This window comes from Amblyomma maculatum, chromosome 1 (genome assembly GCF_055883805.1).
Source record: "Amblyomma maculatum isolate TAMU_Amacu chromosome 1, ASM5588380v1, whole genome shotgun sequence".
In the NCBI taxonomy this organism is placed as follows: Eukaryota; Metazoa; Arthropoda; class Arachnida; order Ixodida; family Ixodidae; genus Amblyomma; species Amblyomma maculatum.
Genome location: NC_139344.1, coordinates 451,954,563 through 452,076,458, shown reverse-complemented (window position 1 = coordinate 452,076,458; position 121,896 = coordinate 451,954,563). Strand labels below are relative to the sequence as shown.

The 121,896-nt window shown below is 46.2% G+C and overlaps 2 protein-coding genes across 2 annotated transcripts; both read right to left on the bottom strand.

Moving 5' to 3' along the window:
• Nucleotides 1–1,717: 1,717 nt before the first annotated feature.
• On the bottom strand, nucleotides 1,718–30,183 carry LOC146209661 (uncharacterized). The gene is made up of 4 exons (XM_084580812.1): nucleotides 30,142–30,183; nucleotides 28,583–28,840; nucleotides 10,747–10,950; nucleotides 1,718–1,882 (listed from the first exon to the last, which is right to left on the bottom strand). The coding sequence occupies exons 1-4, from the start codon at nucleotides 30,181–30,183 to the stop codon at nucleotides 1,718–1,720; spliced, it is 669 nt and encodes a 222-aa protein (XP_084436938.1).
• A 31,507-nt stretch (nucleotides 30,184–61,690) lies between these two features.
• On the bottom strand, nucleotides 61,691–78,331 carry LOC146209660 (uncharacterized). The gene is made up of 6 exons (XM_084580801.1): nucleotides 78,208–78,331; nucleotides 71,174–71,314; nucleotides 68,701–68,835; nucleotides 67,550–67,617; nucleotides 62,919–63,039; nucleotides 61,691–61,696 (listed from the first exon to the last, which is right to left on the bottom strand). The coding sequence occupies exons 2-6, from the start codon at nucleotides 71,306–71,308 to the stop codon at nucleotides 61,691–61,693; spliced, it is 465 nt and encodes a 154-aa protein (XP_084436927.1). The 5' UTR covers nucleotides 71,309–71,314; nucleotides 78,208–78,331.
• Nucleotides 78,332–121,896: the final 43,565 nt, after the last annotated feature.

Genomic DNA, 121,896 nt, shown 5'->3' with positions numbered 1-121,896 from the left:
GAGATCTGCGCTGTAAGATGACTTCTTCGCTTGCGGGATGGTTGGGCGAAACTCTTGATTGCGAATTTCGAGGCCGAGTTTCAGCATATTGTGAAAGGAACGACCATCGCGTATGCTGCCGACTTTTTTTGAGCCAGCAAAAATCTGTACTCTGGTACCGCCGTCACCAGCCGGATGCGTTGTACCCGCCGTTCTATTACTGTTGACATTAATCCAAATTTGCGGTGGTTGAACGGCGGCGACTCCTAGAGCTCTTTCGGGATTTTTCTTGATGCATTGCAACCCCTTCGAAAGTTGGGCGCATCCCAGTAGCCAAACGCCGCATTATAGTTGACGCGGAGACCAAGCTGATTTTCCAACACCCATACAAATTCTTACCGACAACGTGGTGCAGCCGCCTATCAGCCCCTGGGCTTCGCCTGTTGTGTTGCGGAAGAAAAGAAGACACACCTCGCTTTTCTGCGTCGATTATCGGAAATTAAATCCAGTGAAAAAACGGGACGTATACCTGTTCCCACGTATCGACGACGCAATGGACCGGTTGCGCGAAGACAAATATTTCTCGTCGCTTGACCTCAAGAATGGTTACTTGCAGATAGAAGTAGACTAAAGGGACAGAGAGAAAACGGGGTTCGTCACACCCGACGGCCTTTATGAATTTAAAGTGCTTCCCTTCGGTCTCTGTTCTGCGCCAGCAACCTTTTAACAAATTATGGACACCGTTCTCTCTGCACTGAAGTGGCAAGCGTGGCAAGAGGATGCCTCCGACGTGCTACGCCGGTGACTGTCGGCGACCCCGATACTTGCCCATTTTGATGAAAACGCTGCTACGGATATCCATGCCGATTCCAGTAATTTTGGACTCGGTGCCGTTCTGATTCAGTGGCAAAATGGCACTGTGAAAGTTATCGCTTGCGCAAGGCGCTCTCTTTCAAAAGCAGAGGCAAACTACTCAACCACGGAAAAGGAATGTCTCGCGGTAGTTTCGGCGATAACCAAGTTCCGACCCTACCTTCACGGCCACCCTTTCAGAGGTGTGAGTGACCACCATTCGTTATGCTGGCTAGCCGACCTCAAAGACCCCTTTGGACGGCTTGCAAAATGGAGCCTCCGCCTCCAAGAATAAGACGTAACGGTTCTATACCAGTACGGCCGTAAGCACAACGACGCCGATTGCTTATCGCGCGCACCAGTTCATACTGCCCCTCCCGAACCCGAAGACGAAGACTTCGCGTTTCTTGCTGTAGTCCCGAACACCGACATGGCTCAGCATGAATGGGCTGCTTCGGTTTACGCCCGCTTATTGAGCATCTTGAAGGCCATAAAGTAGCTGTCTCACGTGCTTTCGCACGGTGTTTGACCTCCTACAGTCTTCGCAATGGTGTTCTATAGAAGGAAAACTTTCAGCACAACAAGGAAATCTGGTTGTGCCGTCCAACATGAAGCGCTCGCCTTGCGTTTTATCTCAGTCGAAAAGCGGCCGTCACGGCGGGTACCACAAGATCAATTATGTGTTTCCCATTTACCAAGCTGCGCCGTTATCGTTTCTAACTTCAATTTAAGTGGGTCGCGCACTCGTAGAAGTATTTGTGCATAATCTATCAAACTAATCTCTAAATACTTGCTAGAGTCATATATTGCGCCTAAAGTATGCTGTCAGCGGGAATATATCTTCCTCTCATGTCTTTACTGCATTCAGTCATTCTAGAGAGCTGATTCAGTCAACAGTACTCACTGGTCTCTGCAGTCGGATCATTTGCGGCATAGTGTTCATGAAGACGTCCACCAGTGTGAGGGCGTATACACACGAGTACATGGTGGCAGGGCTGAAGACTGCATCTTCTTGCGTTAATGAGACAGCACAGAAAGCTGCCATAATCATCTGGAGAACAAGATGAAGACATTCGGTCAGAGGAACTTGAATTGCAGCTTGCACGTTTATATGCTTTCTGGGCAGGCAGCAAAGTATCTTCCACATTGTGCCGCGTGAAGTAATTTTTTATTTGTGTGAAACGAGCATCAGTTAACGCTCTGCGGCGTCCAGCTTACCACCGACAGCACAGGCCTCGAAGTTAAAATAGTAGCTCTGTTCGTTGCAGTACGCCAAGAACAGCATTTCCTCTTGTATTTTTCAAAATATTTCGACGTTTCAGTTCTCAGACAAAGTGTACGCTTTCCTGACGACCACTGACTACAAAATATAAGATGAAAGGCAGAGCGGCCTAAATATTTAACTTGCCTACAGCAGTGTTACCATTCACCAGCATTCGAGAATTCCTATTTTTTGAATAATAAAATGAAATCTTGTATTTTCATATACTTACAAATTCTTTACACTTAAATCGTTTAGGTACCATTCAGGATAAAATTCTGAATGCTTGTAGCGTGTTTATTTTAGTGAGTATTTTTTTTTAGTTTTTTTAATATTCGAGCCTTGTGCAGTAGGGGCTGCAAGAAACGAGACGCATATGCACATATTCTGGCATGGAATCCATTCTTGTTGGAAGAGAAAACAATGGAGGGTGAGGACAAGGCTTGTCGCTGCCACCGACGCTTACTGCGGCCGGTGGAGAGTCAGTCTAGATGGCGACATTTTATTTCTTTTAAATCGTGACCTTTTATGACGGGTTGTTGGGCAGAGTGCTGTATTCTTTCCATACGGTACTCGCGCTTATATAGACACATTATTGAGAACATAATAGGCACCTGCTACACAAGTGTATTATCTGAATTTGTGTAGCTCCCCATTTCGCAGTGCATTTTTATTCTTACTGATTTCTGAACCTATACCTGTTGAATTTCGCTTGATGTTTTCTCATGATCCACAGTTACTGATCTGTTATGCCATTTATATTCGCAATTCTAACTTTGAATGGAGAACGTATTTTTGTCAGGGAGAAATTCAGCATATGGTAATGCTGCCAAGTTTTGGAAGCACCTGTAAATGCCATCCAAGCAGTGAAAGACAGCAGTAAACCATTTTAGACAAGAAATGCAATATCTTTATCTATGACGTGGTGCAGAGCAGAAAATGACTTTGCTTTAGTACTTAGTATTGTACACCTGATCACGACCACTAGGCATAGAGTTTCTTACTCTTACCTAGAGGGAAAGCTGTGTTGCCGTCTATGGGCGTTTACATGGAGTTTCCAGACGGCCAGTTCAGCCACCATGGGTGCTCAAAGCATCATGGGCCGGTGAGCTACCAACTGCAGAACTACAACTTTTGGCCAAAACTAATGCAAAGATAAACGTTGTTCTACCGTAAATAATGTCCTAAGATTGAATATTGTGACTATAAATTGCAAAAAGAGAGAGAAACAGAATGCCAGTGTGAGATTTATCCGATATAAGTGATGGCCCTTTCTCCTATTGGCTTAGTTTTGAGCAGCACAAATACCAATATTTCGCACTTAATAGGCAAACTTTGAAATAAAAAAATGTTATGAAAATATTTGTCGTTGTGCCATCACTTAAGGAAGTTTTTTGTGGCATTTCAGGAAACAGAAACCATTTATTGGCGACGTCTGCTATGTACGCACCTTCAGATGATGATGATAACGAAAAAAAAACATCGCAGTAAGGCCACTCCACGTACTCGAGAAAAACCGACTGTCCCGCAACAAGTAGCACACCGGCCCATGATTCTTAGCGCGCCCATGGTGGCTGAAGCGCAGCGCCCTCAGCTTTCCCTCTAGTTAGTGTAAAGAACTCTATGCCACTAGGACCTCGCGCAGCAATACGTCATCTTTGCTTACAATTTTTCCAAGGATAGGATAGGATAGGAAATACGTTAGTTTCTCTAGGAAGGTCTTGTGCTAGTAGCGGAAGAGTTCCATCTTCCGTCTTCTCACAGGGTCGGTGCCCCTATTCCAGGGCTCCGCTGAGCTTCGCTGCTCGCTGGGCGTGCTGGATTAAATCTAGTTGGCAATCCAAATCGCCGCTGGAGAGCCGGCTCTCCCACTGTTCCGCACTCGGGTCTTTACGAAAGCTGTCGTTATTTTTACATTGCCACGTGATGTGGTATAGCGAAGGTTTGCTACCACACCATGGGCAGGTGTCTCGATATTGTGACGGGTAAAGTTTGCTCAGGGTATGCAGGTTAGGGAATGTTCCTGTCTGCAGTCTTCGCCAGTACACGGCCTCTTGTTGTTTTAGATCCCGATGAGGCGGCGGATAGCGGATCCGTACCCCCTTAGAGTAGTTAAGAATGTCGGAGTACGTAGGGCCGACTCGCTCGGGTAGATCGTCCGATTGGGAGGAAGCTCGGCTCGTGTACCCTCGAGCTACCTGATCGGCGCGTTCGTTCCCTGCTATGTCGGTGTGTCCTGGCACCCAGTAGCTGTTGTGTTTGACTTTTGATGGGGTCGTGCTATGGAGGTGCCTGAGGGCGGCGCGACCGATGCGGCCGTTCATGTAGTTACGGCACGCTTCTCTAGAATCTGTAAGAATGGTAAGGGACGTGTTGCATCGATACCCGGCTACGACCGCAAGAGCAACGGCCAGCTCCTCCCCTTCGGTTACCGTGCATTCCCTGACTGAGGCGCTAGCTAGTTCCTTTAGGTTGGAATCAATAGCTACCGCCACTGCGCTATTATGTGAGCTTCCTGTATAAGGAGCCGCGTCCGTGTATACCGTGGTGGATCTTGTAGCTAAATTTAGTTGTACATACTTCGCCCGGGCTGCTCTACGGACCACATGGAAGTTGGGGTCCATGTTCCGGGGAAGGGAGCTAACCTTTAGCGTCTGGCGAATTGCGTCCGGTATGCTCGCAGTACGATTCTCGATTTCCGCAGTTGCACCTAGCCCCAGTCGCCTAAGAAGCGAGCGCCCCGTAGGAGTCTGCTTGAGCCTGGCTATCTGCGTGACCAGTTGGGCTTCTTTGATCTCTTCGAAGGTGTTATGAACGCCAAGTGCTAGCAGTTTTGCGTTAGAGGTGTTCATTGGTAGGTGCAGGGCAGTCTTGTAAGCTTTGCGGATGATGATATCTGCACTTTCCACTTCTCCTTTGTTGAGGTTGAAATACGGGAGGGCGTATCCTACGCGACTGAGTACCAGGCTATGAACCAGGCGCAGGGTATCCCCCTCGGGCATACCACTCCGCTTCTGCGACACACGCGTGATCATCCTGGCGACCTGAGTGGTCGATTGCTTGAGAAGGCCGAGCGTACGGCTGCATCGCTGATTGTTCTGAAGCCACATTCCTAAGACTCGTATCTTGTCTCGTTCGGGAAGTAGCTGTCCTACGAGGGAGACATTGAGGGTCCCCTCTTTGTGCTTCCCTTTGTGAACTCGCAAGAGTTCGGATTTTTCTGTGGAGCAGGCGAGACCTCGTGCATGGACATATTCTTCTACGCAGGTAGCCGCTGCTTGCAGCCGTTCTTCTTTCTGGCTGAGCGATCCGGAGGTAACCCAAACCGTGAAGTCGTCAGCGTACATGGCGTGCTGTATGCCTTCGATCTTCTCAAGTTGTCTAGCGAGTCCGATCATAGCCACATTGAAAAGTAGTGGCGAGATGACGGACCCTTGAGGTGTGCCTTTGTTGGGGGTCGAGAATTTATCGCTGCGAAGGTCTCCGAGCCCAACCGTTGCAGTTCGGTTGGAGAGAAAGGCCTTCACGTAGCTGTGAATCTTCACGCCACAGTGGAGGTTGTCTAGTCCTTCCATTACAGCCGCGTGGCTAACGTTGTCAAAGGCCCCTTTAATATCAAGGGCCATGAAGTCCTCACCAATGTCCCGAGCGCTGGCGAGAACGCGGTCCTCTTTGAGTTGTATGAGGACGTCCTGAGTGGAGAGGTGAGCTCGGAAGCCGAACATGCTGTGGTAGTACAGGTCTTCATCCTCCATGTAATTTTGGAGCCTCCGAGTAACGACACGCTCGTAGAGCTTGCCTAGGCAGGAGGTGAGTGAGATAGGTCGGAGGTTTTCGATCTGGAGTTTCTTACCCGGTTTTGGGATCATTACGACCTCTGCATGCTTCCACTATTCAGGAACCGTTCCTGCGGCCCAGTGCCCGTTGAGGAAGGTTGTCAATTGGTCGACTGCCCCGTCGCTGAGGTTGCGTATGAGTGCATTATGGATCTTGTCTGCACCCGCCGCCATGTTGCGCGTGCATACCTTTATGGCAGCGAACACTTCACCACTCTTCCTGCTTTTTGTCAGGCGCCGCACTTTACCTTTGGACACGCTAGTTCCGCCTGCTGGCCGCCCCATAACAACCTAAGCACGTGACATCATTGCGCAAGCCACTGAAGCGAGCTACGTAGCCCGTAGTCGGCTCGTCGCCTCTCAGACTTCTCAGACGTCTACCTACGATAGGTAACCTATGACCCTGGGTCCTTGGTTCTTTTATGGTCTCCTGCACGCCGCATTGGTCTCCCGAGAAGCTTTGCCCCCCCTATAGTGGCCCTTGTCGGGTGGTGCGCCTAGTCACTGATGTGACATATGAACTTGCCCCTCTTAGGCCCGCGTCCTCATCCTCTTACCCCATTGCTGATATTGTTAATGTTCCGCGCCTGCAGCCATAAGAACTTATGCCTTCTTTGCCAGTTTAGAGCCGGGACAACGCTTAAACCGCCGGGGGGTCATGTTACGCAATGACGATGACGAAGTCTTTCCTTCCCTTGCCTCGTGGAAGGGACAAGGAGACGGCGACGAAGTGGGACTGATTCCGTGTTGCTGCTCACTGCTATGCTAGTTGAGCCTGTTGTAAATATACTTTAAATACATCGTTTCCACGTAACAGTATTCCCAAAACCTAATTACAATATTTCTGTGCGGGGAGTTCCCGGACGTACGTCAACCTTTTACACAAGGGACAACCTGGCATCATGCTTTGCGCATGAATTGAAATGAAGCAAGTAAACAACCTAGCTCATGTTATCTGTTAACGAAGAGTTCAATCCTTATTTCTTCATTGTCATTCAGGCGCACTTTCATTTTGTGTTCAGTTTTCAATGCGAGAGAGACAATGGTGTACGATCAATGGTTCGCCAGGGGAAGACATCAGCTGGTTTACATTAATGCAAAAGTAGTCCGGTACATATCTAGCTGTGATCAGTTACCACATTCAATATTTTATTGATGCAGGGGTTTTTTAGCGTGAACAAAGACAAGGACAAAAAAGGCGAGACGTACACACACCTGTTCTTGTTCATGTCTTTGTTCGCGCTTAAAAATACCCTACATCAAGATGAACTACAAACTCGCGCAGCTGGAAGTTTTAATATTTTATTGACCAATCAACAATTAGTCAGGTCAGTGTCGATTGATGAGTAAGTGAGTAAGCATAGTGGTTACATAAAAGAAAAGAGAAGTCTCTTTGTTGTTGTTTTAAGCCTAACTATACTTATCATTCACCAGCACTGATCTCACGAGATTGCTGATTGGTCGAGCAACACATAGAATGTGGGGACTTATTGCAGCTACGAAATTTAACGTACTACTACGTTTGCATTACCGTAAGCTACATCGCCTCTGCTCCTCACAAGCTCGTAGTCGTCCACTATTTTTATGTTCTTCTACAGTTGAATGTTAACACAGGAACAAAAGTCGTAACTTGCAGAATTTCCGAAGCAGTTGAGCCTAGAATCAACAGAGTTTTACTAATTCGGATCTGGCCCGCGCTAATTTATTAACACATGGTCTACTATTCGATAAGCGCTGGACTTGTGGTCAACAGTGCATCATCGTATATCCATGATTATTGACAGAAGGTCAACAACACATCTGGTTCGAATTTTTATAAAACCCCAAAATGCATTTTTGTAAGGAGTAGCTTGCCACATTGTCCACCATGAGGGTGGTCACATGGTTGCAATATTGTAACACATGACCGATGCTACGGCCGCTTATCACATACTTGGTGTCCATCTTTAGTCCAGCATGTACACGAACTGTACAAAAGTAAGAATGATAGCTAAGGCTCCTAAAATTCTGATGGGTAGTGTGTGCAATCTCTTCATTTGAAACGCAGCATTGACAAGGTGATATAAGCTCGCTAGTGGTCATTACCGCATGAGCTGAATGATATTCAATATACTTCGTCGCCAAGGAAATCAGTTAGTGAGCTGGCAAGGCGTCATATTTTTTCTTTTTTTGCATATAAAAGAAATTTTAATTCAACAGCATTTCGAAGTGGTTTTACCGACTTTGCCAAAAGTAACCAGGCTGCTCCGCGCGGCCGTGTGGCGGCGTTGCGCTCGCTGTGGCCTCTCGGTGCTCGTCAGCTCCAAGGGTATAATAGCTGACGTAACTTTGCACCTCAATCTCGTCCGTTGGATGATAAAACACTGGGTGCGTATGATGTGCCGGCTGCGGTTTCATGTGTGCGAAGTTTGGTTTTGCCCAGCCAGGGCGCTCAGTATAGCTACGGGGCTATTCGCTCTTCTCGTCAACTTCCCTGAAGCAGATATGTCGCATTTCTCGCTATATAATTATACATGCTTGGGTCCTGTAATCAGCTGCTGAAACGCACCAGCAGCATTGCGCTTTCCTGCGTGTTTGATGCGTCTGTGCATTAAAGAATGATAACGCACCTCGAAATTTCAATATGCTTTTTCCAAGGTGCCTTGCGTAGTGCCAGATTACGGGTCATAACTCCGGTACAAAGATATGGGAAAGCTTGTCAACCCTTTCAAGCCACCTTATCTCTATTTAGGCTTGCAAAATTGTATTAGCCCCTCGGGGGGGCTGTTTCAAAATAAGTGCAATGATTGATTCTAACAAATTTTTGCATTTGCTAATAGTAAGTTTTGGTTTAAGTAAGGAACTAAAATGAAACCTTCCTCGCGCTTAGCCATTATATGCACATGATTGCCTTCTCGTTCCCGGAACACTTATTTCAGGGCGACACTGTCTGGCAAACCTACCACATATTCGTCTTAGAAACGAACAAGAGCTCACCTTGTCTACTATCACCTGCTTTTCTGTTTTCCGCAGTTGCCGAGAAGAGGGAATAGCCCCGTCGCTATACTGAGCGCCCTCGCTGGGCACAACCAGGCTTCGCACGCTTGAAACCGCAACCCGCACATCATACGTGCCTAGGTTTTATTATCCGACGGGCGGGAGTGAGGGTGCGAAGTTACGTCAGCTGTTGTACCCTCGGAGCTGACAGCACCAATAAGCCACAGTGAGCGCAACGCCGCCTCATGGCCGTGTGCTTACTCCGCCAGCCTTCGGAGCAGCCTGGTTACTTTTGGCAAAGACGGTACGTTTTCAAGTACATCTGTGTTGTTAGCTACGCGCATGTGTTATTGTAAATTTGTATACACAGGCATATTTGCTTCTAAAGCTCAACAGCTAGCTAAGAAAAATCGCGTTCTGCTCTCCCTGTTAAATTTTTGGGCCGTGTTTTTCAGCGCTATTGAAGAATTTTGAAGGTGCTTCTCGCACCTCTTTTCCTCTGGTCGTATCCTGAAAATGCAAGTTTTTTATTCTCGATTGAAGCAAGGATATGACAAGAGAGGATATCATAAAGCAGAAATGTAGGCCTGAAAATCAATATGCAAAGGACTAAAGTAATGTTAAGCAGCATCAGGAGGGAAGAATATTTTAAAGTAAGCAGCGAAGCACTGGAATTTGTAGGCGATTATGTCTACTTAGGACAGGTAGTAACTGCAGGTCCCGTTCATGAAAGAGAAATAACTAGGAGAATAAGATTGGGATGGAGCGCACTTAGCAAGTACTCATAAATTACGACTAGACGCTTACCGGTATCACTCAAGAGGAAAGTATAGAACAGTTGCATCTTACCGGTACTTGCCTATGGGGCTGAAACGTGGAGGCTAACGAAAAGGATTCTGCGTAAGTTGAGAACAGCACAGAGGGCTATGTAACGAAAAATGGTAGGTGTAACGCAGAGATAAAAAGCGTACAGAGTGGGTCAGCGAAATACCTCAAGTTATTGACATTACAGTGGAAATCAAGAAGAAATGGGCATTGGCAGGGCGTGTAGTGCGATGAAAGGATAAACGGTGGTCGCTTGGGCTACAAAACTGGATCCCAAGGTATTGAAATTGTAGCAAGGGGCGGCAGAAAGTTAGGTCGGTGGATGAGCTCAAGAAGTTTGCATAGATCAAGTGGATACAGCTAGCACAGGACCTGTTTAACTGCAGGATAATTGGAAGGGTCTCTGCCCTGCAATAGTATACAGTCCGGCTGGTGATGATGATAGCTGTCATAAGCTTATATTTAGGATGTAACAAAGTCCGCCCTAATATTATATTTTCCCTTTGCTCCTGTCATTTGTTTTTCAGTTCAGTGCTTTGAACAAGCAAAATCGACAACCTCTTTGACTCCCCTGATGGGGCTGGGGCAGGTACGTCAAAGCCGCTTGCGGCGAGGGCTTGCCTGCCACCAAATTTTTATCTGTTGTAGGCCGTCATTGCACCCGCGGTGGTGAACGACGGCTGTTGTTGCGGCGTGCGTCTTTCTCTCCCTCTTCCCTTTCATTCTTCTCTATTTTCTCTTCTGTCTGCACGAGGCAGCGCAGGTGGTTCAGGTACAGAGCCAGTAGCAGGCCCGCGCATTTTCTTTTCCTTCTTCCTACAGCCACAACAACAACAACAGCCCAGAATGAAACATCTTCACGGGTTTCGAATAGAAATTTGGAGGAGTCCGCCTATACAGGTACGAAAATGTAATCGACACACAATGACCTCATCAAAGTGACGGCGTCGATGCACAATAGAGCAAAATGTAAGAACATGCATTGGCGCCATGAAGATGACTCCTTCAGATATTTACCATGGAGCTCGATGCAGAGATGATAGTGTCGAGAACACTTTCCAAGATACTGATGCGGAAAGCAGCCGCAATTTCATTCAACCTCATTCGCAAAAGGCTCTTTTCAAAAATGTCTTCTAGGGCTGATATCTTGATGAATCGTATTGAGGCAAGGAGGTCGGTGAATTTCTTCAGCCTCGAGTCTCGGTGTTTATAGAATACAGCCTGGAACGTGACACAGAGCCATATAATCAGAAATCGCTGGCCTTTCCCGGAGTTCCAAAATACATCCTAGGGTAAAAAAGACTGTTTAAAATATAACTGCCCACCGTCATCAGATACATCCACTCAGATATTGATTGAGGGCTCCTTTTCGCGTTTCAACAGAGTGAAGCCTGCACTGTACCAAAACCCTGGATCAGATCAGCCGGCCTACAACGTGGACGGTCATCTCAAGGTAATACCTGCTAATTTTTAGAATATTCCTAATCTTCAGGGAAAAGCTCTTTCTTTTTCAGCGACATAACAAGCAGTTTCCTAGAGATAGACACATAATTTTTCCATTTTCCCCGGACATGGGCTTTATATATATATATATATATATATATATATATGACACTCTCTAGCTCCACACATTTCTTTGGGCATACAAATACACAATGAAAACAAATTGCAAGTGTTTAGAAAAATGTAGACTCATAGGGTAACATAGATTCATTGTTTATTGTGTGCACGGCACGGGGTAACATAGACAACAGCATATTCACAATTTAAAATCCCCCCCCCCCCCCCCACCCAGTTCCTAACTAATAAGTGCCTGATATAGTGCAGCGGTGGCGTAGCTGTAGAACATCCGTCCTGCATGCAAGAGTACCGGGGTTCAAATCCCGGTGCCGCGCAATTCTCCGGCGGCTTAAAAAAAACTCCGCGTGTCGATGGAATTGCATAAACAGGTTTGGCGTGCGAACTGATCCCGGTGAACACCTCCGGCAACGCACTCCCTCACCAGAACAGGAGTTGACCACCCTGGTGCAGTAATTGGCCGCAACCTCTCATGATAAGCTCCATAAAATCCCGGCCCTCAGTCACCAGCGGTTGCGCGACAACTGACCACGGCGGCGGTCAGACCTATGACGCAGCAGGGCGTGCTAAGAATTCCTGGCTCCGCTGGACAGGCCGCCATTGGAAACTGACGCTGGCAACATTGAACGCTAGAAACCTAGCTAGTGAAGCTTGTTTAGCAGTTTTTTCAGAGGAATTAGAGGGTATGCAATGGGATGTCAGAGGGCTTATTGAGGTTAGGAGGCCGAATGAGGCATATACTGCACTGAAGGATGGGCATGTACCGTATTATCGAGGTTTACCAGAGAGGCGACAGCTAGGAGTAGGTTTCCTTGTCAATAAGTATATAGCGGGTAATATAGATGAATTCTATAGTAATAATGAGAGGGTGGCAGGCATCGTAATTAGGCTTAATAAGCGGTATAAACTGAAGGTTGTACAGGCCTATGCACCCACATGTAGTTATGATGACCAGGCAGTTGAAAGCTTCTACGAAGATGTAGAGTCGGCAATGCGAAAAGGAAAGAAGCAATATACTGTACTAATGGGCGGCTTCAATGCCAAGGTAGGGAAAAAGCAGGCAGGCGACCAGGCAGTAGGTGACTATGGCATTGGTTCTAGAATAGCAGGGGGAGTTACAAGTTGAGTTTTCAGAGCGCAATAACTTAGTCATGAATACCTTCTTCAGCAAACGAAAAAACTGGAAATGGACATGGAAAACTTCTAACGGGGAGACTAAAAATGGCATTCAGCTCATAATGTGTTCAACCCCCGCCATTATGCAAGCTGTAGAGGTAATCGGGAAAGTGCTATGCAGTGACCACAGGATGGTGATGTCCCGAATTAGCCTAAATCTGAACAAGGAACACAACAAATTAGTAAGAAAGAAACCCATCAACAAATTAGCGGGGAGGGGGAGGGCAGAACAGTTCATAATTTCGCTACAGAATAGATATTGTGGAAGAAGGCTAGGTCAAGACGGCGAGGTCGTGGCGGCAAGGACAGCGAAGCCTTGTCTAGCGTTTTAATCCGGTCACCAACCCAGGCACGCGCCGGAGCCAGCGCCGCGGGACGATGATGATGGTATGTACAAATGAAAGACGATGATGATGGCATGTACAAATGAAAGAAGGTCCACGGAAGGCTCACACAATCTGCCCGGGGGGTCGGAAGCGGCCAGCCTGGCCGCTCCTAACTAACCGATGTACCGCGGCGCACATACGGTTTCAAGCGAGAGAAATGAACAATTTCAGTTCCACGGTGGCGTCGATCGGCTGGGGGATCAACAGGCGTGACTTTGTAGTTAACTGGAGAAGTTTGGCTGATGATCTTGTAGGGACCAAGGTAGCGGTGGTGGAATTTGTCACTAAGGCCAGGGGTGCGCAGTGGAGTATAAAGCAGTACTTCGTCACCGGGATGATAAGAGACCACGCGATGCGTAGAATCGTAGCGGCTCTTGCGGTCTTCCTGGCACGCTGCTGTGTTGAGACGGGCAAGGTGACGGCATCTGGCCACACGAGATAAGAACTGGGTAGGTACCGATGTGGAGTAGCCGGGCGTAGAGAAGAAGGAAGCGTCGAGAATTGTAGTGGGAGGACGGCCATAAACGAGGAAAAATGGAGAATAACCGGTAGTCCGTTGTACTGCTGTGTTATAGGCGAAAGTGACGAATGGTAGAATAGTGTCCCAATTTCGATTATCCAGTGTGATATACATGGAGATCATATCCGATAAGGTGCGGTGAAATCGCTCAGTCAGCCCGTTAGTCTGGGGATGGTAGCTCGCGGTTGTCTTATGAAGGGTGGATGACGCGTAAAGAACTTCGGCAACGACTGTCGATAAGAAGGCCGTCCCGCGGTTACTTAAGGAGCACCCGAGGAGCGCCATGACGCAATACAATTGATTGCAAAAAGAAATTTGCTACTTCTTGAGCGGAACCGGTCGGTACAGGTGCTGTCTCAGCATAGAGTGTAAGGTGGTCGACAGCTGTTATAATCCAATGGTTACCCCCATCGGAGAGAGGTAGGGGACCATATAAATCGATGCCGACTACGTCGAATGGCGTGGCGGGACAGGGAACAGGTTGTAGAAGGCCAGCGGGTGAAGAAGTCGGCCGTTTGCGACGTTGGCATAGAGGGCAGGATGCGACGTATTTGGCAACGCTGGAAGATAGGCCAGGCCAAAAGAATCGTTTTTTCACGCGGTCGTAGGTTTTGTCAACACCAAGGTGACCTGCAGTAGCGTCATCGTGGAGAGCCGCCAGTATACGTTGACGAAGCACACGCGGCACGACTGGCATCCAGCGAGTTCCATCAGGGCAATACACGAAGCGGAGTAGGATGCCATCTTCGAGCTTGAAATTGCGAAGTTGTCGGCGAAGCCGAGCATTGGGTGGGTCCGAAGCGCCGTTAAGGCGGTCGATGATGGGCCGACAGTAGGCATCAGCTAATTGCTGCGAGCGGAGTGCGTGTTTGTGCTCAGAATTGTCAAAAGAAACTGTTGTGATATGCGTCGAGGGAAGAGATGTTCGGCTGTGGTCAGAGGTGGAAATTCGTTGCGAAGAAAAACAGCAGGCTGATTCCGTAAGTGGGCAGCGAGAAAGAGCGTCGGCGTCTTGGTGTTGGCGACCCGATTTATAAACGACGTCGAAATTATATTCTTGCAGGCGTAGAATCCAGCGGCCAAGTCGGCCTGTTAAATTTTTCAGTGAAGACAACCAGCAAAGAGCATGGTGATCGGTCACAACTGTGAAGTGCCGACCGTATAGGTAAGGGCGAAACTTTTGGACAGCCCCGACGACGGCAAGGCACTCCTGTTCGGTAATAGTGTAGTTTTTCTCAGCTGGAGTCATAGTCCGACTGGCGAAGGTAATCACTTTCTCACGCGAAGTTGCATCGCGCTGCAGAAGTACAGCGCCAAGACCGTGACCACTGGCATCAGTGTGCAGGATGGTTGGAGCTCTGTCACTGAAGTGGCCAAGAACAGGGTCTGATGTGAGGGCGTGCTTCAGGTTATTAAAAGCAGCTTCGCACTGTTCAGTCCACACGAAAGGGCTGCGTGCTTTAAGTAGTTGATGAAGTGGAGCAGCAATACTTGCAAAATGCTTTATAAAACGCCGGAAATAAGACGCCAGGCCGAGAAAACTGCGCAATTCTGTAATCCGTTGTGGACGAGCAAATTTCAAGACCGCGATGATTTTTTCAGGGTCTGGACGAATGCCGTCATGGCTGACTAGATGTCCTAATATTTTAATTTCCTTCTGTGCAAAGTGGCACTTCTTGGTGTTGAGCTGAAGGCCCGCTGAAGCGAGACACGTGAGGACCTCATTCAGGCGCGTGAGATGGTCGTTAAAAGTCGACGAAAAGATGACAATGTGATCCAAGTAACATAAACAGGTTCTCCATTTTAGGCCACGAAGCACAGTATCGATCATCCTTTCAAATGTCGCTGGTGCGTTACAAAGTCCGAAAGGCATAACATTAAATTCGTAAAGGCCATCGGGAGTTGCGAAAGCGGTTTTTTCTTTACCGTCCTCGTGCACAGGTATTTGCCAATAACCTGAGCGGAGGTCCAAAGTCGAGAAATATTTGGCGCCATGGAGAGAGTCAAGGGCGTCATCAATTCTTGGCATTGGATATACATCTTTGCGGGTAATTTTGTTGAGTGCGCGGTAATCAACACAAAAGCGTACCGAGCCGTCCTTTTTTTTTAACTAACACTACTGGGGAGGACCATGGACTTGTCGAGGGACAAATAATATTGCGATGGAGCATGTCATTTACATTTTCTTCAATTACCTTTCGTTCAGAGAGGGAAACCCGATACGGCCGTCGGCGAACGATAGAGTTACTTTCAGTAATGATGCGATGGTGCGCAACACTAGTCCGTCCCAGTGGTGGGGAAGTGGCATCAAAAATGGCTTAGTGTTGTCGAAGCAATGTCAGCAGTTCTTGGCGTTGGTTCGGCGTGAGGTTAGGATTAATAGTCTTTGTGAGAACAGAAAGAGAGACGTCTGTCGAAACACAGTGCTGAGGCTGAGGGGCGGTGAGCACCAGCAAGGACAAAGGTTGAACATCCACCTTGCAGGGGAGAGAAGTTCCTTTTCGGAGCACGAGGGATTCACGTGAAGTGTTAGTGGACGCTACTGTCGCTGAGCCGTTGCAGAACCTCACAAGACTAGACGGGAAGGCGATACCGCGTTCAAGATGACGATAAGATGGTGCCATGAGTACGTCCCCGTCAGCGATGTGGTCAGAAACAACGGTAAGCAGTTTTTCGCACTGAGGAGGCAGAACAGTATCAGCGGCGGCAACAAGGGGATGATGTCGTTCAGAAACTTCAGATGAAAAATCGCTGTCTGTCATATGGATAACACGGTCGCCACAAGAAATTAACGCCGAAGCGGTTGACAAAATATCCCATACAAAAATCATGAGATGCGCGCACGGAGAGAGCAAAGCAAACATGCATATGATGGCGGACGCCGTCAATAACTACTCGTACGGTGCACTTTGCTAAAGGGCGCAAAGGGACGTCATTGGCTCCACGGAGTTCAGGCCCATCATATGGTGTCGTCACTTTTTGCAAACGGTAGCGCAAATCAGCGTGAATGACAGAAATTGCAGCCCCTGTATCAATCAATGCTTCGACCGGTAATCCTTCAGCGAAAACAGAAATCACATTATACGGGCGATCAGGAGGACTTTTGGTAAGTTCGCAGACTGCAGTTTGACCTCCGGAAACTGCAACGCTTAGTTTTCCGGATGGCGGACAGGGAGAGTTGTTGTGGGTCGGAGAGGGGAAACTGAGCGGCGGTATGGGGATAGGGACCGACGTCGGGATGCATGGGTTCCACGAGGCTCAGACGAGGATTCTGGAGGTGGGGATGATCTTCGAGGTTGGCTGGAAATAGGAGGTCGTCGCTGATAATATGAGGGTACATCACTTTCGAAGGCGTCATAACCACGCCACTTGTTCTGAATACGTCGACGGCAGAAGCGGGATATATGTCCTCGTATTCCACAGTAGTAACACACTGGGCGAGAGGGGCGCCAGGGTGCGTAATAGGGTGGCGTAGGCTGAGCCGTCGTCACGGCATTGATGTGATTGCAGGGCGATGCCAGTTGGGGCGGCGGAACAAAAGGAGGGGGTGATGCTACGACGCGCGCGTAAGTAGATGCTGGGCGGGGTGAAGGAGGGTCGGACGCCATAGGTCGCGTGATTGTTGCCAGCTCATCTTTAATGATGTTGCGGAGACCGGCGTCATTAGAAGGTACGGAAGAATGATCGCACCCGTATCGACAGACAGGCTTGAGGGCTTGGAGCTCCTCCCGGATGATGGCTCGAATCAGTGCCCGTAGATCCAGGTCAGCATAGGTCGGGCCAGTAGCAATGTCGGGCTGCAATCGGGAAGACTGCAGCTGGTCGATGCGTTGGCAGGTCGCAATAATGGTGTCAACAGTAGAAGGATTCTGGGCAATCAGGGTATTATAAGCCACAGAATTAATTCATTTTAAGATGTGGTGTACGCGTTCAGGTTCCGGCATGGTGGGACTAATACGCCGGCAGAGTGCAAGTATGGCCTCTATGTAAGACGCATATGACTCATCGGGACCTTGGAGGCGAGAGGCGAGCTTGTTCTTCGCGAAATCAGTGCGAACTGCTGGGTCGGCGAAATATTGGCGGAACTGCTGCTTGAATGTTGTCCAGTTAGTGGTGTGGGGTTCGCGGTTAATAAACCCGGTTCTGGCGACCTCAATGAGGTACAAAGAAACGTTCAGAAATTTTAGAGCGTCGTCCCACCGGTTGTAGTTACTGCAGCGTTCATAGGTGTCCAGCCAGTCATCGACGTCTTCGTCGCGACGACCAGCGAACAGCGGCGGGTCGCGTTGTCGTGCGGGCACAGTCGGAGGGGGTGGTGCAGCCGAGGTAGAGGGTCCTGCCAATTCGTGGGTGCTCTCGGTAGACATAACGATGGTGGCAAGCGGTAAACAGCGACCGGAACGTAGCTCCAGCGAGAGGCAGGGCACAAAACAGCAAGAGATCAATTCTCACCTCCACCACTTGTGGAAGAAGGCTAGGTCAAGACGGCGAGGTCGTGGCGGCAAGGACAGCGAAGCCTTGTCTAGCGTTTTAATCCGGTCACCAACCCAGGCACGCGCCGGAGCCGGCGCCGCGGGACGATGATGATGGTATGTACAAATGAAAGAAGATGATGATGGCATGTACAAATGAAAGAAGGTCCACAGAAGGCTCACAATATTCAGCTCTAACCGAGGATGGCGATGTTACCCTAGAAGCAATGAACAATAATTTCACAGATATTATTACTGAGTGCGCGGTAGACGTAGGTGGTAGGATAGTTAGAGAGGATACCGGCAAGTTGTCTAAGGAGACGAAAGATTTGATTTAGAAACGCCAGAGTATGAAAGCTTCCAATCCAACGGACCAGATCGAATTGGCCGAGATATCAAAGGTAATCAATAAGCGCAAAGTAACCGATATAAGGAAGTATAACATGAGAAAATTGAGCATACTGTAAACAACGGGGAAACCCTTAAAGCGGTAAAGAAGAAAGTGGCCATAGGCAATAACCAGATGTATGTGATAAGGGACAAGGCGGGCAACGTCATCACGAATATGGACAAGATAGTCAAAGTAGCCGAGGAGTTCTATACAGATCTCTACAGTAGCCAAAGTAGTCAGGACCGTAATGAGATTGGCGGTAGGGAGAAACAGTCAGATGTTCCACCAGTGACGAAGAACGAGGTCAAGACAGAGTTAGAAACTATGAAAACGGGGATATCAGCTGGAAAGGATCTGATATCTATAGATGTGCTGAAGGACGGGTGAGGGGGGGGGGGGGGTGTATCATGCTAGAAAAACTGGCCACCCTGTATACGCAGTGCCTGGTGTCATCGATGGTACCGGAACCATGGAAGAATGCAAACATATCCTCATTCATAAGAAAGGGGACTTAGGGACCTTAAAAATTACAGGTCAATCAGCTTACTGCCTGTTACGTATAAGGTATTTACTAAGTTAATCGCTAATAGAATCAAGACAATCTTAGACTGCAATCAAGCAAAGGATCAAGCAGGTTTTCGGAAACGGTACTGTAATATCGATCATATCCATCTCATCAATCAGGTGATAGAAAAATGCTAGGATATAACCAGCTCTTATACATAGCATTCATCGATTATGAAAAAGCATTTGGCTCAGTTGAAACCTCGGCGGTGATGCAGGCATTGCGAAATCAGTTGTAGATGAGCCGTACGTGAAGGTGCTAGAAGATATATCAAGTGGATGCACAGCAACCATAGTTCTGCATGAAGAAAGTAACAAAATTCCCATAAAGAAAGGTAGTTAGGCACGGAGACACCATTTCCCTAGTACTATTCACAGCTTGCTTAGAGGAAGTATTCAGAGACTTGTAATGGGAGCAGTTAGGGATAAGGGTAGATGGAGAATACCTCAGTAATCTGCGATCTGCTGATTACATTGCCTAGCTAAGCAACTGGGGGGATGAACTGCAAATATTGATTGATGACCTAGACAGGAAAAGTAGAAAGGTAGGCTTGAAATTCAATATGCAGAAGACTAAGGCAATGTTCAACAGCCTCGGGAAGGAGCAGCAGTTTAAGTTAGGTAGCGAAGCACTGGCAGTAGTAGGCGAATATGTCCACTTAGGACAGGCAGTAACCGCAGATCCGGACCATGAAAAAGAAATAACAAGAAGAGTAAGATTGGGATGGAGAGCATTTGGCAAGCACTCGTAGATTGTGACTAGCAGCTTACCGGTATCGCTCAAGAGGACAGTACACAGCAGTTGCATCTTGCCTGTACTCACCTATGGGGCTGAAACGTGGAGGCTAACCTAGAGAGTTCTACGTAAGGTGAGGACAACCCAGAGGGCTATGGAACAAAAAATGGTAGGGTTAACATTAAAAGATAGGAAGCGTGCAGAGTGGGTCAGAGAAATAACTCAAGTTTCCGACATTCTAGTGGAAATTAAGAAGACGAAATGGGTATGGGCAGGACATGTTGTGTGAAGAGAGTATAATCGATGGTCGTTTAGGGTAAAAAACTGGATTCCAAATGAAGGAAAGCGTAGCAGGGGGCGGCAGAAAGTTAGGTGGGCGAATGAGGTTGAGAAGTTCGCAGGGGTCAAGTGGATGCAGCTAGCACAGAACCGGGTTAAGTGGAGAAATATGGGAGAGGCCTTCACCCTGCAGTGGGTATAGTCAAGCGGCTGCTGCTGATGATAATGATAATTATGAGAAAAAAGATATTTTCGTTCACGAATTGTTTACTCAGAGAAAACTATTACAGACTACTTGTATGGTTTCAGCTGATAATTGAGAAAACTTTAACCGCTACCGGGTACGTGTAAGCAGGAAAACAACGGTATTCAAAATAGGCAGTTGTGGTTCATGCTCTACCTCCATCCGATATACAAAAATTAAAAACATAATATCGAAGGTACCACATGCCAGACTAATTCCAAAAACAAGGAACCTGAACATAAATGCTAGTAGCGAGGAATGGCTTTGTGTGTAGTAAACGAATAATAAAACTAAGAATGCTCAGTAATGAAATAACTGATCAGGGATCAGGTTAGCATAATTTTCAGGCCTATTCAATGCCATGTCGGCATAAAAATATGCAGTGCATAATACATAAGGACGGCTGAGCATTAAGAAACCTTCTTAGTCACATCGCAGTGCGAGAGCTAAGACATCCTTATGGAAAGCTACACAAAGAATTCTACTTATAGGCGCAATATTGTTAAACATTTTTGAGGGATCCCACCCGCTTCTAGAGCTATTCAGAAACGACGTAGATATTTCAGCTGATCATCTTTTACTTTAAGTACACTTTTAGGATCGCTGGCCGCTCCTTGGCGTTCCGCCTCGGGTTCCTCAGCTGCTTCATTTTCTGACTTTCGTACCTCGCCATCTCGCTGTGCTGTAATCGCATAGTTGCCTTAAAACCGAGCGCTCTTCACTGTCGACTAGGAAGCCGTTTTTCAACTCCTCCGCGGTCGTCCAGTAGCATTATCATGACAAGACACTTACTCGAACGAAACTTTTGCGCTATTACATGCATCCGGTACAATATCAGCAACTTTGTCGTACTATTATCAGAATCAGGTGATCGCATGTGTTCATATTTACACACACACACACACACACACACACACACACACACACACACACACACACACACACACACACACACACACACACACACACACACACACACACACACACACACACACACACACACACACACACACACACACACACACACACACACACACACACACACACACACACACACACACACACACACACACACACACACACACACACACACACACACACACACACACACACACACACACACACACACACACACACACACACACACACACACACACACACACACACACACACACACACACACACACACACACACACACACACGACATTACTTGTCTCTATCATGCTGGTTATATTCACTGATCGCGTCTCTCATAGCCTGAGATGCTTTGGGACGTTAAACCCCACAACCCAACCCCAACCCATATTCACTGATCGCCGTTCACTACTGACTAATCAACCAGTCAAAGTCACAATGTTAGCCACCCCAAATTGATATCCCAACACTACGTAAATCACATGCACTTTTTTTCAGTCATCTGTCATTTCCCCAGCATATGCTTTGACTCGAGCTTGACATGTAGTTTAGCGATGATACAGGAAAACACGCAGGCGCCTGGTCGAGCAAGGATTAGGTTAGGTCTAAGGCTCCTGTGGATGCTGCATCGCATTACGGCGCCACACAAATATTGGCACCGGAAGAAATTTGATTCCTCTTTGAAAGTCCTCTCTCAAACCGGGGTACGGCGAAAATTTTTCAGAGCAACCAGGCCGGTAGACTATTTTTACATGAATACAAAATCATTAGGCATAGCCAAAAAGCAGAAAGTTTAAAAGCGGAGGCAGTTTCCGTAAAATATTGATTACTGTTCTATGCAACAAACTTTTAAGGTGTTCCTGCGAATACAAATACCTGTGTTATCGCTAATTATTTTAAACCTGTTCAGCGAAATTTCACAAATTGCTTACCTTATAAAAGAGATAAACTGGATGAAGCGGATCGAAATGCTTAATTGTAATATGAATAATTTTACTGGTATTCCGCAAGAATGGTTCGACTGCGTCCTAATTCTAGATAAGTGACGAAGGTGAACGTGCACACAGAAAATTATCATAAGTGCCAGAAGATAAGCACAATGCGCCAGCAATGAGTATGCAGCAAAACATGATGAAAGGGTGGATGACAGTCTATTTACGAGTGAACATTGGAGTTAAAACAGTTTTTGGAACAGTTTACTTGAGCGCAGAATGACAGAACATTGGTGAGGTCCACATTGTCCAACGTAGTTTATCGAAAGTATTCTCTCTTGCGCTGTTTTATTATGACTAAGCAATGATGTATCTATTGTATCCCAGTCAATAGCTATACGAGCGGTATACTGCATGATGCTAATTGCATTCATTATTGCCGCTAATTATTAAACTAACCTATCAGTTTATGCTTGATGTCATTAATAGCTATTCATTGATGCACTACACTATATATTGCCACCTTGAAGACGGCGCTCGTTTGTGATACGGAAATCGCGAGGCCAATTTGAGAATTACGCCATCGCACTCTCGGGAACTGCATTAGCCCAGACCGCCGACAAAGAGCTTAGCGAGTACTCCTGTCTCGTTTCGAGATTCCCAATGAAACTCTAACAATTTGTAAAGATATGGCGAACTGTTTCGCCGTGCTGATCCCGCCATGTCAAAAGACAAGACACTTCTCCATTTAATGCGCAGCGTAGAGGAACAGCTGTTTTCTGGCCTTGTATCCAGTTCTTCGGCTACAGTGGCCGAATTTGTGTCTGAAGCATTGACAAAACAAAAGGTCTTTTGATAGTAGGCTAACGCTTACAACAGACCTTACTCCGCTGCATCCCTTAGGGAGTCGATTCCGACTTATGGAGAAAACAGTCAAATCGTTCTGAAAACGCATTCTCTCTGTGGTGCGGGACGAACTGCAGAAGCTTTGAGGTACACCTAAACCATAGGATACCACCATTGCCGATATCGTCCGCACGATCATCAGACCGTTAGGCCGCAGTCACCGGGAGATGACCTACAGTCTTAAGTAGCAGCGTGAAGCGCTACCCCTACATAAGCGGATATTTTGGGACGTTGCACCCCACTATCATCGGCATTTTTACCTTTTAGCTTCAACGCCGCCTTTCTCGACAGCAGCAGCTCCAGTGCCAAGTCTGCCTCTGTTCCATGATCCTCTGCCGCGCGTGCAGCCGGCCCAATACACTTCGAGTCACCGACCGTATCGGCGCCGATCAGACGTCTGGTCTCCTCCCGATCGAAGGCCCCTTTCTCTTCATTGTGGCGAACCCGGCCATTTGGTTTGACAGTGCCCCTACCGTGACCTAAGCCTGCAGTGTTTTCTTCCCAGCGAGCGACGACCAGCCTACGGACAACGACCAAGCAATATCGAACAATATATCACTGAACAGTATATGCCTTCTCAGCAACGACTGTCACGATCTCCTCCTCCTCGCCGCTTTTCCGAATCAACCCAAAGTTTATCACGTGGGGAACCTGGAAAATGTCTTAGCTCCCGCCGGGAAAGTGGAGACTGTGACCTCTGAGGGCGAATTCGCTGGAAATCGCGATGAGTCCTCCTGACGACTCAGACTTCAGCTGCCGCGGGCCGTATAAGAAACCCAGACCACATCAGAACTGGACAGCCCCATGTCTCATGGCATACCTGTATTGTTTGGATGGGCACTACTCTATTGGTGGACACCAAACAGACTTGTTCGTTTTGATCGGCAAACTGGCAACGTTTCTTCGAAAACTTACGACTCCATAGTCCGGCGCACCAATTCGCTCCGCTGGGGACACGTTGTCACCCTAACAGGACAGTGCATGGCTGAAGCGCATAATCACGACATCACGCTTGTTGTCAGATGTATCGTGTTCCTGGAGTGTTCGCGCGACTTGATACTTAGTGTGGATTGCCTGCTGGAGAATTTGGCTGTTATTTACATTAGGCGGCGCACCCTCACATTTTCAACAGACAGCGCGGATTGTGAGTCGGCCATTCCAAAGTTTTATTCAGTGTTGAGAAATTCCGCGGATAATGTTTCGATGTCCCCCACCTCCGTGCCAGTATTTTTGTGCGTTTCGCCTGTGAATGTCGACGTGCTGGAACAGTGCTCGTCAAGGAAAATCATTTATTTTTGTTCACACATGGCATCACTGCAGCGCGAAGCCTCTCCACCTTCGTCAAGGACAATCATAGGTTCTGGTGACAAATTTTTCGAATGAACACAGACGCCTTTTCGTGCTCTGATGATCGCCAACACATTCGAAGAACTTTAAGCCTGCTTTGCATCTCAAACTGTGAGCCCTCTTTCCTCTCCACTGCTTCAATATCAAGCCATAGCTCTGCGCAGGTCAGTATCATATTTTAAGGACTGCTACAACAATGTGAAGCTAGCTTTGTATTCTCATTATATTTAAAATATAAAGGCGCCAAAACCACACGCACACACAAGAAAAACAGGACAAAGCGCCACTCACAACTGTCCTGTTTTTCTTCTCTTATGGCGTGCGTGTGGTTTTGGCGCCTTTAAATTGTAAATATAATCAGGTACCAACTAGCCCAACAAGGAGTTCTCCTTTGCATCCTCCTCAAACGTCCATCACGCGACCGTTACCAAATACCGTGTGATTACGTTCGATGATGATCTACCCATCCGGCAACAACCTTACCGTATCTCCCCCCAAGGAACGCGAGGCCATCCAAACACAAGTCAAGAGATGCTTAGGATGGTGTCACTCAACCCTCTCGCAGACCGTGGTCGTCACCTGTCGCCATAGTGAAGCAAAAAGACGGAATTCTGTGGTTTTGTGTTGATTAGTGTAAATTGAATAGGGTCACAAAAACTCATTTCTACCAGCTGCCCCGCATCGACAACTGCCTCGAAAGACTTCGCCGGGCTCAGTATTTGTCATCAATCGACCTCAAACGCGAGTACTTGACACGCGAAACGTTGACAAACGGAACAGTAAGAAGACGGCGTTTGTTACCCCCGATGGCCTTTACGAGTTTGAAGTAATGCCTTTGGCCGATGTTCCGCACCGGCGACTTTTCAGCGGACGATGGACTCGGTCTTCGCTGACCTTAAATCAAAAACCTGCTTAGTGTACCTAGACTACGTCGTCGTGTTCTCGGGAACGCTTGAACAGAACCTTAGATGCCCGCAAAGTGTGCTGGGTGCTGTTTTATTAGATAATTTCAAACTCAAGCCTACGAGACGTCTATTTAGTTACACTGAGGATAAGTTTCTTGGCCACGTGGTTTGCGCATATAGCGTCAAGGCCGATACCGATAAAATTGCCGCCATAGCGAAATTCTCTGTTCTCAAGAACATGTGTAAAACGATTCCTGGGCTTCTGCGCCTACTACCGTCACTTCATACCTGACTTCTCTAAGATTTGCGATCCATAGACTTCTCAGACACGTGATGATACACCGTTTGCCTGGTCCACCGAGCAACAAGGGGTTTTCGAGGAGTAGCGTAGACGGCTGCAAACACCACCTGTGCTTGCGCACTTTGACGACGCAACTGAAATTGTGCTGTACTCCTCTAACATTAGACTGACATCAAAAGGTTGACAGCGTACGCGAGTTGCACTCTTTCTCATGTTGAATGGAATTATCCTATAACGAAAAAAGTGTCTGTCCTATCTGTAGGCCACTATGAAATTCCGGCCCTACCTCAGCCCCTTTCAAGGTATTACCTGATCATCATTCCCTATGCTGGCTGGCGAGTCTACGAGACGAATCTGGGCACCTGGTGCGGTGAAGTCGGCGGTTAAAAGAAGTAGATTACACTGTGTTCATATATATCGGAGAGGTAACATGAAGGCGCCAACACGTGGTCATGAGCCCTTATAGAACAAGGTGATGACGGGATGGATGATGAGATACGTGAAAGGCGTTTCCTTGGTACGGTCAGTACACACAATTGATGGCACGACAACCAGCAGACGACGAGCTTCCACCTGTTATTGACCACCTGTAGGTTCGTACTGCTGACGTTCTATATACGCAGCGGTGTTCTGTTCAAAAGGAACTCAACTAGTGGAAATCGACCCTATATCCTCGTTGTTCTTTGAGATACCCGCGACTTCTTTTTTGCTAGTCACGATGAACCATCTGCTGGACCTTTATATTTAGCCCGCACGCTTGCTCGCATTCGTCAGGCCTACTACTAGCCGGAACTTGATGCCACTGTTCACCAGTACGCAAGTGCCAAAGCCGTAAGTCACCACCGGTCAAGCCTGCAGGTTTGCTGCAGCCAGTTACACCATCGACTATTGCATTCTTTCAAGTCAGTATCGATATTATGGACCCCTTTCTTAACTCTGCAGCCGGTAATAAATGTGTGATTTTGCAGTCGACTATTTAACGAGGTATACGGAACCGAAGGTGGTGGAACAGGGCACGTCTCCCTAACTCGCGAATGTTTTCATGCACCACATGTTCTAAAGGCATGGTACCCCATCGCATGTGGTTGCACAGATCATTCGAGACGTGTGCAAATTCAGCCGCAAAAGCCACCGAAAGACCACGGCTTACCACCCTCAAAGTAATGGGATAACTTAAAATACCCATCGCCGATATAATCTCAATGTATGTGGAAGCGCAGAGCAAGAACTGGGATGGGATCTTTCCTTATGGGATATATGCTTATAACACCGCCATGCAAGAGCCGACGCGATTAACTCTATTTCGTCTTATCTACAAAAGGGACGTCCACACGATGCTTTTCGCCATTATCTCATGTACGTCTGACGACAAGCCGTTTGCCCTCGAACCTAAGCTATTCTCCCAACGCGCCGAGGAAGCTCAAACTGACGCGCCTCAACATTCAATAGCAGCAGTCTGGAATCGCACCGGTAAACCCTTCGGTACCGGCACGTCAGTTATGTGCCTGCAGAGAACAAGTTTTGGTTTGGACTGCTGTAATACGCCCGGGACTGCTGGAATAATTGATGTGCCTATTCTTCGGTTTTTGCAGACTCCTGCGCCGTGTGACGGACGTCACATATGAAATGGTTCTGACGGTATCTGCCAACCTAGCCGTCCCCAACCTCACTTGTTATCCGTGCACATTGCACGACTGAAACCTTACTTTACTCGGTGAGGTACTAGGTGAGGTGTGATTTGTGCTGCCGTTGTGGCGATGTGGGATGCCGTGATGTGACACTGCGCGTTGATTACCTTGTATTGTCGCACCTGATGCTATCGCGATATTGCTTTTTTTTTGGATGGGGGCTTAATGCCACCTAGTTTACCACGTGACAGAAAAGGAAGAAGGATCTCGCAGTCTTACAAGCTCACAGAGAAAGAAGGAGCTCGCGCAGTTGGGTGCTACGAGCGCGTACCACAAGCTCACAGCTGTTTCCTCTAATTGAATATTTATGACAATAATATAGACTCCACAATTGGACTAGTTTATTAAAAGTAATTAGTAATGTGTATTATAGTATACTTAATCTTGTCAGTAGCTCTCGAACAATATATCACATGTTTCATTATTATATTTTAGATGCTCAATTGTACTTTCTTATAGCTTAACTACCTTCTCGCTAACAAGTAACTATCTCTTATATTTCATTTAACACTTAGTACACAGATATACAGATACGGCACATTCTACATATCAACCTGTTACGAAGACTAAGCCTATCTTGAGAGCAGATGTGCAGTCGATTTTTGAGTTGCAACCCCTGGTGTAGCAGAGCCTGCGCTATAATAATGGGTGCGAGGATGTTTACTTTCGACTCCTAATTCTGTAGAAATTACGTGCACCTTACGTAAGGCGACAGTTTGTAAGGCGAGACTCTCTATGTGCATGATGTTGAAAAATAATGAGGTATTGAACAATGGACCATGGCTTATAAATAGTGCGCAAACATACCTTTCTAAAAAGGTATTTCAAACGATCAAAATTGTTTAGGTGTTAATAGAAGAACAGGGCAAGAACATTAAAAAGACGTGCGACCAGGCTATGAAGTAGTGACACTGATACAAAAGCGAGGGAAATGATTCGTAGAGAAGAAATGTGCCGATTCTTAGAACGTGCAATTTTTATACTGAAATGTTATAGATACATGCATGATCGCTTTTTAAAAGTGTCTAGTGCGCTAAATTCAATCATCTTTTTTATGAGAACTCAAAAATATGGCCCTTATCAGCATAAGGTAAATAGATCATATACCTTTCACGAGAAAAGAATGCAAATGCAAAAGGAGCACCGTATAGATACTTTCTTAAACACAATGCCCAGATCATGTTAAATTTTCATTTAGGTGGATAATACAACGTTCATTCTTGTCTTTTCACCTATTCATTCCATGAATTTACCATGTAGTTCTTTATTTGAAGGCTATTCATACAGTTCCTATTCGAGCCTACATTTTCTCCTGTATCCATATTTCCTTTCTCGTTTTTTCAAGAATTTCTATCCGTGAGTAACATTAAAATGACTATTCTGTATGGGGCTTGAACGCGCAGTTAATACTAGCATCACATTCTGCAGATAGTTCTTTCTTTTTTTTCAAAGATACCCTATTAGAAAAGTGAGCTTTAAGTTCGGACGAATGGCGTAGTGAAGGCCACTTACGTAGCACTTTCCAAGCGAAGAAAAGATGCAGTACGCGGCAGCTGCGGCGAAGACCATCCATACTAGACAAGCGCATGCAGATGCGTATCCCATCTGGCGAGCGGTGACAGCCAGAATGACGGGGATGCATGCGAGCCCCACGAAACAGCCACTGAAATAGCACGTTGCCAGGCCAACCAGCCAGGAGTCGGCGGCGAGCAGAGTGCACACGTGGCCACTAGGGTTTTCCGTCAGCGCTGCCGAAGATAGGCGGGCCACCTGGACATATTAGCGGTTATTATTGTCCAGTTAGTAACCAGGGTCAAGACACTGATGGAATCGAAGGCAGCGCACTTATTGCTGGTGGAAGTAAGCAACTCAGTCATCGCGCAGTTAATAAGGCCCATTTATCTAAAAATGTCAGTGCCTGTCTTCTTAGATGCAAGACGAAATGTTTCGTTGATGAAATATGTAGTTTTTCAAATTTTGACCTCGGCGTAAGGAGCATTTGCGTATTCTGAAACCGTAATAAGCTTTCTATACTGCACATTTGAGCTCCTTTCTCGAGCTCAGTTTCTATAGCTATACTAGTCTTTACGATCAAATATTTAGAGCCCGCAATTCTCTAAATATTGTGTTTACTTATGACCGGTTGCTATGAAGATGTATATAAGAACTTCCAGCGGCACAAAGCGAAAACAGCCACTGCATGGGTAAGACCTCCACCATAGCGAAACCATTATGTCTCACCCCCCCCCCCCCATATTTAGTCACTAAAATATTTATTTGCACTATAGCATTCTGTAAGTAACCTAAGAACAGCAATGTGGCATCTGCAACAACTACAGCTTTGCATATCTAGCTGTTCAAGCCACGGTAATTTATAATTTTCGAATTAGTCTACCGCTGGGGAGCCGCAGACGTTAGCGCGACTGCATGTTGTTTGCTGCTTTTAATACTTCCCTTCCCCGTTAGTGTGCTATGCATTTATAGACGTACTACAGGTTTATATTTAGGAATCTCTTGAAAAGCTTACTGTGTGAGGTTACACGAGGAAGCTACTTGTGCACCCACGAGATTTGCTGCTAACATTAGCAAAGAGCCATAATAGCATGAATTTACCCTGTTTGAAATTTTCGCAGTCGCATTTCAAGTCAAAATCCAAGTTAAGCAGACGACGGCCACTTCAGGCGGACTACTCAAGCCACTACCCGAGCGCATCTGCAAGCGGAGAGAACCTTCGGGACCTCAACAGGGAGATCGTGCGAGAGGAGCTCCGTCGATTGCTGCCATCATCGCAACAACCCCAGCTGGCGATGCTCGCGGATGTCGTCCGTGAAGAAGTCCAGCAAGCACTGGGCGTTCCTCAAGTGACGGCTGCGACTGTTCCAGCACAAGAGGCAGCAGCGATGAACTTCGCTGCTGCATTACGTCGTCCTGAAGAAGTCCAGCAAGCACTGGGCGTTCCTCAAGTGACGGCTGCGACTGTTCCAGCACAAGAGGCAACAGCGATGAACTACGCTGCTGCATTACGTCGCCCTGCGCCCCGACGTGATGACTTTCCAAGCCCTCGTCGTTACCATCTTGGTCCTGAAATCCGCACCTTGGCCCCCGCCCGCCATGGCTACCAACGACCCCCAAGTCCCAGGAAGTGCGACGCCTGGAGGACAGCAAACAACCGGCCATTATGGTTCCACTGCAGTGAGGCCGGCCGCATTCTGCGCCACTGCCTGTACCGACGAATCGGTCTCTGCAGATTTGAAGTCGATGCTCCACGACCACTCCCAGGTGAACGACCGCAAGAAGTCGACAAATATCTGCGTAGCAGTGAGATTGCGCCACCAAGCCGTCGGTTCAGGTCCCCATCACCGTACACGGCCCGCTTTGCGTCCCCAGGCCATAACTACGATGAGAGTGTGCGCGGAAGATTCCCAAGCCCGCGCAGAGGAAACTAAATAGAGCAACCTTTGGAGAGGAGGTTGCTTCGCGGCGAAACCACGAAGATCCTCCATCGCCGACGATGAGTGACGACGACGGAGCCATTACATCGCCGATCCACAAGACAACGTCAACGAGATCACGGCCAGACTTCAAGTTCACATCGCCACCCAGCGATGCTACGACGATGTGCCCAGCCCGCGATCTCAGCACAAGACGAAGCAGAGATCGAACACCGAAGCCAACGTGCAATACTGGGATGCGAACAAGCGACCTTGAGATTGCTGTCGACGGACGCACGCTTACCACCCTAGTGGACACCGGTGCCAACTACTCTGTCATCACTGGAGCTTTCGCCGCCCAGCTCAAGACAGTGACAACCACTTGGGACGGCCCGCTAATCCGTACCGCTGGTGGTAAACTTATTACGCGGTCTGGGCGATGCACCGCAAGAGTTACAGTAAATGGACGTACCTACTCTACCAGCTTCGTCGTCCTACAGCACTGTTCCCGCGATGTGATTCTGGGCATGGATTTCCTCAATGAACATATGCGGTCATCGACCTCCGATCCAAACTAATCAAGCTCTCGACCGACAAAGCCATACCTCCTACGAGAACTTCGGCGCATCAAGTCGCTCTCAACGTCCTCGACGGAGAATTGACCTTACCGCCTCGATCAAGCGTCATCGTCCCTGTGGTTACACCAGAAGTCGAAATCACGGAAGGGGTTGCCGAAGGAAACACTCAGTTGTTACTGAATAGAGGACTTGGCATCGCAAGAGGCATCGTCCGTTTCCGTCATGGACAAGCTGATGTGCTCGTCACGAACTTCACCGAAGAATACCGGCACCTGAACAAGGGCATGACGCTTGCTTTCCTTGACGAGGTAGTGAAAACTCGAGAAGCCTTCGTCCTCCCTAGCCAACTTGAAGACGATGCACCCAACCGAGCCAAGCCGCCCAATTTCGACATTAACCCAGAGCACCCCCGAGACAGACAAGACTGGATTCGCATTCTTCTTGAAATCTAAAGCGACCGCTTTTCTTCAGCGTCGAAGGTGCGGCAAACTCTGTTGTCAAAGCATCGCATCATCACGGATGAAAAGCTCTGCCGCTACGTTAAAGCCCCTAACGTGTATTGCCACGAGAACGCCAGGCCATACGCAATCGAGTTGAGGAAATGCTGCGTGATGACGTGTTCCAGCCATCCAACAGCCCCCTGGGCGGCACCAGTCGTTTTGGTGAAAACGAAAGACGACACAATTAGCTTCTGCGTCGATTACCACCGCTTGAATAGCATATCTAAGAAGGATGTCTACCCCCTTCCCCGCATCGACGACACACTGGACCGGTTCTGCAATGCAAGGTACTTCTCATCGATGGACCTGAAGAGCTAATATTAGCAAATTGAGGTCGACGAAAGAGATCGCGAGGAGACCGCATTCATCACACCGGACGGACTTTTCGAGTTCAAGGTGATGCCATTTGGCCTCTGCTCCGCACCAACGATGTTTCAACGAGTACTGTCCTGGAGGGCTTGAAGTGGCAGATTTGCGTGGTATACTTGGATGATGTCATTGTCTTCTCGTCAAACTTTGAAGACCACCTGAAATGGCTGCAGACAGTGTTGTAAGCCATCAAATCATCAGGACTAACGTTAAAACCAGAGATGTGCACTTCGCCTACGAGGAACTGCGGTTCCTAGGCCACATCGTTAGCAAGGATGGTGTTCGGCCAGAGCCGGAGAAAACAGCTGCAATCGCACAATTTCCACCGCCTGCTGACAAGAAAGCCGTGCGCAGGTTCATTGGGCTGTGTGCTTATTATCGACGATTTGTCAGACATGTTTCGTGCATCGCCGAATCGTTGACGCCGCTTACGAAGGCTGACGTACCTTTTTAAATGGGAAGCGCCGCAAGGAGCAGCCTTTGACGAACTTAAGCGCCGAATGCAGTCGCTCCTTTCCTTGGCCACTTTGATGAAAATGTCGAGACCCAAATTCACCCCGACGCAAGCAGTTTGGGCCTGGGAGCCGTTCTCGTCCAGAAGAGTGCCGGACTGGAGAAGGTAGTCGCCTACGCTAGCAAGTCCCCCACTAAAGCCGAAGTCAGTTACTCGACGACCAAGAAGGAGCGCCTCGCGATCATCTGGGTCATTTCTAAGTTCCGTCCATACCAATACGGTCGACCATTCAAGGTGATAAGCGACCACCACGCACTCTCCTGGCTAGCTAATTTAAAAGACCCCTTCGGCCGCCTTGCCCGATGGAGCCTAAGACTTCAAGAATTGACGTTACAGTAGTATATAAGTCGAACCGCAAGCGTTTAGAGGCTGACTGCTTATCCCGATCTCCCGTCGACGTTCCGCCGAAGGAAGATGACGACAATGCCTTTCTGGGACCAGTAAGCGCCAGCAGCCTTGCACAACAACAGCGATCAGATCCTCAACTGAAAGACCTAGCAGATTACTTGGAAGGCAACACCGCTTCTCCACGTGCTGTGTTTGGCGTCAGTTGTCGTCGTTCGCCTTAAGCAATGACGTCCATCATAAAAAAAGAACTTCGCTCCCAACAAGACAGCGCAGTTTCTTGTCGTGCCTTAAAAATCTCAGACAGGAAATTCTTCACGGGTTGCACGATGAGCCAACAGCAAGGAACCTCGGTTTTGCGCACCCGTTGCATCGAACGCAGGAGAAGTACTACTGGCCGCGACTGCCTGCCGACGTTGCCCATTACGTAAAAACGTGCCGCGAGTGCCAGCGACGGAAGACGCCGCCGATCAGGCCAGCTGGGCTACTGAACCCGATACCGCCCCAACCCTACCCTTTCAACAAATTGAGATGGATCTTCTCGGCCCCTTTCCATCTTCATCTGCGGGTAACCAGTGGATCGTCGTGGGCACCGACTACCTTTCCCAATACGCAGAAGCAAAAGCACTGCCCAATGGTACTGCGGCAGAAGTCGCAAAGTTTTTTGTCGAACAAATTCTCTTGCGGCACGGCGCCCCAGAAGTCCTCATCACGGACAGGGGAAAGGCATTTACGGCAGAGCGGACGCAAGCCATTTTAGAATACAGTCCTACCAGTCATCGACTCCCCACACAAATCGACTTACGGAGCGTCTCAACAAAATTATCACTTCCAATTATATGATTGCAATGCACGTCGACGCCGAGCACAAGACATGGGACGCCATTCTACCCTACGTCATCTTTCTTTATAACACCGCCATCTAGGAGACAACCAGGTCGATCCCGTTCAGCCGTGTGTACGGCAGGGAGCCCACGACGACTCTTGACGAAATCCTGCCACACGTAACTGATGAGGGTAACCTGGACGTCGCCGCCTATCTTCAACGTGCAGAGGAAGCCCGAAGACGCGCCCAAATGCGCGTTAAAGGTCAGCAACGAATCGATGCCTGACGTTAAAACTTACGACGACGCGATGCAGAGTACAGGCCGGGAGATTAAGTCTGGGTTTGGACGCTGATTCGCCGCCGCGGACTGAGCGTAAAGCTTTTACGCCGATACTTCGGCTCCTACAAGGTGCTTCGCCGACTAGGACAATTTAACTACGAGATCGTTCCCGACGGCGCGGCAGCATCGCAGCGGCGCTGAGTGCATCCAGAAATTCTGCATGTTGTACGCCTTAAGTATGCGCGCTAAAGGCTATTCATGTTTGCTTTGCAATCCTTATGTTAATTCATATCTGTTTATTTTGAAACATCGAGGCGATGTTTTTTTTTAAGGGGGGAGTAATGCCGCGAACTGATTAAATATTTATCTGTTCCTGTTCAACAGCCGCTGGCATGCGGCCTTATCATTGTTATTTTGGCGCGCTTAACAATTTTGTATTCTGTGTTTGTTGATGCTCGTTGTCGCGATACGACGTGGTATCATTTTCTTTGCCGCGAACGATGCGCCGAGATCTGACTCGAAGACTCCCATCACTCGAGTATGTTTCTACAATGTTCCAGGTTGTGCTGCTAGTAGTATGCGACATTATCTAGATTGTTCTGAGCAGCATTTAAATTGAGCGTTGACGAGTGCAACGAGCATTCTTAGTTCGACGACCAACGAGCACGTTTGTTGCTGTTGCCGCCGCTGAGTTGCTTAGTTCTTTTGCGGGCGCAAGTCAGCCCAATAAAGAATTTCTTCAGTGCAATCACTGACTCTTCATTTGGGTCATCGACCTTGTCACCGCCACGTGACAATAGGAAGGGAAAGGCGCGGTAACTGTCTGACTTGTTTTTGGTCGACACCTTAATCGCGCCGTAAGGGAAGGAAGGAAGGTGGGATTGAAAGTGAAAAGAGAGAAAGAGGGACCGTAGAGGAGGGCTGCGAAGTAATTTCGACCACCTGGGGATCTTTAACGTGCACTGACATCGCATAGCACAAGGATGCCTCTTTGTTCCACCTTTAAGTGTGGGCTCGCAGGGGCCAGGAACGCTAGACAAGAACACATCTCGCGGAATCTCACTGATTGTAACAGATCTCGTGCAAGACTCTTGTGCACGAGATTACGCTCCATGAGCCTAGAAAGGCGTTTGCCATAAAAAGTGGCGCATAGCAAGAGCAAAGAAAGAATACCATAAGAAAGCGAACAGAACAGCGAAGACGCCCGAACAGAGAGAGGAACAGTTTACTAAAAGGGGTTGCCAGGAAACTGAGCGTAATAGACGGGGCAATGCCGCCGAGATGGGGCCAACGAAGAGTTAGTCAACGGGAACCAACAGAACATGATGTGAAGGTACGCTCTGTGATAATTCCATTCGAGTTTCCGCAAGTGCATTACAACCCGGACATCTCGAGCAATGTGGACAATCGATTTTGACACATGATGTGTAGTGTGTGCGAGAGACTGGCACCAAATGAACTTGACGCCGATGAGTAATCCAGTGTATGTGACTTTGCGTTAAGAGATTATACCAAATATAACTACTGTATAGACAAAATTGAGACCCCTGCATGCAACTTCACAGATCATCAGACAGTCTTCGTCTCTGTAAAGCAAAATGAATACATATGTACATATCCAATGTCTCCCATTGCTAAACATACAGGACCACAACAAGCTCAGCTAAGGAAACGTGCCTCTCGCTAAGTATATCATGGTATAACCGAGCTAAGCCACTGCCGTTGCCTTTGCACGATGCTTGAATAACATTCCTACCAGTGATACCATCAATATGTTGACCAAACAGCGCATTGTGATGCCGAGGATTTTGATGCCCCTTTAGCATTTAAATGTGGCCAAAGGCGATGTGGTGTACCTTGTGACGGAAATCTCTCTTCTGCTTTAGCTAAATCCCACACAAGAAGAAGTTATATTTCGTACCTTCTTGAAGACGGCCGTGTGCAGAATGAGCTGAGTCCTCAACTGCGTCCGAATCAAAAAGTAGGACTGGACGCTGGACACAAGACACTCTGCCAAGCACGATGCACACAAAAGGAGAACGGATTGGTTGAAGCACCAGGAGCTGCTGCTTTCGCCCAGCAAACCGCTGCATGAAGACCAGTAAAATACACAAACTACAATATTTTAAATGCAATATTACTCTATTTTGTTTTAGGCACAAGCCGATCAATTTTCTTGTCCAGGTCTTGGTATTGTTCATCCGCCCGCTCGCAAATTTGGTGCCGGTTTTACAATTATAAAACATCTAAAGTTTCAAAAAAGGGGTAAATCTTTGCTTGGTGCTTTGCTAAAGTTTAGAAGAATTTTGTTAGCCCTTTTGTTGTTAGGAAGCCTTCCCATGATACGTACAGCAATATTCTATGCGCTACGAGTGGTATCATATAACGAAAAAAACGGGCTGGTTCTAAAGTTAAGTGGTAAGACTCAAAACACCATGTGTGCTATCTTATATCCAGCAGGTGAACAGTGACTGCAGATGTCAAAATTGTTCCGTACTGATTCTGTGACTATGAGGTGGCTACTTAAAAGCTTCAAAAGCACCCTTGAACATATCATTGAAATGTATCAGCTGTATGTATTCACCACCTGCAGTTTATATATCTTTAGTAAACTTAGGAATTAAAATTTAGGCGCCTTGAAGATATTTGAACAAAATAAATATCGGTTGAAATTTTGTCACATTCATTTTGGCCTCAAAGACCAACTAATTTCGTTAAACCGTTAGCATTCTGTTCACAGTTGGTCATTTTGTTGCTTGAGTCTGCTTTAACCATACTGAAGTCTCCGATATGATTAAGCATAGCGTCACAGTGAAGTTAAATCGCGTACTGTATATGATCGGCCTAAATATTACGCATAATTCGTTGCCTAGAATGAACAACACTTTCAAAATAGAAGCTGCATATTTCATTGATATTTAAAACATGCCGTATTCTCTGAGACATCCACATTGTAACGTGTAATCCACGTTATTTAAAACATAATCAGTGCTCCTGAAAAAGTTTTTGAATGATGTCACGTAATCATTTATTCTTTAACCGTGCAGTTGGTTTTTGTTTCCAAGACATCCCGATGGTCTTGGATGAATTAACTTGAAATAACCCTCGACAGTTGTGGCATTGCTTAAGGGGGCAGTCTATCATTGTTCGTCCTAGAACTGGACAATTTTCACCCTCCCCCTCCACACGCACTCCCTTATTCGAGCTGTCTCAAATTTCGCTTTCCAACATAGGTACAGGGGTTAAGGCACGAGCATAAACTATTATCCCCTGTCAACATTTCAACATATAAAACCTTGCGATCCAAATTATTACCTGTATTCATATTTACTTTATTTCGAACAATTACTGCAAAGAAACTCTATTCTTTGTACGATCAACTTTTTAAAGTATTACCTTCCTATGCAGCTTTACGGTATACTTACTAAACAATCTATTTTAAATGTTACTGGTTTGTGTAGAAATCTAAGTACTACTTGGCGTGCTGCCAATAATAATTGCCCGCTCTTCTGTATGGCAAACTTATGGAAATATTGCATGTACGTTTTGCGCTGTAGAATCGTGGAAAACCACCTAAGCATATCTTTTGGTGGTTACCAGTAACTATCAGAGAGTATAAACGTAACTATTTTATACTGAATCTCATTCCTCGCTGACTGGGAACCCTTGGATATACTTGTACTACTGATTTAATTTTTCCAATCAGATTTATGGACTTGAAATTAAAGATCTGTATTCAATTTTACTTCATTCCTTTAAAAATTATTTTCGCAACTAATTTCAATGCAGATACTAGGTTTTTGTATTCTCTTTAAGTTATTATATTGCTTCTGGAAAAGCGGCATTAGCTATAGCAGAAACGCAAAACATTCAAAGTTTAACACTAAGATAAGATTGTGCAGAACAACATGTTGAAAAGTATAGTTATATAACTTCCAAATTCTCGCTAAACAAAAAAAAATAAAACGAAGTGCATCGCATTACTAATCAAGACAACTATAATATTTAAAAGTAAAATAGCCCTACCACCTTCAGTTAGTCTCTAGATACTTATCAAAAATATTCATTGACCTTACGATGCAAAACGAACAGCAGAATCTGTGAGAGAGCTCTGATTTCCACAGATCCGCAAAAACTAACTGCACTTAAAGAAATTACCCGCATAATCGAAAATGGGATAAGGTTACTGTGGCAGTGGATTGATTCTTTATTAGTTTCGATTTGAAAGTAACTTTACTGGGTTATTTTGGTAATATTGTTAGTAACACTATAAAATGTTTGTAATCGTTCCCACCTGCCTCTTACCCAGCATAATGAACTGAGCTCATTGGCGTAGTTGAACTGAAGAATGTCTGCAGTGTATTGCAGTGATTGCCTGAATGCTATGAATCCTGCTATTGTTGGTTAGGTGTAAGTATTACGTCTATTCTAGGGCATTCAGTTGCCAGTCTTCCTAAGTTTTAAAGCGAAAGCTTTACCACCATGTACCGTAGCTTGGTCGGCGTGTGTTTGATATCACCTTGTACGTGCCTATAGGCGCGCTGCCTTCGCGCCGCCCGTTTCTTCTTCGTATATGTGGCGCGCGCAGCCGGCGGTTCTCGCCTATTTTGTTGCGAAAGCATCACTACGCTAGTCGGTGAGCCATATCGCGGAGCCCTGATGAGCCAAGCTGTGCATGCGCGAAAGAATGACGTCGCGCGAAGCCCAGCTGGAGAGCCACGTCGAAGCCGCCGTCGACTCCTCCGCTGCGGGGGTGACTCAGAGGGGCTTCAAGCCTGGGCATAGGGCGGACGTATGCCCGACACCTGACGCCGTTGTGTGCTCGAACTGCGGTGAACCAGTCGTCGAGGACGGTCATTTGTGTGAGCCCAGGTGTGCGCTGTGCAAGGAAGCGCATCCCACAGGGGCAAAGGAGTGGAAGCAACGCCTAAGAAAACCGAGGAGTCCACGGACCAGAACGAAAGAGGAAACCGACAGCGCAGCAAAGGGCGATGGCGGCACGGCGGACGCGGCCGGGCTCGGAAACGCTGGTTCAGCTCAGATGCTACTTCGCCATTAAGGTCCAGGTCGGCGTCGCGCTCGAGATCAAGGACCAGGGAGCCACCAGAAACAAAAAAGGGGCAGCAGCAGAAGAAGATAAAAAAGGAGGAACAGAGTAAGTTGAGCTGGGCAGCGCAGCTTTTCTCTACTTCTCCCACTGTTCCAAAGAACACGAACGCGCAGGCACAATTCAGTAAAAACACTAGTGGACAACTTAACGAAGTGCAAGAACTAAGACACACCATTCAGACACTCAGGACGGAGAATGCTGAACTGAGATAGAAACTTAACGACCTTATAGAAGAGCTCAAAGCCCAGAGAACAGGGCAGACCGACACGAACGCGCGAACAGATGAAACTCAGCCAGCCACCATAGGAAGGCAAGAATTCGCAACTGCCATAACTGCCATGGCAGCCATGAACAACTCACTAGCTAATCTTAGTAATCTCATTTCTAACATCCAAGCAGAGGCGCAAGGAGATAGAGAACGCCTAGTACAATTCACGAGCATGAAATCCAGAGGCAAACCCTATAATAGGCCATTGACCGAGCATGGCGAGGCACCGTAAGAGCTCGGTCAAGTTGGAAACCCTTGAAATATGGCAACGGAACTGCCGCGGGATCAGCAAAAAGCGGGATCTTCTTAAACGACATATCACAAATTGTACAGTACCGCCAGACATAATCGCCCTACAGGAAACCGGCTGCTCACCCACTCTCCCGGGTTACTCAGCATATGAGAGTCAGGGGGAAAGCAAGGTCGCCACGCTGGTTGCCAAAACTATCACCGCAATAAGACACGACATCGACGGAACGGACATTGACCACGTTCTTATCGAAGTCATTACCCAAAAGAGAAGCCAAGAAAGCATCTTCCTGCTTAACGTAGACAGCCCGCCCAGCGAAAAGAACGCTAGCTTCTGCTACCTGCTGGGCAAGGCAGAACAAGCAGCAGGCAAGAGGGGACTTCTCATCCTTGGGGACTTTAATGCCTGGCATAAAAGCTGGGGCTATGTCAGAGAAACTCCGAAAGACAAGGATCTAGCAAGAGAAGCTGATCGCAGAAGCCTCAGCCTAGTCACAGATCACACCCAGCCAACGCGAGTGGGAAATAGCATCAACCGCGATTCATGCCCAGACTTAGCGTTCGTCAAAGGAATAAGTCAGGCAAGATGGGAAAACGACGGGGAGACGCTAGGCAGTGACCACTGCATCTTGCACATCCAGATAGCAACTCTTCCGATCACGAAAAATTATGGCCAAGCTAGACTCACACAGTGGGAAGCCTATAGAAAGACCAGGGCGGAGTCCGAGGATACAGAGATCAAGGGCATTAAGGATTGGGTAGAGGGTATCAAATCCGACTGGGAAAAAGTCACTGAGAAGGTCACTCTCACCAACAAAACGCCCAACGTGGATAAACATCTCTTACACCTCTGGGATGCTAGACGGGGGTTGCTAAAGAGATGGAAAAGGCAGAAGCACAACAGAAAGCTCAAGCTAAAGATCGCCGAGGTCACAAAAAAAGCCGAAGAATATGCGATGGAGCTCTCAAAATAGGACTGGGACCAGAAATGCAACGATCTGCAGGGGACTCTAGGTTTGGCCAAGACGTGGTCATTGCTAAGGGCTCTCATAGACCCAACTAAGACCAAATGTGAAAACCATAAGACAATCCAAAGGATCGCGCACCAGTTCCAAGGTACAGACCGGGAACTGCTAGAGAACATCAATCAGCGATACATCGGTGACGAAACGGGCGCCGACTACAGCTCGCCATACACGGGAGAAGCAAATCCCACTCTTGACGAACCCATTACTATAGAAGAAGTCAGACACGTTGTTATTTCTGCCACAAAAAACACCACCCCTGGCAAGGATGGCATTACTAACGCCATGATTAGGAACTTGGACGAGAATTCAATCCACAAATTTACTGAATTCATCAACACACACTGGGAGCAGGGGACCATCCCGAAAGACTGGTCTCATGCGGAAATAGTAATGATTCCTAAATCCGGAAAAACTCCCAGCCTGGCAAATCTACGACCCATTTCATTGACGTCATGTTTGGGAAAGGTATACGAAAGAAGTGCGCTTCAGAGGTTGCAGACCCACCTAGAGGACAATGACCTCATGCCGCACACTATGTTCGGATTCCGAAAACATCTATCAACACAGGACATCCTCCTGCAGATCAAGCAGGAGGTGCTTAACACGGTCCCGAAATACGGAGAAAACACAGGGCAGTGCTAGACGGGCTCTGCAACTTAGATTGCGGGCAGAGAATACGCAGCTACGTGAAAGCCTGCTTGAGTAACAGAACCGCCACCATTGGAATAGGCGGCATCAGGACAGACACCTTCCCGACCCCCAAAAAAGGAACACCGCAAGGCTCAGTGATATCCCCTATGCTCTTTAACATTGTTATGATCGGCTTAGCAAAAAAACTTGAAGAAATTGAAGGAGACAGACATGCTATCTATGCTGATGACATCACGATCTGGGTGACCAGGGGATCCTTAGGAGAAAAGCAAGACTGTCTGCAGAGAGCAGCAGACGCTGTCAACGCATACGCTCGACATTGCGGCCTTGAATGTTCTCCGGAGAAATCTGAGGTGCTCAGAGTCCACAGAAGAGGGTATGATCTGCACAACTCCATAGACATCTACATAGGGGAAAAGAAGATCCCGGAAGTGTCGCAAATAAAAATCCTAGGCATGCGGATACAAAGCAACTGCCGTTTAGATCAAACAATCAGGCAGCTAGCAAGTACCACTGCGCAGATCACGCGAATGATAGCAAAAATCTCCAACAGAAGACGAGGCATGTCCGAGGAGGACACATGTAGGCTAGTACAGGCACTCGTTATAAGCCGAATTGTATATGGCGTCCCCTACCAAATTCCGCTCAGACAGGAAAAAAAACAACTGGAGGTAATCCTGAGGAAAGCCTACAAATGCGCTCTTGGACTACCGGTCAACACCTCGACCGAAAAATTCAATAAACTGGGCATAAACAACACAGTGCAAGAGCACATCGAGGCCCACCTTCTCGCGCAGAAAATAAGACTCCTGCAGACGCAAACGGGAAGGAACACGCTAAATATACTGGGCATGAGAGATGCTTGCAGAGAAATAAACAGCAAGGGCAGCATACCGAAAGAAATAAGAGAGATCATTAAGGTCAACCCGATGCCGAAAAACATGCATCCGAAAATACACAAGGCCAGAAGAGAGGCAAGATCCGAGGCACACGAAAGAAGCCTCGCAGGAAAAAAAACATATTGTACGTCGACGCGACCACATGCAAAGAACAACGCGGAGTGGTAGCCGGTGTGGTTGATCACCAGCTTAAAGAAGTCAACTGCGCCTCGATTAAGAGCAACAACATTCTCGAGGCTGAGGAAGCGGCAATCGCTCTTGCTATCTCCCACCAGGGTGAGGAGGCTACCACAAAAATAATTACGGACTCGCAAGAAGCATGCAGAAGGCATAGCAGCGGACGCATATCCACTGTGGCCATCCGCATACTCAAGGCAAGAAAAATCAGCTTTTCGAGATGCTTCATAACGTGGACACCAGGCCATGAGAGTGTCAAAGGTAACCAACGTGCCGACGCCAATGCCCGAGCATACGCCAACCGGGGGGCGCACAACGACGGGGAACCGGACGCAGTCACTAGACGCTATGGAGCCATCCTTGAACATCAAAGAGCCTTAAGGAGGATCTATCCACCTCCCCACGAAGACCTCAATAGAGAGCAGTCGGTTGCCTGGAGACAGCTACAGCCTAACACATACCCCAATCTGAGTCTACTCAGTAAAATCCACCCCACTACATATGAAAATAAATGCCCACTATGCGGAGAACCCCCTACACTCTACCATGTTACATGGGCCTGTCAAGAAACACAGGTAGCACCAATAAACACCACACCAACACCGGAGCAGTGGGAGGCGGCGCTGTCCTGCTCGACGCCTGACGACCAGCTCAAGCTGATTGACAGAGCGCGCAAGACGGCAAAGGCCACTGGGGCCCTGGACTGAGGGCCCCACCAACGCCGGGAGAATTCCCTTTGTGTAAATAAAGTTTTTCATTCATTCATTCATTCAGAGGGGCTGACACCAACGCGCTAGCTGCGCATTCGCCAGGAGGCAGTGACGTCACACAGTGCACAGCTGGCGCACCGGGGCGTCACCACCGAGATTGGCCGGGGTCCCCGCCGACTCCTCCACAGCGTGACTTATAGGTACCGCGACAGCCGCTTTCGCCGCAGCGCGTATGCACAGGGATGTAACTGCTCTTCCGATGCGCCGGAGCTACTGCGCATGCGCGGGGTGTGTATATGTGCCACTGCGCCGGCACCGGCGCAGTCAGCCATGGAGAAGTTGAGCCGAGCCGAGGCTGATTACCTTAGGCGAGCAAACCTTGGTAATTCGTTGTTTCCGCAATTCTACTCGGGATGACCATTGGTCAAACCATAGCAAATTTTTTTTCTGCTGCTGCTCTGCTTCTTTTAAATCGTGCACCTGCTTCTTCTTCACACACCAGGCGAACTTCATTCCTACCGGTATATATTGTTACGGACGACAAGGAAGAAGAAGCGGGCAGTGGCGCGGGCAGGAGCGCTCGCGCTATGCCCGCGAACATTGATTAAAACGTCATCTACCATCGTCATCGGTCATGTTCTGTGTCCTGTCTTCATCGGCTTGCCGCTTCGTAACATTTGGTTGAAGGTGCGGCGTACGACATCCCATCCTCGCCTTGGAGCATCGAGGCCATCTTCAAGCCGGGACCATCACCGAGGGCCTAGGGACATCGCCGAGCAGCTTCGCCCCAGCCCTTCAAGCCCAGACCTGAACAACTACCACCGCCCAGCCCCCAGCCCGGACCTGATGACAAGGAGAACAGACGTACCAATCAGAACCGAGATGAAGGACCCGAAAGACCCAAATGACCCGAAGGAACCGATGGACACGAACACGCAACCCCCGCCCAAGCTGCCCGACGTGACCTCGAGCCATCGGTCCCATGGACTCTGGTGACGGATGGTTGACAGCTCCAAGGGAGGCGGATCACCCACGCATCAGACATCGTACCGGCAAGCCGTTCTATTCTTCCTTCTTCCTCTTCTTCTTCAAGCATCCAGAAACGCCCATCATCATGCCATAAAATCATTAACATCGCTAAACTTCCTCATCCACGATCGGGACGATCGCTCGGTGGCCCCGGGTCATGTTACGGACGACAAGGAAGAAGAAGCGGGCAGTGGCGCGGGCAGGAGCGCTCGCGCTATGCCCGCGAACATTGATTAAAACGTCATCTACCATCGTCATCGGTCATGTTCTGTCTCCTGTCTTCATCGGCTTGCCGCTTCGTAACAATATCTTCTCAAATGTACAACACTGCCTAACACAATGGCACAAAGCCTGCCAGTCCCCTGCTTACCCTGGAATGTCGTTCGTGGTCTCCGAACATCCCCTAAACAACTCTACCCAATCCGATCTCTCGCACTCTACCAAAGACGTTGTGAGGTAGGGGTAGCAGAAGATTTCTGCGCTAAGGTAGCAGGCTAATGGACACCAACGGCAACGCTACATTTCAACGATGTCCCAGCTTCACCGGATTCACGAATGGACCTTCCCTTCTCCGTAGGGGAACATGACGCTGGGCTGGCGTCTTGCAGAGGGCCATCATCGCCGGGTTCCAACGGTGTAACACACACTGCGCTTGGAAATATTGGACAAGAACCTAGGCACTCTCTTTTGGAATATTACAACAAATCATGGAGTGAGGGTGCAGTTCCAGACGAGTGGAAGTGCAGTCGTTTAGTTCCGCTCCTGAAACCTGGCAAATCGCCTCTGGACTTGACATCATACCGTCCAATCGCACTGGCTAGTTGCGTTGGTAAAGTACTAGAAAGTATGCTGCTTACACGTGTTGATTGCTACCTGGAGCGCTACCGCATATATCCGGATATATTGTCAGGGTTTCGACGTGGACGCTCTTCAGTTGACAACGTGGTGGACCTGGTATCATCTGTATAACGACAAAATATTTTGAAGCGCTTACCCGCGGCGTTGTTCCTGGATATAAAAAGCGCATATGACAACGTCACTCACCAGGCCATCTTGGGCACTCTGGAAGCTGCCGAGCTTGGCGGTCTGGTTTTTTGCTGGATACGAAGTTATTTATCCAACAGATCTCACTTTATGCAGACTGAGGATGGCCCAACATCTTCTAATTTCCCTTCCCGTGGAGTCCCACAGGGTGGAGTACTAAGCCCAACGCTTTTCAATCTTACTCTTGTGGGGCTTGTCGACTAAATATCAGAGTCGGCGCAGCTTTCAATATAAGCAGACGTTATCTGTATCTGGGCATCAGGAGTTACGCGCCCACAGGTTAGAGCGAGGCTTCAAAAGGCAGCAAGTATAGTTGCGGCCTACCTCCACCTGCAAGGCCTACAGATATCAACAGAAAAGTGATCGCTAGTTGCATTTACACGCACGAACATGTAACCTTACACCGTACGCTTTGATGATAAAGCAATACCCTACGAAAGCAGTCATCGCTTTCTGGGAGTGATCATCGACCGAGATCTTTCGTGGACTGCCCATATTTCATTCATGAAAAACAGACTGACAGCAATTGCTCACGTACTTGCCTTTTTATTTGCGGAAAGTCATGGGGAACGTCCGTTCGGTCGATGCTCCAGCTATACCCTGCATTATTTATAAGATTTCTTTGGTACAGCTTACCTGCACTTGGAAATATCAGGAAAACCAACTTAGCAATTCTACAGAGCGTTCAAGCTAAAGCTGATCGAACCTACCTGGGTTTGCCGAAATGTGTCTCTACGGCTGCTACCATTTTAATTGCACAGGAGCCGCCCATATCTACCTACCGAACCGTTAACGCCCTGAGGGCACATTTCCGACACATCTCCCGGGTTCTTGGTCATCATTTCGCCAGTTTTCCTGTTACCAGGCCGCGTACATCGTTTATAGAGACCGTTGATGCGAATCTACCTATTTTGTCGTCCCAGTCTACACCCGCATCTAGACCGTCCTCTCCGCTGGAGCCTGAATAAACCACACGTGCTTCTTTCAATACCCGGCATCAGAAAGAAGGTCGAGCTATCGCCGACAGAGCTAAAAGAAATCATTCTTGCATACTTCCATAAGCACCATGCAAATGGTTTGCACATCTACACTGACGGTTCAGTGAATGCCGTGAGTTCTTCAAGCTCCATAGTCATACCCTCAATAATACAGAAATAAAAGTTGGGAAAATTCACCATACTTCTTCAACAGCTGCAGAGCTAACCGCTCTTCGTGTCGCAATTAGCATATCAGTCAGCAGAGCCCTCAGCGATGGTCTATTTTCACTGATTCAAAAGCAGCCCTGCAAGCTTTAAAAGCGGCTCTTCGCCCTGGAACCCATCAACACCTCGTAGCGGAAATACGACAAATTCATTTTGGTGCAATTAATGCAGGGCATTACATCGTCTTCCAATGTCTTGCAGGACAGAGCGGCATAGCGGACAATTTCGGGCGGACGAGTTGGCACGAACAGCCTGCAAGACGGCGATTGTGTGCTGATTTCCTTCTCTAGGGAAGACGCAGCGGGTGGACTTCGCACACTTGCGCGGGAACATACGCTCTCTTTGTGGAATTCTGGCCAGTTTGCGAACTGCCGTTCAAAAACGCTGTACCCTAACCTGAAGCTCCGGTTTCCACCTGGCCTACCCCGACGCGAAGAAACTTTGCTGTGCCGCCTGGGCTGGGGGTTGGTGTAGCATTCACAAACTCCTATTTTTTATAATAGGCATGACAAGCAGCCCTGCATGTACAACCTGTGGGTGCGACGACCACATTCTTGAAGACCACATTACAGACCAAATTCTTTGTGAGTGCCCCATATACAGTGAGGAAAGACTGTCTATACCGTGCGTTGGAGCATCTAGATGGACGCCCATTGTCAGAAATTAAGATTTTAGGTCCCCGGCCACGGCGATCGTCTGCGGTGAAGGCCTCCCAGGCACTGCGCCGCTTTATGAAAAGCCCAGGTCAAATCGAAAGACAATGAGTTTTCTGTTATGTTACGTGATATGACTGTGACGTGATCTGACATGCCTGTGATGTGACTGTACTAACTTCATCCATCCCTCTCTCACAACTTTTATTTCCACTCGAGTCTTTCCCCCAGTGCAGGTTAGCCAACCGGTTTCTTTCACGGGTTAACCTCCCTGCCTTTCCTCCTCATCTTCCTCCTCCTCCTCTTCCGAGATAACGCTGCCCATCTGGCTCGTCTCCTAGGATATCCGCCATCAAAACAACCTCTGCATTCGTGATGTCTAGAATTGTAAAGCCAGTTTACGCAAGGCTAAAATATGACCATATGGCCATACAACCTTAGCGATGGCTATAAGATTCGCCGTTACCGCCTGGAGGGCCCGTTCTGAACAATGTCGCTGAACGTTTAATAACTACGCAAAACCTCCCCTTCAAAATTCCCTCGACGCACTCGTATTGTCTTGAAGGTACTGCGGTGTCCTTAAGGCACGCAGAAATCCATGGATGAGTCTCGTGATTTTGCTTTGTCTACAGAGGTTTACTTTTGTTAAACTTTTCGTTATTTTTATATGAGGGAACTTCAGACAATTTCCTATTGATCGGTTGCCTTTCGTACCTTGAGTATTTTTTTTGGCTGTGTGTTCGACACGTTTATCCTTTTTTCGGCTTATGCTTTAGACTTGTAACCCCCGTGCTGTGCAATCATGTGCGTTGCTGTCGACGTCGGTGTCATGAGCCTTGTGTGGAGCGATGCAGGGAAGGAAAGTGTGCCCACTCACAGACTTAAGCGGACGTTTCAAGCATGCGGCGGCACGAGCAGATAACTTTAGTAATACGCCGGTTTGCATCACTCGCCCATTGCTACAGAATTTCTCCTCACAGGTAAAACTTTCAGCTTCAGATGTTGTGCTTCGATTTCGTCGGCTTCATGAACTTTCATTTGTACTCCATTGAGGGGCTGGGGACAATTCCTATCTGGCGACGTGCACGTCGACCCCCCACTAGCTTGATAGGCCGGTGCGGTCAAGGCTGCTAGATTTCGTTCAGTTGCAACGGCAAGTGGCTAGTATGGGTGCGCGCCGGAACCCATACTGTGGAGTTTCGAATCCCCGGGGAGGTTGTCAGCTTACTCCCCGCGACATTGTTAGCGTGCTTGCCCACGTAGTTCGTTGCCTGACAGAGGGGCCTGTCTGGAGGGATCCGGACTGTGCACGTGGAAGCTGGTTAAAAGCAGAACAAATTCGAAAACCCCTCGGTGCAAGAGAGCACACTCCCAGCCGCAGAGGCGTTGGTTTCCTTTGACGAAGAGAACGGGTCCTCGCGGGGCCGCGGATGGGGCAAACCAAGTGCAGGTTCTGAGAAACTCGCCTTTAGGCTCGAAAAGGCAACCGTGGCAGAGTAGCCTTTGTGATCTCTAGTAAGCCTGAAACTTGGGAAAAGAACAGTGGTAGTACTGAGTTTTAAAGCACTTGTGCCCTTCACAGCGAGTATATCTTCAACGAAAACGCACAATTACTTAGGGGAGCTGGACCCCGCGATGACATAAGTCAGTTGGCTGGCCGAGGTAAAGCTCAGCCGGCTGTCAAGGGAACGAGGGCTCTGACCGCGTAGTACGTGAGTTACCACGGCTTAGTATTTCTTATGTTCGCACGCACTCTTTGCGAAGAACCGAGTCAGTACGGCTGACCGAGGGACAACTCAGCCGGTTGTCAAGGGAACAACGGCGCTGCTCACATATTACGAGAGAAACTGCTGCTCGTTGACGTAAACCTCCTCCAGGGGGCAAACCCTTGCAGAACGGAGGTTGCTAGAGCTGGCCAAGGGAACGCCCTGCCGGCCGCCTAAAGGTGGCTCTGTCTACATAGAATGCAAGGAACCGCGGCTTGCTGACTAAGGCTACAGGCAAAGGGTTCGGGACCCCTTGGTCTTGGGCGGTAGATCTGGTCGAGGGAAAGCCCAGCCCGCTGCCAAGGGCCCGGTGGCGCTGCTCGCGTAGTACTAAAGGAACCGCGGCTCGCTGACTCAGGAAAAAACGGGAGTGGTGACCCCTTAGTGCCCTACATCTGTAGGTGCGCGCATGAGTACTAGGCGGACATAGGCAGGCTCGGTGAATACCGATAGGTCCAGGTGTCCCTGCCTGGCAAGTAGCCGTCTGACATACGTGTTATGTTGGAGAGAAAACGGTGAATGAAACCACAGAGGATCTAAAACGGGGAAGGGACCTTGCGCGCCGCTTTCAAGTACAGTCGAGCGCGATTTGAAGGTTATCGCGCGAGCGTCAACCAGTCTTGCACTCCAGGCACCTGGCGGCCGGGTGCCTGGGTTCCATACAACAACCATCACCCCCACGACATACTCACCGCCCTTTCTCTCTATTCTAAGCTTTCCATTTGTTGCGATAAGGCGTCCAATTTCAGATAATACCGAAGAATACGCCATGCGCACAACGATAACTACCTGTTCGCAGAACCAAACGAAAAAAAATGAAAGTGATGTCCCAGCAGGGAGTGACGGCAGCTAAAGGAACAGCAAAAAGAGTGAGGGAAGCTAGCTTGATACGTCCCTCGCCTCGGCAGAGAATTCTGGACCATGGCGCTGTTCATGTTCCCGGTCGACGCTCGCGCGATAACCTTCAAATCGCGCTCGACTGTACCTTAGAGTAAGGGCTGAAAGAATCATAGTACGGCGAAATGTACCCCACCAGTGACCCTAGTACAGTCGGGGCGGGGGAATTTTACCTAGAGGACGGGGAACCCCAAAGTGGACCAGCAACCTGTCTCCGGTAGCGGAGACCAGGCGAACGTGATGTGGTTGTGAATACGCTTGAATCCCGAGGGCCGTGCATTTTGGGTAAGGCGAGTGCTCACCCTCAACTGAGGCCCAGAATGGGAGCTCGACTCGAGATACGAAACATTTGAGAAAATCCCCAGGTTGCTCTGGTCTCTCCTCCAGTCCCATTACCCCTGCATAAATCCCATTTCCCTTTCCCTAGTCCCGTCTACTTCCAAGGAGAAGATCACGGGCATCTTCCTTGGCTCTCTCCTCGGCTGTGAGCCGCTGTGTAGAATTCCCCTCGTTTGTTTCGGAGCCTTCCGGTTCTTTCGCTTACGGGTGCAAAACACAAAAATCTTATCCTTCGAAACCAAATCATTTATGTTCGATTGGGTTGAGCCTGTTATACCTTAGTGGCACTGGCAGAGGTTTATTAATCTACTTTCCTTTATGGTTGCCTCACCATATTTGATAATAATGATGTACTCCAGTTAGCCCAAACCCAAAAACGTGTGCCCTTTAGCACATGCGAACGCTGCTTCGCAAGCGTCGCCGGTTTTGTGCAAAGACTTCTATAAAATCAAGAATAATAAGTGGAGTGTCCATATACTATTCTATAAGCGATATGTGAACGCATTCAGCTACGCTTAAAACAACTTTGATTACCCTCTGCGTTTATGTTCCTAAAATGCAGAGTTCAATATATTAGAGTAAAAGCCTTATTTATCTTATTAGCAACAGATACTCGTAGTAGCAGAGTTTACAAATCATCCGAAAAAACTACTATAGCGTTGCTGAGCCTATCACCTGTTTGCACTAGTCTCAAAAATTATAGTTAGAGTATATGGATGTCGCTACCGTCAATGTACTTTTACTCCCTCACTATTCGACTTTAATATACCTTAATCCACCTTATGTCGCCTAAATACAGAATAATCCACCGTTTAATCTAATCCAGGCTGTAACATATAAAGAATTTAGACAGTCTTAAGTGGCTTTTCTAACTTGTGCTGCTATGTCTATATGTTTTGTTTTCCGCAAGTGACATGTTCTTGGACATATTCATTTAAGCCTATGGCACTCCTTTTCTGCACCCCAAGCATTGATTTCTCGTTGAGCTGCAGGTCATATTAAGAAATTGAAAAGAATGTTTTGAGCACCGGACTGAATCATACATTCATGATTGTTGTTATTTCTAATGTTATTTCCAAGTCGTCTTGAAATGTAGACTTGTGGCAGCCAAAGAACACGTAATTCTATGTCCTCATCATGAGCCGAACTATACCCACGGCAGGGCCAAGGCCTGTCACATATTTGTCTAATTAACCCGGTCGTGTGCTAGCTGCATCCACGTGACCGCTAGGAACTTAACCTCATCCACCCACCCCATCTTCGGAAGGTTCCTACTAGCACTTCATTGGCTTGCAATTAAAATTTTTACCTACAGCGCTTATTGGTTTTCTTCTCTCCGCAACAAATGCTTTGACCATGCCCATTCCTATACTGTCTTTCTCTAGAATGTCGTCAACACAAGTTATTTCTCTGAACCGCTCTGCAAGCCTCCTAACTCTTACCATTACACACACCATTTTCCATTTCATTGTTTTTTGCCTTGTCTCTAAGCGAGCTAACTGCAGCGCTGGTTGGTTGTCAAACAAAATTACAGGGTATTAAGTGCAACACAGACACAAGCCGGAAAGAGGACACCATGGGCGCTTACTCGAACTGATTATTCAGGTGAAAGCAGTTCAAATATGTAGCCTTGTTTGGTTAAAGATGCAATGTGCCGTATTTATGGGGCACATTCAAGGCATGTTAAAGAACAACGCGAAATCTGTACGCGACATGAAAGGGCGCACAAAGATGAGCGTTCACTTTTTACCGTTTTAAATACGTATCATTACGTGTCTCATGCGGCCGTGTACGCAACGTGTGTAGAGAATGTCCGCAGTGTGGCTTATGTTGAGTAGTCACAAGTGTTACGTCATTAGATAGCCAATGTCGGGTATAACAGACCTCTCCTCTACTACGTCACAAATTACGTGTCGGAGGAGGGGCGAAGGGGGACGGCTTCTACGTGGCTTGGCCTGGTAGGTAAAAGATTCTGCTGCTCGTGGCCTGGTGCGGAGGAGTTCTCGTCTAAGGATAACTCGCAACGTTTTTCTCACTACCGTCAAGCTGTCGCTTGGTGTGATGGAATATTGGATCGAACATGACCAACGCCGTGTGTTTCTCGCATTCTAGAATTGGCCTAAATGCGTTTTTCAGCGACAAAATCATGCGCTGGCAGACCTCGATATTGTACTTGACAGTAATCACATTTTTGTGGTATACTTGTTAGTTCGCGGAGTTCTCGGAAACCGAACAAACACTTATTAACGAGCTGTATCGCCCTTCCGAAAGAATCATGCGGAATGCTGACCGATCGCGCTCTAAAATGCCCGAATGGCATGCGATTTTAGAAATTTTAGAGAGATGATGCCTTCAATATGCCTGCATTGATCCGTTTTTCAGGCTCCTTATGCCCTGTGCGTTTCAAGCGTTTAATGGACTTCAGGTCGTCCGCAACCGGCCATGCCAGTTTATGGAATAAAAATATTTGCATGCATGCTTGCGGAGACTCACATTATCAAGCTAAAAATTGTTATGGGTACGTTAATTAAGGAGTGCTTCACACTGTGCCGGATCTGAATGGCTGACGCACTATTTCAAGCAACAAGTGCACAGCAGCGGGCAGCAGACTTTCAGCGCGCCCCGTCGTCATTTGCCTCCCTGACGTAACATTGTTTGCAAACAGGGAGATGTCTATTGCTTTGGACTAATTGCAGGCTTAGTCAGTTAGCTTACATAGCTAATTGTTATTGAATTGAACTTTACGCTAAAAATTATTCGCATATGGTTCGACAGCCTACGTCAAGTTTAATTGCACTTAACTGTTTAAAAATATAATCGTGACAAAAAACAGACCTTTACTCTACAAAATTCTCTCGTACATCGCTACCATAGCTAACCGTGATAAGAACTGACCTTTACGCTACAAACTTTTTTCGTACACCGTTACGTAGCTAATCTAGTGTATGTGCGTTTAAGTAATCGGAAGTAATAATTTGTGCTAATTAGGTTACTGTAACTGAAATCTGGACATAACTCTAGTTTATATTAATGTACGATTGGACACCTCATCTCGAGTATTACTGCAGCGTGCAAGTGCTGGTATTGGTTGCATGTTAACGGTAAAATGGCAATAAAGATTATTTAGTTGCGATGGGTAATTGTAGTTAGTTACAGTATCATCATAGTAATTATATATTTCAGTAGTTTATATCAAGCATAACTGTACGACTCTAGTTGCAGGTTGAGTTCATAAGGGTAAATAAGTACACCATGACTTGCAATTTACTATTAGGCTAAAATGGGTCCATATATGATTATGAATGTCTCGAACAGTATAGCGATCGCGCTAACTTTTGTCTAAATCCTCACTATCGTGTATTCATCAGAATTATGATTATCGTATATTCTGCAACTATTTCTTTGCGACGAAGGGAGGACGTCGGCCAGAGTAAGAGCCAGCCTGAATAGCACTGCGGGCTTGACCAGTCTTTGCTTCTCATGAGTTCTCATAAGTGTCCTGTAAATGTCCACTTTCCGCATCGGGCTTCTGAGGGGTCTATTCTAAGGAAATCAGCTGTCTACTACATTGCAAATTTGTGAACATCCCGTTACATGTTTTTACGAAACTCGATGCTGTTTAATGCAAAAAGTGATTTTCTTGCTGACGGCTACAATGTACGAATGCATGTAGGTACGTGAATATCGGATGCGCACCTCGGTCAGGAACCAACGCTGTTCTACGTCCAGAGCAATCCACTCTGCAAGTGAATGAGCATGAACCCTCCAGGAGACTCATTTATTGTTCCGGGCGGTTTCCTTGCCGTTGCAAACGGTTGGACGAAGACGACGATTATCAAGCTCCCTAGCGAAGTGCATCTGATTGCGTACACCAAAGGAACAAAGTCCAGGTGCTTTGGAGTGCACGAAGGCGAGCCTTTAATTTTAAAAAAAAAAAATACTGTGCGTCGTGCAAGAGTGTCAAGTGCGTCATATGCTTCGAGCGGCAAAAGCACAGATACTACAGGTATGTATGCATCTAAACGAAATATGCATGATGAAAAGTACCTACTGGTGTTTTCACCCAGGCTGTAACGCACCAGTGAAAACTGCAATGAGGATTTGTTCGCTGCGTGATTGCTTTAGTTGCGCCGGGGCCTGAACGCGATGTATTTTGTCGTTTCTTTTCTTTATGTGCGAAAGGGCTAGGTAGCTTAGACATCACAGGCGGCTGTGTGCGCTACACCGTAATATTTAGCATGTTTTGTCGTGACTGCCACCTCACTAACGAGAAAAAAAAATGCAGCATTTTAATGCACTGCCGTTTGCGACCCTCATGACCAGCTCAACCACTCGGCTCGCGAACGGCGGTGCTTCACAACAAACGCCCAATTTTTTTCTTTTTAGTCAGGCGGCCGTCGCGATAAAACATGCTAAATATTACGGTCTATCGCACACAGCCAGCTATGATATCTGCGCTACCTGGCCCCTTCACAAATAAAGAAAACAAACGACGAAATACATCGCCATCAGAAGCGCCGAACAAATGCTCATTGCGGCTATCACTGGTGGGTTACAGGCTTGGTGGAAACTCTGGTAGATACTTTTCATCATTCACATTTCCTTTAGATGCATACATACCTGTAACGAAGTGTTTTCCGCACAGTCGAGAGTACGCAGTCGGTTGCTAAGGTCGGCCATTCACATCTTGACGCTTGGTGGCCCTAATTCAAACTTCACGTCGTTGTTGGCCGCGGCTCACCGAAGAAAACTTGAAACACCGCGTCTTGCATCTTGGCACGCTTAGCGAGTGGCAACCGTACACGGCAGATGTAGATGGCATTGCTTTGCCAAGCATGTGACGGTCACCATTCCGGCGAGTGCCGCCAGTCGCCGTGCACTGGCGGCGCCGAGAAACGCCGTCGACGCCGTTCAATGTCTTTCCATCGGTCGCCGCTACGACTTCGCGTAAGCGCAGAAAACTCGCGCAAAAGGCGGATTGCAGAGGTTTCAAGGACCGGCAGAAGCGAGTACACATTCGCCTTTACCTTGAAACCTTTGAGTTCCTCGTGTCTCCGGTCGCCTTTCAGCAGCCCGGAACCAACGCCAACATCACTATCCTACCTTCCAGAGGGACACACAAACCTGCATCCTAGTCCACAAAGAATACACAGCACAAGAGGTCATCCTTCCATCGATCCCCGAATACGCCTATGTCATGGTCACAGTCTTACCTTTGCAAAGGAAAGACCCCCCACTTCATGTGCTAAATATATAGTTCAGTTCAGTTCAGTCTTTCAATCGTGTCCGACTCTTCGTGACCCTATGGACCATGTCACGCCACGCTTCCCGGTCTCTCACTATCTTCCTAATATTACATACCTTCGTCTGCAGCGCCTCGAGGATGCCATCTAACCATCGCGTTCGCTGCCTACCCCTGCTCTGGCGGCCCTCAACCTTTCCCAATATCAAATCTTTCTCCAGCGACTTCTTTCTTCTTATGAGAGGACCAAAGTAGCTGAGCTTTAACTTTAGAATTTGGCCCTCCAATGAGCAGTCAGGGTTTATGGTCGGCAATATCGACTGATTTGATCTTCTGGTAGTCCAAGGGACTCTCATAAGTCTCCTCCAGCACCACAATTCAAACGCGTCAATTCTTCGGCGGTCAGCCTTCTTCACAGTCCAACTCTCGCATCCATACATCATAACTGGAAAAACGATAGCACAAGTTATACAGATCTTGGTTGGCAGACTAATGTATCTGCTTTTTACTAGGCGATCAAGGCTAATCATGGCTCTCTTTCCCAGAAGCAGGCGTCTCCTAATTTCATAGCGGCAGTCTCCTTCCGGGGTAATCTTGGAGCCCAAGAAGAGAAAGTCCGTCACAGCTTCCACTTCTTGCTCCTTGATGCTCCAGGACTTGATAGGGCAAGACTCCATGATCTTTGTCTTTTTAACGTTCAGCTTAAGCCCAAACTTCTTACTCTCTTCTTGTACGCGCATCAGGAGTCTCTTCAGTTCCACTTCACTTTCTGCTATTAAAGTGGTATCATCCGCATATCTAAGGTTGTTGATACGTTTTCCAGCAATCTTCACTCCAACTGAAGACTCGTCCAGACCGGCCTTTCTCATGATGCACTCAGCATATAGGTTAAATAGGCAGAACGGCAGTATGCAGCCTTGTCTCACTCCTTTCTCAATAGGAAAGCAATCAGTTAGACCAAGCTCAGCTCTGACAGTGGCCTCTTGCCCTTCATACAGGTTCCTGAGGAGACAGATGAGGTGAATTGGAACTCCCATCTCTTGGAGAGCTTGCCACAATTTGCTGTGATCTAGGCAGTCAAACGCTTTCGCATAATCGATAAAGCAGAAGTAGATGGGTTTCTGGAGCTCTCTTGCTTTTTCCATGATCCGGCGAAGGTTGGCAATGTGGTCTCTAGTTCCTCTGCCATTGGAAACCCATTTTGCACGTCCGGAAGCTCCCGATCCACATACTGCTGCAGCCTACCTTGGAGGATTTTCAACATCACCTTGCTAGCATGCGAAATAAGCGCGATCGTGCGGTAGTTGGAACAATCTTTGGCACTGCCTTTTTTTTGGAATGGGGATGTAAGCTGACCTCCTCCAATCCTGTGGCCACTGCAGTGTTGTCCAAATCTTCTGACATAATTTACGCAGAATGTTAACAGCGTCATGGTTAAGGTTTCGAAGCAACTCAGCTGGAATGCCATCAATTCCGCTAGCTTTGTTCTTAGCAAGGCTGGCTAAGACCCATTCAACTTCACTCTTCAGGATGCCCGGCTCGAGATCAGTAATCACAATCGTCTTATGTTGGGTTTGCATATCCGGGTCCTTCTTGTACAGTTCTGTGTATTCCTGCCACCTCTTCTTTGTCTCTGAGGCTTCAATGAGGTCCCTGCCTCGTTTGTCCTTTATCGTGTCCAGCTTAGCACAGAAGCTTCCTTTGATATCTTTGATTGTCTTGTACAGAGCTCTTGTGTTCCTTAATTGGCTGTTGTCCTCTACCGCTTGGCACTGTATGTTCAGGTATTCGGGCAGAGGCTCTTTATTTTTCTTTCCTTTTGCATGCCTCAGCATAGCATGTGTATGTTCAGGTAGGCATTATTATCTCTCCTTGCTATTTTATGAAAATCCGTATTGAGAACCTTGTATCTTTCTCTTTCCCCATAACTTTTGCCATCCTCCAATATATACTGTTCCCCCAAACCTAAAGATGAAACTTTTTCCAAGCTCTATACAAAAGCAATGCGCGTGGCTGGACGTGACCCCCTACTCATTGTAGGAGATTTGAATGATCCCTGTTGGCAATAGGGCTACCATACAGGGGAACCCCGCGGAAGAAAATTGGCGAAAGTAATTTCGAGTCACGGTCCTACCATATACACCGATCCGGCCAATCCTACTCGCATGGGCAACTCTGTAAGCATAGATACATGCCATGATTTGACTCTTACCCACAATATTCAGCATGCCGACTGGCTTAATACGCAAGACACCCTGGGTAGTGACCATTGTATTATTAAATCCACTATATACACACGGCCCCTTAAACACCCCAAACAACAAGCGCATATTCCCGATTGGACGAAGTTCCGCGCGACATTTCCCTCTGTCGACATTGCCCGCTAGGGATATCACGAGTGGGTGACCTCTCTAATGACAACCATCCGCCCTAACGAACAACGCCTCCAACTCAACTATTCCACCCCGGAAGTAGACAACCACCTTCTCTATCTTTGGAAGGCCCGTCGCAGTCTTACCAAACGATGGAAAAACAGAAACACAACCAGAAACTCAGACACCGCGTCGCTGAACTCACCCAAAAGGCTGCCGACTATGCCACTCAGTTAGCCGACACTAACTGGGTGGGTCGGTGTAACACTGCTGCGCGCCAGATGTGTTGTCGTAATACGTGGCGTTTGTTTCGTGCACTTATAGACGTCTCTCAAACACGTGCAGAAACGACGCGGCATCTCCACCGTGTCATCCATAACTTTCCCGGTACTACAACACAATTGGCCCGAACACTGTGTGACAGATATCTTTGTACCACAATAGCCCCTCGTCTTTCCCAATGCTCATACGCAGGCCAAGCAAATCTGGAGCTGGATGCCCCGTTCCAGCTCCATGATTTGAAGGAAGCCCTAGCCCAAATGAAGCATGGTACTGCACCAAGCCGGGACAAGGTTACTGTCAAACTTCTCGCGAACCTTCCGGATGCAGCGTACCATACCCTCCTTGAGTTTACCAACCAAATCTGGTTAGGAGAACTTCCTCTCCCCCAGGATTGGAAGACAACCCCAGTGACATTTATTCCTAAGGCAGGCAAGCCAATTGATGCGGAAAACCTGCGCCCTATCTCCCTCACATCTTGTGTCGATATATTCATGAAAACTATGGTGAGAGACAGGTTTCCACTTACCTCGAAACACATCACACTTTTGCGGACACTATGTTTGGTTTCCGACCACGGACATCCGCACAAGATATTCTTCTACAAATTCATCATGACCTATTGGAGCCTAAAGAACTCCCGCACAATGACAAGGTAGTCCTGGCCTTAGATTTGAAAGGAGGCTTTGATAACATCCAACATGATGTGATACGAAATCATCTCCAAGATATCAACTGCGGTAGAATACGTATCGATACATATAGCAATTTCTAAAGGGTCGACAAGCCTACATTTGAATTCAAGACACGGAACATGGGCGCTGTCCCTCCCCTCGGGACGAAACATCAATTCACCTTACGCTTCCTCCGGGTCCGATTAGATAGGCCAAGGAGATCCCCATCCTTGGTCTTTTTATTCACCAACAACGCAGACCGGACACAACACTAACGAAAGCTCGCATATATGGCGACCAGGGGGGCCGTATGGTCCACTGGGTCTCCAATAAGCGGGGGGGGGGGGGGGGGTTACGAAGTAAATATACCTTGCGGCTGGCACATGCATTTGTTACGAGTAGAATTTTCTACTGAACCCCCTACCTTCACATGCGCAAACATGACGAGGACCAACTCGAGGTCATACATCGCAAAGTTATCAAACGGGCTCTTGACCTCCTCATTGTCACATCCAACCAGCGGTTTTTGGAACTTGGGATGGTCAACCCCTATAGGGAACTCCGAGAGGCCCATCTTTTTAGCCAATACACGCGCCTAACGCAAACGCCACCCGGTCGCCGCATTCTTGACCGACTACACATCCAATGCACCACCACTTTTGAGGAACGGGTACGAGCGCCAGAACCCTGGAGATGCGCCCTCAGGGTCAGATCCATTCCCTGCAACATGTCACACTCTAATCTTAATGGCCGTCGCCAGGCGCGTGAGGAAGCACTTGAGCGGCAATATGGTAAACATGTATACTACGTGGACATCGCCGGTCCCTACCGTGAAAGGTGGTTCACAGCGGCAGTAGTCCACAACACCAACACAGCGGGAGGACTCACGTTCCAGGCCCACAACACAACATACGCGGAGAAAATTACGAATGCGCTCGCCCTCTCCCTCCAACATGTAAAACACATCATCACCGACTCCAAGGGGACCTATCGGAATTATGGGCTGGGTTGGATACCTCCTCTAGCCAAGCGCATTCTACAAAAATGCTGTCGGTCCAGCGACCCTCAAAATTGTAATCTCATCTGGGCTTCCGGCCATCAGGGACACCTGGACAATGCGTTAGCCAATAAGGCGGCACGCGCGCTCTCTCCCCGGGCACTCAAACTTACTAGGGAAGTCTACTCCGAGCCCACTCACTGTCTTGTTACATGCAAAGAAATTACTACATATTATAAGGACAGCCACCACCGCTTTCCGGAATCTTGTAAAGTCTCCGCAGAGCGGACAAAAGGCTGCTTCTCAAAATTTTTACGAAAACAATGCTGTGCCCGGCAGTTTTGAAGCACTTCAATACACTCTAATGGGGGCTGCAGCCTGTGTGGAACGAACTTCTCAGAAATTTTCCACCGGAGGGGCGTGCATCGAGGCACCCTATTAACCTAGAGTTACTATATAGGCTTAGCCAGAGTACCGCGTTCCCTTTCTATTACCGCCAAGCAACAGTGTAGTACTGTGAAGCCAACCCGACGGGCACCCGGCTCCATTGCATTATCCGTCATTGGTACGGCGTGCCGCGCTGTCTGAGAGCTGTCGCAACGGTGACTTATTTCGATTAAGACAGCCATAAAAATTCCTTCTGGACTGCTTTCCACTCTGGCTGCTTGGCTCTTGCAAAGTATGGCATTGCTGCACAGCTTGGCTCTTTATGCGGCACCTTCGCGCAGCTCTGGCAAAGCCTTACCTATGACGTCATCTGGCTGCCGGCCCGTAAAATAACGGGGGCTCAGTGGTCAAGACGCTCGCCTGGAGACCTCAAATAAAGGAGTTCGAACCCGTCTGGCTGCAATCTGCTGCTGTGTTTCTTTTAGAGCGCACCTCTTTGGCGCCCGTTCCTGTGTTTCTCGCCGTCGTAGTAGTCGCCGCTGTCCTTCGTAACCAGCTCCGCTGCCAAGGCAGCGCACGCTAATGCCGCCATCGTTCGCCTTTTCATGTACGCCCCCCCCCCCCTCCCTTTACCTCCGCGACGGCGACCGCATGTGTTCTCCGCTTGCTGTGCGCTGCTGCTGACACTTCACGCCGCTGCGTGTACTCCCCCCCCCCCTTCCCTTTTTTTTCTGCGTGGCGGCGACGATGTTCAGTTACCGAAGCGCCGGCTCGACTTCAGCGGATCACGGTGAGTGCATCCCAAACAGAAACGCAGAGCCGCGTTGACTTGACTTGCTACGGCTTGAGCGGTATCAGTCTGTCGCTGCTATCTCTTTGCCGCGGTACATTCTTCTGGGCCCACGCGATGCTTCCCGCCACCTCCTGATAGCTTAATTGCTCTTTTTATTTCTCCGCCCGCAAAGCTTCCTTCATGACAGTCAAGAACTTTTATGGGAGTGTTTCTTCAAGGAATGTTTGTGAAAAATAAAAAGAATTATACATATACGTCTTGCTCAAAATCTTTGTCTCCGTCTATCGAAAAGGTGAAACAGTTGATAAGCTGCGCTGAAAATTTCATTATGAAGTAATGTAATCGTCGGCAAATGTTTTTCAGTTGGAAAGCACTAAGGAGGACATGGTCAGTCAATGTATAGTCATATTCTCCATCACTCCTCCTTTGGCTGACGGTCTTTCAAGACCCGTAGGAAAGACTCGCTCCTTGAAGCCACTATACACGTGGCTATGACCTCATAAAACAGCTTAGCCAATCAGAGCTGCCGCATTAATAAGATCGGATGAGTGCTTACGCACTAACGCTTGTTAATAACTGGTACCTATTCCCTTGTGCTCTGGATAATGGGCATCTATCTTTGGTCTTTGAAAGGTTGCAGGGTGTTTGAACCTATGCCGGGTTATGTGCGTACTCTGAAACAAGTGGTCTAGTTGGCGCTGAACAAAAGTGTCAGTGGAAACTACTGATAGGATGTAACTTGAGCTCACCTGAAAAGTGGAATGCGAAGCAGCAACATACAGTTGTTGAGAAGGGTCGCGGCTCCCGACCAGAAATGCTCCCACCACGCGTCGCGTAATAGAGATATGTAGAATCGACGACCACTGCGACAGTCTGCTCTGTAAGAGTACATGATCGTCATACTTCAACTAGGAAGATCAACGTCACGCTTTAATTGGATGCACACCGCGATCATTCATAACTAGGTAATCAAACGTCGTGCCTTTCATAGATGGAGCTGTCATTCTTCGTTCAGTGCTGCAATATGTGCAGCACCAGGAATTTATCAGAGGGTTCACCGTCGCTTGGACATAAGTTGATGTGCTCATCAATGAATTCAGAATCCGTGCACTTATTGACACAAATTTCTACTCGGCTTTCGTGCGCACATTCATTAAAATTTTTTTTAGATTTAGATTAACGGTTATTTCCATAGAGGTAGAAACAAGTGTGGTTATTCCTGGCGACCTCTAATGGACTTGAAATTAACTCATATGCATGGTTAAATTTCCATTCTCCACAGGCGCTTACGTATTCTATTACCAGACAGAGCTTCTAGAAGGGCCTACCCCTCAGACAAGTTGTCCCAGTGCCACTAGAGAGCCGAAGGTCTACTCTGTTTACGAAATCTTTACCTCAGAGCACTCCTGCTACAGGGACATATTCCCGTGGGCTCCGGACTCCGGCTTACAAACCACACTCGTTCTTGTAGCTTAGAGGCTACTTGTTTAGTCGCCTCGCAACATTGAAACGCTGCTGTCTCAGCTTCAGCTGAGATGAACGTTCAAAACGCCTAGAAGCTCCAGACTCTGAACGTTCTGTGTTCGCACGCAGTTATGAAGCCCATGAACATGCTCCCCGCTGTAATATCACCTTCTCTTGTATCTTTCACCTGCCTAACAACTTACCGGGCCCAATATCAGGTGTTGTCTGGTATACCGTTTGCCTTTCTTCTACCGCTCTTCGTCTTTTCCGATCTTTCTTTCAGGGCATTGTTTCTATGTGATTTGCAGCAACGAGGACTACATCCATTGGTAACCCGCACGGTCCTCGCCTTTATCGAAGACAGCAAACTTGCAGCTAGTATATGCTCCTTCGTGATGCCTGGGCACTCCTATAATGTGCTAATCAATCAGTTTGCTTACAGCCAACCAGGTCGTTCTCGTCTTTCGTATGGCTGTTTCTACTAACAAAGTATAAAATATATGCGCACAATTGGAATCTTACCAGCATAAACTGAAAGGATGAGTAATTATAGACTATTTTGAAACGCAACTGGTAGACGAAAAGAATTAGCAAGTAGTTACATGAACCGAGCGGAAATTTATCACGTCGCCCTGGCTTTCTAAGTATCACAATTCCAAAACAAGCAAGTGTCTTTATTTTTTATTCGTAACTTTCCAGCTGCGCGCCATTTGATGCCTGTATGCGCAAAAGAATGGTTGAACTCATAATAGGTTTTGCAATGAGAGGAGAATACTTGCGCTCTTTTAATTAAATTTTCCGACTCTCTTTCGCTCTGCAAGCTGCACTGAAGGCGGGGAATCAGCCGTGGCAAGTCCTCCACATGAAACGTTTTTCGGGCTGAATTCCACAAATGCCTGTAAAAAGGAAACACCAGTAGAATTTAAGTTATAAGTGATTTTCAAGACCGTAAAGTGCATTTATGTACATACTCATGGACTGAATTAACCCCTCAAAATGTGGACCTATTCAGCTCCAGTTTCTCATTGTACGTGAAGTAACGATTCGGATTTAGTGGCTGCTGCAGAGACTGATTCTGTAACTTAAAATAATTATTCGAGAAGACTGGTTCTTTATTGAACATGTCGTATACGCTGATAACGACTATCCTTTCCTCCGTTTGGGTAAAAACATCTACTTTTTTAGTATGCTATTTCTAGGAAGGCATCTTGATATCACAATATACTTGTCTAGCCATGAATCTCCCATGAATTTGCAAATAATAACACGTAGTGGGTCGAGCACCTGGTTGATTTTCTGCTAGGATTTTTTTCATTGTGCTTTTCCTTTCTTTTTTCTTTCTATCCGTCCATCCGCCAAATTTGTTCTATTCTACGGCTGTTGCTTTTCGATATTTGCCTCGCACAAATATACCGCACTTTTGATGCCGTACATATTTTGTATAAATAAATATATACAAATAAAGATTCCAGCAACGAGAAGAGCCTTTTTTCGCCGGCCTCGTCATGCTTCTGTGTCTTCCTTTTCAAGCCTTTTTGAATCCCTCACTAGAAACCACTTCATTTATGAATCATATTGCCCAACTCCAAGGACCATATTTATGCGTATGAATAACGTCTTCGGGTAGTACTTTGCCCGGGAATTTACAGGAGAAATTACAGTTGCTCGCGAGCCTGCAATAGCTAGCCCCAACGCGTCGTTGAAGTTGACAGACTTTGACCACAAACCCGAATATCTTGCAGGCCTCAGCACTAATGAGGGATGGCTGGAGCAGTCCTACTAGAGTCGTCCTCTGTTGTAAGCGTTCGCATTAGATCGGATGGAAGACGTACACTGCAGGATAAGGTGCACAGACGAAAGCGCCGTGACTGCCTGTAGCCCCCCCCCCCTCCCCCTCCGTTGCGATAGATGATTGGATGTGTGCCACTAGGTCGTTGCAGACCTTGCTAGCCTACTTCTCAATGAAGAAGCAACGTGCACTTTCCTATAGCTAGCTGCCGCATGCAAAAAAGGATCTAACCGCTTTAACTTCAACATAATAAAATTACAGCCAATTTGCATATTTAATGAAATGAGAAGTAGGTACGTAGCACAGCAAAACAGATGCTCCAGAGTTTTGGCATCAACACATTCCGAGTTGTGAAAGAAGGTCTTCAGTACGAAGAAAGGTAATCATCCGAGAGCAGGAAATGCGCTTGAAGGCGAGCGCCAGTCAAGGCGCAGATGTAAGCACAAGCTGCTTCACGACGCGGCGAGCGGCTCGGAGCCGAGGGCCAGGCAGCACCGCGCGTACACGTCTGCTGTCCGTGAAGGCTGAGGAGTGACTGGTGTGAGCTGAGAGATGCCGAAGTTGAGCACGCACGAGGGACACACGACTGCTAATTGCTGAGTAACACACGCTTTTACAGCGCTGCCTGGTGACGGCCGTTACGTCCGCAACTGTGACACGCCCCACTCTCTCACTGGGTGCGCGGGCGTCCCCACCTTCACTTTCTTCTCTTCAAATTCACAGAGGGACGGACAGAGAGACTGAGAGAGCTGCTTCTTCTGTAGCTGTGCGGTTGCTCCGCCTCCCCAATGCTGAGCCGCGCGACGCCAACTTCTCTTTCTCAATTTAAAGTTCACGAAGAGAGAGAGTGAGCGGTTTCGGACACACATCGATGAAATCCCTAATTGCGGCTAATAGTGTTAGGCACGAAAACAAAATCACGTCGAATTTATTTTGAGTGCATTCGGCAAACAAGGGATTGAAAAGCGGCCAGGCGAAAGCCACGTCGCAAGGACTGCCGGAAGCAACAGGATTTCGCACGCGGCAAGCAGCACTTCCAATTGGCGGCCACATCGTAATTATAGTCTAGACCCAAGTCAACCCTCTGCAGGCATAATAGAATTTTCACATAATTCTACTTCGGTAGGAGTGCAGGTGGGGCTAGTGAAGATGCTGGCGTATATAGTTTGTGTGAAACCAGAGCACGGGAAGACACCACCCTAAAAAAGGGCCAACCATCACCCACCTTCTCTCTCCAGAAGGCTTCCACCCAGCAGCCAGGGCAGCAGCGTAACAATTAAAATGATGACGGGAAATCGAATTCAATGCCTGAGTTAAAAAGCAAGATGCACTCCAAAAGCGCCCCCTACCACCCTCATCTTCCAACAAGCCTTCGCACTCCAAAAGCGCAAACCACCCGGCGTCTGGAATCTTAACCCTATAGTAAAATAGTGAGAATCGAGGGGGAACTGAGAGGCTATCTCAGTTCCCAGTGTAATGCACTACCAGCCCATTTATTCTTGGTTGTTTTGATCAGTCGTACTATTAATAAATAAGTTTTAAATACGAAAGGCCAATACAAGCGCACTAAAACTCTTCGTAAAATGCAAGTCGCGGAAGACACATGCAAGCATTCTTTGTGTTCCGCTGAGTCGGTGCGGAAATGCCACGGAAAAAAGTTCGCTATCGATAAAAGATCTTGGCAACCAAGTGCGACCGTAGAACTCTAGTGCAATAACATTAGGACTATTATCGGCAACAAAACTTGAAGTTGGGCTAGATGGTGCATTGCAACTTGACTGAAGATAGCCCACAGGAAGACACACACAAGAGAAGAAGACACAGGACACGCGCTAACTCTCATCTGGTTTATTTGCAGCAATACAGCAAATATATGCTGAAAAGGGGTCATGCGCAGTACATAACAATAACATAAAGACAGAATCAAAATAAGGAATATTACAAAACATGGTCAAGGAATATCACAAAACACGATCAAGAAAACTGATCTCTGCCTTCCAGAGCCGCACCGACATATCGCTGACACACCTATCTCCCCTTTTCCCGATATGGAATGCCTCCAAAAGCTCACGCGCTGTCTTATCACGGCCTCTGCCCAGAATCTTAATGTCAGCCAGTCGCGGCTCGCACGCAGTGCAGTTCGCGCAATGCGCTACCAAATTTGTCCCTCCACTCCTTAAAGCCCGCAAATGATCCCCTGCTCGATCATTAATACAGCGCCCGGTCTGGCCAATGTATAGGCCTTCCCACAGGTCAGCGGGATCTCATATACGACCCCCATGCAGCAGTCGACAAACCGCTTAGCATGTTTTTTTTTTCTCACAACCGCTCGGTTTTCCAACACGCGAAATGCGTGAGCACAGCTCTGCCATCTTCTTCGGAGCGGAGAACACCACCGGCACGCCATGTCTGTTCGCCACTTTCTTCACGTGGTGCGCAACCTTATGCATATACGGTACCACAACAGGTTGAGCCGTATTTCTCACCGGAGCAGTTTTTTTCCCAAACATGGATCGCTTGGTTTTCTGGAGCAGGGCTTCCGTCACTGACATAATGACCGCGCAAGGGTAACCAGCAGACAGCAACCGCAGTATTTGCCTATTAAAATTCGACTGCACAGCATGCGGGCACGACTTCGTGAAGGCAGACCCTAAAACTGTTAAAAGAGCTATCGTTAGCCAATGCTTAGGGTCTGCCCTCACGAAGTCGGGCCCGCATGCTGTACAGTCGAGTTTTAGTAGGCGAATAAAGCGGTTGCTGTCTGCTGGTTACCCCTGCGCGGTCATTATGTCAGTGACAGAAGCCCCGCTCCAGAAAACCAAGCGAGCCATGTTTGGGAAAAAAACTGCTCCGGTGAGAAAAACTGCTCCGGTGCTCACGCATTTCGCGTGTTGGAAAACCGAGCGGTTGTGAGAAAAAAAACATGCTAAGCGGTTTGTCGACTGCTGCATGGGGGTCGTATATGAGATCCTGCTGACCTGTGGGAAGGCCTACATTGGCCAGACCGGGCGCTGTATTAATGATCGACCAGGGGATCATTTGCGGGCTTTAAGGAGTGGAGGGACAAATTTGGCAGTGCATTGCGCGAACTGCACTGCGTGCGAGCCGCGACTGGCTGACATTAAGATTCTGGGCAGAGGCCGTGATAAGATCTGGCTGACATTAAGATTCTGGGCAGAGGCCGTGATAAGACAGCGCGTGAGCTTTTGGAGGCATTTCATATCGGGAAAAGGGGAGATAGGTGCATCAGCGATACGTCGGTGCGGCTCTGGAAGGCAGAGATCAGTTTTCTTGATCGTGTTTTGTGATATTCCTTGATCATGCTTTATAATATTCCTTATTTTGACTCTGTCTTTACGTTATTGTTATGTACTGCGCACGACCCCTTTTTAGCATATATTTGCTGTTATTGCTGCAAATAAACCAGATGAGAGTTAGCGCGTGTCCTGTGTCTTCTTCTCTTGTGTGTGTCTTCCTGTGCGCTTTATCTTCAGTCAAGTTATTATAGGCACATGTAGTACGTGCGTTCTGTACGTGAACGGAAAAGGTATTTTGTGTTAATACATCGCATTTCCAACCAGAATTGTGTGCGCATAAAGTATTTTGAAGATACTTACTTGTAAATGACTGTAACGGAAACTCTTCCAAAAAAGGAGCAATCATCAATTTCAAGGCCAACTGCGTGCTGCAATTTTAAGCTATTATTAGAAACAATTGGCCGTTCAGTAAGCCTCAAATACAGCAATATAAGTTACAACGTGAGAGCAGTGTTCTATTTAGTGAACAGAATCAATTACTGCTAACTTGCTGTTAAAACTTTCTGACAAAGTAAAACTATTTCAGTGGTCGATGAGGGCAGAGCTTTAAATGTCCCAATAATTTTTAAACTTCATATTGTTGGAAGTATACGGGGAATTCTAGAATGTGAAACTAGTCATTAAAAAACTTCGGGTCATGAGGAAAGCTAGGGAGTAAACTAAAAATAGACGAAGATGCCTATTGCAAACAGAAGTATAAAAAATCTGAAGGCTGCATGTTTCCAACGTACTAAACTAGACCTTTCGTTAAAGGGCCACTGTCCAGGGAAGGCCCTTTTAAGAAAAAGGAGCCCAGTGTTTCGATCAGATACCGGAGATAGTCTGTGCAAAATTCTACAGCGACACGCGCGCCGCAAAGCATCGAAAATACAATTCAAAGCTCCCTCATGCTCTCCTTTGAGAAGCCAGCTTCACCGCTTCCTGAGCTGGCCCGACGGGCCCCGATAATGACGTACGTACCGGGAACGACGTCCATTGGTCCGTCTCGCTGACTGACGGGAGAAGGATGGGTGTCTACCGCTCGCAGCACGCTTTTCCCTCGCCACGGCCAGACTGAATCCAGCGGCGCGCGCTCCCTCGACCGTTTATTTTTTCGCGCTCGCGGAGAGCCACGCCCCACCTCCAGCCAAACGCGGAGGAGGAAGGGGAATTTGTATTGCGGAGGCTAGACGACCTCGGGCAGGAGAGTGAAAAACTTTTGCGAGGGAACGGAAGGAGAGAGGCAGGATAGAATCGGGTGATTGCGGTGGCTGTAACTGCGTTATTAGTTACTCTTTTCAAAAACATTTTGCGGCCTTGCGTTCCAGGGGCGAAGTCTCAGTCACCGGGGAAGAAAATATTTTCGACCGGAGGGTGGACAGTGGACCTTTAAGTACAAGCGCACACAGCAGAGAACTAGATTTCGGCACCATTCCCAGCATAATATGTGCGGATAAATCTTGAATACATACCTGCTCCTTTCCTGTTCGTTCACTAGGCCGGTAGGCTAGGCCAGCGAAGATAAAATTTCCAAACGAAAGAAATGTGCAAGCCACCAACATTTTAATCCCTCTCAGCGAATAGTAGCGGTGAAGCAGGCCACATTCCTAGAAGGCACAAAACAACGAGAGATATTGATGAATAATATTTATCGCGCTATCGCGTTTCTTTCTGTTTCCTGCATGCCGCTGGGAAAAGATTAGAAAAGGCCACGGGGTACCGCCTACTTTCCTGTATGAGAGCAAGGTGTGAATTGATAAGCGACGTAAGCGAAATGAATTGATCAACCACTGCCGGCTTAAACTGGACTCCACATGTTCGAAGCAAACCAACAAGCCATTAAGTGAACAAGTTATTCTTTCTTAAAAGGGCCCATTGTGATTCCACAACTGATACAAAACTTCTTGCTTACGCCACTTTTATCCGCCCGGTCTTAGAATACGCTGACATAGCTTGGTTCCCTCACACTAAAACAACATTAAAAAGCTTCAAATGGTGCAAAAGAAAGCTGTGCGCTTTATTTTCAATCGCTATGGCCGCATGTATTCACCTACAGACGCGCGGCAGGGCCTCACACGCTGTCCAGCCGGGCTAAATTACACCGTCTAGGGTTTTTGTATCTACCACTAGGTCAGTACCGCAATAACGGTGACTCCCACAGACTTTGTTCATATTTCTAACACTCGAGGAACACGTCACAAGCATACGCTTACCCTTGAAGAACGTTTTTGTCACAATATTACCTTCCGATATTTCTTTTTACCACTAGTTGTCCGAGATTGAAACGCCTTGCATGCATCAATCTATCCAGCCATAGACGAATTTATTAGGCTGGCTGAGAGCTTCGTGCTTTCTATCATCTTGTCATAACCGTGTTAACAGTCGTATAATCTAGTGTATTAGTTGTAATAGGAGTGTCCTCCTCAATTTCATTATATGATTGTTTTACTTATTTCGTGTTACCATGTGTGTTGCGTGTTTTGTTTCTTGTTGGTAGGTACAGAACTTTTACACCCTCCCTCTGTTTCAACCTGAACGCACGAGCGTCGACTGCCGAGGCGATAAGCGCCGTACGACGGAACACAGCGGCGGAATGAGCGAGAATATGCGCGTGCGCGCTATGAGCACTCCAGTGCAGCTGTCCTCTGCCAGGCTGTTACGGGAACCGGATCCAATCCCACCTGCTTTTTGTGCGTTATCCTACTTCTTTCCGTTTTCTGCTTGCCTCTGGGAAAAGATTAGAAAAGGCCACGTGGTACCGCCTGCTTTCCTGTATGAGAGGAAGGTGGGAATTGATAAGCGAAGAACCTTTAATTTGCCACAGGAAAGTGCTACATGATCCATAGCAAAAAGAAACAAAATGCTGATACGTATGTAGTTTATCAGTGGTCGTTTATCGCATTCCATCCAGCGCTACCTCATGACCGCTTATTTAAACTTCATGGAAGTGTTCAGAAAAGAAAAAGGATAATGACGATAACGGTGCTCAAAAAAATCAGGGATGAGGTCCCGTTCCCAGAACAGCCTGGTAGAGGACAGCAACACTGAAGTGCTCATTGCGCGCATGCGCGCATTCTCGCTCATTTCGGCGCTTGGCCTTGTCATACGGCGCTTATCGACTCAACGGTGGACGCTCATGCGTTCAGGTTAAAAAAGTGGGAGGGTGTTCTTATATTTATATTTATATGCTTTGCCCACTCTTGTAAAAAAATATAAAAAGGCATTGACAGTATTTCGAAATTAAATAAGTAGTATATAGGTTTTCCTATGGCAAATTTAAAGACAGAATGCATTGTTACAATGAAAATATTATGAATGTATTCCTGTCAGAGCAAGCTATTTTTCTGACAATATCTAGGAAGACGAAGTCACAGGATTATAATTTTTCGCCTCGGCGTAAAGTCATAATGGTCAGGCTTGACGTAATGGGAAAACAGCCATAGTATGCTACGTCATGGAACATCCCATTACATGGGGACACGTTGAACATGATGCCGATCAGTTATTAGCCAAATTTTAGCACTGCTTCGTAGATGCTGACTGAACATAAAATCGTATGCATCCTTTAGTTTCTATAACGTTTCTATTTCAACATGAAATCGTCGTCCATATTGGAAACTGGTAGTCTCTAAATGGAAGCCATGCGAGACCTCCGTAAACGGGAACAAAAGCGGCTCCACCATTGGACAGAATTGAAAATCTACTACAGATTTAACGTTGCAAGCAGTTATATGGCTTCCACATCACAACACCTGTGAGACAGTAGGAATGCATGCGGAGGTGTTGATCACGCCCATTGGATAACGAATTCTAATTTTATTCAAGGAGCACATATTCACATCGTCATTATTTTAATACTTCTATTAAATCTGGGCTAAATCGAACTCTAAAAATACCGAGCTCGAATAAACAACGCACATGCATTGAGCGAAGGGGAAGCCATACCTCGTCGCAGTTCAATGCTTCGGTTGCAGAAACCAAGTCGCTGACCAGAGCAGTAAATATTACGGCATGAACAGTGCAGGATATTCCTGGCGTACAGGCTCCTCTCTGCCGCCGCACGAAGGCCAAAACGCACATGAACACCTAGAACAGAATAAGAGCGGATGGAATTATTAAAAACGAACCGCCTTCATGTTTTCTTTCATAGGTCGTGTCTTTTATTAGGTACCTCGGTGATCAGAGCGCCGCATTCTCAGACAATATATTGTGATAAACCACCCAGGGCCAAATGTCTTAACTGTAAGAACCTTGTAATATACTTAAACCCGTCTTTTGTTGAATTTCAATACTCTTAGGGGGCGATGAGGAGAGAACGTTCACTATCTGCAGCGCATGCTGCTGTCACTGCAGAACCTGGCTTCTCCTAAGCTGGGACCTCATGGCTATACGTGTCGTGAGCGGTTCTCGGGAGTCGAATCGCTTCCCGTCCGGTAAGAAACTTGATGAAGCTGGCGCAACTGAGGAGTAACGGAGGAGAGAAAGTGAACAAAACATTCCTACTTTTCGGACACCATTGCCTTAATTGCACTCACCTTGACGACGAGAAGGGAGGCTTCTGTTAGAATTCACTTGAGAGAAGATAACTAATAATTTTTTCTCGAGATGTAAGTATTTTACGCGGCGCTTGCGATAATAACCCATATTTCCGCCCACCCACACACATATCATTACGGGGACAATACCAGTGCCATCTTAGAAAATGACGTTGTGGTATGAGCAAAGCCCGTGTAAGTGTGGTAGATTAACATGGCTTTAGAATAATGTAGTCTTTAGGATAACATAGTTCCTTGGTCATACATTCTTATTTTATGAACACTATAGGGCATCTAAGGGGGTGAGGAGGGTTTTTGTAAAGATTTTCTTGATATCATGGGGAATTTACCTCGTATATTCGCAAGCAGTGCTTCATGAACGAGCTGTCCGCCACGGTGTTACCTAAGACACCCAAATGTGAGGACTCGCACTGGAAACCAATGTTCCCATTTTTCGGTCCCGGTTCTACAGAATACATTAATGTTCACAGATTGAGAGGAGACAGTTAAGTCCTCAACTGTCGCCACTGAGACAAGAGTGAACAAGAACGACAAGAATGTGCAAGCGCCTAATTGACGAACACATTGCCGCTAATGGCTATCTTCAATCCGGCATTACGTCCTCCTACGACTGCACAGAGGACAAAATTCAAATTTTTGTGCAAAAAAGAATGACCATATACCTTGTGAATCTTGTACCAAATCTTGTACTAAGCGAATCTTGTACAAAGAGTAGGATCTGTCGAGCGATCAAAGCTCACTGCTGGTGTTGGTAGCCACTCAACTTAAGACACGTTTAATCGGCCCTTTGTGACCTGCGAAATATCCTAATATTTTCTCGGTGCATTGAGTAGATCAACCACTTCGGCACTTCAGGATTAAAGTGTGATAAGGGAGAGGACTATGGATAACCTATCCATAAGTGAAACTTCGCTGTACATCATTTCCAGTGTTTATTGTAACCCTTAGCCGCATTAAGTGCGAACGATCTGTGATGAAGGAATAAATAAATCGTAAAAATAGTCCTTGACATTCATGCATTAGGGCGTATTGAAACATGTCTCCAAATTTCGTCATCATTACGAATAGTACGTCACTGATGATGCTCCCGCGTTGTGATTTCGCAGGGAATGGAAATTAGGGAGGAGGTTTTCTTAGTTTACAACACGATGGAGTTGGGCAGTTGAGGTTAGAGAGAAGTGCTTGTACTTCTTGGAAGTCATCAGCCTGAAAACAGAACGGCAACATTTCGTGTAGATGCCTTCAGAAGTACAAAAGGATGGGTTCTCGTGTGTAACGCCCAAAAGCGACTGTGGCTATCAGGGGCACCATAGCACTAGTTAATGTTGAGCACTTGAAGATCTTTTCCACACACTGACATCGCCCACTAGGCGTCCGCGTTGCGTTTTACCCTGATAGATACGCAGCCACCTCGAACGGATATACAACTTTCCCGAACATTTCATCCCATAAGAATCCAGCACCAGGAAGAAGGAAATCGTGCATCCGTCGCAAAACCGGCGGGTACCTGGCGGCACCAAACATTGAACCTCGTTGTTCACGAATGCGACGTGTATGCATGGCTTGAAGACGATCGCTTCGGTTTAGAAAAGGAGCCACATATGGGCTTCTGCCGCACGAAGCGAGCGTTTGTGAGACAGCGAAAATAATTGCTCGTCCTCATCTGAGCTCTCTAATGATCAAACAGGATTGAATAAATTGGAGTATTGTTCTTACATAAGCAAAGTACGATGATATTCTGAAGACTGGGAACCGTCAGGACCAGAACCTTAAGGGACCAACTTGTCCACCAAAACGTTTTACTTCAGTGGTATCTTCCATTCAGCAGATCCAATTACAGAGACCATAATGTCAGCTACCTCATTTGCAAAAACAATTGCACTCACCAGATACTCATGTCCATTCACTCTCACCTCGCTATTAAAAATTTACTGCTTACGTTTCAGCCTTCATTTTAAAAACATTATTTGGAACGCTTCCATCTCGCGTACCTCTGCATCCATGTAATGTTATCCAAAGGTCTTGAGAGCGAACATTGACTGTGCTTTTCTTGGATGTACTCTCTTCACTTTTTTTAAACCAAAGCTTCAATACGGTAGGTAGATTGAGCCGTCAGGTATGCACGCTTTTCATCTTGAGGGAGATTTCGTGGTACAAATTCTGTGCTAAACATGGTCGTTGCCATGTGACTAAGGCATAGTCACGTAGGTCACCTAGTAGTCCGTGACCTGGTGATCGTCATGTTACTTTGGGCATAGTTACGTAGGCTATCAAGTGTTCGTGACCACCGTCAAGCTCATGTTCAAGGTCACGTGACCTGTCATCGCGATGAAAATTTAGAGGTCAGGCTTCTCTGTTAAGCCTGGTAGTCGTAATGTTACTTTGGGGCATAGTCACATAGGCCACCAAGTGGTCCTTGACCTCTGTAAAAGACAAGGTCACACGATTTAGGGGTAAACTTCTCTGTTAAGCCTGGTGGTCGTCGTGTGACTTTGGTGCCTAATCAGGTAGGAAACCAAGTGGCGCGTGACCACTGTCAAGGTCACGTGAGCTGACACCAGTGTGTCGTGGAAAAAAGGCACTATGTTACGCGTATGAATAAATAAGAGCACCCGGGCGCCTATCTAGCTTACAGCCCTGCGCAAGATGGAGGACGAATACCCTGCTATAGTAGCACGTCGGAACACGAAGGAACTTCAGAATGGGGCCCTTAAAAGGCGGCGTGTGGAAGAGACCCGTGAAGAACTGGCTCTACATTTGAAGAGACGCACGTACAATCTTTAATCCAAGCTTGGCAATGAGTGTAGTCCTGTACATGATGCTTTCGCTTCCCTCCAGTGTTAATCAAATTTAAACCACTAGGTATTTTTCCCATCTTCCATCTTCAGTGTTTCAAATATTTTACTTTTTACTCTGGCGCAAACCAGTCATTTGTAGTGTTATTGTAATTGCTTCACATCTTTTACTCTGTTTCGTTATTTGAACGTAATGCATATAATGGTGTAATTTTTCCTTCTTTTGTTTCCTTTCTTAAAAAAAAAAACATTGTCCTTAGCATGTGCTTTATCCTGTAATGACGCTGATGTAAACAGGGATGTGGCACGTTTCTGGGGCAACATTCGGGCTCGCTTTTTCATCGCATCGCAAGCATGGTGTTCATCATGCTGAATAAAGGAATAAACGCCCACGGCTGAGTAGTCGAGCGCCTTAAACACAGAGCCTCCGAGGCAGGGCACAGCAATGGGCTGCGAAAAAGGGCTCCACGCCAACACTAAAGGCAGAGTAATCACTGTCCTGGCATTATTAGTATGACTTATTAAAGCTACAAACGATAACTCATGTACGGTTTAAAGAAGAAAACTTTGCTGACCTCGCAGAGCCAAGGTCATCGATGCCAACAATATGGCCTCAGGTGCGGCGTGAGAAGCCGGCGCCGTGCTTCTTGTTCATAGCATGGACGGTGCGCGGAGCCGGTGTCGATCGCTTCTCCAGCTGCTGCTGCTTCCTTCTTCCACTTCGCACTTCCCTTGCTGCCGCTTCTTACACAACTGTCAAGTTTTATTCGCACTTATCACGTCTATACAGATGGCTTGGTAACCCCTACTAGTTCTGCCTGCGCTGTCGTCGCTCCTGCTAGACGAGCAAACATTTACCGTCAATTTCTGCATGAAACTACCTCTACTGGAGCAGATGTGGCTGTACTTCGTGCTGCTGTACAGTATATGTCCGAAGAAACTTCCGAAAATGGGCAGTCTTCTGTAATTCTAAACCTACCCTACAATGTCTTCAAACAGTCTTGAGCCATAGTGACCATGAGCAACTTGTAGCAGAAGTGCGACATCTGCACCATAAGGCATTACAAGAGGATCCCGAAATCATCAAGCAGTAGCTACCAGGACAAAATAGAATTGTTGGCAACGACTTAGCTGACGATGCTGCTCGACCGCCTCACGATACAACCACCATTGTTCAGATACCATTGGCAAGAGCCAACGCTGCAAGGTACCTGCGACTGCTCACCCGAAACGTGACTAGACAATCAAGGACTACGCCTGGAGGCTGGACATCCCCTTGCACCTTTTTGACAAATTACATCGACTGCAGATACCTTTGGCCTCTACCTCTGTGATGCTAAAAGGTCATGTCGGGTGTGGCTAGGAGTGCCGTTTACAAACGCCTATTCCCATCTCATTGAAATGGCAGATTTTTCAACGAGAGCAGATGAAACGATTGCGCACATAATGTGTGGCCTCTCATTTTGAGCGTGAGCGTGTCTTCATGGCTGCTACACTCCGCCGCTTGGAATCTCGCCCTCTTACAGAGGCTGAGATCCTTTGCCCTTGGACAAAACCTTCATCGGAAAGCAAGGCAGTGAAGGCGCTCCTCAATCTTTTAAAGGACTCGGAATTGAGTTGTAGACTTGTGCACGCTCTCTACCTGTGACAGACTACTTCGCTTGGTGGTATTTTTTTGTCCTTTTTCTCTCTTTGTTCCCCTTCTCGTGCGTAGGGTAGCCTGGCCTACTGAGAATCGCCCAGTTAACCTCCCTGCCTTAATATTTTACTATTTCTCGCAATCTCTCTCTACATATTTCCACAATTATAGAATATTGCCTCACACAATGCCAATCACAAAGTGTTCCAGGCGCCTGCCTCTCCTTTCCCTCCACCGTCACCGCGGTCCATCTGGCTCGCCTCTCGAAATATCCTCCTTCAAAATTTCCGTCGACTCAATCCTTTCGCTTGGACTATTTTCTGGCCCCCTTGAGGTTTGCAGACCACCATGGAAAAGTGGCGTACTGGAACCAGTGATTCGGCTGCGTTTCTTTGAAGTTTGCCGACAGCCGTGGTGGAGATAAATATCCTCAAAAAATATCTGACCAGACCTAATCGAGCTTCCACTCTCTAAACTGAGTTCAGGACTTTGTGATTATCACCTTGGTTTAGCAATACAGAATACTCCAGAGTAACAAATGTTTCGCGTTCATAGCCGAGTTTGACCTAACTACGCCCTACCCATGTTTATATATATTCCTGTCGTTTACCCTTTCTTTTTCTGAATCCCCATTCTTTGGAGTAATTCTATGGTACTGAAAGTGCTCTGGTAACGGCTGCTGGTAGAGGCTGCTGCTGGTTATGGTGACTGAATAGTTCAATTTTTTCTTCAATACTTTGTTTTGCCGTTGCTAGTTTGTAGTGCTTTTAATTACAGATTTTGCTATTTATCTCCACTGTTGTCAATGAGCTACTCTCTGCGATCAACAATCCTCTTGACTTAGCATATGTTTTTCTATATGTCTTCAATTTTCACAATAAGGTTTCGTGACGTCCGATGCTCATGTCCCCTCTTGTGTGCTTTATACCATTCCCGTTAAGAAGTGGTTTTGGGCCTTTTGCAATTAAGAATTTATAATGATGACGAGTGGAAAGATTCGAAAACTGACCATCAGGACTAACTGATGAGCGTGAGTCTATGGATGTCAAAAACAAAATGACTCAAACCGAAATACAACGCAACCTCGCGGCCCTATTCGATCAAAGGCTTCATTTATTAAAGTTGCTTCTTAATGGCAACTAATGTCAATTTTACTTTGGAACACGATTCGATATTTTAGGCCTGTGAAATTCTATTAAGAAACTGCTTACCTTTTTAGTTAAGTATTAAACTATACAAAGTGCCCTTTTCTATTACGCGCATTCCCATGACTTTACATTTTTGCCTAGCATCTGTTATTCAATAATTCACTAGGTAACATGGGGCAGTTTCGTATATGACTACATGAGCACACTATGTATCCTCAGCTTTTGTTTTCACGGCCAACTTTGAGTACTCTCTTCGCAACTATGTTTAGGATGTGTATGATACAAAAAATAAAACAATTCAGTGGCCCACTCAAAGCTCGCAGATCTTTTGACGGCCTCCCCTGCCAAAAATTGCTAATGTTCGTAATAATAGTGGTACCTCCTCTCCCTTTAAGAAAATGTACACCACATGTCAAAGTGCTAAATGCCTTGATATATTCTTCGCTCTCAAAACAACTCTCACTTGTCGAAACTATGCTCAGTCTTGAGAGCATGCAATTCAGCCGTGGGGCAAGAATGAAGTCTTCTGATTCAACTTCTCATTGCTCTTGATTTTCACTTTTCTTAGCAAACTCCCATCCCTTGCCAAACACCATGTGCCTCTCTTAATGTAGTCAAGGGAGTACATCCCGCTAACTGCTCTTTAGTTAAACGTGAGCGGTGAACAAATCCGCTTGCTCAATCTTTTACTAAACGGGATATAATTCTCGTTGATCGAAAGCTAAATGCAAGTGAAAAGTTTCAGAATTATGAGCCCGTAACGTGAAAGCCTAGGACAGAACCGGTTACTCTGGGAAACCTGTAACTCGTTGTAAAGAAACACTCTCCTAAGGTAACTCACCGTAGCAATTAAAAACACCGCGCAGAAGAAGACGTCCCAGGGTTGCTTTGGGAAAGCACACAAGTGTTCCACTTGAAGGAGCCCGTACCCTTCGGCAAGGAAAGCAGCACACGTTGTGGCGCACGATATCTGGGATGTATTTTACAGAAAACACAATGAGAGATTCTAACGTTGTTGTTGGTCAATTTTGATGCTAACACTCAGAAACGATAAAGAAGCGAAAGCGGATATATCTAACCGTTAAAATAACTTAAATATCTCCACAAGACAGCAAAACTAGAAGGTTCACTCATCCCTTTTTGAGCACATAAGGGTGACGCTATCTGCAATCAGTTCAGCGAAATCTGTGAGTCTTAACGACCTTCACGTAGCCAGAGCTTTTTCAGGCATTTCAGCGACGCGATAGGGAAATGAAAAAAAAGAAAGGTGTTTGGGACGTGGCTTGGTTTCCGAGGGCCTGACATGATATCTTTAGGCGAACTCTACTTTTGCGTTGAAAGAACAATGTGCTCATTAACGGCAAAAGTTCTTTTTTCCAGTTCGCATTGCAGGTGGGGTGAGTTTAGCGGAAAAAGATCACATCATTACGGCGAAAGGCAGTGCAACGTGGTGTTCAAAACACATCATTAAAGTATTTATTTCCTGCACCTGGTGTGTAAGTTACCGTTTGCTTTCCAGCCATTTCAAAGCAATTATTCGCAATTCGATATCATTATGTTGTCATCCGCGTTCGATTTGACTCTGTTTAGAAGTGTTTTCGTTATTTTATAGCTTGTAACGCAACGGTGGGTGTCAGGGAACGTCATTCAATTCCATGCATCTGCAATGTCCATATAGTGCCCTCATATGCATCCCGATGCTTCAATAAAGCAATGAAGAATTCAGCGTTGTGTTAGATACAATTCATGCTGGAAATCTTGACGGCTCCCAAATGAACATGTTGTTTTGCAAGCTTCACTAAACGTTACCACAATTTTCTTTTCTAGTCATGTATATCAACTTCCCCAGAAAAACGTTTAAGTGATAGTCAGCATTTCATGCATGCAATTCTGCATCTGTATGATACTTTCTCTAGTTTACATTATTTATACAGATTAATTACGCAAAAACACTTTACCTAATATTACCCTTTTCTTAAAACCGCTGGCGGGGACATTTTATTCTGGAGTAAATTTGGGTAATGACATCTTAATATGGACTAATTGGTAATGTTTTTTTGCAAATTAGCAGACAGCAATAAAACAGGGTACGCGAAAAAGGCAGCACACAAGCTAGATGGGCGCTGAGCAATGCTATAGCAGAATCTTGATTCGAAGCATCAGGGAAAAAAAGAATCCACTGTAGAAGAGAATTAATGAAGACATTGGTCTTGGTTGTTGATTCTAGTGTTTTAAATTAGCACAGTGCAATGAAGCATCACACGGGAGAAGACACCACCATCTTGTGTGCCGTCTTCTCCGCATGTACCGTTTCATAGCGCTGTGTTAATTTGTGAAATTTCGGTTATCATTCAAGCTTGGCAGCCGTATCAAGGCGAATTAAAGCTTCCATAATATATAGATATTCACACTGGTTTCAAATATCAGTGCAGCCCAGCACCGTGTTTGCAAAGGGAGCGCTCATGACGCCGCTGCATACTGGGGTGAAACGTAGCCTTAGCGCCTTTAGGAATACGTGGAAGAGAAAGTTTTCAAAGCAGTCTTTTGAATTTAGCGGAGCACTTGTATTTGTTGTTTGGTACAGAGCAACCACTAACGTCAAAGAATTCATTGTTAAAGCATGAAAGGCCATTTGATACGCGCAGTATTAGGAACATTTAGATTACCGCTATTGCATACCGGGGCCGCCTACGGCTACCGTGCACCGTCAGCTTAACACACGCTAATTAGTTCTGCGTGTGGGATGCGCCGACATTTGACAGGAACGTGGCGCCATTTGTCTCCCGCGGACTGATCTGCGCATTCGTACTGACGCTCGCGTGGTAGGGGTAGACGGTAACGGTAAGCGGTAGCGCTAAAATAAAGGTATGTATTACTGCAACACCGCGTAACGTATGGGGTACGAGATGGCAGGAGGGTGGCCTATAGAGAGAGAGAGAGAGAAATTTTAACTCCCCAAGCATCGAGAGCTCTTGTGGTGGGTCCTCATTCCAGGACTCCCGCGGCTTTTGCTGCACGGCTCGTCCGCTCTACTAGCCAAAGCTGGGCCTCGGGTTCCCTGCTGGACAGCTCAGCCTCCCACTGTTACGCTTGACATCGATTATTATTTGCACTGCATCGACTTTGTGACACGACCATATAGGGTGATACGGTGTGGCCAATCGCCCCACAGGGGGCCAGAAGAAGCTGCCGGTCGTTAAACGTTGGTGAAAGTTTTGAATTAATGTGTGACAACATATGCTAAGACATTTCGAAGACAATCTATTTCTGAAACGCCTCTAAAGCTTGCGTTGGGAAGCCGTACTAACCACCGACAGGCTCGTTATCAGTGAGTGTTTCACCGAATTCCATAACTTTCACTTCTAGCTTGATATGCTGCCATATGCACTGCATTTGCTTACTAATAACGGCCTCTCGAGGTGCATATATAAACTGTGGCAAGCAACATTAAGGAAGCACTTTTCAGACAGCACGAAAAGGGAACGAACGAGAATGACCCACTCTAACAGACGGCGGCACAGGCGATGGCGGCGTCCGCGACTTATGTTAGCAAACGGGGCAATTTTGTCGTTTCCTGCCTAAATGTTTGGATCATTTCATCATCAGTATTGAAAAGGGAATGTAACCTGCGCAATAGCATGTCGGACAATAGGAAAAGCTGTCGCAATGGCGAGAAACACCCAGCGGTAGCTTTTTCAAGGGTGTGTCAATCTTTAGAATGTTCATTTATCGAAAAACTGTAAAAATTGATTGGCTTCAAAATGACGTAGAATTAGGGCGTCTCACTTTTTCTTCGAAAGACTCGCAAACTTTATATTATCTGCCTTGTTTGTTTATGCTCTCCAAAATTATATTGGTAATTTTGTTTTCATGTGCTTCTTTCTTGTAACCGCATACGTTTCGTGGTGTTAACTGGCCGTCTGACAATGAGGTTTTATAGTTCCACGACGTGTTCCACGGCGCTCATAGTCACATTGCGCAGACTGAAGACATCATAAGCGCAGTGCGATATCAGAACATTAATATGAAGCATTTTTATTCCATGTATTTCTGTGGACCTTGTATTCACCTCCAGTCGGCACAGCCTGGCGACCGCAGCGCCACCGCATCTTGATTACGTAAGAGATCGGTGTTGGCCTATAAAGACCAGCACAGTGGCCTGGTGCCCCCAAAACTTGCGTTCTAAGACGCTCACATTTCGGTTAGTTTGGTTTGTTTTGTTGGGTTTAACGTCCCGGAGTAACTCAGGCTATGCGAGACGCCGTAGTCTAGGGCTCCGGGAATTTTGACCACCTGGGGCTCTTTAGGGTGCACTGGCAAAGCACAGCACAGGGGCACCTTGCTTTTCGCCTCATCGAAAAGCGGCCGTCGAGGCCGGAATTCGATTCCGAATTCCTTAGAACAGTAGTCAAACTCCGTAACCACTACGCCCCACCGACGGGGCACTACGGTTAGTAGTTAACATATTAAGGCTACACAAGGAATCAGTTCGTGATCTTGCACTGTTAGAATATATCCTATGCGTCAGAAAATATGCTCACACCATCGCGCCATACGCCACCAGAGTTAGGCAACAAATGACAAATTATCTTGGCCTCTTAATTTAAAAAGAAATTCTTTAGCTAATTAAGGTAAAATCTGGAACCAAAGAAGTTATCTTAATAATTAACAGGGCGCAGTGAATATTATTAAGCAGTTCTCTTCTGAATTCAATGGGTCGCCATTGCGCAAATAAGCCGTTCTGTAAAGCAAAAATCTGATATTTTAAGTTAAAAGACGTCATTGCGTCTGTGGGCCATCACCGCGCAATATTTAATTTCTAAATGCATATATTAACAGCAGCGGCATCGGATGTTCGAGTTATGAGCTTATGTGCTATACACAAAAATGTGTATCCTTACCAAGCAGAAGACGTCGATGAGTGTGTAGAGCGATCTCCCCTTTGGAGAAGACTGCCATCTCGCGAGCTCGAATCCAGAACACAGGGTACAGCCGAGTACAGCAAATTTTAAGGTATCCGCCAGGTTCAGAAACTCCATTCTCTCTGTGCTCGACATAAAAAAGAAACATAAAAGTCACTGACACCATAGACACGATAATATGGAGAAAGTCTCTGATTTCATAGGGAGCATGGGCGACCACACCATAACTGCTTTAAGCGACGCTTAGAAAACCATATTACTTTCCCTTAATAATTCGGGTTGATACTTGAGTTTTTACTACTTTCTCACCTTACGCCTCGATTCACTGCCTTTGTCAATATAATCATTCCTTCATTCATACATTCCATATCTTCCCAGATAAATCTGGACTGCCTCCTGAGCTAAAAGCTAAATAAGCAGCTTGAGGGGTCCCAGAGACCATTACAATGCAGCGTAGCGAAGGGCAAAAGTACATCACCATTTACAGCAGTACAAACCACATACTCAAGAAATTAAAAGCAAGAACACGGCAAAAGCAATATGATCTAGCAGAGAAAAAAAAATCTCAACATGCACCGCAATAGGATGAACTGAATACTCAATAGACAAAGAAATATAGTACAACAGAGGGGTATTATAGTGTGACAGGCAAACAGACGAACAGCATGGTTTAAAATTTCACAAAAATACAAACGCAGTAGCTTTGAAGTAGGGGTGTTTGTGTCTTTATACGTATTAAGCGTTTTTGCTTAATACGTGTAAAGTTTACGTAATACGTATAAGTATACGTATTGCAGTTCGTGTGCTGATAATTGTTGTTTGTAATTTGTGCGGAAATTCAAATTTACCAAACATCTGGACATCTTGTGTGCATATTAGAGTTATGATTGGTAAGAATGCCTATAGATGACAAAAATTGTTTGTTTTTGGCACATGTAATATCGATGTGTGCATAAGTTATCGGCTCGTACGATATTTACGGAATAGAAAGCATGCTTTCTAGTGGAGATTGGTTCGATATTTGTAATATAGCGGATAACTTGTTTTCTGTAAGCCACATGTTTGATAAATATAGTCTGCGTGTGGTGGCCCAAACTAAACAAGAATAGTTCAAACATGAATTAAACAAGACGTAATAAACCTGAAGTTTAGCTTTTACTGGATGACAACGCGATGCAATGCCTCCTACAGACAATGTGTTTTTCTAATGTAGCTACTGTGTGCATCCCGAATTAACTTAATAAGAGAAAATAAATGCCAATGATTTTATGGTCACTGAAAACGTCTATATTGTGGAGTTCAGAAATAATAGGGCTGCTTATTGTAATAGGTTTATTTGGAGCACATAATGGCTTTTCTCTTGATAGTATTTCTCTTATTGGCATATTGTTAAGATCATGTTGTAAGGTTTTTCGAGGATTTCATTTCACTTGATTATAATTATGTGACGATTTGTCCCAGGGATAAGTATAGCTCTATCGTCAGCAGTTATGATAAATTGTAACGAGGTATTCTTGGGGGTTCGGTTCGGGTTCAGATCGGCTCCAGAGATATGTTGTAATCGGTTTCTAACCGATTCGAGCCTGCCCGAGCCTGTTCAAATGGGGTGAAACTTCGGGTGTATTTTACTCTCCTTTTAAATGGGTTTTCTTTCCGATTACAGTATACTATAAAAGCAGGAAACTCATATAGTAGCCCGTCTATTATTTTCGTCTACGGACGTGACGGGCTCCCCTTGGTTGTACATGCGTCAGAAAAATGTTTACATGGAGATATTGACAATTACAGCATGACGGACGAAAATAATGGTTATTTTTATTGACACATAACGAACCAGTCTTCACGCACCAAAAGAAAACTCACAGCATATAATAATTTCCTGCTGCGCTTTTCAGGTACGTACAATTTCATACGAATTTCATTTTAGAGCAATACCTATAATACTATAGGTACGACAGCGTTTCGTCCGGCTCCCACTAGATGACTTGGGAATCAGATCAAGGCTGAACCGAGCACGCATCTCAAAACTAATCATGTATACTATACCATTTGCGAAACTATATAGCGCATAGAACTCACGCCTTCTTCGTGTTCCTAGGGGGGTGAAACTCAAAGGCAACTGTGTGTTGAAGCAAGAAAGGCGTTTACCAAAGTCCCCTCCACCACGTATTGGGGTTGGAGCCATTATTGTATTTACCGGGGAACCGGAATATTTGATGGTCTCGCTCCTGTAGCCGCGACGCAAAGCGACCACCGTCTTGTTCCGCGTCATGGCTTCCTGCATAGGCTCGCTATATACCATCTTCTAGAACCACTTTGAGACTTGACTGGTATGTTCAATCACATTATTTACAAGGATGACATGACATCATTGCTACTCGCGAATATTTTATTACGACTCAGTAAATGCTGCCAAAGTTTTTATTTGCCGCCATAGAAAAAGGCAGAAAGACTAAGACATTGTCGAGGGTTGTTGAAGTCATCCGGGTTCGATGACAAGAGAGGATATATTTTAGTCGTGAGAATGCTCTCCCGACGCTGACTTGTGCAGATGGCACAGCAATCGCTACTGTAGGTAGTGAATAAAGTTCTGAGCACCACAACTTTTCCTCCTTCTTAATTTTCAAAACACTGGAGTCTATGCTTACTTCGGGCAAATTTTCAAGCGCGTAGCGAAGGCTCTGTACTTCAATTTTGAGAGAACGGCCGCTTTGTCCACGTCCGTGCATTTAGAGGCACTTGATAATTTTCAGAGTACCGCGAAGGTCTCATCGCGTGCTGGTAATCATCACCAGAACGGAAATGAAGGTTACAACTCCTCGAGGCGCGCCTCTGACGCAGCTATATTCAAGTCAAACACAGTGGACACATTTTGCACATTTGGTAGGCAGCATGAGCTTTTGCCTATGCATTGCTTTGAAGAGCACCGCAGCCACTTTAGGAACAGTAAAATTTCGAACTGTGACCGATACACTTGTATGGAAGACTGAGTGGCGGTCTACATGCGGATCATTCCGGTCCTGTCAAAAAGCTCTATCGATTAATCCAACACCTTCCTATTATTTTGGATTTTTCGTGGTTTATAATCACTCGCATTTTCTTGCCTTCTTCGGTTACTACCGTAAATGACCACATTATGGCGATACAGATGCAAACTAACTGTACGTCATCGTACAGGCGCGCGCACATTTTGACGCAAGCTCACTCGTGCTTGCTTGCTAAAAATCTTTATTGACGCAATCATTAAAATTATTCATTGTCCCTCATCACTAAGCATTGTTACCCATTTCATTTCGATTGCGGTCATCGAAGCCGTCGTGTGAAGTATTGGTCATTTAGTAGTCATGATGAGTCATGCCTAGTCACGGTAATCATTATCCCCTATCGCTAAGTGTTACCGTTTTCAGACAGTTGTGGCTATTTAAGTCATCGTTTGACATATTGGTGGTTCCTCGTAGTCACGATGAGTCATGCCTAGTCATTGTAGTCATTAATATTCATAACTAAGCATTTTACTCATTTCTAATCAGTTGCGGCCATTTCAAGCCATCGTTTGATATATTTATTATTTTGTAGTCATGAAGAGTCATACCTATTCATTGCAGTCTTAACCACTCATAGATAAGCATTTTTAACAATTCCCAATCAGCTGTAGCTCCTACAAGTCATAGTTTGACATATTGTTCGTTTTGCAGTCATTAACAGTCATGATGAGTAATGCCTAGACATTGCAGTCATTACCACTCATCGCTAAGCATTTTACTCATTTTCAATTAGTTACGATCATAACAAGTCGTAGATTGACATACTGGTCATTACAAGTCCTTATTATTCATCATTAGTCATTAGCATTAGCCATTAACTATCATCATTATCATGAGCCTGACTATAACCACTGCAAGGCGAAGGCCTCTCCGATATTTCTCCAATAAACCCGGTTCTGTGCTAGCTGCATCCACTTGACCCCTGCGAACTTCTTAACCTCATCCGCCCACGTAACTATCAGCCGCCCCCTGCTACGCTTTCCTTCCCTTGGAATCCAGTTTGTTACCCTAAGCGACCATCGGTTATCCTCTCTTCGCACTACATGTCCTGCCCATGCCCATTTCTTCTTGATTTCCACTAGAATATCAGTAACGTGAGTTATTTCTCTGACCCACTCTGCACGCTGCCTATCTCTTAGTGTTACCCCTACCATTTTTTGTTCCAAGCCAATAACTATAGCGATGTCAATTTATAACTTTTATTCTTCACCTATTACCATCAATCGTTTTCAATCTCAATCTCTCTCCTCACACGTCCGCTATTTTCGAGCGCCACATAAGCGCACAGATGCGACGCACAGATCACGCGCACACATTTTCGCAAAACTAGCTAACCTAGAAAGCCTTTCGCCTTATGAACCTCCGGACACATGCAGGCTGCTCCAGCCGAAGGCGCAGCAACCTGCATGAGTCCCGGCATTCTGAATGATTCCCGGCCGTCTGCCGCTAAGTATACTTCGTACAAGAAGCAAACGCCCGAGCAACACAACCCAGACGCGAAATACAGCAATCTGCCCACACACACTGCGGTTAAAGGCGTCCACGCAGCTACTGTTTGGAAGCTTGATGGCGAAAGCGGGCCGCAGCGCACCACGTGACCCATGCTGACCAATCGGTGGCGCAGCGGCGCAGGGAAGATAATCACACTACTTTGAAAATTATCGAGTGACTCTATTTGCAGGCACTCTTCTTTTTTCATAAAAAACGCTTCCATCTCATCCTCACCATGTAAGTGCTTATGGGGCGAGACTCATACTGCCACCTGTAGCGGTACTTAATCGCCGCCGGCGAGCCTACAACGCCGCTTGCCTGTGGTGACAAAGTACTGTTTTGCTCGGAAGTTTTCCTCACTGGTGAACCTAATGTGATATAGAGGGTCTCACGCAGTTCACAGATTACACAACTACTGCCATTCTCTTCGCTGATTTTTTTTTTCCTTAGGTCCTAGTCGCAGATTCTTTTGGTCTACTCGACATCGTCCCTTTTCCTGCTTTTCAAAGTTTTTGTCCCGACCTCCCTCGTCTCCACGAAACTCGTAGATCAGGTTCATTATTAGTAAGATTTCAATTTAAATTTTATTATCCGTTGAAGTGGAAAGGGGCTCAAACATAAAATCATCACCTCAAAGAGTTCGAGTCCCCTTCTCCGAGGCCTACGGCAGGTACACAACTCTCAATAGCTCACTTCTGGATTTCAATGCCACCTTTCCAGACTGTCTTAGATGTTCGCATCAAAGATGATGGATAAAGCGATGAAATGTATTCTTTTTTTTCGACACTAGTTTTACGGGCAGAAACGATAGGACAGCAAATATAAAGCTTGTGAAATATGACGTCTACCAGCATTTCCATTCAGGACCTTGTTTCACCCAGTGTTCCAATTTGAACATCCTGACATAGTTTAACTTGCCAAGGGAAATAAAACAATCGACTTGTGGAATCGTATTCGTGCTAAGTTTCGATATAACTCAAGAATAGACCGGTAAATTGCTCCCAAAGCGGCCTTCTCACCATCAGAGTCGACTTATCATTCTGAAACTTTGGTCAACCAAATGGCCTCTGCTGACGTCGCATCACATACGGCTGCTATGCACATGCCATGGGACTCATTGCGAGGAAAATAAAACAATTCGTGCGTGACATTTTTTGCAACAGATTCTTCATTTCTTTTCATCTTGCATATGGTAATATATTTATTTATCTAAATATGGAACGCAGCTTACGAATTATATGCTATTATGTCACTGCCTAGGCAACGAGGCACTCGAATGGGCCAACTTTCTCCGTGAGCGGCGCCATTGCGCAGTGCAGCGGCCACCCGTGTGAGGTATGAAGCGATAGCCCAACCCCAGAGATTCGTACTATTCTTGTGACAATATATTTCCATGTTTTTTGTCATCAATTTGCAAGGGACAACTTTTCGATGCGGTTGCGATGTTTGCGGTGTGCAGGGGGGCTTTCTAAATAAGTGAGAAACTCGTTTCACAAGCAATGATAAAGAAAAAAGTAATGAAGGTAAGTAAACAACATTTGGGTCTCAACCGTACCGCAAACCGGTTTGGAAAGGTTCCTCTAATTTGCTCCTTTAGGGTTCGTTTCCAAGTTGGCGGGAAAAATTAGGGTCTGGTTCAGTTCCGGATAAAAGCGGAAATTCGGACTCGGTCCGGTTTTCAGTTTGGATGCGGTACCGGTTTGACACCCTAGATGTATCTATGTTTACAATATCATTGATGCATGTGTTAAAAACAGCGGCTCTAAAATGCTACCTTGCTGGACGCCATGTGGCAGGCGAGAGGACATGTATCCGTTTATAGACACGCGGTGAGTCCTGTGGTTAGGATAAGACTCAAGCAGGGATAAAGAATATCCTCAAATACCATCATATTGGAGCTTATTAAGAAGGATGCTGTGATGAACCCAATGGATTGACTTGCTGATTTCCACAACAGGAAAAGTAAGCATATTCTTTTCAATATTCAGTAAGATGTTTACATTCAGTGCTAACAAAGCGGATTCTGTCAGCCTATCCTTTCTAAACCCATATTGTGCATCTATAATAGTATTTCCTTTCTCGGAAAACTTAGTTATGCGTGTAAAAATACTTTTTTCAATCTCTGGACCACATATTATTGGTGTACCCAGTGTATGCGCGCGAAAGAAGTGTGCTAGCCGCTTCCTTGATGCGTTTGGACAAGAGGCCTTTGTCGAAGGAACTGCTGCTGGGCGCTTGGCAGGACAAGGAGAAGGGTGTCCAGGCAGTGCGTGCTCTTTGCCGTTTTTTTTTTTTTGCGCCAGCGGGTTGATTCGCGCTTGTGAGGCAAGTTATTTTATCTCTATATATATTTCATATGCCTTCTCCCACATCGTCACCCATCATGATCTTTCTTCACCTCTTCCCCTTCCCCAGTGCAGAGTACCAGGCCAGATTTGAATTATTCTGGCCAACCTCTCTGCTTTTCCTTTCCATCCATCCATCCATCCATCCATCCATCCATCCATCCATCCATCCATCCAAGCAGCATGCGGTTGCTTCCAAATAAATTCAGCAAAACGTGCTCATAATATGGAAACTTTGCTTGGCCAAATTCATGTTTTAGTCTATTCCTCATTTTCTTCATTTCCATAATGTGTTTTCTAAGCGTGTTTGTAAGAAGTAATAATCAAGGCGGATTTTATGTTTAATTTTCTCTAAATGCTCGCCAGTAACCCATGATTTCCTGGCTTTCGTATCGTCAAGAGCGACCATAAATATATGCCGGAATAAGTATTCACGCAAAGCTCAGATATGCCGTGATATATCAGCTGGACAGTGAAATTGACGAAGCATCGCGCAGTTCTCTGATAGTCGTCAAGGCGAAAGGCTTGTTTGCACAAATATATAATGTTTATTCTGTGTTGTACCTACGTTAACCAACTGCGGGACTACATGTGCGCGCAAGGAAAAGCACGAAGAAGGCTATCACTAAAGATGGCGCATATATAAGGTCCACGAGGCAGCAGCGATGGCGTAACGTAGTGCCATTTGTAAGCCCATCTTTTTTTCGACGTCTTGATGCAAGGATCATGACAAACTTGCACTTCTTTCAACCAAAGGACCAAGCATAACTTCGGAAAGGGTATCTACCACTCATTAAATCCAAACTATAAACCAGGTAATATAAAAGGGGCTCGGAATATACCCAGCCCCTATACATAGCATTCATTGACTACGAGAAAGCATTTGATTCGGTCGAAAACTCAGCGGTCATGCAGGCATTGCGAGGTTAGGGTCTTGGTGAGCCGTGTGAAAATACTGGAATAAATGTATTGTGGCTTCATGGCAACAATAGCTCTGCTTAAAGAAAGTGATAAAATTCCAATTAAGAAAGGTGTTACACAAGAAGACACACCCTCCGCAGTGCTATTTACAGCTTGCTTAGAGAGTGTATTCAAAAGCATGGAAGAAAAGCATGGCAGTTAGGGATCAGGATCGATGGAGAATATCTCAGTAGTCTGCCATTCGCTGTTGTTAAGTAACTCAGGGGACCAATTGGAACTAATGATTAATGACCTTGACAGGAGAAGCAGAAAGGTAGACCTAAATATTAATATGCAGAAGACCAAGGCAATGCTGAACAGCCTGCGAAAGGAACAGCAGTTTAAAACAGGTAGCGAAGCGTTCGAAGTGGTAGACGAATATCTCTACTTAGGCCCGGTGGTGACCGCATATCCGGACCACGAAAGCGAAATAACTAGGAGAATACGATTGGGATGGAGCGCATTTGGAAGGTACTCAAACGTTATGACAAGCAGCTTACCGGTATCACCCAAGAGGAAAGTCTATAACAGTTGCACCTTACCTGCGCTCACCTATGGGACTAAAACGGGGACGCTAACGAAAAGGGTTCCAGTTAAGTTGAGGACAACGCAGAGGGCCATGGAACGGAAAATGGTAGGTGTAACGTTAGGCAATAGGAAGCGTTCAGAGTGGGTCAGGGAAATAACTCCAGCTACTGATGTTCTAGTGGAAATTAAGACCAAGAAATGGGCATGGGCTGGGAATGCAGTTTGAAAAGAGGATAATCGATGATACTTAATAGTAACCAATTGGATTCCGAGGGAAAATCAGCGTAGCAGGGGCGGCAGAAAGTTCGGGGGGTTTATAAGATTAATAAATTCATAGGTGTCGAGTAGATGCAGCTAGCATAAGACCGGTTTAATTGAAGGAAAATGGGAGAGGCTGTCGCCCTGCAGCGGGTATAGTCATTCTGATGATGATTATTATGATGATGATGACGGTTCAAGTATTTGCCTTCGAGTCCTTTACCCGCCAAACTGCATTCGAGTCCCAGGTGTGGTAGATCTGGCTGACGCGAGGACAGAGGGTCCTATTGCATTGAGACAGTAGCAAATAAATTTTTGAACGTGGTCATCATACCAGACGCACAAAAACAAGGAAATATTTCATTAAGCAAGCGAAGCTTTCGTAACTATGCCCGAGCGCGAACAATACCATGCACGAAGGAAACTACGGGCATGTTCTAATTCGCAACAAATACCGTACCGTGACAATGATGCACTGCGCTCTACAGTTATCCAAAGCAAACAATAACAGTCAGCAACTACAGTGAACAAAGCACGCAACTACAGTCGCCACTCTAGCATAACAAAGACGAAAAATGACTGCCTCGATTTATTAGATATTCATCGTCCCATCGTGCTTTAATGCTTGTTTCATATGTATCGTTACAGCACCAGGTAGTCTCCAATACATCATGCAGTACCTTCACGCATTTGACGTCGCTATATATAACAATCACACCAATAAATGTGTGCACGGAAGAACTATAGCATTTATTTGATGCGCTCTTCCACGCGCCAATGCTATTTGGAATTATCTGAGATTATAGCGTGCTTCTGTAACCATCAATCGTACCATTACCAGTTATGCGAAAATTGCCAGAAGTGATATCTGAACGTCCTTTTATCTTTGTCACACAGTATCATTTGCAGTAATACAGCTCAGCAGTATATTTGCTCCGGGGTGTATTTTTGTTCCGTCGTTGTTATTGCATTTTGCTTTGGTTTCTTGTGCGCTTTACTTTTTCAACAAATCACGTTACAAATATTCTTAAGCTATTTAGGTATATAATTGCTATCAGGCACTCATGCCGCAACTAAGTATTTTGCATATATGTATAATGTTTTCACTAAGCCATGCAGTCTCTGGTCATTTTGCCTTTGATGTCATATAATAGCTCATATATGTCTTTTTTTTTCGACCTTCAGGGCCCTTTAAGGAATCTTGAATGAATAAATAAAGAAGTGTCTATCTGTTTATCTCGAAAACATGTTTTGAATTTATGAAAGAATGACATTAACCTTTCGCAAGTTGTATTTTCAAATATGTGTTTACTTAAGAGCTAAACGCATTTGCGTTGTCGGGCACCTCTCGTTCGCATCGCGCATTCATTAATCCACCTTAATTTAACTTAACCAACTAACCTTCGTTGACTATAGATGGCGTGCTGCCGCCCTAAAACTTTTGGCGTTGGTGAAAATATTGACGGGACAGCGTCGAAGGCTCCGTTCACCGAAAATGCGGCACTAGTGTTGTGAGCGAAATATCAGGATTATGGCGCTGGCAGGCGGTAGCTGGAAGTTGACATGGTCGCGCAATGATTGGACGTGGGGTTGCCTCACGTTACGTTTGGCAGGCTAACTTGGGCCTCTCCTTTCTTATGGGAAGACTGCCGGAATCAGCCTGCCTGAACGCTTGTATGCGGAGTCGGATACGTCACCCTCAGGCTACGCAATCACTTTCATATGGCTTTGTTAATTAAAGCGGGGCTTTATACATGGGCTGGTAACGTACGCTGTCTCGTCATGCCCTGACAGACGGAGTTTAGGTGTGCCCCATAATTTTTGCTTTACCTATTCCGGGATATTTATAGCCAAGTTGAGATAGTAATTTCTTCGCGATGCGAGCGGATGGACAAGACACCGGGAACATGTAGCCATTATATGCACCCCTGCTTTACAAGGCAGGTGTCAGAGGGAAGGTGTTTGTCCAGGTGTAGTGCCTTCAGTTTCCCGCCTCGTTTCATCGGCACGTAAAGCGGACGCATACTTGTGTACGAGCATAGAAAACTCTGTTAAAAATTGTTCGATTATTTTCTGTTTTAAATGCACTGCTCAATCACTCGTTTGAGCGGTTTTCTTTTTCTTGTGCGAGCTTTTCGTCAAGCTCCCTTCGATGCTATTCCTTTAAGCATTGTATGGGAGTTTTATTCACAAGCTTCGATGCGTCGCCAGGCAGACTGCACAATTACAAAAAGCTCAGTGGGACGCGCAGGGAACTATGGTGAGGGAAACAAATTTTAAGGACACTATTCAGTCGCGAAAGGAAAGCGTACTGAGGTAGGGAACGAACGGCAGTATGCGACAATGTCCTTGTTGAGTTATAGAAGAGTAAATCATAGTGTATTCTACGGAATTGCCAACATCGAGAAAGGGCTGATAAAGTCAAGTGAGAATGACACTAAAAGTTTTTTAAGAAGGACTGGATTTATAGGCAATCTATGAGATAGGCATTTGTCGTTTAGTAGACGTAGTTGGCTGATAATGCTTGCGACGATACGGTCACAGTGGGAGTGGAAATGTGTTAAGCGTGTTGGCATACAGACATAAATGATGAAAGAAAATAACACACTAACCAGAACGAGAAACTTGCCTGGCTTGGCGTACACCAAATATCGCAACTCCGCAACAGACACTGAAGGATTCGACTTTCTAACACTTTAGCATGGCTGCTCTTATAGAGTCATGTAGACAGGTGCTACAAGTGAGCTTCGTTTCGTGTGTGCCCCTCACATGTGAATTTAGTAATCCGGGCGACATGCTGGCAGAGACAAATTTCGCCGCGAAACACGGTCGTCACCGGAAACACCTGTTTCCTGTGACGCAGCGGCTTCATTTCCCATCTCTGACATGGCCTCGCACGGCCTTTTTTGAACTAGATCTACATACCCGAAGCCCACTTCGCACTAGTGAAAATGAATGCCGTTTTTGTCATCCTAAAAAACATATAGGTGAAATTTGTAACACTTCCTAATCACTTCATAGAAATGGAGCCGCTGTTGTGTGCGCTTCTTTCCTCCGTAGTATGTGTCCTGAGCGAAGTGTCAAGTAGAGCATTCGATATTTGTGACACAATGTAGAAATGGTTTAGCGCTCGTTCTCATTTAGCTTCTCATTCATTTATTCCAAACGGTCTGACTGCCCTAAAACATGCCATCAGCCATACGATGCCCGCTCCAGGACAAAGCCCTCTCCCCCGTCTCTCCAAAGAACCGTGGCCTGTGTAGGCGGTGGTCACCTCATTCCCACGTACTTCCTAAGCTCATTCCTTTACCTGACTGTCCAACGCTCTCCTTCTCCTGCAATATTATCCAATGCATTAAGAAAAAATCGGTTACCATGTCTTTACATCGCATCGTCTGCTTTCTCTTTCAACTTGGGCATAGTGAATGTTTGTTTGTCCCAAAACAAAGTCAGTGCTTTTCCGGTCTCCTAAATTTACGCCTATCATTTTCCGTTCCATAGTCAACAGTGCTGTACTTAAGTTGGACCCTTTTTTTATCCTTCAAATTTCAGTCCAATTGGTCAGCGCCGGTTAGTAATAGCTGTTATATACTTCCTATTGATTGGAAAACTGACATTATTGATCTGATGACACCTGCCAAATCTGCTTCTTTTCATGTTATTCTTCTAGATATTTCCCCCTCGTAGAGCAGTCTGTAATCGCTACTTGCCTTCAGTGTATGTATTGCCAAGGTACTTCTATTGCAGGTTTGGCAACGATAAATGGTTGCTCCTTGCTAGGGTCCAGTCCATCGTTATTTTACGTCAGTTTCGGTTGTTAGATGGCCACGAAATATTATAATCTAGTCTCATGGCCTTACTGGAGCAATTGTTCAATATTCTGACGCATGGGTAATATTTCTTTAAAAGTTTACCCTTCGCTCATATAAAGCATTTAAGTGTGCCTTAAAAACGCAATCGGGACGTTTTGGGTTCAAATATGTTAATAGCATAAAACAAGAAGCGTCCGGAGCGGAAATGTGCCAAGAGTATTATAGTGATGGGGAGTTTTGCTCCACGCTGAAAATGAGTCCACAGACACCTTCGTGCAGAAAATTACGCTTCTGCAGAATATCCAGATTTGTTTGAACATTACGTTTGATATTGTTTTGATTTAGGCCGACCGTACTGCGCTGCCTGTCTAGGTCATCTACTGCGTTTTTTTCGCCTAGAGATACATCACAAGACCCTATCGCCTATAAACACGGGTATAGCTACAATATTTTCTGCCAGCTCCTTTTCCCAGCTATTTCCAGTTCCGCTCTCAGATCAGCACCTGTCAGTACGCGCTCAGTAGAACCGTAAATATCGATCCTCCCAAACTGACTCTTTTCCTGTTTTAGATTTTATGAGGTTGCTATACTGATTCTTCACATTTACATACGCCTTTTGTAGACCCTGATTACTCACTGCCTTCATCGCTGTTCAGGTTTCCGTTGACTGAAATGCTTTCTCGTAACTGGTGAGATTGATCGCATGCAACGCATTACTGTAGCAGAGCTTTGGCAACTTCCATAAGGTATGCTGTCAAGTATTTTCAGAATTCTGTAAATATGTTTATGTATTATTTATTTATAACTATTTTAATTATATATTACTTTAGTAAAGATCTTGTAAACAATTGTTGGCCAGCTTATCGGTGTGGGTTCTGCTTTCGCATCCCCCTTTTCGAGGAATAATATATGAGCAAACTTTATTGCTCCAGGTGCCCTCGAAGTCCTAAGACAATGGGTATATTGTGGCAAGTTTAACCAGCAGAATGTCCCGCATTGTAATTGAGGCTTGTTTTCGTCCTCTTTGGCTATGCAAAGGCTCTCTAAATCCCGCTTCATATTTACCGAAATTATTATTTCATATATTGTGAAGATTGTTGCATGCAGTTGTGCATGTAATATGTCCAGATGTCTTCGCTGGTTTAACTATATATTTTTACTTACTGGCATGGTATTCAGCAATCACCTCCTTCGTGAATCCGCAAGTAGCCAATAATATTATCCATTATAGGCCACTTATCCTTTAACGAAATGACAACCCTACACAGAAAACACACTCCCTGAACACTTCATATCTACCGGCGTTCTCGCATATTTAAAAATTTCACTGTACTGCTGCCACGTCTGTGTTTAAGAAGAACGACTGCAGTGAGTCAGGGGACTCGAATTTCATCGCGGCCGCGACAGCGTTGCTTCGTTGGAAGTTGAACACGTAGCATCCGTATAGTCACGATGACAATGCGCGGTAGGGAATCGCAGGTGGTCGAAATTATTCAGAAATGTGCGCTGCAGCGGCCGCCATGGTTAGTCGCTTTGGGCCTTTGAACTACAGCACTCTGGACTCATATTCCTTCTAAAAATTGCAAACGCGTAACTTATTGTTTATTTATTTTTCTTTCTTTCTTTCTTATTTATTTTGAACATACTGCTAGCCTTTCTTTGTTTGTTAATGCTACATGTCGCCAGTCGCACCTTTATCAGTTTCGTTGTCTGTCTCTAAGATTCCAGCCACTCGTGTGTCTTTCTACAATGTTCCAGCTGGCGCTGGTAGCTGTTTACGACGTTATCTAGATTGTTCCGAGCAGCCTTTAAATTGAGGATTGACGAGTGTGACGGGCATTCTTTGTTCGACGATCGACGAGCACGTTTGTTGCTATCGCCACCGCCGAGTTGCTTAGCTCTTTTGCGGGCGCAAGTCAGCACAATAAAGAGTTAATTTCAGGGACATTAACCCTGTGTTTTCCTTTGGTGTCAACGGCCTAGTCACCACTACGTGAAGCCTGGTGGAGGTACTGCATTTGATCCTTTAAGTGAAGACCCAGCTTCGTTCCTGCTACCCTGGAGGACCAGCCAACAGGCCACCGAACCAGTCGCCGGCTTCAATGGCTCCAACCTGAACACGGTCTACTGCCGGACCCCAATCGATCTCGGAAGGCATCGACGCCGATAGTTGCCCAGCCTACAGCACCGGTTGTTTTCGTCCAACCCCGTGAGCCGCCCTGCTTCTATGGACAAGATGCGGAAGAATGGATGGACCTTTTCGACCGTGTGGCAGAATTCAACGGCTGGAACGCCGTTGCGAAACTGAGGCAAATCTACTTTGTTCTTTAAGCACATGCCCGAGTTTGGTCCGAAAATCACGACACTTCTTTAAAGGATTGGAATATATTCAAAGCACAGTTTTTATGGCCTTCCAAGTTCTGTCCGAAAAGAAAGAGCTCAGGCCCTCCTCCAATCAAGAATTCAACTCCCAAACGAGCCCTTCCTGATCTACTTAGAGTAGATAAAACGCCTGTTTCGCCGCACCGACCCTAACATGACCGAGGGTGAGAGAGTGAAATTTTTAATGCGAGGCGTTAAAGAGTCGCTTTTTCCAGGACTTGTCCGGAGCCCGCCGAAACCTGTGGACGAATTTGAAAGGGAAGCATTGACCATCGAGAAGACGTTGGACACCCGGATGCGCCACTACGAGCGACCTTTTCAGCCGGAATACTCAAGCCACTACCCCAGCGCATCTGCAAGCGGAGAGAACCTTCGGGACCTCATTCGGGAGATCATGCGAGAGGAGCTCCGCCGATTGATGCCATCATCGCAACAACCCTAGGTGGCGACAATTGCGTCCGTCGTCCGTGAAGAAGTCCAGCAGGCGCTGGGCGTACCTCATGCGATGGCTTCGACTGTTCCAGCACAAGAGGCAACAGCGATGTACTACGCTACTGCATTACGTTGCCATGCGCCGCAACGTGATGACTTTCCGAGCCCTCGCCGCTACTGCCCTGTTCCTAAAAACCGCCCCTTGGCCCCCTGCCCGCGCCAAGCCTACCAACGACTCCCAAGCCCCAGAAGATGCGACGCCTGGAGGACAGCACACAACCGACCGCTCTGCTTCCACTGTGGTGAGGCAGGACACATCCTCCAGCAGTGCCCGTACAGGCGGATCGGCCTCCGTCGTTTCGCTGTCGACGCCCTCCTACCCCGTCCTGGCGAGCGACCACAGGAAATCAACGACGTCCTGCGCAGCAAAAAGCACTCGTCGCCAAGGCATCTGCCATGCTCCCCATCGCCGTACAATGCCCGATTTGAGTCGCCGGGCCACGGTTACGTGCAAGGACGGTCTCCTAGCCCCCGTAGGGGAAACTAAAGGCAGCAAACTTTGGAGATGAGGTTGCTGAACGGCGAAAAGACGAAGATCCTCCGCCGCCGACGACCACTAACGACGACGCAGCTATTTCATTGCCGCTTCACACCACGACATCGACTACAACACAACCATAGTGCAAGCCGACATCGCCGCTCAGCGAAATAATAGCGGTATGCCCCGGCCATGACCTGAAGAAACGACGGAGCCGAAATCGGACACCAAGGCCCCCGACACGTGCAATGCGAGGACGCGAATAAGCGACCTTGAAGTTGATGTGAATGGTCGCAGAGTCTGCCCTAGTAGACACCGGAGCAGACTATTCAGTCATCAGTGGACCGTTAGCCTCTCAGCTTAGAAAATTTACCACCGCTAGGGATGGCCCGCTAATTGGCACCGCAGGTGGCAACCTGACTACTCCATCGGGACTATTCACTGCAAGAATAACCGTAAACAGGCGTACTTACCCCAGTATGGAAAGAAAAACGGTAGGGGTAACATTAAGGGATAGGAAGCGTGCAGGGTGGGTCAGAGAAATAACTCAGGTTACCGACATTCTAGTGGAAATTAACAAGAAGAAATGGACATGGGCAGGACATGTAGTGCGACGAGAGGATAACCGATGGTCGCTTAGGGTAACAAACTGAATTCCAAGGGAAGGAAAGCGTAGCAGGGGGCGGCAGAAAGTTAGGTGGGCGGATGAGATAAAGAAGTTTGCAGGGGTCAAGCAGATGCAGCTAGCACAGAACCGGGTTAAGTGGAGAAATATGGGAGAGGCCTTCGCCCTGCAGTGGGTATAGTCAGGCTGATGATGATGATGACCCCACCAGCTTTGTGGTCTCGCAGCAGTGCTCCCGAGACCTGATTTTAGGCATGGACTTCCTAAATGAGCATAGGGCTATCGTCGACTTGCGATACAAGCTCATCAAGCTCTCTGCAGACAAAGCCATACCTGCTACAATGACTTCGAGGCAACATGTCGCTTTAAACGTCATCGACGAAGAATTGACCGTGCCGCCCCGATCAAGCGTCGCAGTCAGCGTAGGTAGGGAAGACATCTAAACCGCTGAAGGCATCGTCAAAGGAAATATCCAATTGCTCTTGGAACGAGGCGTCGGCATCGGAAGAGGCATCGCGAAATTCCGGAGCGAACAAGCTCAGGTGCGGGTAACAAATTTCACCGAACAATACCGGCATCTCAACTAGGGCACGACGATCGCTTTTCTCGATAAATTAGCGCACCTCAAAGATGTATTCGCCCTCCACGACCAACCCCTGGAAGACGCACCGTACCAATTCCGTGAGCCCACATTTGACGTCAACCCACAGCAGGAAAGACCAGATTCTCAGTCTTCTTCGAAGCTACAGGGAATGCTTCTCGTCATCTTCGAGGGTACGACAAACAGCACTGGCCAAGCACCGCATTATAATGGACGAACACGCCCAACCTCTGTGCCAAAGCTCCTATTGTGTATCGCCGCGAGAGCGCCAGGCCATACGCGATCAAGTTGAGGAAAGGCTGCGTGATGACGTAATCAAACCCCTGGGCGGCACCAGTCGTTTTTTTGAAGACAAAAGACGGCACACTTCGGTTCTGCGTTGATTACCGCCACTTGAATAGCATAATTAAGTAGGATGTTTACCCGCTTCCCCGCATTGACGACACTCTCGACCGGCTCTGCAATGCAAGGTACTTTTCATCGATGGACCTGAAGAGCGGATATTGGAAAATTGAGGTCGACTAAAGAGATCGCGAGAGGACCGCATTCATCACACCGGACGGTCGTTTTGAGTTTAAAGTGATGCCATCTGACCTCTGCTCCGCACCAGCCACATTTCAACGCGTAATTGACACAGTCCTGGCAGGCTTGAAGTTGCAAATTTGTTTGTTATATTTGGACGACGTTGTTGTTTTCTCGACCAACTTTGAAGGCCACCTAAAACGAGTGCAGACAGTGCTGGAAGCCATCAAGTTATCGGGACTAAAGCTAAAAGCAGAGAAGTGTCACTTCGCCTACGAAGACCTGCGGTTCCTAGGTCACATCGTTAGCAAGGATGGTATTCGCCCAGACCCGGAGAAAACAGCTGCAATCGCACAATTCTCACCGCCTGCCGACCTGAAAGCTGTGCGCCGATTCCTTGGGTTGTTCACTTATTTTCGACGATTTGTAAGAAACGTTTCGCGCATCGCCGAACCGTTGACGCAGCTTACAAAGGCTGACGTACCTTTTAAATGGGAAGCGCCGCAAGGAGAAGCCTTTGACTAACTTAAGCGCCGCCTGCAGTGCCCTCCTGTACTTGGCCACTTTGATGAAAACGCAGAGACGGAAGTTCACACGGACGCGAGCAGTGTGGGCTTAGGAGCCGTTCTCGTCCAGAAGAGTGCCGGACTGGAGAAAGTAATCGCCTATGCTAGCAGGTCCCTCACAAAAGCCGAAGTCAATTACTCGACGACACAGGAGTGCCTCGCGATCATCTGGGCCACATCTAAGTTTCGTCTATACCTATACGGCCGACCATTCAAGGTGATAAGCGACATCACGCGCTCTGCTGGCTGGCTAATTTGAAAGATAACTCCGGCCGCCTTGCCAGATGGAGCCTACGACTTCAAGAATTTGACTTGACGGTAGTGAAGAAGTCGGGCGGGAAGCATTCCGACGCAGACTGCTTATCACGCTCTCCCGTCGACGCTCCCCCGAAGGACAATGATGACGACGCCTTTTTGGCACCGGTAAGCGCCAGCAGTTTCGCAGAACAGCGATCAGACCTTGAGCTGAAAGCGCTATCCGATTACTTAGAAGGAAAGACCACTTCCCCTCGTGGTGTGTTCAGGCGACATTTATCATCGTTCGCCTTAAGCAATGCCGTCATCGTAAAGAACAACTTCGCTCCCAGCAAGACAGCGCATCTTTTTGTCGTGCCTACAAACCTCAGACAGGAAATTCTTCATGCGTTGCACGACGAGCCAACAGCAGTGCACCTCGGTTTTGCACGTACGTTTCGTCGAATCCAGAAGTACTACTGGCCGCGACTAGCTGCCGAAGTTGCCTACTACGTGAATACATGTCGTGAGTACCAAAGACGCAAGACGCCGCCGATCAGACCAGCAGGACTACTAAGCCCCCATTCCGCCCCCAGACCTGCCCTTTCAACAAATTGGGATGGATCTCCTCGGCCCCTTTCCAGCTTCGTCTATGGGTAACAAGTGGATCATCGTGGCTACTGACTACCCTACCCGTTACGCCGAAGCAAAAGCACTACCAAATGGTACCGCGGCAGAAGTCGCCAAATTGCTTGTCGAACAAATTCTTTTGCGACACGGCGCCCCAGAAGTGCTCATCACGGACAGGGGAACGGCGTTTACGCCAGAGTTGACGCAAGCCACCCTGGAATAGTCATACAAGCCATCGACGAACAACTGCATACCATCCCCAGACCAATGGCCTTACGAAGCGCCTGAACAAAACATGTACGTCGACACAGAACACAAAACCAGGTACGCTATCTTGCCGTACGGGATCTTCGCATATAACACGGCAGTCCAGGAGACGACCAGAGCGACCCCGTTCAAGTTTGTGTACGGCAGGGAGGCCACGATGACGCTCGACACAATGCTGCCGCACGTAACCAACGAGGACAACCTTGACGTCGCCGTCTATCTGCTGAAGAAGTCCGACGACTCGCAGGCTGCGTATCAAAGACCAACAGCGCACCGACATCCGACGATACAACTTACGACGACGCCACGCAAAATACAATCAAGGAGACCAAGTGTGGGTCAAGTGTGGGTTTGAGCATCATTTCGCCGTCGCGGACGAAGTGAAAAGTTGTTGCGTCGATACTTTGGACCATACAAACTCATTCGCCGCGTCGGACCACTGGACTATGAAGTCATTCCCGACGGAACGTCAGCATCACAACGGCGACGCACACGCCCAGAAATTGTACATGTTGTACGACTGAAGCCATATTACGCGCGTTAAAGAAGCTGTGGTGTTTAAACTTTGTAATGTTTATGTTTAAGCTGTTTTGTTTTGGAACATCGAGGCGACGTTTTTTTAAGGGGGGAGTAATGCAGCGAAACGTTCAAAACTGTATTGTTTTTTTTAACAGCCGCCGGCGTACGGCCTTCTGATGCTGGATCTGATTCTGATTCCGGGTCGCGTATCAGTTCTGTACTCTGTTTTATGCTCGCTGTCGCGAGTCGCACCTTTATCAGTTTCGTTGTAGCGTAAGATGCACCGAGATCCGTCTCGAAGATTCCGATCACTTGCGTATGTTTCCACAATGTTCCAGGGTGCACTAGTAGCAGTTTGCGACGTCATCTAGATTTTTCTGAGCAGCCTTTAAATTGAGCGGTGACGAGTGTGACGGGCATTCTTTGTTCGACGATCGACGAGCACGGTTATTGCTATCGCCGCCGCCGAGTTGCTTAGTTCTTTTGCGGGCGCAAGTCAGCCCAATAAAGAGTTTCTTCAGTGCCACCACCGACTCTTCATTTTTGTCATCGACCTTGTCACCACCACGTGACATTATATATATATATATATATATATATATATATATATATATATATATATATATATATATGCATGTGTGTGTGTATATTTTTGTGGTGTGTATCCGAGATGTCGGAAGGCGAAAATGATTTAGAAAATGGCCGCCCGATGACGTCACTGAAGCTGAAGCTGTTGTGCTCTGGTGTTCCTCAGGTGCTCCTGACGTTGAACTAATATTTGGTGGAGTGTGCCAGGGCAAACGATCCCGGGATTACAACCTGGAATTCCGAAGCGGCCGCTAGCTTGATCATCTAACAATAGCGTTCGACACAAGCCCATCCATTGCGCGAACAACAGCGCCGGCCAATTTTATGACATAGACTCAGGAGCCGGGCCCATTTTGCGACAGCGATGAAGTCGATGTCGACAACTGGCTCTCCATATATGAGCGGGTGAAAAGCATAACCACCTGAACCCTACTGTAATGCTCGGTAACGTGATTTTCTACCTGGTGAGAACAGTGTGCGTCTGCTTCGAGAGACATGAGGAAGATATAACATCTTGGGATATTTTAGCAGAAGATGAGACCTATTTGGAAAACCAAGTGTACGCAAACTCAGTGAAAAAAGAAATATCTTACTTGCCGAGCACAGTCAACAAGCAAGTTTTACGTAACACTTGCTGTTGGGCTAATTGGTTCAAATCCATATTTGGGAACACAGCGCGGAACAGGACGCAACACAAGAGAACGAAGGTAGACAGGACGGAGCGCTGAACTGACAACTTTTATTTTCGAAAGAAGGTTACCTGTATTTAAGCGGTGCCTATCGGAACACGTGATCAAGGCAGGGAGCAAGAGACTGCTGAAAAAAAAAACCTTTCTTGAAGAAAGAATTGGCCAAAGGCAACAAAAATGTTATGAGGGATACGCTCTGATAAATAATTTCTGCTGCATGAAAGTTATCTCCAGTGCCGATAACAAAAAAAAAAGACAGAGATGAACATTTAAAAGCAAAAAACACAACAATGTTTGTACAAGCAAGAATGTGAACATGGCACTAACCGCAATGAAAAGAGGTAAAAAGGTTCGAATGCTGGAAATAAAAGCATTGACAGGACTGTGAGCATGACGTTAAAAGGATAAAAGCCCAACAAAAACACTGCCAAAAAGGATCACCAATGATAAACGACTAAAAAACGCAACTAAAAAAATAGAGATGAAAGTTTTCACACCCTGTTAAAATCTATACTATCTTGAGAGAAAGGCTACTACTTTTTCTGACAGTAAAATTGAAGGCATGCTTACGCACTGATCATTCATCCTTTGAATGCTGGCAGCTTCCATAATCTCACGTGTTAGCTTATCAACGTGTCTCCCTATCCCTGAGGTTTTTTTTTTTTCAAATTCTGGTAAGCATCTTGATTCCGCATGTTCACAATCCCTACAGTGAATGCCTAGATGGCGCGACTTTTGAACGGTTACACTGTATTTGTGTTCTTTCAGTCTCTCGTTTAAGCAACGACCCGTCTGACCAATGTACTTTTTCCCGCAAAACAGAGGAATGGAATACGATACGATAAGCTTTATTTTCCATCAAAGATGGAGGGAGATGAAGCTAAAAGCTGCGGCCGCAGCTTGACTGGTCCTCGCCACCCCCCCCCCCCCCCCCCCCTACATAGAAGAGCGACAGAGCGACAGGTGGCACTTGACAGCAAGGTATACAATACCAATGAAAAATACTGGTTACACAAAAGATATTGGCGAGGACACTGACAAGGACGACAGCAATGTGCAGTGGCAAACAAAACTTCTAGGCCCATAGTGGAGTCTAAGAAATCGAAAAATTAGGTAACCTTGAGAAAGGAGATAATATATGCAACTTTCTTGGATTTGAAATCAGTTTAGCCACATGCACACGCAGCATTCCAAAACAAAGAGAAAAAAGAAGGGAGTATACTAATGCATCAGAAATGATATCACCACAGGATAACACCACAAGAAAGTCATATCATTTCCAAAAGTTATACAGTACCGAAAGAAAATGTTCTTAAGCTGCTTAACATTCAGGTGTAAAATGTCGGTATTATTAGACAAATGGGAATTTAAAAGCGATAGGATACAATATATTTAGTGTTTGCGCACCGTAATTCGTTCTACTGAAATCAACTTTCCAGATTTCGGGCTTCCGCGTAAAATGTCCAGACGAAACTTTGGGAGTTAAGTTTCCTAAATTTGTTAGGATATTACTATTCTGCTTTCTTCCTTTGATTGATGCGAGACATAGATTGTATTTGTACATGTCATTCACTTGCAAAAGTCCCAGCTTTTGAAACAATGGTTGCGCATTAGCGTCGTACATAGAGTGTGTAATGATTCTATCTACCTTTCACTGAAGCCTACTGAGTTTCTGCATATTAGTCACTGTAGTATTACCCCACACGAGATTGCAATATATAATGTAAGACAAAAAGACAGTTATATAAAAGCATCATAACATTCTTAGGTAAGAAAAACTTTCTATACAGAATACCAATTACTGACGCAGGCCTATTACATATGTAATATATGTGTCGGTCCCAAGACATAGTATCTGTAAAAATGACTCCTAACCCTGTCGGAAATTTTTCTCATGGTGGTTATGATGGAACTATGGTTATGGTGGATTATGGTAGTGGGCATATGGTCGTTATGGTGTGCATGGTCCTTATGGTGTGCATGGTCCTTATGGTGTACATGGTCGTTATGGTGTACATGGTCGTTATGGTGTACATGGTCGTTATGGTGTACATGGTCGTTATGGTGTACATGGTCGTTATGGTGTACATGGTCGTTATGGTGTACATGGTCGTTATGGCGTTAAATTCACGCACGATTTCTATTTCCCAGCTATTTAACTCAAGTTTTAACTCCGACGGTACCAGTCTTGTTTTCGCACGGAAAACGATCGCTTTTGTCTTATTGTTGATTATTAAACGTTCTGTTTTGCCCAATCACCTACTTTAAGTAACGCCGAGTTTGCAATGTTAAACAGTTCTGTGCTGTTTTCTGAGACACAAAAAATGCTAGTGTCGTCAGCATAGATGACGAACTTAGCCTGCGCTTCCACACTGACGATGTCGTTTAAGTATGCATTAAATAGAAATGGTTCTAAAATACTTAACTGTGGGACACCCGACTGTATAGAAAGTAGACTTGAGGAATGGCCATCGAGCTAACATATTGCACGCGATGTGAAAGGTATGATTTGATCAGCTCTAACGGTAACCCACGAACACCGTACTTCTTTAGTTTTTCAAGAAGTAAGTTGCGATTGAGATAGTCAAATGCCTTGGTGAAGTCTAGGTATATCCCTAGTACATACTGTTTGTTGTCTATGTTTGTTAAAATGTATTCTTTTTGATCTAGCAACGCAAGTTGTGTGGATCGAAATTTCCGAAACCCATACTGGGCATCAATTATGCTGTTTTTTTTTTCAAAAATGGATTCAAGGCGCATCAACACAACTTTCTCTAGCCCTTTAGAAAATACAGGAAGGATAGAAATTGGGCGGTAATTATTAAGAATGTTATGATCACCTTTTTATATATAGCCCTGACCTTTGCTATTTGCATGTCATTGGGAAATACTCCAGAGCTTATACACAAGTTAAATATGTGTGTTAGGACAGGTGATATAATATTAAGAACATATTTTACAGGCCTAGTTTGCACATTGTGGACATCACAGCTGGCTGAGTTTTTTAGTTGTGTGAACGTTAAATACACTTCATTGTTCGTCACAGCACTGAAGAATATACTTCTGGCGTTTTTCTTAACGAGGTGCTCTACATGATTAGGTAATACAGGTAGAGGTAAGTTTACGAAGTGCTCATTAAACGCATCCGCCAAAGCAGGACCAGAAAGCGACTTGTTATTGACCTTCAGTTCACTAATCGGACAGGGAACTTGCGAACGGCCAAGAACCTGATTGAGCTTTCGCCAGGTAGACTTGGAATCATGCTTTACTGAACTAAATGAATTTGCAAGGTAATCACTTTTAGCCTTTCTGATTTCTTTATTAAGGCTATTTCTATACTTCTTAAATTCTCTCAAATGAGTAATGTCTCGGGACTGAATGAACCTATGGATCATGTCATTATTAACTCTAATTTTAGCCATTAGGTAATCATTTATCCAAGCTTTCCTTATTTTTCTAGACACACTGATGGTGCGGAAAGGAAAATGTCTGTAAAGCTCGACGAACTTCTCAGTGAATAAGCAGTATGAGACATCAGGATCTGTTGATTCTTGAACATTTGACCAGTCCAGTCTCGACATTTAATTACGGAATCTGTCTAACTGCGATGGTAAAATCTGCTGATAGGTAACTTTGCGATTTATTCTCTTCTCCTTTTCTAAAAGTTTCACACAAACAAAAATAGTCAGTTGGTCACTGAGATAATAAGCAAGAACACCCAATTTGACTTGATGATCTGCGAAATTGGTTAAGAATAGGTCAATTAATGTTGACGAACAAGATGTAATACGAGTTGGAAGGAATATGGTGTTAGCTATGTTTTGTGATTCAAACAACAGCTTAAATTCTTTGACACGACTAGATATTGTTTGAAGCATGTTTAAGTTGAAGTCGCCGCCACAAACAAGGTTTAAATTAGAGTCATTAACGTACGAGAAAAGAGATTCAAGAAAATTAAAGAAAACTGTGAAATTCCCTTCGGGGCATCTGTATACCGTAACAAGAACCAACTTGCCGCTACGCAAAGATAATGACTCAAAATCTCTTGTTGATTTAGTGAAAGGTGGGAGTATATCATATTTTGCACCCTTCTTTATCAGCATGGCAACGCCGCCTCCTCTGCCATAGCTACGATTAAGATTGCATGTCTGGTATTCCGGAAAAAAGATTGCATCACCATCGTCACGAAACCATGTTTCGGTCAACATAAGTACACTGAACTGGGTCTTGATTTGATTTAACAGAACTTCCAGTAGAGTGGTTTTATTTCCAGCAGCTTGCATGTTCGCGTGAAATACTTTAAATGACGACTGAAAGGCGCTGCCAAAAAAATTATCAAAATCATTTAAAGGTACATATTGTGTGTCCATGACAAGATTTGAGAAAGAAAAAAATATATGAAAGAACACTAAAAATAAATAATGAGGGTTGCTGCTTGCAACATTTTCCAGTTCATTTAAGGCTTGAATGCGCCATGCACGTTCGCAGTTCCTTCGCCGAAGGAAACTCTTAGCATTCCTGTGCCAGACATACTGAAAGTCATGATCTTTGGCCCATTTCTTTGCTGCAAAAAGGAGTTCTCGGAAGTGATTTGTCAAATTCTCCTGCATAAACACTTTTGGATGAATAATTACTTAGAGCCTGCCTCTTTTCCAACCATTCTTCTCGTGTCTCCTGTCTGGCAAAACAAAGTATAATGCCAGGAATCTTGCCGGGCTTGGACGGAAGGCGGTGAATAGCGACAACGTCATGTTTGGTTAACTCTGGAATATCCATCGTTTCAGCGAGAGCACTGACCTCATCAAGCAGATTTTCGTTTTCAGTATGCGGGATTCCATGAAACTCTAGATTGTATTTACGGTTCCTCCATTCAAGATCATTTAATTGGTCCCTCAGAGTTTGCACTTCTACTGCGTGATTCTGTACAAGCTTTTGTACCTTAGCTTCAATTTCCTTGATCTTTGTGTCATGACGTGCAGTGCCAGCAAGAATTTTGTCGTATTTGAGCGACATGAGCTCTACAGCTTGCTCAATGTTTAGAACGGTATCCTTCAGGCTCAGAAGCACTCCAATTTTCTCCTGTATATCTGCAAGGACGAGACTAATCTGAGGGACTTCATCTGCTGATTTATCTAGCGTAGCTGCCTCTGAAACGCTGTTTTTTTTTTGGTCCGCCTCGTGTTCGCCCTACTCGGCATGTCTGGCAGCGCCATGCCTTTCTCGTCGTTTCTCTCATGGAATTGAACTAGGATTCGTTGACTCCAGAGCATTTCCCTAAGTGGTATATATAATTGCAGTCACTGCATGTCAAGTACGGATCTTCTTTGTCCAGTTCTGTCGTACATAACAAGCATCTCAGTTCATCAGTCATGTTCACAACCCTATTTTCTGGCAGCAGCAGGACACACACAATAAATAAAAAATAAAAACAAGCCTAAACGGCGCAAGTAAAACAAGACTGACCTGCGAAGGTGAAAAATTGTCGACTTAGCGCAGCTGCCAACGTTCTCCTGGCGCTGCCAGAAACGAAAAGCTCGCGGGTGCATGTGGGGTCCGCTTTATAGTCCTTGATGCAGGTGGGCTTGACTTCAGGAAGGCCTCAGGTTGGCTTCACCACGTTGATAAGGCCATCCGCTTTGCTCCTGGCTTTGTCCCCGGTAGTCGACTGATATGGCTCTGTGGTAGGATTCGGAACACCGTCCGCTGGTCTGGGCTGCTCAAACACTCAATGAACACTGCGAAGGTGAAAAATTGTCGACTTAGCGCAGCTGCCAACGTGCTCCTGCAGCTGCCAGAAATAACCGACTTAGAACTCTGAACAAAGGGCTGCTGGTGGCAGTGGTGCAAATGTTCCTTACTTTTTTAGGTTTATTTACGCGATTGCAGAGACGTGCTAAACGCTCTGGGGCACTGAAAACTACTTCTACACCAACTTTTTTTCCAATTTTTTCTCAGGTTGTGGGAAATTTAGTGCTTGTATGGCAGAACAACCAAATTTCTTCTGCGCAACTGTTGCCTTTGAGCTAAAGGTCTTTTTGACTTATTCAGCATACCTTCAGCAACAGAGGCCAAAAGCTTAGGAGGGTAGCCTGCTTGTTCCAATCTGGCTGTCAGCCTTAAGAAACTTTTTTCAGTGCAGTGAATGCAAGATTTCGTGAGAGCATTTTTGAAAAAAGCTTGAACAATATTTCTTTTCGCAAGCTTAGAGTAGGCTGAATCAAACGGGAGGATAGGCTTATTGCCCCTGGGTTTGTATGACCAACATATATGATCTACCTTAAATTCATAGTGGGTTCAAGGAATTGTAACACGTCCTTTTCGGGCCGTTCATGGGTTAAAACTAAGGGTGTCAGGCATTGTGAAAACAAATTTAAGGCTGCTTCTACTTCCAGGTTAAACATATCATGACTGCATTCAAAGAGCACCAGAAAATCATCAACAAACTGGAAGACTTTAAGGATCTTCGTTCCTTCCAGCCGTCTTTTAATAGCATATTCAAGTTTAGCTAGATACAGGTTCCTTAAAATCGTCGCTATGACAGATCCAATGCAGATACCTTGTTTCTGCAGAAATACATGGTCATTCCACGCGGTGGAAGTTGATTTAAGGCACGCTAATAAAAGATTGAAGAAACCTACTACAGGAATGCCACATTCATTTTGAAAGGCAACCGCGCCAAAATTATCTATACATTCATTGATACATCTGAGAAGGTCATTATGGGGATTGGAATAATAAAGATCTTTGACGTCCACCGAGAAACCTAGAATTGTTTTTTTCTACTGTGTTTTTAAACATTCTACAATAGCGCCCGAATTGTTTACCAGTGCGTAAGTATGCCTTCAATTCTACTGTCAGAAAAAGAAGTAGCCGTTCTCTCAATATAGTATAGGTTTTAACAGAGTTCGAAAACTTTCGTCTCTCTTTTTTTTTGGTTGTGTTTTTTAGTCGTTTATCACTGGTGATCCTTTTTGGCCGTGTTTTTTGTTGGGCTTTTGTCTTGCTATCGTCATGCTCATAGTCTTGTCAATGTTTTTATTTCCAGCATTCAAACCGTTTTACCTCTTTTCATTGCGGTTAGTTCCATGTTCACATTCTTGTTTGTACAAACGTGTTTTTTGCTTTGAAATGTTAATCTCTCTTTTTTTTTCGTTATCGGCACTGGAGATAACTTTCATGCAGCAGAAATTATTTATCAGAGCGTATCCATCATAACATGTTTGTTGTCTTTGGCCAATTCTTTCTTCAAGCAAAAATTTTTCAGCAATGTTTTGCTCCCTGCCTTGATCACGTGTTCTGATAGGCACCGCTTAAATACGGGTCACCTTCTTTCGAAAATGAAAGGGGTCAGTTCAGCGCTCCGTCTTGTCTACCTTCGTTCTCTTGTGTTGCTTCCTGTTCCGCGCTGTGTTTCCAAATAAAGTTTTACGTATCGTACATTCAGAGTGTTTTGTAGCTGTGCCGTAACGTGGACAGCGCCTTGTCAGAGATCGACCAGGTGGGTCATATCCTGAAGGAAATCGCGGATGACGCAAAAATTGTACCACCGTTGACTGCATTCTCCTAGTTTGCCTGAAGTGTGAATGAGCTAAACACCGTCGAATTACTCCTCGTTTTGACCAACTTGCCAACAAGGATGCTACGTCATCATCCGAGGATTTACCAGTGCTGCACTAGCCTTCGCACACGGGGATTGTAACCCGGGTAGCCCGAAGGGACCTAGAGGCTCTGATCCCCATTGACCGCACTCCTGAGCCCACTGAAGGCAACATGGCCCTCATTAAAGCAGTCGTTGGCCAGGAGTTGGCTAGCGCCGGCCAGAACACTTCTGTACCATCTGAACAACCACATATGCAACGCATATATTTGCTATTGCCACTCACATTTAGCCTTTCACTGCGGGCTACCGCTTCCAGAGTCCTTCAGAATGGCGAACCTCCGACGAACGGCCCATCTGCTTTCACTGCTCACGAGTAGGCTACATTTCTCACACTGCCGCCGCCGCTCGTTTTCGTCTCCTTCAAGTCGCTCTTATCAACAAGGCGACGACTACGGACCCCGCCAGCCACGGTCGGATGATGACTCTCCCGTAGCCTTCAACATAACTATACAAGCCTGTACATAACTACTGTATACTACCACTCTCCCTCTTCAATGCCCTTGGGCCTTGAAGGTAAAATAAATGAAATGAAATGAAATTGAATGAAATGAAAGATGCAGTGGTGGCGTAGAGGTTGAAAATATGCCTCGGTTGCAAGAGGACCTGGGTTCCAATCCCGGTGCCCCGCAATTCTCCCCCGGATTTTAAAAAAAATTCGCGTGTCGATAGAATTGCATAAACAGGTTTGGGGTGCGACCTGATGCCGGTGAACACCTCTGGCAACCCACTCACTCACCAGAACAGGAGTTGGCCACCCTGGTGCAGTAATTGGCCGCAACCTCTCATGATAAGCTCCATAAAACCCCGGCCCTCAGTAACCAGTGGCTTCGGAACAACTGGCAACGGCGGCGGTCAGACCTGTGACGCAGCAGGGGGTGCTAAGAATTCCTGGCTCCGCTGGACAGGCCGGCATTGGAAACTGACCCTGGCAACGTTTAAAGCTGGAACCCTAGCTAGTGAGCTAGTTTAGCAGTGCTGTAAGAGGAACTAGAGGGCAAGAAATGGGATGCCATAGGGCTAAGTGAGGTTAGGAGGCCGAATGAGGCTTATACTGTACTGAAGGATGGGAATGTACTGTGCTATCAATGTTTACCAAAGAGGCGACAACTAGGAGTAGGTTTTCTTGTCAATACGTATATAGCGGGCAATATAGATGAACTCTAAAGTAATAATGAGAGGGTGGCAGGCATCGTAATCAGGCTTAATGAGCGGTATAAACGGAAGGTTACACAGGCCTATGCACCTACATGTAGTTATGATGGCCGGGCAGTTGAAAGCTTCTACGAAGATGCAGAACCGGCAATGCGAAAACTATAGACGCAGTATACTGTACTAATGGGCGACTTCAATGCCAAGGTAGAGGAAAAGCATGCAGGAGACAAGGCAGTAGGTGACTATGGCACTGATTCAAAGAATAGCAGGGTTGAGTTACTAGTTCAGTTTGCAGAGCGCAATAACTTAAGAATCATGAATTCCTTATTCTTCAGAAAACGGAAGAACCGGAAATGGACATGGAAAAGTCCTAACGGGGAGACTAAAAATGAAATTGACCTCATAACGTATTCAACCTCCGCCATTATGCAAGATGTAGAGGTTATCGGGAAAGTACGATGCAGTGACCACAGCATAGTGAGGTCCCGAATTAGCCTAAATCTGAAGAAGGAACGCAACTGATTAGTTAGAAAGAAACCCATCAACGAATTAGCGGTGAGGGAAGGGCAGAAGAGTTCAGGATGTCGCCACAAAATAGATATTCAGCTCTAACCGAGGATGGCGACATTACCCTAGAAGCAATGAAAATAATTTCGGAGATATCATTACTGAGGATAGTTAGAAAGGATACCGGTAAGCTGTCTAAAGAGACGAAAGATGTGATTAAGAAACGCCAGAGTATGAAAGCTTTCAATCCAAAAGACCAGATCGAATTGGCCGAGATATCAAAGCTAATCAATAAGCGCATAGTGGTCGATATAAGGAAGTATATCATTGACAAAATTGAGCATGCGTAAAGAACGGGGGAAGCCTTAAAGCGGTAAAGAAGAAATTGGGCATAGTCAAAAACGACATTATGCGATAAGGGACAAGGCGGGCAACGTCATCACTAGTATGGACAAGATAGTCAAAGTAGCCGAGGAGTTCTATACAGATCTCTACAGTAGCCAAAGTAGTGAGGACCGTAATGAGATTGACGGTAGGGAAAAACAGTCAGACGTTCCACCAGTGACAAAGGACGAGGTTAAGAAAGCATTTGAAACTATGAAAAGGGGAAAATCAGCTGGAGAGGATCAGATAACTACCAATTTGTTGAAGGACGGGGGGGGGGGGGGGGGGGGAGATCGTGCTAAAATACCTGGCCACCCTGTATACGCAGTGCCTGGTGTCATCGACGATACTGGAACCATGGAAGAATGCAAGCATTATCCTCATTCATAAGAAAGTGGACTCTGAGGACCTTAAAAGGTACAGACCAATCAGCTTACTGTCTGTTACGTATAAGGTATTTACTAAGATAATCGCTAATAGAATCAGGACAATCTTAGACTGCAATCAAGCAGGTTTCGGAAATCGTACTCTATTATCGTTCATATCCATACCATCAATCAGGTGATAGGAAAATGCTCGGAATAAAGCCAGCCCTTATACATAGCATTCACTGATTACGAAAAAGCATTTGACTCAGTTGAAACCTCGGTGGTGATGCAGGCATTGCGAAAGCAGGGGGTAGACGAGCAGTACGTGAAAGTGCTGGATGATATATATAGTAGCTGCACAGCACCCATAGTTCTTCATAAATAAAGTAACAAAATTCCCATAAAGAAAGGTGTCAGGCAAGGAGACACAATCTTCCCAGTACTATTCACAGCTTGCTTAGAGGAAGTATTCAGAGACTTGGAATGGGAGCAGTTAGAGATAAGGGTATATGGAGAATACCTCAGTAATCTGCGATTTGCTGATGATATTGCCTTGCTAAGCAACTCGGGGGATGAACTGCAAATAATGATTAATGACTTAGATAGAAAAAGTAGAAAGGTAGGCTTGAAAATCAATATGCAGACAACCAAGGTAATGTTCAACAGCCTCGGAAAGAAACAGCAGTTTACATTAGGTAGCGAAGCAGTGGAAATAGTAGGCGAATATGTCTACTTAGGACAGGTAGTAACCGCAGATCCGGACCATGATCCATGTGCCTTTTTTTTCGCACTCCCCACCTGCACCTTTTTTCCCTCCCTGCCTGCACCTGCTTTTTACCCCACCCACCAGTCTAGAATTCTCCGCCACCTGTTTCTTTTTCCACTCTTCGCATATGGAATCTACCCGCATCGTTTGCATTCGCACTCGTGATGAAGGCCAGCTTCTGGTCGAAACGTCGAGTCCAATAAAATGTTTCTTTAAATGAAGCGTACACTTCGCTCTATAATTTTTTTAAGGGGCCAAGTACGTTAATGTATATATAAATATATATATATATATATATATATATATATATATATATATATATATATATATATATATATATATATATATATATATATAGAAAGAGAGGGGAAAATGAGGGTGCTCGTTATAATACATGAAGGAAAGAAGCCAGCAGTCGGCGCGGCCAAGGAAAGCATGGGGGATTGTACCTAATGTCTTTTTTAATGTTTACTTGGATAATCACAGAAATTAGTATTGTAATCTTTTGGAGGGAAAGATAATTAAACACAAAGTAGAAGAAAAAACAACGTGCCGATGGTAAGAACCAAACCCACGACCTCCGAATATCGCGCCCGGTGCTCTTCCAACTGAGCTACATCGGCCGGTGTCCCCCCTGCTACTTTCTTGGGTATTTGTGTTGTCTGTATACGAACCTTGAGAGTGTCCACCAGCGCCACCCTCAACCATAGCGGCGGACGTTGAACGTCGTGCGTTACCGCCAGCGTCACGTAGAACGTGATCAAGAGCCAGGGCGAAAGCTGTGCTATAACCCTCTTACACTTACGGGGGCCTCGGTTCTGGCAGTCTTGAAGCCATAGGTAGCGTAAGAGGGTTCTAGCACAGCACTCAGACAGTCGTTCAGGCGAATATAGGACGGGCATGCGCGTAGTCATCACCGAGCGTAGCCTCTACGCTGTCATATTGCCACGTAGTGACGCCAAATCAGTTTTAAAACGGTGGTCCGGCATCTCGCAAAGGTTTGTGCATGACTAGACAAGGTTGTGTAAAATGTCCGAACTCCAAGGGCAAATTTTAGAGCGCTCCTAGGCTTACTGTCCACTTGGAACCCTCCAGGCTTACTCATCTCAAGAAGGGCTTTAAAGGAGGAGTCTAATTTTCGAATCATCATTAGCTGCTCATTGGCTAAGGAGGCACTGAGAGTGACGAATAGTTGCCTCTATCCGTCTCGTGTCGGGAATACGAGCTTAATGCTTGAGGTATAATTATTCAAACAGCAAAAAAAAAAGAGCAAGTACATATTTTTAACACTGTATTTCTTTGAAAGTGAGCTCTTATGTGCTCTCGTTTTCTTTTTCTGAAACTTTTTATTTCAAAGCTCTACTTAGGTTGACAGAGAAACATCGTTGTCCTGGCAACTTGCAACAGCTTACAACAGAGGGACTCTGCAGGAGCAGCAGAGAACGTTCGTTTTGGGGCCCTTTTCCACACCCAATGGGCGTCGCCCAAGCAGCCAAAGACGCCTTACTGCACAAGCGCAAAGCAAGCTATGGTGCTGGGAAGCGCCCATTCCAGTAAAGGAGCGATGATAAAACGTGTGAAGCGTGCGTAGTGCCATATTCGCCACGAGATCGATCTAGAGGTGGCGTCATTGACGCTCCACTGGTGTGGATCGGCACCGGCGGCACTGGCAGAAAAGCACGCAGTGTAGATCTGCTTCCTAGTTTACGGCGGGTTTGATGGCGAAGAAGGCACACCTTCTGCAATTCATTAGTGTTTTTTTGTTTAGAGTGTACCAATATCGCAGAAAGCATGGATTTGTCCAAAGATGCGAGAAAGAAGCGCGAAGTTTAGGAAAAAAGCGCCCAACCACTCGTTCTTTGGATTTACTAGCGTCGTTTCGCACGCTTTTTGCGTTGCACTGCGCTCATGGGCCTGATATTTAGTTGCGTACCACTCGCCTAATGACAACTTTGGGTTTGCTACCGCCTTTTCAACAGTGTGCGCATGTCTCATACGAGTGTCAGACAGACAAATGCAGTCTCAATCCCATTCAAGCCAAAAGTACTTGATGTGACCTGTAGTACTCTAGCGTGAATCGAGGTACACCCTGGTTCATTATATCGTGCTTGACTCGAGGATTAAGCTGGTTAAATGCAGCACCGAAAACATACTGGCCGACAAGTTGCCGTATACTAGATTCCTATAAACACTGAATCGACAACTAGACACAAGTATTCCACAAAAATTAGATTACGCCGATACGGTGCAGGAAATCTCGCCGCACAGGAAAGCTGAGTGTTCACGCACAGAGCGCTAAGCAGATTGAGTTTGCCTAGCTCACAACGAGGCGAATGCTTCTGCGGCCATTATCAGATAATATGATAGTGTAGCACTGCGCAAATAGCAATAAAGATTTCCTGATTTCTTTAGTATGTGCTGTTGATATATGGTAAATAATAATGTAACGGTTTTTAGAGAATGTCAATAAATTTCCTTTTGTAAGAGAACTTTCACACACTTTCCAAAATTTAGGATTACTAGCTATTAATTTTCAATAACGTTAAATGCAAGCTTCCAACCAGTCGCTGCGATGACGTCGTCATAAAACCGCGCATGGGCGCTGTCATGTCCTTACAGGCTGGAAATATCGTGATCATTGTAATGCTGAGCAATGACTCAATCCTATGAGAAGCAAAATATTAGGGTTAATTGCAAAGCAGGCGTCGGACATAACACTGTCCTGAAGGGAACAGAGTTCCTCCTATCATGCGACTATAAGGATGTATTTCTTTGTGAACTAAGGACGGCTAATTAGGTCTGTATGAAGCTATTTTACTCACTCTTATCAGAAGCAACGCGTTTGTTCGTGAGGCAGCAGTAGCACTTAGACGAAAAGGAATTTAAATAGGCTACCAGTGGAGTATATTGATGTAGGCGTATCATGTATTATGTAGTGCAAATATTAGGTGCTGGGAAGGTTTGTTTCTCAAACATTCGAGCATTTCTCTTAAGGAACATTTGCTCACTTGACGTGTTACGGATTCGCATGAAGGTTTCAGCAGCAGAAAAAAAAAAAGAGCATGCATCAAAGCGACAGCTGCTATGATGGATGATGTAGTGCCGGGCTTAGGTGTCGCTGGCCACCTGGGCTTGATTAACATGCAATCAAACCCCACAACAGAGGAGCGCATTGCGAAACGGCCCCGACTGAACCCCCCATTTCTCGAAAGTACCAGTCGAGCGCCCCAAAACTGAGACACCGCAATGGAGGTTTAACAGCAAAAACAAAAAAAATCAAAAGCAAAAAAAGAAAAGGGAAGGGAAGGGGTTCACCTCGATCGTGTATACATAAGCATAGAGTGGCCTGCTCAAACTGCGCTCTGCTATGGAACAGTCTGCGGTCGCATGCTTCAGTAGCTGTGGTATTCCAAACGAAAACGGAATGTGCAATTTCTCAGCGTTTGAATTACGTTGTATTGACGAGAACGAATAGTTTTCCTTTGACACGGCAGCTAATGACCGCATTGCTTCATTTAAGACGCCGTGCGTCATATAATCACAAGCGCCGAAGACCGACTGATAGATGATGTCCTTATCCAGCATGACATACTCAATATAAACAAGTTTTTGTTTTAGAACAGAATGACAGCCTGTCCGCATTTCTTTTGCAAAAGGCAGATAAATAAGCAAAAGTGCGCGGGAACCGGGAAAAAAGCAAACAACCAACACATTTGCACACGCCGTACGCGTTTACGCAAATCACTGCTGGTTGGCACACGACGCAAAGGCGCAACCACACTAAGTAGGGTTCGCCGCTGCTCCGCAAGGTGGCGACTCTGCTCGATCTCGAGGCGATAGCATTCTAAGGGAGGACCCATTGCGCGCTCCTCAGTAAGACGTGTTTAATAATGGAGTGAAGAGAGGCGAGCTGCTCTTAAGCCAGCCTCATTACAGTAAGGACCGTTTCAAAATCTAACCCTCAGAGTCTGCTCTAAAGCTGCGGTAAAGCGTTTTCCTCTTCTGCTTTCTTCTCGGCAGCCATTTTCAACATGGTAGGCGCCATAAACGCTTTGCAACCTCAGATACCAAGTTACTCGCGTGTAAGGTCCTTATCCGTCCAATCTTAGAATATGCAAACGTCGTCTGGTTTCCGTATATGCAAAAAGAGGTACACGTGCTCGAAAGGCGAAAAGCGGTTCGCGCTGTATCTACCACAGATAACGGCGCACTGACTATCACGGAGCTGCTTTCCCGCGCCGGCCTAGACACATTATCAAGTCGCGTAACACTATATAGACAAGTTTTTATATCAATTATTTCATAACGCACTCACAATGAATCCTTCTACTTACAATAGTTTAAACCGCTCTAGAGAAACACGTCACAAGCATGAGTTTACGATTAATCAATACGCTTGCGCTAACAACACATATTATTTTTCTTTTTTTTCCCCGAGCAGCAAGGGAATGGAACACCTTAGATAAATTTGTAACTGCACTGAATTCGTTAGAAAAATTCATAGAGCTTGCAGCTTCATCAATTCTCTCATCAAGCCAGACTTGACGACCATCCACAGTCTGTATGGTCTTATGATTTTTCGCACTCGATCATGTACCCAGTGTATGATTGTATCAAGGAATACTTTGAGACTTGTCTGAACGCATGGTTTAAACGCCGGAGTTGGCTATCTTCCATCTTCTGTTATTCACTTGATGTTTCCGCATATCAATGCTGATTTCTCGTTTTTAAACCTGATTGCTGTCTTTTGTATTGTGTTGTTGACTTGCATCCCTGTCTATAAATCCACTCCTGTAACGGTCCCGAGAGGGGACCAACAGTATGTTCAAATAAAAATAAACAAAAAAAATATGCACAGCTCAAACATCGACACTATACTCTGGAAACTATTCTTCGACGTTAAGCAACGTTTCGAGTTGTATGTTCTCAAAACAAAACCATAAAAAGTGATACCTTAGGTGCTCTGGCCTTCGAGAATTGCAATAAGCCGCTATAGCTGCGATAACCTCTTATAAATAACATGTTTCAGAGGAGATATTCGCCATGTGCACCGCTGAGCTTATAGGAAAGAGCACGCGCGCTTTTACCTATAGCGACATGCGTGGTAGTATCCTGCTGACTGAGAGGGCACCTACTTTTCAGAGCTAGATAATATGCTGGCAGATGCTGCAGATGCTTTTAGTCGCGCAATTAGCGACCGCACGTGTATGACACCTGGTCGTCCGCAGGTGCTCATGAGGAGCCTCAACGTGTGGATACGAGGCATGCTTTCGCAGTTGCTTCACGCTCGGCGGAACACATGCATCAGACGTCAAGGTCAAATGAATAGTCCACCGCTCTTATCTCCAAAGGAGTGAAGTACGACTTGCTGACTCAAACCAATAGCTACAGCAAGATTTAACTGTAATAGCGAATGTATTAAAATCGTCAAGGATAACACAAATTCAGTGGGAGGTTCTCAAGGTGAAATACCCTCTAACGCTTTAGCAGAACATCAGGACACTTTCAATGGCATAAACTGGCGTCACGGATCACGTGACCTCCAAGGAACTTCTATTTTGGCATCCTTCGCTTAACTGACGTTAATGAAACTGTAGGTTAGATCAAACGGCCAACGCTTTACCTTTTTCCTAAAACCTATCAGAGAATTTGTTTCTGTCAAGCTGCTGTCAATTTTCGTCTCAGACAGGATCCTCTAATCTAATAGCCTATTTGCTTGTCGACAACTTGTGACAAATTGACTGTATAGAAATAAATAAAGGTTAGTTCCAGACAACCAATTTGAGCCTCTGACTCTAGAAAGCAGCACTTTCCGAGCCAACATGAGGAGATGGTTTCTTTTTTAATCAAGCATGAAACATCGCACATAAGGATTTTTCAAATACCCAACATTTACTTGTTTCCATCTCAATTGCATATATCTGGCTGGTTTGCGGGGTTTAACGTCCCATATTGACTCGGGCTTTGAGAAAAGTCGTAGTGAAGGGCTCCGGAAAGTTGGACCACCTGGGGTTCTTTAACTGGCATCGCACAGCACACGGGCGCCTTGCTTTTCATCTCCATCGAAAAGCGCCAGCGCGGCCGGGATTCCTTCTTGCATAGGATCAATAGTCAAGCGCCCTATCCACTGTGCCACCACGGTCGGTCATTTCCATATGTCTATATGCACTGGTGGTCAGTTGTCGATGGGCGAAGTTATCTAATCAAGCTGACTTCTAGGCACTATTTATGCATTAGGTAAAAATGAACGCTTCACATAGACGTTCTAATTACCGAAGACTTAAATAATTCATGTCAATAGAAATGTATACGATGCTCTATTTCAGGTATTAGTATATGTAGTTTCCCTTTACACGTAATAAAATCCGCAGGAGTATGCCTCTAGACATGCGCCCATGGTGAGGGAACAGAAAAAAACTACAACACACAACAACAAGCATTTAGATAATCACAAAAATCCCACAGCTGCCCTATCCAACACCGGACCAATTGCAGGCCGCGCAGTCCAGAGAAAGCCCGGACTGCTAAGTGAAGTTTTTCGACTCGGCATGTTTTGCGGCTGTGGCCACTGGAAACCTGCACTAAAGAAGAATCCTCTTCAGACCCAAGTCTGAATTTTAGAGAATTATATCCTCTGCTGCCATTCGTAAAGCCATCTGACGCCCGGATTTGATCTGAGGTGCGGAGCTTATTTCTTTTTCAGCTGCTTCGCTTCTTATATTCGCACAGCTGCTGCCCCTCCTTCATGAACCTGGCAAAATTTATTCGTACCTCCCCCCCCCCCCCCGGTACATTTGCCCACAAATATACATTACCTACCATTACCATACAGCTTCCCACTCGCCTGCTACCTTTTCCCCAATCGTCCCTGCTGCCCATTTGGCTCACCTCCTGAGGCCTACACCTTCAACATACCCTGGGCGCCTTAGTGTCGCCTGGATCATGCTGTGGTTCCCTTGAGGCTCACAAACATCCACGGAGGAGTGGCACCCTGGAATCGGTGCTTCGGCTACGTTTCTGTGATGTTTACAGACAGCCATGCAAGCGTTAAGCGACAGCGAACCGTGCCGGACCAGGCTGAATCGTTCCACTCAGTAACCTGAGTTCTGCCGGGTAGGGCGCTGGCAGCCAACGTCCGCAAACAACCACCGCCAAAGCCCAATTCCATCAAGACTTTAACGACAGTCCTTTGGGATACGTATATCAAATGTGTAAATACCTGTTTTTCAAGCGCGATCTAAACCCGCGAGCGGTCCCATGATTCCCACGTTCCTAAGATCTGTACTAACGCTCAACATTGTTCATCAGTGTTCATTGGTTCAACCTATCATTTTGTCTACCCATTTTCTCTTTATTGTGATTTTACAACACTTCTAAGTTCAGTGGATGGCCCAAGTGCATTTCAAGAGCAAAGTTGATCACGTCGCCATTCAATTCGACGCACTTAGCGGCAGGCAGCGCTGCATACTCTTGCGCTTCCTATTTCTGTCTTTCCAAAGTAATCTGAAACCCCACAATTTAAATACAGGGGCCAGGCCAAACGAGGAAGACTTGTTAACAAAAAAAAAATAAACATGGTACGAAGAAGAGAAATGCGCATTTATTTGCAAAGAAGCCATACCGCACGTAAAATAATGCCAGAAATAGAAGTCCAACGGGTCACTGCTAGCGGAAAAAAAAATTCATAAAATACATCAGCACATCTTACATCTTAAATTCATCACCAGAGTCAAGAAAACG

Coding starts and splice junctions, on each gene's coding strand:
- LOC146209661 (XM_084580812.1), bottom strand. CDS start 30,183: ATGGCGGGCGGGGGCCAAGGTGCGGATTTCAGGACCAAGATG. Junction 28,841..30,141: donor CGGATTTCAGGACCAAGATG/GTAACGACGAGG, acceptor TAATATGTCCAG/GTGGCCCGCCTATCTTCGGC. Junction 1,883..10,746: donor TCTCTGCATCGAGCTCCATG/GTAAATATCTGA, acceptor CTTGTTCTCCAG/ATGATTATGGCAGCTTTCTG.
- LOC146209660 (XM_084580801.1), bottom strand. CDS start 71,308: ATGTGCGTTTTGGCCTTCGTGCGGCGGCAGAGAGGAGCCTGTACGCCA. Junction 68,836..71,173: donor AAGCATTGAACTGCGACGAG/GTATGGCTTCCC, acceptor TGTGCCTTCTAG/GAATGTGGCCTGCTTCACCG. Junction 67,618..68,700: donor AACGAACAGGAAAGGAGCAG/GTATGTATTCAA, acceptor TTAAAATTGCAG/CACGCAGTTGGCCTTGAAAT.